Source organism: Girardinichthys multiradiatus, chromosome 17 (assembly GCF_021462225.1).
Source record: "Girardinichthys multiradiatus isolate DD_20200921_A chromosome 17, DD_fGirMul_XY1, whole genome shotgun sequence".
NCBI classification, from domain to species: domain Eukaryota; kingdom Metazoa; phylum Chordata; class Actinopteri; order Cyprinodontiformes; family Goodeidae; genus Girardinichthys; species Girardinichthys multiradiatus.
In genome coordinates, this window is record NC_061809.1 from 11,811,071 (window position 1) to 11,932,966 (window position 121,896).

The window sequence follows — 121,896 nt, forward strand, 5'->3', positions numbered from 1 at the left end:
GCACAGTCCTTCCACGGTTCACCTCCCACATCTGCAGGTAAGAAACTTCTTGTGACAGAAAATGATTTTAAGTAAAGAGCAGCAGGAGGAAGCAAAAGATATCTTAAGAGATACATGCCTTTCAACTTGACCCTAAGATGCATGTTTGACCCTAAAGGGCCCTGTTCTGTTGTCTGTGCGTGGCTGTTATTAATTATATTGGAGTAACATCCAACTGCACAGGAAGAGATCTGTGGGAAGGGGCTGTAAGCAAATTTGGTCCAGAAGTTCTATTTAATGCACACAAGGATTAAACACTCACTGTGAGATGCATGTATGTTTGGGCTTTAGCTTTCCATAATCATACAAATGCGATTTTAACAAATCAATATTCCACAGATGATGTCTCACCAGTATAGAAACAAAGGATTTTAAAGTAAAAAAAAAAAAGCCAAATGCAGCCCAGACTCATTCACAAACAGAAATAACCCTTCAATTGAATCTGAAGTTGTAATCCAATGTTGGAGTCATCAGGCAACAGTGGAATATTGCCATCTTTCTTCACACTGCTTAGACCATACAAACTAAAGGGACGTACGCATTTCTATTGATAATTGTGTCTCCCCCTTAGTGTGCAGGTTACAAATAATTTGATTTATCTCTTCATTTATTTTCTGCTGCACATATAAAGCATAGTAAAAGCTGCATGTAAAAACTACTCACTAGGACTTCTGACAGTTTGTATCACATAAAACCAGTGGCACAGAAAGCACTGTACAACGTCTATCTGTAATCATGTTGTTTTTAATGTTGGGACATTATCGTCTGCTTGTGTTGCTAATAGAAGTTAGTTTTAATTAGCAAATTAGAAATTAGCAAATCCAGCTGGTTTTCAGATTTGCCACTAGAACCAAGAGGGATGCCCTCATTTATGCACTGACTTGATTCCCAGGTCCAATTTCCAACGTGTGAGTTAAGTTGAACTGTTTTCTAACTTCCTGTAGCAGTGAGCTGTGCTGCAGAGACTTGCTTCTAGCTGTGGTATTAATTATTTTGTCCTCCTTTATGGCAACTTACAACATTTTTGTTAGCATCTTTACTTATCAAAAAAGGCAATTACTGCCAAGGTTTGTGATATGTTGCTATGACTTTAGGTCACCACAAGCATCTCACTTTCTGCACAGTAGGGTGCAATGAGGAGTGATTTACTTTAGAAAGTGTCTTTTAGATATTAAACAGAAGCTATATCTTATGTAGGTTGTAATTTATTTTTAAGGGAAAAAATGCTGTCTCACATTTACCTCCTGCTTTTTATCTCCAGCATTGCTCAGGAGCACTGCTGTCGAGCTTTTGCAAAAAAACGGGCCTGTAACAATGGCATTAAGATGGCCCGTGGTAAACAGGCCTGTGAGAGGCCCTTCTTCACAGGGTCTAGCTGGGAAACCCAAATTTCAGAGGTAGGCTCTCCTCCACGCCGTTTACGCACAGCATCTTTAAAAATACATGCTTTGCTCGTTTTAAAACCCGTTTTCTAACTTTCTCCGGTTGTTTAGGCATGTTGCGACTGCTGCACGCTCGGTCTAAAGACGGATAGCATGGGTTTCAGCTGCGACTTTCAGGATCTGCAGCTGGACAAGCAGTGCTCTAATGCAGCTAGAGTCTGTTGTGAGAAACCCAAGGAGATCAATCCAAATGCTAAAGGTAAAAGGTCAAAGTAATCTTGTGCTTCAGGCATTGATTAGTCGCCCTTTATCTTATCATCTTAGACCACAGTCTGGCTTTCCAACAGCAGGATTCAGACATTAGCACACATTAGGTGCTAAAACCTTTTGTGCCCAAATGCACCTCCTATTTTGTCATAGAAGGTGGTTGTCATGCTTTCATTTTTTCCATGCAGTCATGGTAGTTCCTAATCAGAGTATGCACTGTGCCTTGAAGTTTAAAACTGCTGGTTGAAAGGAACTTTTTTCTTTTTACTCATGTGTATTGGTTATTTTTTTTTGCCTCAGCACCAGAAGAGACCGAAGTGTTTGCAACCAGGCCTCCAGAGGAAGCAAATACTTGCAGAGGTTTGCCACTGTTTCATTATATGTATAGTTGTAGTAAGCCATGGTCTCTTTGTGGTTTTGTTATATGTTTCATGGAACTTAAAGTCATGCATATGGCAATAAAAAAAAGTCCTGCTGTCCTTACTAGGCCTTAAAATGGGTTAGATGCAATCTCAGGAGAAAAACAACCCAATCTAAGTCCTCCTTAGCTACAACTTGAAGCGATCAAACTTGTGTCAGACGTTATCAGTTTCTCTCATTGTTGTGGGGAAAAGTTGATCGACTCGTCTCACTAGGGGTTTGTTTGTGCTTTTTTATCCTCAGGTCCCTTAAAGTCCAACTGTTGCACTTTAAGTGGTTTACGGTCTGGACCTCGGTTGGACCAATGCGAAACCATTGTTCTTTTCTTTTTTAGCCATCCTCTTTATCTGTTTTGCACGACCCAATATGATAACCACATTTACGTCGGAAATATAACTGTGGATCAGGGAATGATGTCACAAGGCTAACACCTACTGGGGATACAAACAAAGGGAATGTTTTTATCTCCATTTAAACATGCTTGCAAGACGCTAACAAAGGTTCTATAGGATAGTATTTTGAAGCTGATTAAACAGGTTATTCATAAAGATATCACAACTTTTTAATGTGTACGGCAGACTTATTGGATTTGGAAGTTGCCATTGGTGTGTAACCTATGGCTTTCCAATCTCAGGGGGAGTTTACTTTTCTTCATGTAGGAACTAGGTAGTTCCAGTTCCAGGTATATATGCAATGCAACATTTAAAAAAATCAGTATACATTATGGTTGACCCATTGATTTTAAGGCCCTGTGCACATGACACGGTTTCTGTTAATACATCTACACAACAACGTTTTAATTACGATCTCCAGACACGATACTAGTACATTTCATTCCCCTAACGTGCCACTAGTAGGCGGTATGTAATTTTAAACTCAACAACATGGGCAATCACTTCCTACTTAGAAAACGGAGTAGAAAATATGCACTTTGTCTAACTGTCAGAGTCAGTGGCACAAATAATACTCAGCAATCAACCATTGCTATTGTTGATGTCTTCTGTGTGTTTTAAACTGGTCGGCAGCCGTTATGCTCTGCGTGTGCGCATTAATTTCTACCGATCACAGTTGTACTGTGCATATGCCAGGGCTTCCCAATACAGGAAGATTCCGGTTTTCCTGTCTACACGACAACGGAGACCAGGGAGTTTCCAAAACATTACACCCTGGTACCCGCTTTCAAAGAATGTTGTTTTCAAATAAAGCGCACACCATTGAGGTGTACATGTACAGTAGAAAAACAACTAAATGTTCCTGTTTTCACCTTGAGAATGAATATGACCTACTGGTGCTAATTGTATGTGTTTGGTTGTCCCAGGTCATAGTTTCTCTTATTAGGGGCAACATCTCAACTCCTGTTGATTCATGACGACATGGCAGTTTTACAGCTGCTATAGAAGCAGAGACTTATTATGCTACCTTGGAAACGGCCTTTATGTGATGCAACAATTTCTTTTTTAAACATCATTGCTCATGTCTTCCTGTCTTGTTATAGAAACTAAAAATACCTGAGGCCAAAAACCAGGGATCGGATAAATATTTTACGAGTCTGTAAGGAGAAGATAAATTTATTGTGAACTGAAATATCAAACTTTGTTTGTATGTACTGTACTTCTTGACATTTCTCTGCTATTTTCAGAGCTCAACTGCTCTCAGCTGTGTGTAGATAATGGTAGATGTGCCTGTAATGATGGTTTCCAACTGCAAAGGGATGGAGCGACATGTGGGGGTAAGTCATATTAAAAGCACAAATTCAGCTTCAAGTAAAAATAGCTGATAAATGGTGGCGGTAAGGGTTTGGTGTTTAACTGTTTAGACAAAGAACAGATCAATATTTGAATATGAGAGTATTATTCGATATACAGTGCTTTGCGAAAGTACTCAGCCCACTTGAACTTTTCAACCATTTGCCACATTTCAGGCTTCAAACATAAAAATATAAAATTCAAATTTTTTGTGAAGAATCAACAACAAGTGGGACACAATCGTGAAGTGGAATGAAATTTATTGGATGTGTCAAACTTTTTTAACAAATAAAAAACTGAAAAGTGGGGCGTGCAATATTATTCGGCCCCTTTACTTTCGGTGCAGCAAACTCACTCCAGAAGTTCAGTGAGGATCTCTGAATGATCCAATGTTGTCCCAAATGACTGATGATGATAAATAGAATCCTGTGTGTAATCAAGTCTTTATATAAATGCACCTGCTCTGTGATAGTCTCAGGGTTCTGTTCAAAGCGCAGAGAGCATCATGAAGACCAAGGAACGCACCGGGCAGGTCCGAGATACTGTTATGGAGAAGTTTAAAGCCGGATTTGGATACAAAAAGATTTCCCAAGCTTTAAACATCCCAAGGAGCACTGTGCAAGCAATCATATTGAAATGGAAGGAGTATCAGACCACTGCAAATCTACCAAAACCCGGCCGTCCCTCTAAACTTTCATCTCGAACAAGGAGAAGACTGATCAGAGATGCAGCCAAGAGGCCCATGATCACTCTGGATGAACTGCAGAGATCTACAGCTGAGGTGGGAGAGTCTGTCCATAGGACAACAACCAGTCGTACACTGCACAAATCTGGCCTTTATGGAAGAGTGGCAAGAAGAAAGCCGTTTCTCAGAGATATCCATAAAAACCCTCGTCTAGAGTTTGCCACAAGCCACCTGGGAGACACACCAAACATGTGGAAGAAGGTGCTCTGGTCAGATGAAACCAAATTTGAACTGTTTGGCCACAATGCAAAACGATATGTTTGGCTTAAAAGCAACACAGCTCATTACCCTGAACACACCATCCCCACTGTCAAACATGGTGGTGGCAGCATCATGGTTTGGGCCTGCTTTTCGTCAGCAGGGACAGGGAAGATGGTCAAAATTGATGGGAAGATGGATGGGGCCAAACACAGGACCATTCTGGAAGAAAACCTGTTGGAGTCTGCAAGAGACCTGAGACTGGGACGGAGATTTATCTTCCAACAAGACAATGATCTAAAACATAAAGCCAAATCCACAATGGAATGCTTCACAAAGAAACGTATCCAGGTGTTGGAATGGCCAAGTCAAAGTCCAGACCTGAATCCAATTGAGAATCTGTGGAAAGAGCTGAAGACTGCTGTTCACGAACGCTCTCCATCCAACCTCGCTGAGCTAGAGCTGTTTTGCAAGGAAGAATGGGCAAGAATTTCAGTCTCTCGATGTGCAAAACTGATAGAAACATACCCCAAGAGACTTGCAGCTGTAATTGCAGCAAAGGGTGGCGCTACAAAGTATTAACGCAAGGGGGCTGAATGATATTGTACGCCCCACTTTTCAGTTTTTTATTTGTTAAACAAGTTTGAAACATCCCATAAACTTCATTCCACTTAACGTTTGTGTCCCATTTGTTGTTGATTCTTCACAAAAAATGTGAATTTTATATCTTTATGTTTGAAGCCTGAAATGTGGCAAGAGGTTGACCAGTTCAAGGGGGCCGAGTACTTTCGTAAGGCACTGTAAATACTGGATAAGTGTATATTCTTTTCCTGAAATCCACAGGTGGATCATTATCATTTTTCTCATGGGAAACTAAATGCTTCCTTTTTACCGCATTTAATTGGCAATTCAAGTGAAAAACTCTCTTAAACAGATATTTAGCATCTTCAGCTACAAAAACACATTAAAATTGAAGGGTTTAGACGAGTTTGAAAATACGAAACACATTTATGAGACAGCCCATTAAAGATCGGAACATGATTCACTTCAAAAACGGAGAGTAACGACGCAATTCAGATGTAAGGGGTTATTACAAGTTCCATGCAGTTTTTTCATGTTCCTTTGACCTTTTATGGTAGTACTAACTTACTGCATACATTATGTAAATGTTATATCTTTCCAAAGATAAAAGAAGTTGTATCAAGCCTTTTCTTTATTTGTTACTTCTACAAAATCAGGAAGTTATTTAGCCATTGTTGAGCCAAAGCCTGCGTGCATTCTCAGCATTTTTGTTCCCAAACTGCAATTAAAGTAATTGTTTTTTTTACAGCCTTTCTGTTTGCTTTTTTTGTTTGCTTTTTTGGCATTCTGTTGGGCTTTTCATTGAAAAGATTTCCAATTCTCGACGCCATGTTTGTCTCCTCAGATATTAATGAGTGTCTGAATGGCAGTCACAACTGCTCCGCCGAGCAGGTTTGCGTTAACACAGAGGGCTCGTTTTACTGTCAGCTCAGCTGTCACCCGGGATTCATACTCACAGACAATATCATTTGCAAAGGTAAATGATCCGAAGTATGGCGGATGAACGCAAGCAGTTTTACAATCCTGTCGTCAAAAGTTGTAGATAAAGTCTTGATGAAGAGGCTTATTTATAATGTGGTCATGATTTTTTTCTGACATTTTCTTAGACATAGATGAGTGCACTTTGGGGAGCCATGACTGTGGAGCAAACTATGTTTGCATCAACACAGCCGGCTCATTCTACTGTGAGCCAAAGGTGGTGTGCAGAGACGGTTACCGTCGGAATGCTGCTGGCAACTGTATTGGTACGTTTAGCTTTCACTCCCTAGTAGAAGCAACACATGGATTAAAGATGAGTTCTCTAAACATATTCCCCTCTCACTAGATATTGATGAGTGTGTGGTCCTTGTTAATCCATGCCGACCTGGCCAAAGCTGCATCAATACCGTAGGCTCCTACAGCTGCCGCAGGAACACGGTCACCTGTCAGCGCGGGTACCATCCAACTGTGGATGGGACACGCTGTGAAGGTTGGAACAGTCACATTTAAATTAGTTCACATGTGGTCTCTCTCTGTCTCAGCTTCTCTTCCACTTTCCCCTTCAAATCCATTCTCTCGTCCCACAGAGGTGGACGAGTGCCTCATAACCAACATGTGCGGGAAGCATATCTGTGTGAACCTGGATGGGTCGTACCGCTGCGAGTGCAGAGCAGGCTACAGGTTCAGCAACACCACCGAAGTCTGCGAAGGTATTACACGGATTGATCATTTCTCCAAGAATTATTTGGTGTGCACATCACCAGAGACAGAAATTGCTGTCAGACGAGTTAATGTAAGAAGCTGCCAGTGACTGTTGGGAACTGGGAGTAAATGTATTTGATACTAATGCTATTTTGTGCTCTTCAGATATTAATGAGTGCACGTATTACACCTGGCGACTGTGTGGGCACATATGTGAGAACACAGAGGGGTCTTATCAGTGCAGGTGCATATCTGGCTTCAGGCTGGCTCCGGATGGCAGGAACTGTGATGGTAAACTCACTTTGAAGCAACACATTTCACATTTCAAATGACACACACCCCCATTTCTTAATTTCTCATACGTTATTTTGACACCTGTTACTACAGTGACTTTCACATTAGCATTCCCAGTTTTCATTTAGCAGAGAAGCAGGCCCACAGCATCACATATCCTCTGCCTTACTTGACATTAGGCAGAGGATATGTGACATATACAATAGGCAGCAACAGCTGGTTGGCATGTACAGGTGGTGTCACCTGTAAATCTTTGTAAAGTTACTTTTTGTGGGAAGTTAATTGTTATGGCTTCCAGTAGGTGGTGATTATGTGGAAGAAATAAATCTTAATGTAGGTTCTTTTTTTTGTCGAATGAAGGCTTTAAATGTGGAGGTTGCTGTGTATATTTGTTGGTAAAAAGCCAGATTCTCTTTCGGTGGCCATCTTGTAGCCGGTGATGTTTAATGGATCACATCGTGGGGCTATAAAAATCAAGTAGACGGTCTTTTTTTCTTGTCTTTGTCTCCTTCAGATGTTAACGAGTGTCTGACTGGTCATCACAACTGCGCCGTTGGTCAGGTTTGCATCAATACTGAGGGCTCGTTTCACTGCCAGAGCTGTGACCCTGGGTATAAACTCAAAGACAACACTTGCCAAGGTGAAAAAAAGCTCATCTGCAATGTAGTCCAAAAGTCTTCCGGTCTAACTGTAGGCTACCAAACGTGTTGTTTTCACACCTTGTCATTTTACAACCCCAATCTTCAATGCAGTCTTTTTTTGTTATTTAATGTGATACATCAACACAAAGTAGTGCATGATTATAAAGTGGAAGGAAGCAATTTTGACAAATTAAAGTTACGGGTCTGGCTGGATGTTTGAAGTTCTGCTGGAAGGTAAACCTCCACCCCAGCCTCTAACAAGTTTTCTGCCAGGGTTGCCCTGCATTTACCTTTATCCATCTTCCCATCAACTCTGACCAGCTTCCTTCTCCTTGCTGGGGAAGAAAAGCATCCCACAGCATGATGCTGCCACCACAATGTTTCACAGTAGTGATGGTGTGTTCAGAGTGTTTTTTAACCTAGATCTGTTTTAATCTACACGGTTTGATTTCTGATCTCTCTGTGTTCCTCGCCTTTATGATGCCGTTTGTTGCAACAGTTGGTGGCAATGGATTTTATTTAGTGTTACATTGGTAAACAGAGCTGAATAGAAATGCATTATTTGCTTCAAATCATGCACTGCTTCGTGTTGATCTGTCACATGAACTCCTGATAAAATGCATGGAAGTTTGTGGTTGTAATGAAAAAATATGGAAATCATCAAGACATGCAAACGGTAATGATGTCTCCTGTGAGAAAGCAATTTAAACAGATATTTTCCTCATTGTCCTCTTAAGACAATGATGAGTGCACTTTGGGGAGCCATGGCTGTGGAGCAAACTATGTTTGCATTAACACGGCCGGCTCTTTCTACTGCGAACCAGTGGTGGTGTGCGGAGACGGTTACACTCAGGATGCTGCCGGCAACTGCATCGGTACGTTTAGCTTTCACCGGCAAGCGAAAAAAAACAACTCACAGATTAAAGATGAGTTCTTTTCAAAATATGTCCCTCTTTCTAGATATTGATGAGTGCTTGTCCCACACCGTTCCGTGCCAGCCTGGCCAGACATGCATCAACGCAGCGGGCTCCTACAGCTGTCACACTGACACAGTCACATGTCCACGAGGGTTTCACCTAAGTGTGAATGGCACACAGTGTGACGGTAGAAACTGTCTGATGTAGTTTAGGAAATCCATGCCTTTGCAATGCTTCTCGTTTAGGCCCTTTTTTTTTTCTTTCATATCGTTGATATCTGTCTTTGGTTTTTAACCATATCTGTGTTTTATGCATTTGCTTTTACGCAGACGTGGATGAGTGTCTCATTGACAATAAGTGTGGCAGCCATGTCTGTGTCAACCTGAAAGGATCGTACCGCTGCGAGTGCCGAAATGGTTACATGTTCAACCGTGTCACCAAACTGTGCGAAGGTATAGAACCAACAACCTGAGTAGTTTTGGTAGAGGACAAAGAATTATGGAATAATAATTGTTCAATACGCCGTTCTGTTTAGATATAAATGAGTGCAGCCATTACCCTGGGCGACTCTGCGCCCACAAGTGTGAGAACACAGAGGGGTCTTACCAGTGTAGCTGTGCAACCGGCTTTAAGTTGGCCTATGATGGCAGGGACTGTGAAGGTAAACTTCTTTTGAAACAAAATTGGGCTGTAAACGCTTATTTTGTCTGCATAAATAGTGACTTTGTTTTCATTGTATGGCACCATAACCTGCTTGATGACAGATATCAATGAATGTGAGGACAAACCCTGCAGCCAGGAGTGCACCAATGTGTACGGTTCATACCAGTGCTACTGTCACCGTGGTTACCAGCTGAATGATGTCGATGGGATAACATGTGAAGGTATCCATTGTTGCTGCAAAGCAGAAGAAAACGTTCTCCTGGAAATTTAAAGATTGTTTTATCTTGTTTGTCAGGTATCCAAATGTTTTTTTCTGCTCCTCTTAGATATTGATGAATGTACACTGCCAAATGTATGCTCTTACAAATGTCGTAACTCTCCCGGTGGTTTTAACTGCACCTGCCCAACCAACAGTTACACACTCGCGCTCGACGGACGTACTTGTCAAGGTAAGGGGGACAAGCGTCAACACCCACAAACATCTGAACACATTAATTGAGGATCTTAAAAGTATTCTCCTGGAATAAGACTATAACTACTAGAAATACACCAGTGGGTTAATGCAGAATATTAGAAAAAAACCTGAGAAATCTTGTGGTTCATTCTAGGCAATTTTGAAACCAGAGGAGAGGAAACATGAACTATTATCTACTATATGTGGTTTTAGGAGTTTTACTTTCATTAAACCTCTTTGATATGTGTTTTTAGACATAGATGAATGTACTGCAGGAACTCATTCCTGTTCTGCCATGGAGACCTGCTTTAACGTCCAGGGAGGATTTCGCTGTCTGTTCTTTGAATGTCCCACTAACTTCAGGCGAGCAGCAAAAGGGTGAGATCTCAAAAGGTTGTTAAAATCAGAAGAGATAGTCCTTAGATAATCACTCACCAAACAGGTAAAAGGAATACCTTCTGAGGAAAAGTTTAAATTAATATTCTATGCATTTCATACTAATGTTATATTTCCAAGACCTCTGTCTATCTGAGTGGTGTTGCTTTAGATTTTCACAGCATTGCCATCTTATGAACACTGGCAGGTGTATCATGCATTGCTTTTAGTCTGGTATGTATTAATCTCTAATATTAGACCATCAACCTCAACATACTCCCCACAATAATATCTTGAAATGAAAGTGCCACAACGTTCAAGATTTAAACTTCTGCTTTTCTAACGTCCTGCTGCATCTAACTATGCTGTAATGCTAATACTAGCTAAACTAGAACAAGTGTAGATCTAGTTTCACCTGCCATTTCTAATCACTGTTCTCTATAACAGTTCCACAACTTCTAAGATTTTTTTAAAACATTTTTGATTCGTAAAACTTGAAGCTCTTTGTCTTGTATTTATTTGTGCTATATCCCTCAGCCACCACAAGGGGGCAGGGCAAAAGCAGCTCTCCACTTCCCAATCACTGCCGTTGATTTTTGACACTGGCTCTAACTTTGCTCTTATTGGTTTGGTTTTGATCTAGTGATAACCACTTACTCCACATTTTCAGCTGTTTCTGCTCGTTAAATCAGTCCCATCTTCATTCTTGACTTTTAAACTGTTCTTGTCAGTTTGTGATCATAATTAATTCTGCCCAGACTATTTTGATTTCCAGTCACATGAATACTTGGACATTGAAGAGTTTTGCACTGTAGGTTAGACAAGGGGCTAGATTTGTAACATTACATGTCAGGTACCACTTTGTCAGCATTATTTCACTTCAATTCCAATTGATAGCCTCTTTTATTTATTATTCTCTATGTATATGGAATCAAAAATTGACAGAGAATAATGTATTTTTAGTCTGCTTTCCCTTAGTGATCTTCTACTTGCTCTGCTGTGGTCACTTCTAATGCTGAAGCCAAATTTTCCAAACCACGCGATCAAAGCTGCCTTACCAAAACATCAAACGAGCCTGGACTTGGTGGGCAGCAAGAAAAATAAACGTGGTATTTATTTTGGGGCACCTGGGGATCAGCCAGTTGACCGAGGCTCCATTATTGGTGGGCCAATGTTTTAGTTTCTGTGATTTATGGGCTTTTCAATTTTGGCACTGGGTGGCTATCGGTTAATTTGCTGTAAATGGTAGTGAAAGACCAGTGCCTGCGTTGGACAGTTGATAAATGGGAGCAGAAATACCTTTTTCTCCTGGTTGTTTTCATGGTTTGGTGCTTGTAATTTGGACGTGACAATAATATAGAAATAAATGTGAATTTAACTGCTCATCGCTGTCTTTATGTGGGGAAACCTTGTCTTACAGGAATCATTGGGTGTGGGATCAGTTTAAAGGTGGTTATCATAGACGTGCATGGGTCTGATCAGGTGTTACTAGTGTCTTTTTGCTGTTGTGTGCATAAAACAACAATTTTTCAACAGATAACATGTGCAGTACCTCGCAAAAGTATTGACACTCATTACTGTTTTACAACAACCACAAAATTCGATGGATTTTATTGGGATTTTTTGTGAAAGACATACATAATTGTAAAGTGGATGCAAAATATGTGGTTTTAATTAATTTACAAATGAAAAGAAATATTTTGGCCCATTCTTCTTTGGAAAACAGCTCAAAGTCAGTCAGATTTAAACGGAAGTGTTATTCAGGACTCATTCCATCCAGACTGACCAGCATTCCTGTCCATGCTAAAAAAGCGTCCCCACAGCTTGACGTTGCCACCATCATGTTTCAGCATAAGGATGGCACATTGCATTTTGTAAGTGGGCCAAAAAGCTACATTTTGGCCTCATGCGATCTGAGCACCTTTTTTCACATGTTTGCTATGTTCCTTCATGGCTTGTGGCAAACTGTCTGCTCTGTTTCTTGGCCTTCATGATGCTGTTTGTTCTCTAACAAACCTCAAAACTCTTCACAGAACAGCTGAATTTATACTGAGATTAAATAACGCACATGGGTGGACTAATTTACTAATGTGATGACTCTAAAGGTAATTGGTTGCTCTGGATTTTATTTTGTGATATCAAAGTAAAGAAGGCTGAATATAAATTCAAATGACACTTTTCTTATTATTATTTGTAATAAAAAACCATCATTGTCCTTACATTGCACAACCATGCACTACTTTGTGTTGGTCTATCGTGAAATCCCAACAAAGTACTTTAAAGTTTGATGTCGTTACATAACAAAATGTGAAGAAGTTTAAGGGGTACAAAAACTTTTACCATGTGCTGTATATTTTATGTGTTGTATTCCTCTTATCTCTTTCTGATCACGGCTCTATGCTCTTAGATCCACAGGTAATGGCTCAGCTGTGCTGCGTTGTGTCAAAGCATGCCAGGAACATGACAGCGACTGCGCTCGCGACCCCGTCCACATCATCACTTCCACAGCGCTGTCTCTGCCGACCTTCCAACATTTAGAGGAGCCAGAGGGTGAGATCAATGAAAGAAAATCTTTTCGTCTTCAGCCTATCAGACTACCCAGAATTTTTACTTATTTGTTCCAACAGAGATCGTCTTACTGCGGACGGCAACAGGAGCGAAACCAGATCTGCTCCCAGATGAGCCTGATGTGTTCTTTGTCATATTAGCCACAGATGAACTAAACTCTTTTGACGTGATAAAACGTTCGCAAAACAGCATGATTGTTGGTAAGACGGTGCAGGATTTCACTGTATAATGTCATATTTACTTCATTGTCCTAAGTAATGTTTTCCCTCAGGGGTAATCCGTCAGATCAAGCCTGTAATGGGCCCGAAGGAGCTTGTGCTGGAAGTGACTATGAAGTATGTCCAGTCCGGGGTCGTTTCTCAGCAAAATATCGTCCTCATTCACATCTTCGTCTCTAAATTCTGGTTCTGAAAAGGAAACGTCAATATCATATACATAATTCTACAGAAAAAAACGGAAAAAAATGTGACTTGATGACATAAGTGTTGTAAACGCATCAACAAGAAAACTATAGGCAAACTTCAGTTTTGTGTGGAGCTTGTTTGCATACATAGAATTCAGTTACAGATGTTGATAGTAACCAGTGCAAGTTATTAATAAACAAGAACAGTCTTCAGCCTCTGTGAGGTTTTATGTATGCACAGCACGCTTTAGGTTTCATGCTATTGTCAATTTTTTTTACGAAGAAGATACTGTGAGTATGAGTCCTCTCAGTATGATACTGACAGGAAAATGCTCTTTTACAAAACACAACGCTACAATATCTTACTTTTCGTCCAGCTAGATTGGATTATTTTTGTGATTCTTAGTGAGAAGCGTGTGCGGTTAAATTTGGGTTCAAATTTAAACTGAACATCAATGAAAAAGGTTACTGATCGTCTCTCCCCACTTGCTCATAATTTTGGACGTTTCGTACCAAACATTTTTCAATTTAGACCTGCTTTGACAACTAGTGATTTTAAGTAATTTTCTATAATATGCTTACAGTCTACTGTAAAGAAATGTCTATACATTTTGTACTGTGATGATCTATCATATTTTATAAGAGTCAGCTGGGTCAAAACAGAATCAGAACCAAAATAAGTGAAAATAAGGTATCAGTAAATAATGTACATAATGTAATTAAATTAAATTAAATAAGAGATCCATAGCTTTTTTTTTTAGCTAGATTGTGAAAACACTTAACAAGAAATAAAAATTTACTGTAATGCCAAAGTTTTAGTACATAGATATGAAATGCTTTGTTTATAGGCACTAAATGGAAGTATGAAGGGATAAAATAAGGCTACGAGTAGATGAAGGTTTGAATCGACCTGGAACCCAAGCCTGAGAATACGTTTTAATCTGATTTAGTTTACTGCAGTGGAAATGTCTTACTGTAAAGTATTAATAGGGTTTCATCATATTTTTTACTTTTTTCTACTACAAGTAGAAGGATTTTTATAAAATTTTCTGGACTACCATTTTCCAGTTTTCACCATAGCTTCTCTAATAAGATATTTTTAACACTTGAAATAATTCACAATATTCAAACCATTTTGTTTTAAGTCCAGTCCAGTCAAAAGTATCCTAAAAAGAATCAAAAAACTGCTAAATTAAGGGTTCATTCAGTAGTTGTGATAGTCACTTGAAAGTGTATATGGTTACCACAAAGATATTTAAGATTTTTTGAAAGATACTGTCACACATAAATGTGTATATGCTTGTGTTTTTTCCCAGCTTTAATCACAATGCTTGCCTTTCTACAGACACTTGCTTTTATAAAGTTATGCTTTCATTTGTTCACTAAATGCTAACACAATGCTAAGCTATCATTTGTTCACTAAATGCTAATACAGTGCTTAGCTTTCATTTGTTACCCAGATGTGTTGACATATTTATCGGGGCAGAATGAGCAGGAAAAAAGTATTTCAAAGGTTTCCAGTGATTACCTGGCACCATCATAAACACTGTTAGTTTAGTTCGTTGCCTTTACTGTTTGTGAAAATATTTTTGCTAACTTTTTTCTGGTTTTGTTAGCTTTAGTCTGATACCAGACTTCTGTATTCATGTGCTTGCATTAAAGCTAAATAAATGTGTTTTGTACTGAAACATAGTGAAACCATCTGTAAATAATAAAACCCTTCAGTAGTGTGTTGCATTCATGTTTTTTCCTATAAATACTGCAGATGTAAACTGTCCTTCACAGCAGACTAAACCAGCCATCAACAAGTTAGCATAACTGAGGTTTCTTACAATTATAAAATCAAATAGGATCTGCTGTTTTCCTGTAATCCAACTGCTCAGATTCCTCCCGTCATACTGTTCCACTTCCAGTTTGTGGGGGCATTTCCAGTTATTCCACTCCAGTGGATAAATAATGGGATTTGTGTAACTGAAAAATTGGCTTCTTCAAATACTTCTTAAAGCTGACAAATTGCTTGAGGTGGAAGCTTTTTAACATCCCTGATCATCTCTACTTAACATGAAGCTTCACCAAGCCACTGCTGTGCTGTTCTTGGCCTGTGGAAATACAGTGGGAACATCTTGTAGATCTGTGATCTGAAGTATGCCACAATTTATGGAAATCACAAATGCTTTTCATCTGGGTTTGTTGCTCCAGCTGTAACATTTGCTCCAATGATGGTTGGGGCAATTATATGTTGACAGACAAAAATAAGAATTTGCTACACATGCAGACAGGCAGTGCATATATGAATGGTTTGATTCATGTACAAGTATCGAGTGACGAGAACTCTATCAAGTGCTGGTTGCTACTGCATCCATAAAGACATACTCAGCCTCACATTCTTCAGCAACTGCCTGTAACACGCATTTTAGTGCCTTGCAAATCGAATCATTTATGGCTGTTAAGAGTGTGTTACTTCTCAGTACTTCTCATTGGTGAAGGGCTGTCCTCATGGGCAGTTCTAGACAGGGGCCAACAGGGACCAGTGCCCTTGTAGAACTGGTCTTGGCCCCTGTACTGAAGACATAATACTAAATCAATTTCTTATGATATGCGCTGGCACAGAAACCATAACTGATTTGTACTTTGAACAAGTGGCTCTGTGGCTCACGTAATATATGAAACGATGAAATATAGCCCTGTTTTGTGTTTTATGCTTCTGTGCTCCCATGAATAAACACTCTGCCCTCCCTGGTAAATTTGGTCTAGAACTGCCACTCTGATCCTGTCAAATGAGTGGTTGGAAAATCTAACAAGCAGCATTTTCAGTAACGTTATTGAAATAAAGTGTAAAAGGTTGATGTTATGAAGTGTATCTGAATATATATTTAAGCAAATGACTTACCGTTGACCCTTCCTATGCAGGGTGTTCAGGTTAAAATATTCCCAAGTGCTTTGAGCACAATTTAAATGGTCCCTGAAAAGTTTATTATGCTGATTGAGACGGGTGAGAATAAACGTGGCACCTTTGAGTTAACAATTGCATATTTAAAGTGAAAAAATTACAATGGTTTTAAATATTTTCCTTTTGGCTGCCTCATAAATTTATATAACTTCTATATACATATGGATGGGTATTTTATTCACAGCAAAATCAGGAACTCAATTAAGAGCGTTTAAAATAAAGGCTCTATGTGTAGTGGAGCAGTAGAGCACCATGGCGGAACTTCCGTAACTGACCGCAGTCAGTTGCAGTGAGTCAACACAAGCAAACATGAACACATGCTTTGACTCCGCCCCCTGATAGATTGAGCCAATAAGAAGTCAGAGGTCGGCCTGCGTGTTCCGCCCACATACACGACGCAGCCAGAGAAACATGGCAGCTCCCACCGATGACAAGCAGAAAATATCAGCGGCAATCGCTGATATTTTAAATGAGAAACTCTGCTCTAAACACTTGCTGGGGTTAAAAACATTCACAAGCGCACTGAAAGAAGCAGAATACAGGTACGTTTTGATTCCTAGTTTCTCTTTTTTTATTGAAGGCGTTAGCTCAGTAGCTAAGCTACTCGAAGTCATCACCTGTCATCGATGTTAAGTCTAATGTGATGCCTAGAAAACACGTTTGGTAGTTTTTATCTGCTTATTCTTTTCTATTATTGATATATTATCAGAAAACTGTCGTTTCGGGAGCAAATGTACCTGCCTTACCACAGTATATATGAAGTTACTTTAATTAAATGTTACGACCCCACTCGGTCTAGGGGTAGGGGGAAGTAAACATTCAAACCAGGTGTTGTTGGTTTTATGAAAGAAAGAGTAATTTATTTCTTTTTAGTTCAGTTTCCGTTATTTTTAACAAAACAAACAAAAGGAGGATACTTAAAGTACAAACCGTTTGAAAATAAAAAGGGGTAAAACCCAAAATACACAATAACCATAAATTTAACAAAATACACTACCATCAGTAATTTAACTAAAAATAATCCCCCAAAAGGAGGGACAAACTAATTCAACAGTTTCCTAAATCATAAACGTCCCTGCTAACAACAAGCAAACAAACAAATCAAGACAAAGCCCAATCAACTTTAAAGAGACTCCTTTTGAGCCAAGATGGAGTCATCAAGCAGGTGAGCACACAAAAATAACCAAGCTTCCCAACGGGGTTTAACATCATCAACATGGGCTGAAGATCGACAGCCAAAAAAAAAAAAGTAAGACCCAATTCCAAAATCACCACCTTCAGGTTAAACTGAAATGTCCAGCTGTCCACATGGACTAGCAAAAAGCCACGTGCTGTTTGGCCACAATAACAAGAAACTTGTTTAGCTAGGTTAAAGTGAGGCTTTCAAACCTAAAAATGTACCTTCTTTTAAGAATGGTGGTGGTAGCATCATGCTGTGGGACCATCTGGCTGCCAGTGGTACTGGTGCATTGGAATAATGGAGGAAGAGGAGTAACACAGGGTCCTTCAACAAGATTAGAAGAAATCCACAGTAAATATAAACATCTACAAGCAAATCTTGTATTTAAAATTATTGAAGTTAGTTGTTGCATGATCTCCTTCCAACCCCAATAAAAGAAGAGTCTAAATGCATTATTAAAAGCCCCAATTTATAACATCCATGCCTATAATGACAGGTACAGGTAATATTTTCCAATGAGGTGTTAAAAAAAAAAAAAAGAGACGTAACTGTGGGTTTAAAATCTTCCCGATCAGGAACCATCAAATCAGATAATCGTTGAATCTGTTTTCTTTGTTTGCACATTGTCTCCTCTTAGGGATGCTGTGGGGGAGGACGTTTTCTCCGACCTCCTCAAGGTCCTCACCGGGCTGGCTGAAGGCCTGCATAGTGCACGCAGAGACAGTGACGACTCGCAGTCTTTTACTCTGCAGCTCCAGCTCACCGCTGAGTGCTTCAGATCCCTGAGGAACTCCTGCGTTCAGAATGCGCGCAACCAAAAGCTGCTCAGGTAATTGCACTGAGAGTGCAGCATTAGGAAGATGAGAGCTGTAGGGTTTGCTTCACCCGTTTAAATGCAACTGGCAAATTACTGCTGCTTCTAGTTGCATCTTTTTTAAGCTGGTAAACTCCATTAATGCAGTGGGACGCTAAAGTATTCATACCCAATGAATCTTTTTAGATTTTGTGACACTACAGCAAGAAAGTGGAAGGAAAAGGACGCACGGTTTTTTGTTTTTGTTTAAAAAAACAAAACAAAAACTGAAAAGTGTGGCATGCGTTTGTATTCAGCCATTAAGTCAATACTTTGTAGAACAAAAGGCTCAGCACTTAAAATCTAAAACCACTGACTATCTGTGTTCGAATGAGATATTGTGATGTGGTGAGAGGGGTAACAAAACAAGCGTGTTACTGTTGCTATGGCAACGTGCTTTCAGTGCTGGTTTAGTAGTCATAAGATATCTTGAATGTAATTGCATGTGGATCAGGATAATGGGACCAAAGCGCAGCCAGATCAATCTGGTTTCCACTAAACCGATTCACACATTATTTAAAATATTTTGGAATTAAAAAAACTTTACTTATCGTGTCAAACATTGTCTTTTTTTAATGAAAACTTTGATTAAATGTGATTATTTTATTAGGGAACCTCTAACCAGATCGAACTTTTAAATCTTGACCTACCACTGATCTGCTTCTCCAGTACTGCGTGGTGTTTAGCTTCTTCTAGCTTCCAATCTTCTCTGACCAGCTTTTCTGTAACTGCTGAAGAAAAACATTCCCACAGCATGATGCATCCACCACCATGCTTCACAGAGGGTAAGGTGCGTGCAGGGTGATCATGAGCATTATTTGTTAGTTTTCGGCCACACATAGTGTTTAGCATGTAGCTCCATGATGTCATGGGAGCAGAGCTTCGTCTTTCACAGGTTTGCTTTCTCCCCTCCATTGCTTTTGGCAAACTGCAAATGGGAATTCTTTCAGCTTTCTTTCAGACCTTCTAACTTCCCAATTATGTGCTACTTTGTGTTTGTCGTTTAAAACCCATATAAATACAATGATGATTTTGGGTTAAATGGACAAAATGTGAAAAAGTTCAAAGGGTGCATTTAAGGTTTAGACAATGGTTGGGTTTCCAACAAACAAAAATCTATTCTAATCCTTTTTGGAAGATATGAGAAGGTTTTCCTAATACTTTGCACTTATTGTATAAAACAACCTTTTTTTTCTCTAGGGAACTTGGATTCATTGGTGTATCCCTTAAACTCTTAAGTTATCTTCAGACCACAAATTTGGAGAGCAAAGACTCCTTAGGTGAAGGTAAGTCTGAACCAAGGCTGCTGAATCTGAGTAAAATAAGGCCGTATTTAAATGATGATGATAAAATGATGACCGTTATGATATTGATCTGTTTTATTTGTTTTTTTCTCTTTCCATCTAATCATCCTCTCATTTGTCTTCGTCTGTGGCTCAGCTCTTCAGTGTGGGATCCAGTTTCTTGGCAACGTCGCTGTAGGAAACCAGATGAACAAGGATGAAGTTTGGCGGCACAGCTTCCCTGGCTACTTCCTGTGAGAATTATTTTCTAGAATAAGAATCATCCAAACGCCTGCTCCTTTATTTGAAACTTTTGTAGACCATCAGAACTAAGTATTAAACTGTGTGTGAACAGGGGGCTGCTCTGCATTGATGATGAGAAAGTGGTGAACTACACCTCTATGGTTCTCCACACGTGTCTGGATAAAGCTAAAGTAGAAGATCTGTCAACGCCGCATAACATCACGCTGGCACTCAAAGTGATGGAGCTGTGTAGAACCCAGCCTGACATGGACTGGACGTAAGCGTGTATATGGGATGTTTGTCATGCTGCTGTTATCATATATAAAAGCTGCAATTTTTCCCTTTTTATTTGCAGATGATGTGTTCATTCAATTTAGATGAATGGCAATGAACTTAATTAAAATGCAATTAGTATTTTTCTGGTTAGAATTAACAAAACATTTAGAGAATGTTAGAAAAGTGCTTTATTCAAGCTGCCAGGGCTGAAATTATTGCTGCGGTTTTTAGAGCCTTTAAATGAGCCGCAGTTTGAGTAATATTTACTAGAAATCACAGACGTCATCCTCCATCCATCTTAATACCGCTAGAGTTGGAGAGGCTGTGATTATTTGGGTCTGGATTGGTTCACTGGATCAACAAAGAGCTGGATTACTGAGCTAAAGAAAGGACGCGTAAGGCAACAAGAGGCGACTGTGGGAAGAGTAGTCGTCTTGCAATCAGAAGATTGTGGGTTCGATTCCAGCTTCCTCCTGCCATATGTCAAGTTGCCTACCGATCTGCGTATTGGTGTATGAATGTGTGAGAGTTAGTGAGTGCGATTGGGGGAATGTGGCTCTAGTGTAAAGTGCTTTGAGTGGTCTGTATGACTGGAAAAGCGCTCTATAAGTTCAGTCCATTTACCATTTAAATCAAAAAATTAATCTTTTGCCTCAATATACTACAAACTACCTTTTTATTCATGACCTTTATTTATGACCTAAAATCTGACTCCGAACAGTTTGTAGCAACTCTCTAACACTACGTTTTTTTTTTACCTCCCTTACCATCCTCTTTACCTTTCCAGCCTTGTTTGGCAGACATCCAGTTTTACATTTTTAATTATTGCTCTGTTTGTAGATATAAGTTTAGGTACGTAGTAACTTCCTTGTAGTAATTTCCTGACAAATAAAAGTCAAACCACGTTGGACTTTTTTTTTTTTTTTTTAAATCGCATGTTCTTTTGTCTTTCGCATATTAAACAGTCTGTATAAGAAATAAGCCACTTCGTCATAGCATAGTTGTACCCCAGGAAAAATGGAAGTAATTTGTGCTGTTTTTAAATGTCCTATCAAGACACGCTTTGCTTGTTTCAGCAGGATAAAGACAAAACATCATTTGATTAGCAGACTGTTGTAAAATAATGCTTCATTTTGACGAATTACGGACTTTTTGGCACCTTGTTAGTCTTTGCAGATGTTTTCCTGATTGATCTTTAGAGTATTTGTTGCTTTTTATGTAATTCCAGCGTGCTCATCGCAACCCAGCATTTCCTCAAGTCCTCAGCTCTGGTGGAAAGCATGTATTCTGGGATGTCCCATCATGACAGGTACTGTTTTGAAAACAAGATCCAAAAGATTTAAAAATAGACAAATATTTATCGAATTCTAACTTGAAATTGTACAAACTTCAATTTGAATGTTGTTAAAAATTCATTTACTGTATGAAGAAGAGAAAGTAAAGAAAGGCTACTGCAATGTGAATAAATGGGTTTTTCAGAGTAACTCTCTTAGAGCTACTTTTGGCCCAGTTAAGAGAAGAGGGCTCGGAGGGCTGTGGTGTTCCCCCCAGCGTGGCCCGTTTCCTGGCCGGTTCTTTCCAGAAAGGTTGTGGAGCAGTGCTTACACTCGCTACGGGTTCTGCTTCCAGCAATGAGGTATTAAACACAACAGCTGGTAAATTTGTACTCAAACAATTTTATTTTTCTGAGACTTAAGAGCTGCTGGCTGCAATCCTCTTTAGGTCCTACAGGAGGCGCTGACAGTGATAAGTCTCTTGGATGTGCTATGCGAGATGACCTCAGACCACAAGCAGTTCATGTTCCTGCAGGACCATCCTGATCTTCTAGAGACTACAGTTGGTAAATGAGAAAACAGACAGCCTCCCTGACTTGGGTCCAAAGATCCTGATTCCCATCAAATCCCCATCAGGACAGATACTTAAGATTCCTGCCAAAAGACCTCCTCAGTGTGGACAAGTAATAAAAGCAGAGTTCAAATGCAAGGAAAAGTTTCAAGCAAACCACCTAATTTAGAGTTGAGAGTGAGAGACTAAACTGTAGAGGTTTATGCTTTCTCACTTTCTTCTTTTCTCTCTGCCCACCATTTTCCTTTGCAGAGCTTCTGCAGCAAGTGCATGCCATTGGGAAGGCCAGTAAGAATATTTTCAGCGCCACGCAGAACTTCTCCTCCTTTGCCGGAGAGGATGACCCAGCCTCCCATTCTCCAGTCGTCAGCTTTAAGGCCCACCTCATCAGGCTCATAGGAAACCTCTGCCACAGCAACACGAGCAACCAGAACAAGGTCTGAATTATATCGCACAAAATGCAATGGATCAGCATGTCTGGTTACCCCTTGTCATTTGCAAGAAGTCATGTAGGTGACACAGCAAAGAGTTGAAAGAGGTGCTCTGCTCAGATGAGAGCAAAACTCTTCTGCTGGGTCAGGGAAGCAGGTCAGAGTTTATTGGTTGATGGATGGAGCTAACTACAGGACAATCCTGGAAGAAAACCTGTTAGAGGCTGCAGAAGACTTTACACTGGGGTAGAGGTTCACCTTCCAGCAGGACAGCAACCGTAAACATACAGCCAGAGCTACAATGATAGTTTAGGTCAATGCATATTCATGTCTTAGAATAGCCTAGTCAAAGTCCTGATCTAACCGGTTTAGAATCTGTGGCATGATTTCAAAATTCATGTTCAAAGACCTGACAGAGGTTGAGATATTTTATTAGTCTTCAGATGCTCCTAGCTGGTGGAAACATACCCCAACAGACTTGCAGATGTAATTACAAATGCACGGCACACACTCAGAAATGATACATTACTAATAAACTCACTTTTGTAAGGTGCTGTAAATACATTCGTAGCAAGCAGTAATTGGGCATTTTGAAGTCTTGAGTTTGTGATTAAGGGTGTAGTCAGCTTTAGACATTACGGTCTGTGGTTCAGGTCAATCATAATATATTTAAGTTGGGTCCACAATTTAATGGCTGTATTTTTTATTTTTTATTTATTGCTTCTATAAGAAATCTTTTTTTTTTTGTGGAAGTTTATTCAACATTTTGGACTTTTTGATTCTCAGGATTTTAGATTGTCTCTACTTTCCCTACGAATAGTACCTCAGGACTGTTAGGGATTTAAGAGAAATAGCTGGAAAATGCAACTTTCTTCCTCCTTAATTTATACTTGAAAGTGCTTTACGTCTTGTAGAGGCCTTATCAGCTTTTCGTCTGCATCATCTGTCAGCATCTCGCAGATAGATAATGAAGCAGTTGGCCTCTCCATACACCCGGTTGTACTTAATAGAAACAGATTTGTGGAATGCCTGTGGGATGGCCACCCTCAGCTGGCCTCGGCGTAATATTTATGGATGCTGCTCTGTGGTCCGTCTGTGGTCAGAAATCACCCCGTATCTGTTTTCACGAGGATTTCTTCCAGTAAACCAAATGTCATTCTGTTCACCTTTTGGCAGAGAGGGTAATTTAAGATGTGCATGCAAAGCACTGAACGGCTCGTACCGGCCTAAAGTCAGGGGTTCTGCTTGCTTGTTTTTCAACCCTTTATGGGTTTGGACGTAATGTAAGCAGCTTTTGTTCTCAAAATGGAGAGAAGCACAGACGTGAGCTTCTTTGACGGTCTAAATGACTATTCCGTTTTCTGAAAGTCGGCATTGGGTCCTGTTCTTCTGCTCCCTGCCAGTCGGTTTGGAGGGTAACCACAATGGCAACACATAGTCATTAAGCCTATAGGATCAGACACATGATGAAGAGCAGATCACCTAGTGTGGTGGTCTTAGTCTGACACTGGTGCTTGGCCTCACATTTGAGGCTCTGCCAAGGACAACTCTGTTTTTTTTTTTTTTAAGAGTCTTAAAACAAACCGGAACTTAAAAACAGAAGTTAATAAATGTTGGGTCTTCGTTTTCTTAGTTGCTGGTGAAACGTTTTTTCTACTTTTGTCCTGATGAAGTATGCAAATTTCAGCTTTTATTCTGTTGACGATTTATGTAACAGAAAATTCTGCCATAATTTGTTGAAATATTTGTGTCCCCTCAGGTGAGAGAGCTGGATGGCATCCCACTCATCTTGGACAACTGCAACATAGACAGCAACAACCCTTGTATCCTTTCTAAACCCGTTCCAACATGTTTCCTAATTCTTCTTCTGTGATTATTCTGTGTGGACAAGCATACATATTGGGGGGGCTTGGTCATGCAGAGCCCTGAAAGTTAAAACAAGCATTTCAAGATGAAATCTAAAATTAACTGGTAGCTATTGAAGTGAAGCTAAGACAGGAGTCATATGTGCTCTCCTGTTTTTACTGTTTTTACCGCAGCATTCTGCACGGTCTGAAGGCGATGCACGGCAGGTTGTCTGAACAAGTAAAAAGGCCATTGCAGTAATCCACATGAGACTGTGTCTCAGTAGGAAGAGTAGTCGTCTTGCAATCAGAAGGTTGTGGGTTCGATTCCAGTTTCCTCCATATGTCAATGTGTCCCTGGGCAAGGCACTTAACCTCAAGTTGCCTACCGATCTGCGTATCGGTGTATGAATGTGTGAGTGTCAGTGAATGTGGCTCTAGTGTAAAGCGCTTTGAGCGGTCTGTATGACTGGAAAAGCGCTATATAAGTTCAGTCCATTTACCATTTACAAAATAAAAGCATGTAAAATAATTTTCAGTTCAGACCTAAATCACCATAGATCTGAGCTTAGAAATATTTCTTAAATGGTAAAAGAGTAATGATCAAGAGACGTGGACCTGTCAAAGATCACACCCAGATTTCCGAGAGTAGATTGAAGAGAGTAACTGATGTGCTGCCTGATTTCAGGAATCCCTAAGGTCTTCTTTATACTGGACTAAGACCACATCACAACATTGCAATTCGGCTAGAATGTGGATTTTACAGCAGGATCTCGGAGAGATCTTTTGAGGTTCATCAGGAACCCATTAATCCTTACCCTCTATAGGGAGATCACAGTGGTTTATTGTCATGGTGGCAGCAATGCTTATGCACCACAGCTCTGGGTCCAGCTGAAACTGTAAACCATGTAAATACAGCACCATGATCAGGCTTCTGGCACATAAAGATCAGTATGTCCAAGACTCTCTATGAGAAGGTTTTCCTAGCTGGAGAGATGTGCACATACCTCCAAATTCTGCACATGCTAGAGTTCTTCTGCTTGAATTCAAAATGTGTTTTTCCATCTTATATCCATTAAATGGAGTAAGAGAAGGAGGAAATGTGCAAGCAGCTACAATTGAGCCTAAAATTGTTCATACCCCATGGCAGATTTAGGTTAAAGGTAATCGTTTCATTTGGCCAACATATTTCTTCTGACTGGAAGTAATATTAATGTTTAGGAATGACCCAGCCAGAGTCCCAGCTTGAGTCTGATAGAGAATCTGTGGATCACGTCTCTGATCATAAATCATCAAAATATCAGTGGAGACATTTAAAAAGCTGGTCCGCAATTAGAAGAAAGGTTTACTGATGTAATGTCAATGAAGATTTATTCCACTTTTTATTGAAAAGTGTATAAATAATTTTTTACAAGCAAATAAAAGCTTTTTTAAAAATAGATACTCCTTTTACATTGTTTTATTATCTTTTGAATGACTCCTGTCAAAAACAAACTTGGTTGAATGAAAATAATAAAAAATTTAAATCCTTCATGGTATGAAAAATAATATGTGCATGATTAGATCTGCACTTGCTGGGATATCTGTGCAGAGCTCTGCGGCAGGTTAAAATAAGCACAACTGAAACTGATGATGGAGGTGCTGAAACCCACGCGATTCCCATGCCTGTCTGTGTTGTCAGACCTTGTTTCTCTTCAAAAACAAAAATATTGTCAAAGGAAAAATGTGGGAAACCTAAGAGGAGAAAGTTGAGATGTGTAACATGTCTGCAAAACTGGTTTGTTTGGGTTGGGAGGCCTGTCTTCTCCATGCCCCAAAACAAACACCAAGCGGACAGGGGTTTGACATCCCAAGCTTTATTCCTTGATTTATTTCTTCCCTCTCAACCATGAAACCCTTATTATGAACCCATTCTGCTTCTTCCCTGCAGTTTATTTAAAAGATCGCATAGAACAGGTGCTTGAAGGTGATGCTGTGTTTAGGATTACCATAAGTTACTTCAAATCTGAAGAAGTTGGTGAGATATAAGGATATCTAGTTTAGAAATGTGTTTTTGATCTTGCTCAGACTTTTCTTTTAAGATTTTATAAAGATTTCTGCATTTCAGGCTGCATATTGACAAAGTGATATAAGTAGAATCCTGTCTTCTGTCTTCCTTAATCGACCGCCTCAAGTTATCAGCCAGTGGGCCATCTTCGCCATCAGGAACCTCCTAGAAAACAACTTGCAGAACCAGGAGCTGGTGGCTGCTCTGGAGCGGCGGGGTCCAGTAGACTATTCTGCTCTCAGGGAGCTTGGATTCCTCGTTGAGGAGAGAGACGGAAGCCTACTGCTTAAAACTGTGGTGAAAGACTCCTAAAGACATTGGAGAAAGAAGGTTCTCAACCTACCAGTGGGTTTTTTACTGCAGAGCAGCTAGAGGAAAAGTAACACACATTAAGTGTGCACTCTGTATTTACCCCATAACGATGCTTTTACTTAAAATGCGTAAATCAGAAAAGTCTTATAATGAACTTTTCTATCTCAGCAAAGTTAGAACACATTGGCAAAAAATCCACGAGGTCTGCATGTTATAGAAGCAGAGGTCAGGATGTCAAGGGCTCCTGTCTTGTCCTAATCCGAGTCTGGGAAATGAAGAGTTGGTGAGTGGCAAACACATGCTGGCACCTATTGGAGGCGTTGATGTCTTGTGGTTTAGTCCAGAGACGAGACGAGAGCACCACAGCGTCAAGGCCTTTCAAACACAGTCAAGTTACCAGCAGGAGCTGGAGTTTACTCACAGGGCTAGCGTGGCTTCTGCCGTAACCATGAAAGAGAATGTCTAAAACATGATGTAATCTACCCCCTCCTGCCCTCAACTAATTAAACTATTATGGGATGAAGCTCTACTTATTAAACCGCCTGAAATAACCGCATGCTCAACCCGACCTTTTCTTAGTGTTGTAAGAAGAAAGCATCAATTCCAAGAATAAAACTTCAAGCTGTGACTGAGATGGCAAACAAAACAAATTAAATTTTTTTTTCTTTTTTCAGAAAACAAAATCAAAAGACCAGAAGTATAGCAACTGACCTCACCCTTATTGTCACCCCTGGTAAAAATGTGTATAAAGCTTAAAAATAAATTCCTCTTTTATTGCAGAACCATCATCTCACACTGAAACGTTTTAGAAAAGTGCAATCTTTAATTCGAGTCCATTTCTTCCAGTGGGGAGAATCATTCTACCATCTTACTGGCACCTCTAACGTTTCTTATAAGATAAATTATGCTATAGCATTCCCAGATGTGTACTTTTAGTTTTATAAGTTATCTGGTAATCAAGTAGCCACTTAAACCTTCACATATTAATCAGGGCAGTGATTAATAGGTTTACAATAGGCCTGCACAATATTGGAAAAAATGTTGTTGAATATTCAAGGTTCCTATGCAGTCTGGAAAAGTTTGGAATTTAATTTCTATTAAAAAAGCAAAAACAAGAGTTTAGGGGAAAAAAAGTGCTTTTATACTTTATTCTCTCTCCCATTGTTTAAAAGTTGCATCCTTTTTTCCTTGTATGCTTTCTTGTACCCTTCCTTCATTTCTTTCTACCTTGGATCGATCCTTTCTATCTTCCTTATCTCCTTTCCTTTCTTTTACAGTGGGGAGAACAAGTATTTGATACACCGCCGATTTTGCAGGTTTTGCCACGCATGACATAAGTATTTGATCACCTACCAACCAGTAAGAATCCCGGCTCTCACAAGCTTGTTAGTTTTTCTTTACGAAACCCTCCTGTTCTCCACTGATCACCTGTATTAACCGCACCTGTATGAACTCGTTATCTGTATAAAAGACACCTGTCCACACACTCAATCAAACAAACTCCAATATCTCCACAACGGCCAGAAGTTCAAGATGACAGTCAATCTTCCTCGATCTGGGGCTCCATACAAGATCTCACCTCATGGGGCATCAATGATCATGAGGAAGGTGAGGGATCAGCCCAGAACTACACGGCAGGACCTAGTCAATGACCTGAAGAGAGCTGGGACCACAGTCTCAAAGAGGACCATTAGTAACACACTACGCCGCCATAGATTAAAATCCTGCAGCGCGCTCCCTGCTCAAGCCAGCGCATGTCCAGACCCGTCTGAAGTTGGCCAATGACCATCTGGATAATCCAGAGGAGGAATGGGAGAAGGTCATGTGCTCTGATGAGACAAAATCAAGGTTTTTAGTCTAAACTCCACTTGCGTGTTTAGAGGAAGAGGAAGGATGAGTACAACCCCAAGAACACCATCCCTACCGTGAAGCATGGAGGTGGAAACATCATTCTTTGGGGATGCTTTTCTGCAAAGGGGACAGGATGACTGCACCGTATTGAGGGGAGGATGGATGGGGCCATGCATCGGGAGATCTTAGCCGACAACCTCCTTCCCTCAGTAAGGGCATTGAAGATGGGTCATGGCTGGGTCTTCCAGCATGATGACGACCCGAAGCACACAACCAAGGCGACTAAGGAGTGGCTCCGTAAGAAGCATCTCAAGGTCCTGGAGTGGCCTGGCCAGTCTCCAGACCTGAACCCAATCGACAATCTTTGGATGGAGCAGAAAGTTCCTAAAGCCCAGTGACAGCCCCGAAACCTGAAGGATCTGGAGAAGATCTGTATGGACGAGTGGTCCAAAATCCCTGCTGCAGTGAGTGCAAACCTCGTCAACAACTACAGGAAATGTCTAATATCTGTAATTGCAAACAAAGGTTTCTGTACCAAATATAACATTTAGTTTTTTCTGATGTATCAAATACTTATACAATAAAATGCAAATTAATTGCTTTAAAAAGAAATCACACAATGTGGTTTTCTGTATTTTTGTTTTAGATTCTGTCACTCACAGCTGAAGAGGACCTATAATAAAAATTAAAGACTTCTACATGCTTTGCAAGTGGGAAAACCTGCAAAAGCAAGAGTATCAAATACTTGTTTTCCCCATTGTATCTTTCTTGTGTCATATGTTCCTTTCCTATTTGTATAATTATTTAATTCCTTGCTTCTGACTTTGATTCATTCCTTTCCTCCTTCATTTAACCATTCTTCTTTCCTTACCTATGTTCTGCTTTGCTTTCCTGCATCCTTCCTTCCTTACACCCTCCTCCCTTCCTGCCTTGTATCTTTTCTTTCTTTCTCTTCCTTCCTTGTGACCTTACCTTGTTTGCTTCTGTCATTCTTTCAGTCATTCATTCCTTGCTTGTGTCACACGTTTTTCTATGTGTCCTAGCCTTATGTCCTAGTGTCCTACCTCCCCTCCTTTATTTCTTATCTCGTTCCTTCCTGTCTTTCTTTCCTTCTTGGGTTCTTCTTTGTTATTTTTTTAAACCATTTTCTTTGCATCACCAGGAGATGTTAAATAACAATCTGGTGGACTATAACCTATTTAGTAGGATAGGGATCCAAATCAACACAGAAATGGTTCACCAGACAAAAATCAACCTCGTCTTATAGCCATGTAATTCCCCAGACCTGAATTCAGCAGAACACATTGGGGTGAACTGACAAGAAGGGGCCTAAAAGAGGACCCCAAAGACTAAATTATCCAGAGTGAATGTGCACAGAGGATTTCTTGCCCATGGGTCCAAAGAATTAAAGAGAATTAAAAAGAATTATGCAACTTTTATTTATTTATTTTTTACTTTTTTAAACATCTTTAACTGTGGTTCCAATAGTTATTTTACTGTATTATGGCATTTTTTTTTTAAATACTCAGGACTTTTGTTTTGTACATCTGTACAAACATCTGTCCCTAAGCATGCTCTTAAGATATAAAAACATGATTCGGTGCCTAACATGACTTTATTACTGCTTTTCTACTAGCTTTGGCGCTGGGGGGTTTAATACTTAATATTGGGGATTTCCACTACATCTTCCATATGGAATAAGCTGATGGCATGCAGCATAAATCATTAACCATCTCATTTAAATAGCATGTCTTTCCTCAGAGGAACTCATATTTGACTTTAGATATTTCATAAGCAGTTATTTTATTGCATGAAAGACTGAGGGAATCAGATGAAAAGTGTTCCGTTTGCAAAATCACACCCCTTCCTGTGCTACTCCTGCCATTCAGTAAGCTGAACAGTTCTGACAACTCAACAATATGGCGCTATTCGGGCCTGCCTACGCCCTGCTCCACCCTGTTTGCTCTGCTTCTTAATTTTTAATGTCCAAAATGGGTTGAAACAATCGGTCGGACTACCCCGCTGATGCGGCAGCATAGTAGAGGGAGCTTATAGGGTTCCGGTTGCCAGGATTTCAGACAGCTAACATAACAGCCATTACTTGCGCTCGACTGGCCGACCGCAATGCTTTTCAGCCCCACAGGAAAGAGGTCTGTGCAAGTCAGCTAGCCTGAAAGAGGCGGCAGGACTGGAACCCGGGTGTTCATCTGCCAGATCAGACAATGCACGAGTTTTATTGTTTTCCGTATCCACATTTTACATCACAGGTCTCCACTTTATTGTTGGAAGGGAAGGCCTTACAAAGATCGCCTTACATCATAGCATGTGGTTCAGTTGGGGAATATTATCTAATAAAGTATTAGTACTTGTACTCGTCGTCTTGTGCGTCATCCGGCACTGGGTCGTGGGGGCAGAAGACTGAGTAGAGACACCCAGACTTTCTTCTCCCCAGACACCTTCTCCAGCTCCTCCGGGGGGAGCCCAAGGTGTTCCCAGGCCAGGAGAAACAAAGTCCCTCCAGCGTGTTCTGGGCCGTCCCCTGGGCCTCCTCCCAAGGGAGGCATCCAATACAGATGCCTGAGCCACCTCAGCTGACTCCTCTCGATGTGGAGGAGCAGCGGCTCTACTCCGATCCCCTCCCGGATGGCCGAGCTCCTCACCCTATCTCTAAGGGAGTGCCCGGTCACCCTACAGAGGAAGCTAATTTCAGCCGCTTGTATCCGGGATCTCGTTCTTTCGGTCATGACCCAAAGTTCATAACCATAGGTGATGGTAGAAACGTAGACCGACCGGTTAATCGAGAGCTTCGCTTTTCGGCTCAGCCATCTCTTCACCACAACGGACCGGCACAGTGCCCCCATTACTGCGGCAGCCACACCAATCCATCTGTCGATCTCCCGCTCCATTCTTCTCTCGCTCGGAAACAAGACCCCGAGATACTTGAACTCCTCTACTTGACACAGAAACCTCTCCTCCAACCTGAAGAGGGCAAGCCCCCCTTTTTCGGTCGAGAACCATGACCTCGGACTTGGAGGAGCTGATCCTCATCCTAGCCGCTTTACACTCGGCTGCGAACCGCCGCAGTGCGTGCTGTAGGCCTGGGCTAGAGGGGGCCAGCAGGACCACGTCATCTGCAAAAAGAAGAGACAAAATCCACTTGTCCCCAAACCAGGCCCCCTCCGGCCCTTGGCTGCGTCCATAAAAGTTATAAACAGGACCGGTGACAAAGGGCAGCCCTGCTGGAGTCCAACATGCACCGGGAACAGGTCCAAATTAGTGCCGGCAAAGTGGACCCAACTCCTGTTCCGCTTGTACAGAGACCAGATGGAGCCTGATAGAGGGCCCCCGGCTCAGTACTCCTGGAGCACCCCTCACAGGGCACCACGAGGGACACGGTCGAAAGTATTAGTGTGTGTATAAAAAAATCTTGTTTGTAGTTGTTCAAATACCAACATTAAAGGCCAGATTTGAAATCAAACAACCTTTAAACAAAAAAAGCAGAAAATGTAGTTTGTTGTCCCCAGTTAGCCCTACGAACCATTAAGGCTTCCATGTATTACAACTAAAGGTGCATCTCAACAAATTAGGATATTGTGTTTTAGTAAAACCCAAAATTCAGTTTCTCAGAAAATTGGAATGTTAAACCAAAAAAAATAAAAAAAGATTTTTAATACAGCAATCTTATATGCTGCTCTACACAATCACTTGGAAGACTGCTGATTTGATAGTTGTCCAGCAAACAGTCATTGACACTTTTCACAACTGGGGTAAGCCACAGAAGGTCAACGCTAAAGAAGCTGGCTGTCCAGAGTCCCGTATCTAAGAATATTAATGGAAGATTTAGTGGAAGGAAAAAGTGTGGTGGTGAAAAAAGGTAAAGAGAACTGTGCCTCAATAAAATAAAGGATTTTTGTTAGAGAAATGTAGGCATACTAAGACAAGTTCGTTCATGTAGTGTACAGTGTATGCAGTCAATACTTGGTCGTACCTGCTTTTGCATAAATTAAATGCATCAATGCAGGGTGGCATAGGAGCGATCAGCCTGTGGCTCTGCAATGGTGTTAGGTAAGCTCAGGTTGTTTTAACAGCAGCCTTCAGGTCTTCTGCATTGTTGGCTCTGGGGTCTTTCATCTTCCTTGTAGCAATACTCCGAAGTTTCTCCATGGGGAATTTGGACCACCGAACAATAGTCCAATTCTCTTCTCCTTAGCCCAGATAAGACGCCTCTAATGTCCTCTCTGGTTAAGGAGTGGCTTTTGAACAAGGAGTGCAACAGCTGTGGACCATGTCCAGGATTCGTCTCTGTGTTGACTCTTTAAGGCAGTGCTGCTATCCCTGTTCCTTTTGCTGTTTTCCTTCCACTCAACTTTCCGCTGCTTGGACTATGCTTGGATACAGCTCTCTGTTAACAGCCAGCTTCTTGAGCAATGACTTTAGGGGCTTCCACTTCTTGTGCAGGTTGTCAGAAATATTTTGTTTTAATTTTCTGACAAATTAAGTTTGTTATTAACTATAAGCCATAAACATCCAAATTAACAGAAATAAACACATGAAGTATGCTGATATGTGTGTAATGGATTTAAGCAATATATGAGTTTCACTTTTTAAATTGAATTACACAAAAAAAAAGTTAATCAACGTTTCATTGATATTCTTAAGTACTGAGCCTGTAGTGTTTCCTGAAACTTTACTGGAACATTACTTGATTATGTAACTCAGCTTTTATGGACATCTTTAGAAGGTAAACCGCCCTTTTTAAGTGGAGAATCTCCTTATAGTATATAGAGCATTCACATTTCAGCTTTCTTTTCAGCTTTATTCCAAAATTCAAAATAAGTTATAGCTTTTAAATATGAATAAAATGACAATAAGAGCCAATCTCTTTCCTGCTAGAAATGACATAAAGTGCCACATTCTTCATATAAAAATATACTCCACTTGTTTTGTAACTCATACAAAGCCTAAATAAACAGTTGTAAAAGCATTAAAGGTTGCTGTCCAGAAATAGCATCGATGAACCCCCCACTTTGATGTGGTTAGGGTCCCATGCCATCCGCCTGAGCAGGCCTAAACCACGCTGGAAGGCTTTGTGTAAGCAGAGGCTGCTGCATGGAATTCTATGTCTCAGCCCGTTCACGGGGACGCTGGATGTTTCTGGACCCGATTGCTCCTCTGTGGACTTCCAACGAGGGTTGCGTGGTTTCCTGCGGGGCACAGGCCTCGTCCAACGGCAAGACAATGAGCACAGTCAGGATGGAGTGCCATTCAGACTCAAATGTTGGATGCTTAAAGTAATGCATTTGTTGGCAAAAGAAACACCGTGGGATTATGGCTTATGCATAAAATGTGCCAGTTCTGCACCAACCCTTAGTGTAAAACTTATGTTCTACGGCAAAGAATGAAGAAATGTCACCATCTCACTGGGCCTAAGAAGTTACAATTCACTTTAAATAGGCAATGATGATCATAGTGAAGGAAATATGTGAGTGGTGTGAGATGTCCACTTATAATATGTTTTCTATAAATAATAGTTTAATTGTTTCAGTGTTTAAACAGAATACAGTGTGAGAAGATGCTCGGCTGCCACCTTTGGGGCCTCATAAAGAGCCTGGCGTCTTCCAGGGCAGTCCAGAGTGCATGTCTGATGAACGGTCTCCTTATTTATGTTCTTCTCAAAATATGTTTCATCTTGAAAATAACAGCCTTCGCTGAATGCCAAAAAAGATGCCGGGTCCTCGCACCAATATGGAAGCAACTGGAGTTCCATGCAAAAATAATCCTGCTTCTGAAACCTTTACGTTTTGTCTCGTTATGACCACAAACTTAAATGCATTTTAACAATTTTATGTGGTAGACCAATATAAATTAGTGCATAATTGTGAAGTGGAAAAAAATATATCTGTGGATTTCAAACATTTTTCCAAATAAACATCTGAAAAGTGTGGCATACATTTGTATTTGCCCCCCTTTACTCTGATGCCCCCTAAATAAATTCAGAAGGTAAATGACCACTTGTAATTTCTCAGTAAAATAGATCTGTTTGTTGGGGAACATGAAGTTCATGAATATCAAGAAACACATCAGATGGGTCACAGAAAACACGTTGAAGAAGGTGCTTTGGTAAGTTCACTCTAAACATCCTTATGGTGAAACATAGTGGTGGCAGCATCATGCTGTGGGAATGCTTGGCTTAAGCAGGTATAATATTCTGGAAAAAAACCTGTAAAAGACTTGAGCCTGGGGTTTTACATTCTAACAGGTTTTTGTTTTTTTTTGTCTGTTGTGAAATCCAGAGTGGCAAGAAGAAAAGCTATCTTTGAAAGATAACTAAAATAGGTCCAATTTTCAGGATGCCACAGGCCATGTTGTGGGAGGAAGAATGTGCGCTGGTCAGATGAGACTTCGAGTTGAACGTTTTGGCCTGCGTGCCAAATGCTTTCAGCCTGAACGCATCATCCTCACAGTGAAACATGGTGGTGGCAGAATCATGCTGTGGTTCATCTTCCTGCAGGACAATATCCTGAAACATACAACCCGAGCTACAGAGATTTTGTTAGTGGCCCAATCAATGTTCAGATCTAAATCCAATTAAAAATCTGTGGAAAGTCTTGAGAATAGTTTTTCCTTCTCACCTAACTAGTTTGTATTGGTCTATCGTGCAAGATCCCAGCAAAATACATTAAAGCTTGTGGCTGTTGCGTGAAAAAATGTGAAAAAGTTAAATGGTATGAAAACCTTTTCAAAGTGTCAGATGTTTGTCTATGTTGCTCCCAGTGATTTCCATATTCAGCGTGTGTTTCCTTTTCTTTAGGAGGTTCTTAATAGGATGCCAAAATGTGCAAAATGTAATAAATATATTAAAGTCCCTCCTTTCAGAGTCCACTTTTCCTTGCACCTACTTGCAGGTGAAAACCTCTGATTTCTCACTGCAGGTGTTGCACTTGACAAAACAGCACCAGTGGAACTTGCAGTTGCACTGCCAGACCCGTGTGTAGTGGTGCGTGTTGTAGCCTCGGCCGCAGCACATCAAGTTGCAGCTGTCAGTGTGGGTGGAGGTGCCGTTGCACAGCCTCCCTCTCGTCCCTGCACTCCCTGTGACCATGTCCTCCTCGCAGTAGTTCGGAGAGCGCTCCAGGTACACCAGGTCAGTCTCTGTGGGCTTCTGGTAGCCCCGAGCCTGTTTCAGTCGCAGGAAGGAGGGCTGGCGAAGCCGTGAGGCCCGGACAGGCTCCACTTGAACCGCGTCGCTGTAGCGCTCCTTCAACAGGTAACCGACTTCTCTGAACCTCGGCAGGGTGATCCAGCAGGTCTTGGTGGTGCAGGAACCAGACACGCCGTGACACTTGCACTCCAGCTTCGTTCTCTCCTCCAGGATCTGTTCACAAAGAGAGTAAAGAAAAAAAAAATCAAATAAAATAAACTGACAGGAGCTGAAAATATATCCTGCAAGATAAATGTAACGTCATTGTAAACAGCTAAGTCTGTCTCTTTTTGAAAAGCTGGGATTTCTGTGGTCACTTTAATTTTCAGCACAGCTGCTGGTAAGCCAACTTTGTGTCAAAAATTCCAGGGAAAATAGCTCGTAGCTCCAAGCTGGAGTCTCTAATTAACATTACCTTTCTTCAGACCACAGGATGGAGTGACAGGAGAAGACTGACCCGAACTGTTGCGTAACCTTACTTGTGTATACTCTTACATGGTGGTTTGAGTCAGATATACATTATAATGTCCTACAAATATACTCAAATGAAAAAATAGACAGGTGATTGATTTCAGCGTAAAGGGTAGAAAAAGCCTCCTTTGATCAAGATCCACTCTTAATATATTTTTTTCGTTCAGGAACTGAAGCTGTAATAACAGAGGGTTACTTGTTCATACACATCATTATTCAAATCAGCGGGTCGCTTCTTTCCCGTCATCGGTTATCGCAGTTTTGGAAGCGGTTCTTGACGCTGGCTGGGTCAATGTGTGCTCTGATGTAGAAGGGTGGTCGCTGAGAAAGGAAGAGGCGGAGGGTTGTAAGAATATTCTCTCCTCTGATATTGTTTTGTTCACAAGTTGTGAATTGATAGAGCAGGAGAAATGAGATGTGGATCGGGAACCAGATGCCAGGTACAATCAGCTGAAACAAACTTCCTTTGTAGGGTGGCTGGGATCAACTTTAGAGAGAACATTAGGAGGTCGGAGTACAGCCCCTGCTCCTCTGCATCAAAAGGACTCTGCTGTAGTAGTTCCTTCATCTGAACCGGATGGCTTCTGTGAGGCTCCCGTTGGAGGTTTTTCCATGCACATTCCACTTAGATCGCTTAGGATCCCTCAGAATGAGCTGAAGAGTGTTGATCTGGAGAGGGATGGACCTGTTAACGCTTCAACTGAATCTTAAAAAGCAGAAGACATGGATGCTTGGATGGATCGATGAGTACGGCATTGGAATCTGATTAATTGCCCACGGGTTACAGTTTCAAGTGATGGCTCTCCCTGTTAAGAATCGTGTCTTACAATTTTAATTCCAGAAAATTGGCAATAACAAAGTGATCAGTTATTTAACTGAAACCACTACAAAGAGACAGATCGAAAATCTTCACACCAGAATAAATAATGTTACTAACATTACACAACTGCGTGTTTTTCAAATCACAGGCAGTCTCAAATCCTTCAACTCAAGTCTCAAGTCAAATCCCAAATAAAGAAATAAAGTCCAAAGTCAAGACATGCAAGTCCTGAATCAACATGTCCTAAAGGGTAAATGTTAACACACTGAACAAGCTAGTTGTAATTACAGAGTAATAATATTTCCCAAAACTCAATATCACTCAACAGGTCTTTTTATTTGGTTTCTTTACTAAGACATGTTTTAGAGGTTGTTTTATTAGATTACAAAAACAAAGCAAATGCATGTAAGTAGATTTCTTTAAAACACTTTTTCAGTTTAAGCTTGACATATGTCAGGTTTTGCTGCTTTTCAGTTTATTTACATTTCAACAACTGTTGAAATTTTTAATAACACTGCTGTTATGGCATGATTTCATTGTGTCTTTTTATGCTCGTTTTTATACTACGTATAACTGAAATATGATTTATGTTGTACAGTGCTTTGTGACTTTGGTCTTTGGACTTTGGCGACTAGTTAGCCGTGTATTTTTCACTACTTTTAAGAAAACTTTCAAACCGACAACAGGGGGCATACAATACTTCTAGTCAGTAGCAAGTCCTGAAGGAATTGTGCATGAATGAGCCCATCCTTTTGCCGCTTCCAATCCCATAACCGCGACAGAAACGACCCCAGTTTGTAATTCCTTCAAATTGACCTTTTTGGAGGAGCTACAGGAACCACTCAGACAATCCAGCTGAAAGAAGCTAAGATGTCACAGGATAACTTGCACCTCATGGCCACAGCGTGATTGACATTAAACACAGTCTGATCTCCCAGTTTTCAGCACCAAAGAGGGGCACCTAGTCATCAGATGGAGGAGTCAACTCCCCACTGACTTCACATCCATTTGGAAAACTTATCAAGGTGCAACTGACAGATAAATAACTTGTAGTTTTATACAGTGCCTATGCATCCCACTCGCTGTTACCTGCCCTGGGCACCAGCCCATACGACCCATATAAAAAACTTATTTTATTAAGGAATTTTTAGCTTCCACGATTTAACTAGTAAGACAGACAAAGATTGACAACTTACTTAGATGTTAAGCTACCATTAACTAGATATTTGTCACGTATGGAAGTCAACAGTGTTTCCCTGCTGCAAATATTTTTATGTGGATGAGAAAAAAACTGATGAGCCATTTTAAGAAATGAAAGTTATTTACAGGATCTTTTTATTTTTAACTTGACAAACCACAAAAATATTTAGAGCGCAGCTACTGTCATCTTCTGTCACTAGCTAATTACACTGTTTTGTATAAGCAATGAAATGTATCTTTTTTGTTTTCCAACCGGTGCCAAGTAGCCTCACTGTACGTCCTCATGCTTTCTCTGTTATAATCTGGGCCTTCTGGGTAGTGAAACTTGACTGCAAATAAATAAATACAATGCAAGTTGATTTAAGGAACTTATAAGCAACACTTGCTCAAAATACACTTTCTGTTTGGTGAGATATCAAATATTTTCAAGTCTAAATGGTCAAGCCCAGTTCAATGTAGTCATGGGTCGTCGGTGTTAAAGTCCGAGTCGGGCTCCAAATCTTTTGTGATTTCATCAAGTCAAGCCTGAATTCATTGAAATTGTGAATCTAGTCCAAGTCATGTGATAGAAGCCCACACTTCTCACTATTAACATGCTTCTTACCCACTCACTGAATACCAGTTGCGTTTGATCAGAGCGAACCTCATTGAGTTACCTTTCGACCAGCTTCATTGTTGTGGAGGTTCATCAGCCTGCGGGCGTTTTTCTTGATCTCACGAGCGTCCACGAAGCGTCGAGAAAACTCCACACCATACTTGACGTCCGCCGAGCAGCCCCCCCACTTCCAGCCCTCCTCCCGGTTGTGGTAGCCCTGCTTCTCGCGATCGCAGCCACACTGGCTAAGGTTGCCTTGGCTACAGGCGGCCGTCACCGCGTGGGCAACTCCAGCCGCTGTAATGGCATAGGTGAAGGCTGCTTCCCTGCTGCCTAAAGAAAGGAGGACAGGATCGGAATAAAAATGGAAGAAATGATTCAGTACTTAAAAGTCATATTGCAAGCTAGAGTTGTGGACAGCCAAAGACTGGTGCAAGGTTATTCTCACCTAAACCTAGGGTTTTGTGGCACATCAGGAAAATCATTGTCTGGAAAAGAAAAGGAGTGTGCCATAACCCGTGTTGTGCCAGCATTGAAGCATCCTCATACAGTCCGTGTTTAGTGCTGCTTCTCAGCCAAGAGTGTTATGTAATCCACCTTGTTTTAGTCAAAATCTTGCCCATGAACACCGCCATGAATATTGTCCGCTTTAAAAACAATCCTCACCAACATCTACTCCCAACTCTTCACGCACAACTTGGTGATGATGTCGTGTTTTCCACCAAAAGAGGGTTCATTTCACAAGGCAACGAAGTGGCACAAAGAAATTTTTGGACACGTCAGGAAAATCCTCTTATCTTAACCCCATCAGAGAATGTGAGATCAATCAGTCGGGATTAACTCTAAGCAATAAGATAACAATCAGTCAGTATCAGTCAGGATTTGACCCAGAACCATGATGTCCAGGAGAGTAGAGGGAATTGCAGATTGCTTGAAAACCACAAGAAATATTTACTCTTTACATAAATTTGATGGACAGTGTTTTAAAAAAGTATTTGCCCACTTTCACCCGTCTTTGTTTTTTTCTCATATCGGAATGTTTCAGATCATCAAACAAAAGTTTAACATTAACAAAGATCATCTGAGTAAATACAGCATTCCTTTATTAATGGAGAAAAAAAAAGCAATTCCAACCAACATGAATGTCAAAACCCTAATCAGTCTTTTTACATCACTGTGTGGATGTGTGGTATTTTCTCCCATTCTTCTTTGTTGAATTGTTTTTAATTCAGCCACATCCGAGGGTTTTTAGCCACAAGCAACCTCGTTAAGGTAACGCCGCACCATGTCAATCAGTTTTATGTCTGGACTTTGACTAGGCTACTCCAAAACCTTCATGAACTGATCGCCGGACATTCTCTTGATGACTTGAAATATCTAACAAGCTTTACTGCATTACTGCTGTGCTTTTGAGAGGACAGGGTGGACTGAGCCACAACGTTTTCCACCCTTTCATGCCATCATCTCTCTATACTCCCCTCTTCTGTGTGGTGTATTTATTTGGGGTTGAACCTCAGAAGACAGAAGCTGAAGTTATGGCTGGAAATTACAGTGGACAGATTAGATAACGTGCCCTAGCATCACTTTATGACATCACAGTCCCATGTACATCTCAATAGTCCTAAGTAACACCAGTGCTATTCTGATGGCTTATATTGTCAATGTTATTCATTGGTAATGTCTTGAAAAAACTAAACCTGAACATGCTTGTATGCCCCTAATAAGGGGGAAAATGGCAGGCTCTTTCAACTGTGTGACTCACCAAACATGGCACTGTATATTACTTCTGAAAATTTCTACTTTGGCCTCATTGGTCTAAAGGAGCTAGAGGTCTTGTGGTTTATTCTGATTCAACTTTGCCACTTTATTCTGCTGTCCTGTTCTTGCGTCTGGTAAACCGTCCAAACAAGTTCTGGAGCCAAGTAAGTGCTTTTTGGGGGTGTTAGCAGTTTTTTTAAACGTTGCTTGGTCTCAGTTGTTGAGTTTGCAGAGATGTTAACAGCTACAAGGCTTGGCAACCGCCTTGAATGTTTTTCACACATATCGGCCGTAACATTATGACCACCGACAGGTAGAAAAAGTGGGTTTTGCAGTCTACACACACCGCCTACAACACCAAAGACCGGTAGAACTGGTCCACGTTGCAAGCTGTTTTCTAAATGCCCTTCTAACCCTTTCACAGATTGATGTGCAGCAGCAGTTGCCTCTCTGAGATCATTGCTTGAATGGTATTTAACACAAACAGCAGACTCTCCTCAAGTAGGATAATGCTGTGTCTGTGTTCTTCCCTACGACCCAGGGTATTAATGCATGGCGTCTCCTTTAGAGGCAATTCTGATGGCGGACTTCCAACATGACAAACTCCTTTGCTGAAACCATCAGGCCTGCGGTTCCCCCATCCCGTAACTCAAAACAAACGTTGAAGTCTTCTCTCATCAAGTTAAATCTGTGAGCTATTCGGATACATTGTGCGGCGCTGCTGAGCATTTCTCAAGGCATCAGGCACGAGCAGTGGCCAAACAGCCATCTATTCGTGCCGTGATTTGTTTTGATTGAACGGCGGCGCATGCAGGGTTTCATTGTTGCCATCCAGCTGCTGAAGCTGCCTTCAGTTAGTGGTCTGCATGAATCTCTCTGGTCTTTTTTTGAAACTTAATCAATTCACAGGCCCTAAAGGTCGACCTTGTAAACTTGGATAAGATCCATTTACAGCACAAAACTGCTGCATAGTCCTGGTTTAGATGGTCAACCCCGATGTTCTAACCAGTTTTGATGAAGCCCTTATTAAATGGATCCTGACAGAAATTCCTTAATTGTTTTTCTTAACAGAACATGGCAAAAGAGTTGGATCTCAAGTGTCTCTTTAAATTTGTTTACCAGGAGGAAACTGATCCTTACTATGACAAAGGAACAAATGAAAGGGATCCAGACAGCAGAAAGTGATCACTCCCAGAACTGCTAGATTAAACATGTATCCAAACCCACAGCCAAACCGCAACAAAACATTCTGGATCCGAAACAATTTATGGAAGAGGTTCACATTATGAGCAAAGAGGCGCCTGTGAGGAGTCAACATTTTAAAGAATGTTGGACGGAGACACTTATATTTATTGTTCCTAATATATCTAATGTACAGGTATGGATTTAGCAGATCATAACCTGATGAGCTTGACATAAAGAAGTCGTCCTTCACTTTGGGACAATGCTTCAGATAAAATCTATACTTGGGTGCTGACAGCATTAAAACCTTGAATTGGAGCTTTGTGGTGTTGGATGTATATAGGCCTTTGAGAAGAAACCCCTAAAGATTCAACTCTGGAACAGCTGTATATGTTATAAGGAAAACAAGACCAGTTACCGAGGCTTTTAAGGTATGTCTCTACCAGTTGTGCACATTTAGAAACTGAACATTTTGTCCATTCTATATTTTTATAGCTCCATCTCGGTCAGATTTTATAGAAAGTGGCTGTGAATAGCGATTTCTAATTCTTGACACACCTTCTTAATTGGGTCCAGACTTTAACTGGACCATTCTAACATAAGAATTTCCTTTTGCAGCCTCCAACAGGTTTTCCTTCAAGATTTCCCAGTATTTAACCGTGTCGATATTCTCTGAAAAGCATCCCCACAGCATGAGCCTGCCTCCACCATGTTTCACATTAGGGTTGGTGATTCAGTCCAATGTGCAGTGTTAGTTTTCTGACACAAATAGCAGCTTCCATGTAGGCCAAAAAGTCCAATTTGGTCTCATCTGACCAGCACCTTCTTCCATGTTGACTGTGTCACCTTCATGGCATCTGATGACCTTTAAGCTAGACTTCCTTTAGTTTTTTTTTTTACTATGGCTTTGTTTTTACCACTTTTCCATAGTGACCAGATTTGCATGACAAACAATTGCTTCTGGTCAACAGATTATCCCAGCTGAGCTGTGGATATTTTCTTTACCATTCTCCCACTGTTGAAACTCACAAAACAAATCCCCACCAAACAAACTCCAGAAGACACTGAGGTCCGTACTAGACTGACCTACTCTCAGCTCTTGTCCGAAGACTGTCCGCTCTCCCAGGGCCGAGCAGTTCCAGCGGCCATAGCGGAACTGGTACTGGCACTCGTTGATGCCCAGCTGGGCGCCCTCGCCGATGACGATGATGGCGTCCGGGCGACTCTGGCAAAGGGCCCTCTGACGGGGCGCCAGTCCTGGTATCTTGTTGCAGATGATGTTGGCACCCAGGGCCACTACGGAGGACAACGCCCTGCAGAAATGAGGATCATGAAAAGACCTTACCAAGGTAGACATATAGAAAAATATGGAGAACAAGGAGGGTCCAAATGTAATGTTAAACTGGTAGTAGCTGCTATTACTTGAATGTAAGGGACTGCAATGACCTCATCATTTCTCCATAGTGAAAATGTTGGATCACATTTAAGAGAACAGCTTAAAGGTTTCAAATTAAGCTCATTTTATCACCTTCTCTGCAGAAAGCACAAACCACTATAGTTTATAGTATGAATTTCATTGCAGAACCTGCCCTGGTTCTGAATGAGAGGCAAATATGGAGCAGAAATCACTCTCACTGTGGGGGCCTGGGTCACAAGAGCTCCTTACAAAGACCTCTCTTTCTATAAAGAGAGCATGAAGTAATCATTTAATACAACTATTTTCCATTTGCTGTCCCACATTATGACCCAGGTCTGACGAGGTGCTTCTAAGACAAAGTGGTTCTGGTGTAAATCCATGAAGGCAGGTTATCTCATCAGCTGGTCCCAAATATAAAATCGGGCAAATTAAAGGCTGGCTTCACTCGACCAAGTTTTCACTCAGCCGTTTTATGGCCCAATTTCTGAATGAAAATGACAGTGTGTTGGAGCAGAAATCAGCAGCTCATGTTCCACTGAGGAGGAAAATGGCTAAACGACAAAAGAAAGTCACGCGTTTTTCCACCGATTCTTCCAAAGCATCCCAGAAATGATCTAGCAACACAAGATGTGAAAGTAAAATATCTAAAAAGATTTTTTTTTAAAGGGCACGAACACGTGGTCTGGATTCTTATCTTGCGGTTCCAGTTTTGTGCGTAATTGGCTAAAAGGTTACGCACGTTGGAGCCTAACGTAGATCAAAATGCTGGAAATAAAAGCGCAACAGATTCTAATGAAGCATGCGCATTTAGAATGACGTACAGGTAGCTACCGCTGGTGAGGATGAGGAAGATCTGCGGGTAGTAGACCGACAGCAGCGCCCTGCGAGACGAGATGAGAAGCATGGCTGTGCATTGAACGTAGCTTGCTTTGCTCTCTCTATAAAAATGAGGGGGGAAAATAAAAATGATTGAGAAGAAATATGTCCTTTTTATGTGGTTTCAAAGTGTTAGAAGCAGTCCGGGACGCTGCGTCCGGCGGGAGCTGAGGCGCTCTGCGGCAGCTCCGAGCCCGCTGTCCGTGTGCGGCAGACCAGAGGCTGCATCTCCCGGCTGATGAGCGCTCTGACACCTGGCCTGAAAGAGGCCTTGGTAGGGTGATGGTGGGGGAAGTAAAATGGAAACGGAGGGAGGGGGAGACGTGGTTCCGGACGCGCTTTGGTCAGCTCTCCAAAAGTGGGAATGTTGTGGAGATAGCGCACCAGCCCACCGGGGTGAGTGTGCATACCCCCGCATCCCCACCCACTAAACACACCTCCATGGCGTTCCTGCCCTCCTTCTACATCTCTATCCCAGACACTGTGGTGTTCACGTTTCGCTTAGAAGTATTCAAGCGAACAACCTGAGGGGCTTTTCTATCATTTGTGACCCAATCTTCCTTGAAGTGCGCATATTGATAGCACTAAAACTGCAACACGCCACCTTACCGCAATTTAGAATTATTAACAAGTAAACTAGCGTTGATATTCTTAATCATTTTGTGGCAAAGATTGGATTTCACTGACCTTATTTAAATACTGCAAAAGCATCATGTAGAGCCAGCCCAGTGTATAAGCAAACCTTGCCCCTGCTTATCCTATTTTGAGAACTTCATTACTCTTAGTAAAATATGTTCGTTTGAGATTGATGTGAGCCAATGAAAACACAAAATATTTTTTCTGGGAAAATTAGAATATTACATAAGACTAAAGACTAAAACAAATGCCTTTTATTTGCTGGTGTTTTATATAGTCCAAAGTCACTGTGGCCCTCTATCAGGAGGTTTTAGAGCACTTGATCCATATTAACGCAACTTGAGCTTCCTTAACACCTCAGCAAATCCACAGACTGTTCACAATATGAAGTAATTAATGCAAAGGCAGCCCCAACCAGGTATGGAGTTAATTTACTGTACAGCGCATGGACATGCTTTTCAATATTTCATCAACATTAACAGAAATTAAAACTTAAAATATAACACATTGTGTAAAGAGTCAATATGAGTTTGTCTTTAAATGTAATTATTGATATAAATGAACTTGGACCTGTACATATTAAGACAAAACTTCAGCACTCAAAATCTTATTTAATCATGTCCTCTACTGATGTTATTCTTGCTCGAATGTCTCAGAGAATCAGTTTTTACAGACTTTACAATCTCCACACAGCTCTTTTCCAGTGTGTAATCGAACATTACGCCCTCTTGTGGAAGATTTATGCACAACAAAGCCACCTACACACGTTTTCTCTCACTTTTAAGATTACGGAAGGCTTATAACCAAACATTCCTTTCTATTTGTTAATGGACAGGAAATTATTACTTAATGGTAAAATCAGGAACCAATTTTTGTTGGTAACCTATAATTAATTAATCATATTTACAGCTCACCTGCACATTACCAAATGATTAATTCCTGACCCCATATTGCTTGTTTACCGATGATTTGTTATTGGATAGTTCAAATGTTAACAATAACTAATGGTTGGTTAATAACCAGCAACCAACTATTGGTAACTTACCGGTAAGTTAATGAATATTAATTGTTAGTTAATAGTGGACCACTACCTAATGAATAATTCCTCATGTTATTTTGTTTGTTGATCAGATCAGGGATTAATTAATGTTCACCACTATTGAGCAGGACACAATCAATATTAATTTTTATGCTTTTCATGCTTTAGTAAGCATTTGTTGAAACAAGGTAAAATATTCTATAATCAATTTCTTTATTCTCCAATTAGGACATTTGGGCTTTAATTGGACTGAATAATAAGAACTTGGTGTTTTGCATGATGTGTCTAAGTCAGACATTGCTCAAGTTACTTTTAAACCCAACTGCAACGTCAGAGGCATTATTTAGCCTCTAATAGGGCCAACACATGGGACTTATGTTTATATACAGTACAGACCAAATGTTTGGACACACCTTCTCATTCAAAGAGTTGTCTTTATTTTCATGACTGTGAATATTGTAGCTTCACACTGAAGGCATCAAAACTATGAATTAACACATGTGGGATTATATACTGAACAAAAAAGTGTGAAACAACTGAAAATATTTCTTATATTCAAGGTTCTTCAAAGTAGCCACCTGTTGCTTTGATTACTGCTCCGCACACTCTTGGTATTCTGTTGATGAGCTTCAAGAGGTAGTCACCTGAAATGGTTTTCCAACAGTCTTGAAGGAGTTCCCGAGATGCTTAGCACTTGTTGGCCCTTTTGCCTTCACTCTGCGGTCCAGCTCACCCCAAAACATCTCGATTGGGTTCAGGTCCGGTGACTGTGGAGGCCTGGTCATCTGGCGCAGCACCCCATCACTCTCCTTCTTGGTCAAATAGCCCTTACACAGCCTGGAGGTGTGTTTGGGGTCATTGTCCTGTTGAAAAATAAATGATGTTCCAACTAAACGCAAACTGGATAGAATAGCATGCTGCTGCAAGATGCTGTGGTAGCCATGCTGGTTCAGTATGCCTTCAATTTTGAATAAATCCCCAACAGTGTCACCAGCAAAGCAGCCCCACACCATCAGACCTCCTCCTCCATGCTTCACGGTGGGAACCAGGCATGTAGAGTCCATCCGTTCACCTCTTCTGTGCCACTCAAAGACACGGTGGTTGGAACCAAAGATCTCAAACTTGGACTCATCAGACCAAAGCACAGATTTCCACTGGTCTAATGTCCATTCCTTGTGTTCTTTAGCCCAAACAAGTCTCTTCTGCTTGTTGCCTGTCCTCAGCAGTGGTTTCCTAGCAGCTATTTTACCATGAAGGCCTGATTCACACAGTCTCCTCTTAACAGTTGTTCTAGAGATGTGTCTGCTGCTAGAACTCTGTGTGGCATTGACCTGTTCTCTAATCTGAGCTGCTGTTAACCTGCGATTTCTGAGGCTGGTGACTCGGATGAACTTATCGTCCGCAGCAGAGGTGACTCTGGGTCTTCCTTTCCTGGGGCAGTCCTCATGTGAGCCAGTTTCTTTGTAGTGCTTGATGATTTTTGCAACTGCACTTGGGGACACTTTCAAAGTTTTCCCAATTGTTCGGACTGACTGACCTTCATTTCTTAAAGTAATGATGGCCACTTGTTTTTCTTTACTTAGCTGCTTTTTTCTTGCCATAATACAAATTCTAACAGTCTATTCAGTAGGACTATCAGCTGTGTACTGTATCCACCTCCTGCACAACACAACTGATGGTCCCAACCCCATTTATAAGGCTTGAAATCCCACTTATTAAACCTGACAGGGCACACCTGTGAAGTGAAAACCATTTCAGGTGACGACCTCTTGAAGCTCATCAACAGAATGCCAAGAGTGTGTGGAGCACTAATCATAGCAAAAGGTGGCTACTTTGAAGAACCTAGAATATAAGACATATTTTCAGTTGTTTCACACTTTTTTGTTCAGTATATAATTCCACATGTGTTAATTTGTAGTTTTGATGCCTTCAGTGTGAAGCTACAATATTCATAGTCATGAAAATAAAGAAAACTCTTTGAATGAGAAGGTGTGTCCAAAGTTTTGGTCTGTACTGTATGTATTTAGGGTAAAATACTTTGACTCACTAATCAGATTGTGGTTCGGGGGCAATGAATATCACTCCCTCCTACTCACAGCAAGGATGTAAGATTTTATAGATAAAACCCAAAACTTCCCCTGAGGTGAGCCAGTAAATCAAAACACGCTGAATTTTAGTCAGATGTAATTTACACAGTTGTGAATTTCAGGGAAACCAGACGGAGTTGACGGGGGGAAAATTGCTTCCATGTTGAAGAACAAGCATTCTGCTTTTGAGAGATTACCACATGGAGCATCTTGAAACCCCTTGTTGAGATCAGAAGGTAGGGCTATATTTCTTAGCAACGTTACGAGGCACATAAACGTCCTCAGAGATGAGTCGTTTTATGTGAGTAGGATTTATGTTTTTGTGTTGAAATACGGACTCAGAGTGGTTATACATGGTGTTCTAAGTGGAAACGAAACATAGGCAAAAAACACAAACTAGGCAAAAAATAAGTCAATAAATAAATGCTTTGGTGTGTAGTGTTAAAGATTTTGAATCTTTAACACTATTCCACGCCTTTCTTTTAGTTATTCTGTCAAACTTTCCACCCAAATGTGCAATTAATACGAATAAACACTTTGTTACCTTTACTCAGCTCTTTAACCAGACTTCAGTGTTGTCAGAAATTTAGCTGCATTTACTTATTTGTACCTGCAGAGGGAGACAAAGCATCAACGAAGAGCTTAAATGAGTCAAACCTCTTGCGCCATGGGGACTTCTCTGTATTTTATGCATATAAGTTATGGCTCTAGCATTACCAAGCCAATTGTTTTATAATTGCATTTGATCAATTTATCAATCCTGCACTGAACGGTGACTGTATATTTAGGAACTGCAGACTTTAAATAAACATTTCTGCAGGTTTGGTGATGAACATGGAGTCCCTTGCAATATTATTGATACTCCTTGAACTTTTTTGGAATTTAGTCATATTTCAACCGTGAAACTGCAGTTTGATTTTATGGGATATTATGTGATGGGCCAACACAAAATAGTGCATAATTGTCCAACAGAAGGAAAGTGATATAAATGATTTTAAAAATTAAAATTTATAGAAATGTGGTGTGCATTTATATTCAGCCCCCTTTAGTCCAATGCTTAAAGCCCAGCCTAACCAATTACTTTCAGAAGTCACCTAATTCATACAGTCCACCTTTCTGAAGTATAAATCCAGCTGTAATGTGAAGGCCTGAGAAGTTTGGCAGAGAACATTAGTGAACAAACAGCATCATGAAGACCAAGGAGCACAGAAGAAAGATCAATGAGAAAGTTGAAAAGTGTAAAGCAGAGTTAGATTCAAAAAAACAAAACATTAACCCAAGCTTTGAACATCTCTCAGATTACTGTTTAATCCATCATCTGAAAATGAAGAGTATGGTACAACTGTAAATTTACAAACCTACATGGCCATCGACCTAAACCAACCAGCCTGGAATGGACAGCATTAACCAGAGAAGCAGCCAATTGAGGTCCATGCTGACTCTGGTGGAGCTGAAGAGATCCACATTTCAGGTGGGAGAATCTATCAGAAAAAAACTATTGGTTGGATACTCTACTCTACTCTACTCTGGTTTATGGAAGAGTAGAAATAAGAAAGCCATAAGAAGTCCTGTTTGTAGTTTTCTACAATCATGTAGGGTACACTCGAAACCTAGAAGATGCTGTTCTTGTCAGATGAGACCAAAGTTTGAGTTTATGGACAACATTTTAAGCATGTGAAACATGGTGGTGGCATCATGATGCTTTGGGTATCCTTCAGCAGGAACAGGGAAACTGGCCAAAGGTGGTGGGAAGATGGATGGAGCTAATACAATCCTAGAAGAAAACCTGTTAGAGGCTACAAAAGTCTTGAGACTGGGGTGGAGGTTCATCTTCCAGGAGGATAACAAATCTGAACATACAGCCAGAGCTCCAATTTAGCAAAAATCAAAGCTTATTCATGTTTTAGTCAGATTTTCACAGTTGCTCTCCATCTGTTCTCACTGACCTTGAGCTTATTTGCAAAGAAGTGGAAGAAAATATAAGTTGTATATGTGCAAAGCTGGTAGAGACATACCCCAAAATCCTGCATTTGTAACTGCAGCAAAAGACTATTCTACAAAGTACTGAAACAGGGACACTGTGTTTTATTCTGATGTGTATTTGTGAAATATTTTTGAAAACCATCATTTTCTTTCCACATCTCAGGTCTTCTCTACTTTGAGGTGGTCTGTCACATTAAAACCCAATAAAACACGCTGGAAAAAAGTCAGCGGTAAGAGTACTTTCTGCAACATAATGTGGAAAATAGTCAATCTTACTTCAAAGTGAGTACTTCTGACATCCTCAAGGGGGCTCTTTACTCCAGTGTTTGAAACTACTGGATGCAAAGCTGTACAGCCCACCTATCACCCCCACCAGCTCTCAATAGTTCCACCATTTTGGTTCCTACCCTCGAGATTTCAAAAGGTAACCTTCATATTTGTTTGTCTCCACATGATGTGCACTTAGTGAGCGAATAATGCTTGAAATGGATGTATAATTTTCCCTCTTTACAAAGCCTCATTCAAGGTCTATTTGCAGCAGATATTTGTAATAATTCTCTTACTCTATTCCAAAATGTAAGCTGAGAAATATTCAGAATCTGTAACACATTTTATATTTGTTTAGGTGTTGTCTGCTAATGTGACACTGAAGTTCATGCTTGCTGCAAAAGTTGTGGAAATTAGTCCAACTTGTTAGTGTTGAGCTCTGATTCTACTTTTTAATCTTAGGTTCTGTTCCCAATCGGCTGCATCCTCTCTTGCATACCCTGCATCATTTAGCTTCAGAGACAAATCCGAGACCATTATCTCTAATTTATTTATTTTGCATGAACTTCCCTCCTGCTTTTTTTGCTAAATGTTAGGTTTTCAGAAAAAAAAAAAAAACATCTAAAAAGTTTTCAGTTATCTAATTATAGGATTAGGTGCCTTTGTTCATCTACATCAGCAGAATTGTAAATCCACAGCAGCTGGTGTGATCCGGTACAACTTGGGTTTGATCTGTGAGTGATTCATGTGTGGAATTACTGCGCAAGGGGCTTTCGGAATCAAACATATGTTGTGCTTCTCCAAGTTTCTGTTCCCCCTTGTAAATGCTCAAGGCCTTAATGGGCTGGTCCATTCTGTCGAAACACACCAAAACCCCCCTGCTCTCTATCCCTTCCCTCTCTGTCACTATAACACACAGACCGTCCAAATCAGACAAAGTGAAGCAAAGACATCTCACTTCGTGTTAGAGCTGACCTCGCTGATTGAGTTTGCTCACAATCACACGGGTCAAGGCCTGAAGTCAGGCCCATGCATCATTTAGTTTAATGGCCGTTTCCTGTCTCGCTCAGATTGTGCGTGCCACATTGGAGGAAGCAGGCAGATGAAATGCAGCATGCAGCTATATTATTTACAGGACACAATGCTGCAAAGGAGAGGTGGGGTGGTGGCGGGGGGTGACAAAAGAGTAGAGGAAGAGTTCCTCGGATTTTTGAGGCCTGTCTGTGTGACCAGCACCCTGTTGGGACGACAGATGTGCAAATGATGTCATGTAGAAAGGGGATAGGGCCGGAGGGAGGAGCGACCAGAGCGCGGGAGGACAGTCAGGAGGCGGGGCCTCTATCTCTGAGAGACAAGGGAGGGAAAGATGGAACAGGACCAGAATGTGACTGTTTTATAAAGTGTGACCTGTTTTACAAAACGCTTCTTAGCTGTTTGTGCTTGAGCTGTTTACCAAAGTATCACAGTTTTTCCTTCTGAGCGAGTTGATTTAATCCCAGGATCTATACTAACATGCAAATATGCCAGCTGTTGGAGGCATAGTTTACTCAGCGTGGCCACTGTCAAAAATTACCCCTCGTCCCCTAATCAGCCACAACATAGGAACTCAATTGTTCTCCTGGGCTGCATTGACTATGGCCGTTTGGGATCATTCAGACTGGTTGAGAGTGAGAAAGGGACAAGGGGGTCAAAGAGAGGAGATATGTAGAATAATGGGATCCAGTAATGTGTCCTGTTTGCAGCTTAAGATAGAGTCAAGGTATGTTTCAGGCTGATTTTTCTGACACAGTGGAGAGAGAACTTGAATTAGAAGCTTGTTACATGATGGTTGTGGGACACAAATTCAGTGATACCACAAAAACGTACACAAGAACTATTCAGGAGGCCAAGCAACGAGCGTATATCAATGGTTACACATGCAGGAAAACAGGGCAGCAAAAGCTGCTACTGAGTGAAGAAAGATTGTTTTTATTAAAGAAAGGAAAATTGTTGGCGTCCTGATACCAAATGTCAACTATAAAGTGAAGTCCTATTGATGAGTGACTAGGGTACTGAACACACACAACCAGCGTACCTTTAGATATGTTATAAAGTATCATAGGCCTACGCTGTTAATAATGGATGTAAAACCAGGCTGTCTGTGGTGAAAATCCTCTCATGTTATCCAAGACGACCAGATTTTCTTCATCTTGGTCATTCCTAAGTTATTATCTCACCTTCTTCTCATAAATTGCTAACCAACTCTAACTCCACTGCTATTTTGACGATTCATCTTTGGCGTCTTGAGGTGGGAAGGCATTCGTACCATAACCCTAATCTTTAGCTTCCTTCACAGATTCGGTATCAGACTGGCTGGGCTACTGGAAAAGGTTAATATGACTTCCTGTCAGTTAGCAAAATCAAGATTACTTCAAATCTAAATCTGAATAATTTGGGGCTTAAGAGTACCACATCTCAGGGTGGTTCTCCAGTATTAGGGCAAGAGAAAAGTGTCCTGCAGAAGATTGTGAGAGGAGCTGAAGGGGTCATTTGAGCTGTTACACAGCTTTCTGCCTCAAAATGGTAAAATTATGCACGTTATATAATTGCAGTTATTTTATATTTAATGTCTTTCTTGTGTTTTTATATACGTTTTATCTATTTATTGTTTTCCTGTACAATGAAATGACATTAAATGATTGATCTCACCTGCCTTCAAACATTCAGCTTTCTCAAAGAAGATAGGCCACTCTAATGAGACCACTGGCCTGCAGCTGTTATCCTATTGACCTCAACTTGAGGACACCCTCGCCCCCCTTCTCAGTAATCATTGACCTGTTACCTGTGGCAACCGAGCCACAACACATACTGCCCAACTGCTTCTCTGCTGATAACAACGCGATACCGCTGCTGCAGCGCCACTTTCAGACAGAGGCGCAGGCACATTTTCTCACGCTTTTGATGGATAATAGACGTCTAGAAGGTTCAGTCGCACTAGCTGACCTTCGAAGGTCGTTTTTATTTTCTTTCAAGAAGGTTCAGAGAAAAGCTGTTATCCTTTACTTGCATTCCTCAAACAGAGTATTGCTGTGAAAACATACATGCTCATCCAACCATAGCTTCTCTTGGAAAGGTTTATTAAAAGTCATGAGCGCATACCTGAACTAACCCTACCATGCAATGATCAGGTTGGTGTTGCTTTTCCATACATACAGTTGCTCTCAGAGGTCTACACAACCCTGTTAAAGGCAAGTTTTTGTGATGTAATTAAATAAGACCATGATAAATAATTTTACAACTTTTTCCACAAATAATTTGACATTTTTCTCTCAGTTTAGCTTAAGAACCATAAAATCTATGAGAAGGAAGAAAATTGTAGGGGGATTCCAGATCTTGACTTCACATTAATTGCGCACTCAGTTTTGCAAAAGTTCTCCAAATCTGTCAGACTGTAAGGGCATCTCTTTTCCACAGCCCTCTTCAGGTGAAGCCACAGATCTTAGTACTGAACTCTGGCTAAGATATTTGAAGACTTTAATTTTCCTCTCATGAAGCCGTTATCTTGCAGATATTGATGTATGCTCAGACTGAATGCGATATTGAAAAATAAAATCCTTCTTTACCTTCAGCTTTGTAGCAGACCCCTGAAGGTTGATGGGGAAAACTAATATTTGAAACTATTCCTAACTTCATCCACCTTGAATAAAACTCTCAGTGCCGTCTAAAGAAAAGCAACACGAACAACATGAAGATGCCACCACCATGTTTCACTGTGGGTAAGTTGTTCTTTCCATGATGCTCACTGGTGTTTGTGGCAAACATATTTTCAGGAACTGTGGTCCAGAAGTTCAAGAGTAGTTTTATCAGACCACAGCACATCCTTCCACAAGGTTTTGGGTGATTTTTGTCTGTTTTGCAACCCTGCTCCTAAGCCTAGACATATTGATACCACAAGAGACTGTTGTCACACATTGAGCTCAACCAGTAGTCCCTTCACCCTCTTTGGTGCTTCTGTTGGCTTCTTGGCAGCCTCCTTGAAGCGTTTCAGTCTCGTCTTTTAATCAGTTTTGTAATGACCTTGCTATCCCATATTTTATATGACCACCTTCACTGTGCCATGGTAAATAATGTTTTTTACCCTTCTCCTGACTGATACCTTTGTACAGGGAGATCCTTTTGATCAGTTTTAACCTCTGTAAACTATGGCTTCAGAAATGTCAGAAAAATCCAAGATTCACTACAATAGATGGCAGGTCTCAACTCAAGAATATTGAATGCTGAAACTGAATCTTAAGTCGGTTTAACAAGCTATTAATTTACGCATGTGCACATTTATGCAACCAGGTTTATGCCGCTCTATTTTTTTATGTTTTGACAATACATTTGTGGAAAGGGTCACTTTGTAAAATCAAATTTTTTACATGACATTCGAAGAGGGGTGTAGACAGTTTTGAGAGCCACTGTAGGGGGAGGTTGGTCAGGCTTAACAAAGCATGGGCTAACACTAAATAGACCGAGGCAGGCTGTGAAGCATTAACATCCACACTAAGCTCCTCAGGGGTTAAACAAAACTTCCTGCACCAAGATGGAAGTTTGAATGTCCTCTGCTCAGAGAGACTGACTCAGCTGTCCTTATGTGTGTCCAATTTGAGTTTTTTTCGCAGTACAAAGTGGGGCGTGGTACCGCACTGCAGCACGCTGGGGGGGGACAGGCCAGAGTAACCATCAGGTGATGAGGACGGCAGTGAGTTTTGGTCCTAGCCAGAGCCTCCGCCCACTTTTTCCCTCACCTCCCCTCAGCCTCCTCTGGCCTACCTCTTTTTTTTTTTTTTTTTTCCTCTGATTCTCTTTCTGGCTGCCATCTTTGGGTGCTCAGCGCAGAATGCTCTGTGTCTGAGAGCACTGGCCTGAAATAAAACTAAGAGGGGGCCCTGGGTGCTGGAGAATGCTAGGCTTTGTCTCAGCTGCCATCCATACTGTCTAAAGATGTGGCATGAACAGAACTCAGAGTGTGTGATTGCAAAATGAAAAACTGGAGAACGCTGGCCTATTCCATGAGAATCAACACCGTTTACTTCAAATCCTGGGACATGGCGCTGGTTCACATTGTTGGGGGGGAGTAGGTGTAACTACTTTTCTCTTACCAGTTTTGAAGTGAAATGTGGGATAGCTTCACCCCTCAAAATATATAACATGAAAAAACGATCAGTCCTGGGTACATCAGTTCATTTAGATGTTTAAGAACAAAACATCAAGTCACTCCATTATTTCAGATTTTTATCGGCTCTGTGTCGAATTTGCCTCTAATTAAAGTGGACATTTAACATAACTACTACAAGCAGAAAGTGCACAAAAATCTACCAAACGTATCATTTTATTTCATTTTTTACATTTGAATTATAAAGAGACTAAGTATAAAAAGAAGAGAGAAAAGTTTAAAATCCCATCTTATAAATGAGAAGAAACTTCTCATACTAAACATCTGTTCTTTCTAAAAATTTGCATTTTTACTAAAATTAGCATGTCTACATACACGTTTATTATAAAATAGATTTTCTAAATGTAAATGCACATGATCCAGTCAGACTATACAGAGATGAGGATGTAAGTATAATACACATCATTATCAAGGTTCCCCTATTTAAGCTATGTAAAGTCACAATTTACTACTATGTGAGTAATTACAAAATGGATTTCCATGATAAAAACAACATATTCCACCTGAAATAATTGGTAATTATAAATGAAAAGATTACAATAAAAGTGACTATATAGTTAATAAACATGCTGCTGTGTTTGATTATTAAACAATAAAACATTTCTGTGTATATGCGGATTTCTTTTTGTTCTGAGTCACATCAAGGAATTTATATGAACCTGTGTCACCCTGTAATCCTTGTAGGCTATAGCCTACATGCTTAGCCCATATGCACGCACACACACACACACACACACACACAAACGTAGATACACACAAACTAATCCTGCAGGATATTTCTGTTCCTATGGATATAGAATGCAGAACTCTGTCACTGAGTTCAGCTGTATCACTTCAATGCAGCTTTACACACACACACACACACACACACACACACACACATCTGTAAAGAAGGTTTTTGCTTTTTTGCAAGCAAAAGGACAGAAAAATTAATTGTATTTTTACCTTCATTAATAATACTGAATTGCATTATTTATTTTAAAATTTTCCCTGCAACATTATTTTAGAGGTAACCTGTAAATAACTCAATTAAGAATTTCCTAAAGGGTTTTTTTTTTGTTTTTTTTTAAATAGAATTTGCTCTTTGCGCAATAATCGATTTTATTAGATTTTTTAACAAATCAAAAACTCTAAAAAAAACATTTTTGTAAAGAGTTGGGATTTTTTTTTTTTTAGATGTGTGTATTTATCCTAACTTTTATTCAAGCTTAAAAGGCATAATATACTTTATTTTGTCTATGCATTACTAAACATTGAGGCTCAGGATAAATTCAACTTAAACTTGACCTCATATTACATACATTATATGTAACTGACACATTTTACCCGGCTTTTACAGTGGCTCCACTGCTGAGAAACGTCTGTAAATGTTGGGGCGCTCATTCGACATCCATGTTTTTCATCTTTTCCACTGATGTTTCATCAATAATGCGTCTTAGAGACAAATTGCGACAGCAACAAGTCTGGACTTGTCTTTAATGTCACCTATGACGTCGGGTAGAAGCAAATATTTCTTAACTCACAACAGGAGGAGAGAAACAATTGGCCATTACAAGCTGGAATAGCAATAAAATGAGCTCTTCTGCTATAATAAAACCAAATGTTGCCATTTTGAATGTTTTTCATGAGGGAACTAATTTGTGTGTGGATGAAGACAATTGGCTCATTAGCAAATTTATTGTGTTATTCGGCTATTATTGTTGTTTTTTTAGCCAGCCATTGTAGCATATGAAACGTCTCACATGTTTTCATTTAACATTGTGAATAAGTGCAGTAAACCGTGTAAGATGGGGTTTAAAAAGAAAAACAACAGTGAACATGTAATTGGTAAATAATTCATGATGGGAGTTAAAAGTTGCTTAGGATGACACTGAATTATAGCTTCAAATAAGTGAAAGCCTGTTTTACGACGACGTTCTACTTTATCGTTTAAATGTAACTTATATTTCATCGGCTATAATTAGCTAGTTTTATACTACAAATAACTGAATTTTACTTTAAGCTATTCTTAAGAGTCCCGTAAAGCAAATAGTGCTTTTTCGAGCGGCGGAGGGGGCAGGAGAGGAGGGGGGAGTGAGGCTGCCTCTGATAATAATCTCAACGCAGCCTAGTTTTTACACATATTTCACTGTTATGAGTCGTCTTCTCCTCTCTCTCGCACACGTTTGGAGATATTAAATTAGATTCGGTGTAGCGGCGTGTGTGCTCCCACGCCAGGACAGCTTGTGTAACTGTCTCACCTCAGCTGAACTTGGCGCATCTGTGTTCTTTGGCGGCGAAAACCCTCTCCCGTGTCCCCGGTGAACTCTGCGAGGTAGCCGGCGAGAGAGAAGCGGAAGACGTGGTGCACAGCGTTTCTTGACGCGGGAGGTTTCTCTTGGACAGCGTCTCTCTATATACCGGCTTTAGCAGCTTTTTACGAGCCCAACTTGTTGCGTTTAGTTTTTGTTTTGTGTGTGTGTGTTTTTTTTTTCTGCTGGGGGGAAATACCAGTAGGAAATAGAAAACCCGCGGAGGAGGCAGAGACCAACCAACTTCACACTTGAACTTGAGGCACATCGGTGAGTATTGATATTATAATTTTTGCTTTATTTCTTTGGTTTATATTTGCTTCATTTGTGTAAAATAGCCGGACTGCGCCACCAGTCAGTTGTTTGACTCGACAGCGGCGGATGTCATATCTCCCAGACTGGGTCAGCGGATATTGACGCCGCTGTGGCCGAAACAATCCGCGGTTCTTCTGCGCAGAAATTTACGCCTCTGTAAATTTAAGCGTAAGCTCCAAACATCCTGCATGAAACCGTCGACGCTGTCAGCAAATTATGCGAAGAGATTTCGCCGTTTTGTGCCCTAGTTTCTCCGCGCAGAGACGCATTATCGTCTTTCCCCCTTTTTTTCCTCCCTTATTTTGTCCTCTCGATGCAAACGCAGATAAGCCAGTAGTGGGTAGTGGGATCTTCACATCAGTCCAGCGGGGAAACATCACGATTTCCGTATGAAATGTGCGTTTAAGTAGTTCACCCAGAAATAACCCTGTGTAAGACAAGAAAACACATAGCCCTGTGGCTTTACCCCCTCATCGATGTGTCACTGTGGTTTCCCTCAGAGAGGTTTTCACCAAATCAATTCAGTTGATAACCCAACAGTGGCTGAATGTATTTCTAAGGGCACAATCCAGTGGTGTAATTTTCCAACTAGCAAATGTACCCTGACTATAAAAACACAATGTGGTAATAAAACGTAATTTTTCCACAGCAGAATTTCACAAAATACAAAGTTTTGACTGGAGGGCAAGAAGAAAACTGATAAATGTGCTTTGTGTGTATTTGGGTCAATGACATCACAACAGGCACAAGAATCGGGCTGTCAAGTATGACCGACGGTTTTTTAAAATAGATTCTGAATACAAATAAACCAGTATGAAAATCAGTTTGCCAGTTTTCCTTTTATTGATGATTGATTGATGAATGGCAGGTCAAAGTATTATTATTTTTTCTAACCTTAACCCTTTTTTTGTTTCAAAACTTAGAACTCCCACCGGATTTTTTTCTAATAACACATCATTTTGAGTTTAACATGCTTTGATTTAAAATTGGCAATAATGTATCTCTTTTTTTTTTTTGTATCTAAAACTAATGCCTCTTTCAAAGAACCTGCAGTTTTATTTTTTATTTTTTTGTAATTCATGAAAATCAGAATCTGGAGATCAGATCTTAAAGAAAACTGTAATTGGCCACTATTGGTACATCTCTATTTATGTATTTCTTACAAAAAATGCAAATAAAAACTGGGTAAAGACGTAGGGACTTCCCTTCATGGATTTCAGAAAATGCTAAGTTTTTACAAATTATGCTGAAGAAAAAGAAATAGTTTTTCTTTGAGTGTATTCAGATTAATGACATCACAAGAGGCAGAATAAGCTGGCATTAGAAAGCAATATGGCAAACAAGTGACCTTTAGCACATTTGAACGCAGATTCTGAAACATTCAACGTCCAGTTGAGTATGTCCTGGCTTTCTTTATACATCCCACTTAGAGATGCACTGATCTGGCTTTTTCTGGCCGATCATGATTTCCTGTTTCTTTGCAGATTACAATTTTGAATTAGAAAAAAAAAACTCGCTAATAATGAAAAAAGAAAAACACAAGTGGACATAATCAAAAGAACTGTCCGCCTTCTGCCTCGTGTGATGTCATCAAAGGCATTTTGTATTTGGGAGAGCAGATTTAATCCTGGCTAAAATCCAATTTACAATAAACGCAGAATAAGTGACCATGACATGTTAAATAGGTGGCCAACTACATCTAAAGTGAGTTTGATTGATTTCACAAACAAGCCTGCTGAGTGGCTTTAATGCAATAAAGGGTCTGTATATGGTTCTTCTTGGCCTTATTTCAGGTACATCATAAACATTTTGTTTTAAATATGAGAATTCACTAGGATTCATTTCCTGTAAGATGTGCGCACATTCTCAAACCAAATTAGGTTCATACAGAGTTCGGTTTCCTTCAAAAAAATTCTGCTTTCTGGTGGCTACACATAATTAATTGACAAAATTGCTCATCCTCCTAAAATAACTCCATGTGGTGCAACCATGCATTTAATGCCACAGATGGACATTTGCCATTTACACTGTGAACATATTTTCCATGCATTTCTAGTGAGAATGAATAGAAGACGATTTTCAGTATAGTATGGGTACTTTTGGCTTTCCCTTAGCAGTGCAAAGCATTGGCCAAACTCTGCACAAGTCTAGAAGTTTAAATGTGCACATGCACGACACACTTTAATGGGCTATTTCAAAGGGTTGCTGCAACTCACAGCTCCTCTCCTATACATTTGGCTTTGTATTTTGCTTTGTACATGTGTATGCTGGGGGGGGGGCGGCTGGCCAGTAGGCTAAGATTCTACTCATACTATCGGTTTTCCAAGAAAGTGTGAAACATGATGACATTCTCAGTGTTTTTTTTCCTCATTCTTTAACTGGAAAGAAGAACAGAGCTGTCAGAAGGCAGAATATGAACTGGGTCACAATGACCCCTTGGTCGCAGCTCTGGCTAACACACTCTTTTATGTGATGTATTACTACCCCTGATACTGTGTGTTTATAAAGCACATCTATGGCTATAAACAGGAAAATGCCATTGTTCCTTAGAGAAAATGGAACAGAAACACAGGTGGCTCTCAGACAATGGGCTGGCTCTCATTTCTTCACTTCGTGGCGGGGATACAGACAATGCACATGGTTGTAGACTGAAAACTGGCACGACTATCCTCTGATATGCCCTGCTGCCCTATAGCACCAGGGTCTCGATGAAGCAGTGGGGCATATAGAGACGACTCAATCATATTTTCAATCATTAGCTTTCAGAGCAGCTTCATCCTCCCTCTCACTCCCCCCACTGCAATCTCATATCTCCCACAATTGATTGAAACCCTAAACGTTGAGATCAGCCCCAGCGCAGCTTTCTATGAATAGTTGATTGGATGTAATGGCGATGGCGTGTATTGTTTCTTGCAGGGCATTTCAGGTCAGGGGGCCTGGTTTTTTTTTTTCCCCCATCATTCACGGGTGATACTGCAGTGTTGCATGTCCAGACACTTAAAAACTCTTGTAAAGTTGTACGTTCTGTCACATTTAGTTACATTCAAATTTTTTTCACAGCTCCTTTACCAGCACAATATCACAGCTTTAAAAGCCACATTATTGCCATTTTTTTCATGCAGATTGGTTGTTACATCATTTTTTTATTGAGAGCATTGTCAACATGATGTTATGGTTTTGGAGAAATGTGTTGAAAATGGGTCAAATTTTCAAAGAGTGTACAAACATATATATAATAATAATAATTTATGGTATTAGTAACATTTTTTCTCTTAAATTTCGTTTCCCTTTATTCACCATCACAGATGACCTCACTGACCTACACACACAGAGACCTCACATCTCAACAAAAAGGTCTATGGAAAAAAAAAAGAAATTTAATAATTAAAAAACATTTATTTTAAATATGAAAAATTAAAAACAAATTTCTAGGAGGGGGTTCATTGTGAAATACCACCCCAAGAGACGTCAGTGCAGAAGGTGGTGATCAGACAACAGACCGTTTTGAAAACCATACACAGCTAGCTAAATGCTAACTGGTTTAGCATTTGGAGTATTTTCAGCCAAACTCTATGATCAGTGCAGATCAGGAGCGTCATGCGGGACAATAAACCCGCATCAGCTGGTGCCTTCAACACACCATGGATGTATTCTGCTGACGGACGCGACGAGATGTATGGCTGGGGTTCAGGTGTAAATAGTTTTTATTGTGTTTGTGTTTTTTCTTTCAAGTTGTGCAGACAGAAGAAAATATCCATGTCTTTTCACGGGATAAAAAAATGGTTGCTCTCTACTGATTTGTAGTCGCACGCACAGTCAAATTAATCACTCTGGAGCCGTGTAAAAGCATGGATGTAGTACTTTAGCCTGTGCATGAATGGCTTTAGACGCTACTGTTGTGATGTCATCAACTCAAATACGCACAAAGCAGCGTTAGCATTTTTTTCCCCAGCTTGCTTTTTCTTTGGGTTTTGTGAAGTCATGCAGTGAAGATCCACACTTCCATACCTAGCTGTGTTTTTCTTGCTGGTGTACATTTGTTTGTGGAGAACAAAAGACACCCCTGGGTAGTATCTTTAAAATACATAATGCATGTGACCGTGTGTGACCTCGCCACCTTGTCATGTTCAGATCTGCACAGATGGATGCCACATTTATCTGCAGGTGGGCGCCTGCCCCTGGTTATTTCCGTTTTAAGTGGAGTTATTAATGTGGCCAGCCACGAGTGTGCAGCTAGTGTGTGTGGTTTTTTTTTTTTTTTTTAAACATTTTTCTTTTAAGTGCAACAGGCGCCTGTTTGCGTCCACATTTGTTGCTCTGCAGCACTTTGCGTTTTAAATCTCAGTGCAGGCCATTTAAGTGCTTGACCTATTTTCTCTGGCAGCGAGGAATCCACTGGTGAAGGCCTTCCTCTGTGTGCCTTCATGTGTGTGTTTGTGTGTGCGAGCTCCCTTGCATATTGCTCTGGGTGTTTCCTCCTTGCCTTTCTAACAGGAAGCTGATGTGGAGTTCAACTGAGGACAAGGAAAAGGCTTTTTCTTTCCACTGTGAATCATTTGAGAGAGAAAAAAAATACGCTGGGAGGAAAAAAAAAAGTCCAGGACACTGTATCGATTTAACCCTCTGCAATCTAGCCTGCTGCTTCTTTCTTTTTACCCCTTGTCTGCTCCTCTATTTTATCTCCCTCCTTTTATTGAAAACTGATTTCTTGCATTTTGTGAGAAAACTGAGCGGGTGAAAACAGATGAAGAGCAGTGCAGGTTCTTCCGGTTACATTTTTAATAAATTCACAGCAAAAAGAGTCTTTATTATGAAGTAAGGGGGGGAAAAAATTACACTTTCACAAGCTTATTAAAGTCAGTGATGCGATGCGGTGACGGATCACATTAGTTTTAGAAGAATTTAATAACAGAAAAGGACTTAGCTTACTGGCAGCCTGTAACCGTTACAGTGTTTTCGGGTCAAACATGATGTGGATTCATTCAGTATGAAGCTTATAAAGTGTAAATGTGCTCTCCGATGACTCAGGAACTGAACTCAGGCCAGGGCAAATGGAAGTAATGTTGAAACGGCATGACCTAAACCCTAATTGAACTTAATCTTCATCTTCAAAGTATCGTGCACATATCATGGTTACGGATGAATTTAGGGAATTAAATCGGGCCTAATACTCAAACGGAAAACCACCTACTAGGTCCGCTTTCATGTCTTGTGCAATGGTTGCCGAAGTGTTTGAACTGTGAGCCTGCAGGATTGAAGCAGGAACAGGAGTACTACAGGAGTGTGTTTGGATAGGGACTATAAAGAAGATACGCTCTGGGTTTTAGCAAAATGTGCTCCTTGTCTTCACTTGTTGTGTGTTTGCACATGTTATCAATGGGCCAGCAGGGTGGACTCGCTCAGGAGCCACGTCTACTCCCAGCAGCAGACATGTTGGTAAATTCATGACCTTTGGAAGATTAAAACAGGAAAAATCAGTCCAAACCCTTTTTATTTTTATCTTTACACTGATTCATCTTTTGATTATATGATCTGCGTTTAAAAGATGTTTCTTTACTTGAAAATGTATGTGTGGCAATGTTATAATGAAAACAAATGACTAAAAAAGCATGAATAAATCCAAGTCGGTTTTCCATCCAGTGCAGCAGAACCGTTCCGTTAAGAATGTCCTGTTCCCCAACTCATGCTGGCAGGGTGTGTGAGAGAAAGGCGTTCTGTACGTCCCAATCAATTATTGAGCTCGGAAATATTTTACAGTGCAAGTTGAAACAACAGACAGGCGATGTTCCACTCTTTTTATTATTTCACCTCACATTTTTCTGTTCTTTGCTTCTGCTGCAGCGAGAGAAGGGCCGAGTGAAGCAGGGTCAGGGAAGCGAAAGGCCTCGGAGAGACGCTGCAGAGCAGGTGAGCACAGGAAATGATTAAAATCTAGGTTTCGAACACATTTCCTCGTGTCATGCATCCTTAAATGGTAGCAGGACAGACGATCAGACAATTAATGCTCAACCTGAAAGTTTTAAATTGTTCTTGGGAAGCCATCTATTTGTATTAAAACAGCTGAATGAGCTGAGTCAGATTTGTTTCTATTTATTTCTGTTGAATAACGGCGAGATATTTCGGTGAGCCTTCAGGCTCTGCAGTGAAATACAGGAAAGAGACTAATCTGAATTTTGTGGTTGGGAAACAAAATTTTGGCAGACTGATTTTGTCTTTGGGAGCTTTAACATAAAATACAGTATACCAACATCAATCAAAATATATATTTTTTCTTTTTATCTGCCATTAATTATTTATATTAGAAACTGAGGCGACATCACGCTGTGTGTAAGAGAGGGAGGACTCACCATAAAACAAGGTTTTACTCATTTTTAAAGCATTTCCTTATTTAAATGATTTTTATGAGGACAGGTTTGTTGTCAGCAAATATAGAACACTTCAACATTTCTAGACGTTATTTTGCAGTGCCTGTCCCTAGTTGGGCATTTTGTTTCATAAAAACAAGCAAAGATCAAATGATTTGGAGATAACATCTTACAGCAGTGATCAGCACAGCTGATGTTAGCATTAATAAAACAGTCCATCGCTACCTTAACACTTTCAGACCTCTGTTCCATGGCAGACAGAGGTTGAACGATTGAAACATTAAACAGAAAAACTTTTCTGCATATGTGTCTCGCTCTCTCTCACTTTTCTCTCAAGCTGAATAAATCCCAGACATCTCTCCATATCAGTGCTGCAAGATGTAAGAAAATCATGCAATGGCGGTGTTTTTTTTGTTGTTGTCAATATTGTGATGACAGTATGAGTTGTTGTAAAATGTCATTTTCTTCAATCCTGTCTTTTTTCCTGTGAGCTTCAACCTCCTCCTGTCGGTTTTTTCATCCTGGCCACTGTCATCTGTATTGGAAGTGGGCGAAAAGCTCCATCCAGCAGCCAGAAGATCTCATTACCGTGCAAAGTGTGGACTGGGAAATATTTTAGCCAACAATTACTGCATTTCAAACATACAAATCCGTTGCAATATTAATGTGACGCACACTAACAATGTGATGATAGTATATTTGCGATATTTTGTATAGGAAAGGGTAGGGAAATCTATATAATTATTATCAGGTATCAGCCACAACAGTAATATTAATATTGTATATCGACACTGACCCAAATTTTAAAATCGGTGCATCCTTAGTCCTACCCAGCATGTCATGCAAAATACAGTTTCCTTTCAAAAAGCTTCTTACAGCTTTTGTGCTTTTGAACACCTCACTGATATTAGAAATTGCTAACTTTGCATTTTATTCCCTCATTAACTGAATCCACACAAAAGAGTGTGATGTCTTCATTGATTTGGAAAAAGACCCGATTATTTTACCCATCAGGGAAAACCCAGTTAAAGAATTGCCCAGTTACAGTCAACGTCCGATATCTCTGTGCATCTCTACAAAAAAATCAGAAATGTTACTTGGATGAATTAGGTTGGTGAATTTTTGGACCAGGATCCAGGTAAAGGAACAGTAGGTCTAGCTCTTATCATCTGCCTTAAAAAGAAGATGTGGGGAGATTTTCCTCTGCATTATCTTTGCAAATATCTAAATGCACATTACCCAAGCTGGAATACCTGTTCTTTTTCAGCTTTTGGTTAATCATGTCTGTCTTAACTTGCATCGCTGTTTGTTGGAATTTACTGGTGCAGCATATTTCCTCTCCCATAAGACCATTATCTGTTTCTGAAGAGTTTGCTGTGTTTGCTTGAACAGAGCACAGGAAACTAGATGTTCTCCTTAATCTTCTTTGTGCTCTTTTAAGTGGGAAAAGAGACCCCCCCCCCTCTACACACACACACACACACACACACACAACAGTGATGATACATACAGTGCTCTGTTTGAAAGCCACAGCATGCAGTAATTGTATAGAATCTTCCAGTCCGTGAGTGCTTTTTGTGGCTGCAAAGTATGATTAATTAGACACAGTTTTTATGTTTCTGTTTGCACATAAATCAGCGTGTCATACAGTAATTATTGTATTTGGAAACAAAAGGGGCTTGACTTGAATTTGAAATAAAGTTGTGTGGTTTGGAGCCTGGCTCGGCTGCAGGATCGTCTTCGGACTGCTAGGGTGGGACAGTTTGTTCTAGTTGCTCAGTCCAACGTTTTTCTGCGACAAGGGCACGGTGCTCTGTCTTCTGTTTGTTTTATTCTTTTGAAAGGGTTGCCAAAGATATCCAAATGATCTGAATTACAGTCTAAATATTTAAAATAGTAAGCTCTAGGCTGAAGCAAGAGATTTGATGTTTTAGATTGATTTATCTTTAGTATTGGGAAGGTAAACGTTTATCTGGAATATCACATTGAGCATCTCGCTCACTGAGGTACAAACAAACATAAAGTATAAGCAAAGCAAACAATAGTTTTTTAAAGCAAAATGAATTATGACCTACAGATGTTTTATGCAGAATTTAGACAGAAATCGTGTCTTTTCTGTCCTCGTATACTAGAAGGAAATGAGAAAATCAGAACCTGAAAACTCAGAGGTTTTAAAGTAGAAATCTAGGAATGAGGTCAGAAAGTGCCGAAGCAACACTGAAGAACAGGAACTGGGCACAGGTCTCCATGAGATTCCAGCCGTATGATATAACCTGGAGGTAAAATCAGAGTAGAACATGATTTAACTGCTTCTATTTAAAAAAAATTTTTTTTAATGATTATTACAGTTATAATAATGTTACCTATGGCATTTATTTATTGTTAGTTTGCTGTTTACGCAAAAACATGCACATGCTGATTGGGTAATACTCGAAGTTCTTTTTACTGTTCTGCTCTTTATAGAAAACACACACACGCTGATACCACCTGGTTAATTAGTGGGTCTATCTGCACAAGTAGCCATACTACATTCAGACCAGCTAGCCAATTGTAGCTTTAAATAAAGTTGAATTTAAGGAGAATGGTGGGGGGATGGAGTGGGAATCTTTAAGCATTTTATGATTTGATTTGATTATAATTCAGAAGGCTATTGATACTATTCTCATGTTTGTCGTGTTGCGTTTTTACTTTTACGCAGCCTCCATCTTCTGTGGCTCTCGTCCAACTTGTTTTCCGTTTAGCGCAGAGGGTGCTGGTTGCGTTTCTGGCTCAGACTTATCCTCGTCCTGCTTTTTGCATTCGTCAAAATGAGATAATCAGTTAGCATTTTAAAAGTTTGGACATTTGGAAACTGGTTCAGAGTTGTCCATGTCTGCATCGTGATGCATCTATAAATATATCTTATCCCCCACCTGTAATACAAGCCACTTATTTAACGTCCACACCATGGGGAATCTTGTTTTTTGAGTTAATAAAGAGAAACGGCTGTAGCCTTTCTTCAGCTAGCTGACGAGCAGTGCTCAGCAGCATTTGGGGGAGAGCAGTGCTGCGTTACTCCATGTTCTATGCAGCAGGAGAAAACTGTTCACTCTGGCGCTTCCTATAGCATCCTGTTGAAACTAATTTGAACAGTAGGAACAGTACTAAAACTTGTTTTTAACTATAAAATCTTGGTACATATTAATATATGTAGGCGGCCCACGCCTTCCTGGAACAGGCACTGGAGAAAAGGAAGCATGTCCCGTCACACTAGGCTGGGAAATAATAAGACACAGGTCTGACTGGCACAAGGAACGGAAGGCGAGACTCTTGTGAGGACTTAAAAAGAAGATAATAATGATGATTTGGTCATGCGTTCATTGAAATTGTTGATTTATATAACGTTGGTACATTAGGACATTAAAAATTAGGCATTATTCCTACCAAACAGGTCCAGTTACACTGCTTGAAGAAAAAAATGTAATCCTGTAGAGTTGTTGGATGAGAAGATCTAGCTTTCATTCATAAAAGGGGCTTCAGTGTTTCCTGTCCTAAAGATGGTAAAGATAGAATGAATTAAGCTTATTTTTTATCTTTGAATTTTTCTTTTTTTTAAATGTGTGGCACTAGTGGCCTCTATTTAGCTCCCTCTGACAGGAACTGGGCAGAGAGAGAATGGAGAAGACACGCAGCAAAGGTCCCAGGGAATCCAACCTTGAACGGCTGTGTCGAGGACTCGATAACCTCTGTATATGGTGCCCTGCTCTACCTCCACACCACTCGCCGCCCCACATGCAGATAATTTGGGCCTTCCGTGCTGCAGGGCCACAGCTCAGATTATCTTTTCCTAGCTCTGTATAAATCTCTTCCACTATTTATCCCTGACCTCAGGATGTTTTCCATTCACATGAAGTAAGAGCTTATAAAAGGCAGTAGCTTGCATTTTTAATTTTTAGTTTATTTTCCTGTAGCGCCTGTGCCTTATCTCTTCTCTGTCTGCCTGCTGCGTTTCAGCTCGTGTGTGACCTCTGTAGGCGCCTCTCTATATACAACACATATCAGCCTAATGGCTTCCTCACTGCACAAGACATTATACTGAATATCTTCTCTATTTGTAAAAAACAAAACAGAACAAACAATATGTTTATAATTCGCTAACATGAATGGAGTGGCTCGGTTAGTTTCTTCTAAAATAGCCTGAAATTAACTGCTCAGATGAATTTAAATAAAACTTGTTCCCATTAAACAAACACTGTCCAATAAATGAGTCAGAAATCCCTCTGCTCACTTTCTGATTGGAAAGATTAATCCAGTGAGGGGACAGTGGTGGGTCCATACCTCCCACTCCTTCCTCTCTTTGCAATATAACCCTTCATTTGTTAAATGCAGCTCAGCGGAGGTCCGGTGGGCAGCCTCCCTCATATCAGGTGTTGTCCAGATGTGCCGATGAGAGTCATCCTCTGGGTTCTGCTAATCTGTCATTTGGAGAGAGGAGGTAGAGCAAAACATCAACCAAAGACTAATCTGTTTAACAGACTCACTATTTATAAGGAGATGAAAAATTTTGTTTCATGATCAGTTCTGTTTTAATTTAGCACGGTCAGTCAATATTATCACGAAGATGTGATCACATTTTGAAGTTAATTTACTGGACCCAGGAGCATCAAGCCGTTTCCCTGTGTTGATATTATTATTATTAATATTATGTAAAATGTAAGCTGCTCTAATCAGCTTTAAAATATTTTATTTGAGATTCAGAGTGCAGTGTATATTTTTAAGCCTCTCATTGTGAAGATTTAACGCCAATAAATCTGACAAGCTACTAACAAGTCTGAGTTTAGGCCTTCAAGCCGATCCGGACGCCGTCTGGTACGATGGAATCACAGAACTGGACCTGTAAAAACCTACAATATGACATACTGGTAATTTGTGGATTTGTTCTAACGTCTTTGAGAGTTCCCAATAGTCTTAAGAGTCAGTGTACCCTCTACAGTTTTATTCACAGTATAAGATCCTGTCTTGACTGCTGCTGCTCTCTCTTTGCCTTTTCCGTGTGATGTGATCTACTCCACCAAGGCTTAGTTCTCCCTTGGACCAAAAGCTGTCTAGGTGGGACCTAATCACAGCGCAGCACTTCTGTAACACCGTTTATTCATGATGACGGCGCTATAAGCAAAGTGATTAACTCTTGAAGCAGAAGAACAACTCTTTCCAAGAGAACATGCTATGATCCAAACTATCAACAAGGCGGATTAACAAAGAGAGGAGGGAAGCTATAATTAGCCTCTAGATTTCTTAGACATCAGCAACGTTCCTCACGAGAACCAGATGCATGTTAACTGAAGATTTTTTGTAGCCATATTTGCTGAGAGAAATAAATAATAAAGCTACATGCGTTTTAGGTGAAGTGTGGTTATAGCGTTGTAACTAAACCCAGTTAACTCTGTGTTGGAGCACAGAGGACTCCATTCTGAACGTCATTATTGGTAAACTGGAACACGGTCGCAACAAAATGGAGGAACATGTAATAACGATGAAATGTTGTAACTGAAAGTTTTTATTTTACACAAATGATTGTTTCTGTACTTTTGTATGAAACATGTGCTGCTCTTTCATTATAAAAATAGTCAGAGATAACCGACAGGGAGATTTTTAAGAACCATTGCAAAAAAACTTCAGTAATTGAGATAAATTTGTGTTATATACAGTACTGTGCAAAAGTTCTAGGCAGGTGTGAAAAATGCTGTAAACAAAGAAATATTAATGATGATTGTTTATTTTTTATCAATTTACAAAATGCTAAGTGAGTGAACCCAAACATACAGTCAAAGTCATTAAGAACTATCTTCAGCATAAAGAAGAACAAGAATTACTGAAAGTGATGGTATGGCCCCCACAGAGCCCTGATCCCAACATCATGGAGTGTGTCTGGGATTACATGAAGAGACAGAAGGATGTGAGGAAGCCGACATCCACAGAAGATCTGTTTGGTTCTCCAAGATGTTTGGAACAACCTACCAGCCGAGTTCCTTCAAAAACTGTGTGTAAGTCGACCTAGAAGAATTGATGCTGTTTTGAAGGCAAAGGGTGGTCACACCAAATACTGATTTGATTTAGATTTCTCTTTTGTTCATTCACTGCATTTTGTTTAGTGATGAAAATAAATGATTAACACTTTTGTTTTTTGAAAAAAAGCATTCTTTGTTTACAGCATTTTTTACATCTGCCTAAAACTTTTGCTGTATATTGGAATTCTTAAAAATAAAAAAATATAATAAAAATAAACTATTTTCATATTGCTTTAGGGTTAGGCAGACATTGTCTTTTTTTCACCATAGGTTGCAATGAATCACAGATACCCCTTGTTATCTGGAAGCTCTCCCTTCATAGTTCTTTCATTTTAAGCTCTATTTATTAATTTTGTTTACTCTAGTGCCTTAAAGAATCCCTTTATTTGTTTATGCATGAAAAGTAACAGCTGAGTAAGTTTATGTTAAATTATTTAATAAAATCAGAGTGCTCATTTAACTGTACTGTCAGAAAAAAGTGTCCACTGAGGTTTTTTTTTTTTTTTTTTTTTGCTTGTAAGTTGCAAGAAATTTTAGCGAAAGGAATTTGCTCATCAGTAGTTGTCCTCGACCTTTGACCCTATCAAGAACTCAGATTTGGACCTTTGAACATAAATCCCTGCTTAAAAAGTTAACTAGTGTAGCAAATAAAGCTGCTTTTAGAACTTGTTCCCTGCTTTACTTTCATTTCCTTCCACTTGGATCAGTGGGGAAGTATCTGAGAGCTTTTAATAGTCACCAAACACGCTTCAGGTAATAATTTTCATCTTAAAATGTTAAATGCCAATCTTAGGAAGTCTAATCATGAAAATTGTTAAAACCTTTTCATTTGATGGAAGCACATACTGTTTTTATATGTTTTGATTTTTTTCTTGTTTGATTATTGTTTTGTAAACATGAATAGATGTTTACAGACATTAATAATCGATAAAAGCAGTTGGAGCATGATTTACATACACATCAGACTATTTTTATAGCCATTTTGCAGTGCGTGGCAGCATTCATTTTTATCGTGCACCAGAATAATATATTTATAATCTCTGGTGTGGGTTGGCTTACTTTTTAGGCTCAGTTCCAGCTCAGTGTCTTGTAAAATAAGAAATTAAACTGCTTTCTCATGTTTTCATTGTCGACTTCAGCCAAAAATGAAAATAAACGTGAATCTTCTCTTATTAATCTACCTGATGGGGGTTGTTTCCTTTATAGAAAAAAGGAGTTAATTCTTAGTGTTGTTTTCTATTATGTCTACTATATATTCATTTAGCAGAACTAATGATTGATATTAGTCAGTGGGAAGCCCCGAGAGTCCCTGCGAAAGCCAAAGTGAATTAACAGTGTGTGATTGGGTCATTTAGAAAACCAGAGCAGTTAGTTCAGCAGGCACGCTATCAGAGTACTACATCTGACATAATTATGGTTTAAAGTCCAAGAAGGGCTAGTTGTGTTTGGGATTTTATTTGTATTACAGCAGAGGTGTAAACGTGCATGTGTGTGAACAAGGAGGAGCGATCAGAGTGCATGTTCGACCTCCGCCAGACGACCACAATAAGCTGCAGCGGTAGCAGAAAGAATCTCTGCCCTCTGTGTCTCAGACTGGGGCCCGGCCCAGCCTCCACGAAGCACTCGGCCACTGCTGCATTGTGGCCCCGGGGCCTCATTTGAATGGGTCTTTAGTATTTTGTGTGAACAAGTCATCGCCATTTGCATTTGTTCCAGTCACAAAGGTTTAACAGGTCAATAGGGACTTTCTGGCAGAAAACTAACACGCTAGGGTAACTATTTTGCTCCTCCCTCGCCGTGGTTGTCAGACGCCCAGCCAGCTTGTCCTGATAATATGTAACCCAAGCATGTGGCGTGTATACATCTCTTACACAAGTGTGTGTGTGTGTGTGTGTGATTGGTGACAGCAGGGCGTAGAGTCAGAAAACAGAAGCTTATACACTCTGAGCTGCTTTGAAAAGTTTAATTAACATGCAACTTATGGGAGCAGCTTGTCTGAGCAGCAGAGGGGGTTTGTTTTGTCTGCTAACCTCGCTTTCGCACTCTAACTCGACAGGGTTAGCAGGCCTGCAGGGTTTCATTTCCTATTCCCTGCAATCTCAATAAAATCTCTAGTTTGGTGTGGAACAATGCATGATCATATGTGGGAGCTATTCAGCTAGAATCACTCATTGTTTAGAAGCGTGTTACTTCTCTTCTTTTGCACCCTGTTACTGAGAATCCACCGGCTTGTTGAGGAACATGCACAGCTTTGGTTTGTACTTCAGTTTTGTTTGCTCAATACTAACTGAGACTGTTTTGTTTAAATTCGTCAAGCAAGAGTGCTTATCAGGAATTTTCTAATTTATTGATTTCTTCCGAATAGTCACAGAAAACCTCAGTTAGGTTGTGCATTTTAAATGTCAGAATGCAAAAGGACAGTGCTTGTTTTCTGCTTTGTTTCTATGTGAGAAGCATTCATCATGGGAAGTATAGGCTGATATGAGAGTCTCTCAGTCTGATGACCTGGATTTAAAAATACCACTTGTCGTCGTTTACACAAACAATCTCTCCAACATGATCTAATTACCTAATAGAAAAGTAGCAATCACTATAACTGCTGTGAAAATAATCTAGCATATTGATTATTATTGTTAGGATATTTTACCAAATTGATTTGAATATACAGACTAAAATAAAAATAAAAACCTGCAATATTTCCAAAAGGCTAAAGTTTTTTTTGTTTTGTAAGCAAAGGAAAAGTGTAGCAGTCTGGTTTCAGCAACCTTACTGCCAGCGTACAGCAACAGGTGGGGGAGAGGCGGCTCTGTCACTCTGCACTATATTCTTAAACAGATGAATTTGTTTGCCTTGTAAAGGAAGGAGAAATTTGAAAATCTTCTTTTAGCCAGCTGACCAGCCGTGTGCAGCAATAGGTGGGGGAGGGACAGCGTTGTATTTTTCTAAAACTGTGATACCTGTAACCAGGATGTGCCTAATTAATAATAAAACTACTACTACTTAGTAAGAGTTTAGCATCATCCAATCATTACAGCACAGCAAACAAGTATTTTTCTACCTCATTTAAAAACAAAAACAAGCCGTTTTCCTTCAGGAGGTGTAAATAAACACAATATTGCTGATCAGTTGCATAATTTTCATCGACTTTGGTTTAGATACGCAAAAAATGTCAAATGCTTCATTACTCATAACCGTCTTGTTTGCTGTTCAACCAGTCCGTTAGGGATAGAAATCAACCAAGTTTTCCTCAATCAGCTTTAACCTGATGCTTCATAGATGAATGGAGATATTCTTTTTATCCCTTTATTTTCAGTTGAATTTAAAACTGCTGCCTCAATCAAAGAATGTAAGTGTTTTAGTCCTTAGAAAGCAAACAAACCAAAAAAAAGTCCAAACAAATCTCAAATGAAACCAGAAATCTATATCGACCTCTAAAAGCCTGACTGCTGCATTTCTAGCTAATAGTATAAAGATTAATAAATCACATAAAAGCATGCTATGCTTAGAAAATGTCTTTGTTATCATAGCCCAATACATTATGATTTAGGAGCTTTAAACTATAAGGTGTACTCCTCAGCAATAACATTAAATACATCAGTTATGACTACAAATCAGCTGAAGCAGTAAGAAAAGAGCAATTCTCTGCTTTAAATTTGTATAAAATGGGGTTTTAATGAGTCAAAAAGATAGTTTTCCTGTTCCAGGTCATAACTTGTTTAAATATTGTTCACACCTGCATGTTCAGTACAAGGAGCCGCCCACAGTGACCTGGCTCTCCTAATGAAAATATGCAGCGGATGTGGGCGTTCACTGTAAATAGTAGGGAATTAAACATCATGCTCATTGTGCACACGGTCAGAACATGTGCTGGCTGTCTTTATGACTGCCTGTTTCCAATAATCTGGGATGCTGTTTTACAGAACTCTGACGACAGCAGGTGACGAAAAGTTTTTGACATCCCCGAGCCGAGTCCTGCTTACAGACCTTCTGTGTTGCTGATCCCAGCTCTCTGCTCTGCTCTATCTTGTTTTGCTTATTTGTGTAGCTGTGTGCGACCCACCATTTGGACCTTGGTTCAATTATCTTTGCAACAACCTCAAAAACCTCAACCTTTGCAACAAAGCCCAGCATCAGGTGCTTCAAGCTGCTAGCTAGGCTTGCAGCCAGGCCCAGAGATCCAGACCTGGCAGCTCCCAGGGTGCGACGTGTGAACCACCGCACACAAAAGGGCTCGCTCTATCTGTATGCACCCTACATAGGCAAGCTTTTGTTGCCACCAACAGGCACATGACTGCTAGCATCTTAACCCCTGAGAGCCAGCGTCTATGTCCCCTTCTCAGTGGACCGTGTACTGGGAAAGATACCACGAGTCAGGGCTTAGGCAATAAAACAACACCTTATTTAAGCAGAGCGACTTTGTTTCAGTGGGGATTCATGTGTTTTGTTTGTTTTGAAGAAAATACAATGTGGTTGACTAGACCAAATCTGGAGCTTCAATTTGTAAATAATCTGGTCTTTACCAGATGAAATAAATGTAGGGGTTGCTGATATGGCAAAAACATCATATCGCATTTGTTTTTACTGTAGAAATCATACTTTCATCAGTTTGTTCTCAAAGTAAACAAATGTTCTAAAGAAAAACATTTTTATCCCAAAAGACATTTCTGAACAGAGTTTTATCAGTTTGTTCAACTGACAGTTTAGAAATATTATAAGATTGGAAGCACACTTTATCTCAGGCAGCCTAACTCAGAAAAAGCTATTAATTTAAAATGTAGAGAAAGGTTTGCTACATAAAATCTAGTTTATAGAGCTAAATGAAAAGGAGAGAAATAAATAGAATGTGCCTAGTACACGATGTCTGTTTTGCCAGATCCTTCACAATTTGATATAACATGAACCACTCTTTTTTAACTCTAAAGTGTACAAGAACACAGACCTGCTCTACATGTTATTGTTAATTAAATAAAGATGAAGCTAAAAAGGGAAAATCTGTAAGGGTACCCTTAAAATCCCTATTATATGTTCAGTATATTTAAAATGTAAAATTTGAATCCCAAAATTGAAATACATCAGTACAGATTATTAAGGTAAAACCTTGATATGGAGAACATTCCACTGTTAGAAGGCAGTAATAGGGCTGCTGTAAGTAGACCACTGGGCAGATGAAAACAAAATGTCGATTCAAATAAAATCCATACACCAATAATCATTGATATATATTCTGGGATATGAAAATATATTTTTTAATGATGATTTACACACTCGGATGTAACAGGAATCGAAATACTTGCTATACATAGTGCACAGTGAAATTAAAAATGCAACTCCACATATGCTTTCGTAAAGGCTGATAAACCTAAAATGGTACATGCATTTAATAATAACCCTAACAAGAAAACAGACAATAGTGGGTAGTGAATAAATGACGAGTAAAAGTAGCAAGAATTCAAATAGAGACCGACTATTTCATGAGATATGATTGTTGACTATATTTTGTTTTTACTAGAATGCCAGCCTTTCACATAGATGGGTGGCATTATCCAGATAGTGGCATGTAACAAGGATTTGTAAAGGAAAATAATTTACTATGTCAGGGTGTATATGATGTTAGAGTTATATTAGGAACAAGAGTAAAATTCATTCAGAATAATAAGGTACGACATTTCCATGCAACATTTATGAACAAAGAGTCATTATTTTAAAAAAACAAGCAGTAACGGTAATCATAAGATTGCAAATTATGCATTATGCTGCACATTTACATGATCTGCAGATACTTTGTTCACATATTATGCAAGTTATTTATAGAAAGTGTAAATTTTACATGTTTTACAAGGTTTCTATGGGGTCTGAATGGGTTTTTGTTTCTTTTACTATCATACAAACGTCTGGGAGAACTAATTGTGCCTTTTCTGTATATTTAGAAACATTTCTTTAACAGAAATTTTGATTAAAACGCAAAAAAATTCTATAAATGATTCAACTGTTAAATGCATAAATAAGTAAGTTTGGAATTTAGTCAATTATAAATACCCCATTTTTAAATTTGTTTAAAGTTAGTTGGGTGCTTCGTTGCCTCATTTAGCCTAGAACACCCCGAATGAGTGTGTGTGTGTGTGCGTGTGTGTGTGTGAGAGAGAGAGAGATACTTTTGCTCAAGAAGAAATTCTTTCCTAAACCCTTATTTAGCTGAACATGATGTACAGAAATGAACATTTTTGCATTTTAGTTTAAAATTTGTGTCTTGATTTGATGTATTTATTCATATTCATGAAGATGACATGATGAAAATCACATTAGAGCCAGTCAGCCTTCACAGCTCCACCACCACCTCCTTTTCCCCGGTATGAAACATGGTGCGTTCGGTCCCAGTGGGGGTGGCTGGGGTGCGAAACCCTCCAATTCGGACCGAGCCAGGTGACTCGGGCCCGTCCACGCTGCGGTTGCTCTGTGACGTGGCACTAAACGCGAACCAACAGCAGGTCCAAACTCTTTAAGAGGTGGTACCACTCCAGGAGAGTGCCAGAGAGCCGCAGAATGCTCGAGAGCTGATGTTTTACAAGAAGTACTAATATAATCATTTATTAATGTGGGATGGAGCCTAGAACGTGGGCAGCAAGTAGCTGGAAGACGGGAGAGGGTGAGATGCTTTTAGTGTGTTTGAAGGAGGAGATGTGGGGTAAGTTAGACATGTAGAAGGTATAAAAAAAAAAGAATGGTCTTATTTAAAATTTTTTATTGTTTATAGTCAGTTTGAAACTTTCATTTTTAGATGTTAATAATAAGGCTATTCCTAAAAAGTACAGCCTATAGAAATGTCTTAAGGGTTTTAATAGCTTAAAGTGAAAAGTTATGTAGTTTTGCTGGAAATGCAGCTTTGCCATTCTTAACATGATAATTACAATCTACATAAAAGACATGGATATCATTCTGATAAATGTTTCTATTGTCTTTAGAATGAGTGGTAAAGTCTGTTTTTGCATAATTAGAACTATTTATTTTTATTAAAGTTGAAGAAATGACCCAAAGAAGCTGAAAGTAGCAGAGTCATTTCCCCAAATCACTGCCCCTATTTTAATTTAGAGGTGCTTCAGTATAAAGAGAACCTAAGCTGTCAAATGACTGCTTCCTTTGAATTTATTGTCTGTTTGGCTGTTTTAAAAGCTGCTAGGAACACTCGTCGTCTGTAGCCAGCGACCGGTCCGGTTCGCCTCTCCTCTTTTCCAACCTTTGCTCTGCTGTGCTGCAGAGCAGGCTCCCCTCCACACAGACGAGCTCGGTTTTCTGAGGTAAGTGGATTAATGATTGTCAGCAAAATGCATTGGAATTAAAGTTAACGCTCAACACCACTGATAAGGCTCGTGTGTGTGAGCAGAACACGTGAAAATGATTTTATCTAGCAGATTTATGCCCCTTTCTGTAATTACATGGTTATCCTCTCGTATAGTTGCAACAATAAAACTCTTCGAATTAATTTGTACCTGAACAATTAAATACAGAAAGTTTAGAAGCAAACAAAGTATTTGTATTTGTGATATTGAATGATTTAAAACATTTTCAGATTAGATCTGAGTAAATTACGTTAGTGTGAATTTGTAAAAGTTTTTCTAAATCTCTAAAGTGTTAGAAGTGAATTGGTGTGTTTTTAGGATTTCACGTCATCAAAGTTTTAGAGATGTTTTATAAATGAAAAAGTTACAATAAATTGCACAGAATCAAAAAAAGAAAGAAAAGAAAATGTCAAAATTATCCAAATAATAAAAGCTGCTTATTTATTATTTTACCAACCTGAATAATACATTAATTTAGACAAAAATGAACCAGATTCTCAATTTATCTGGTTTAAGGCTTATGGTTGGTTTTATATAAACAGGTAAAATTAAGTCAAGTAAAATGCTTGCCGATGACAAATAAATTATTATCATGTTGGGTTTGAAATATACTATTTTTCTTTAGCATAATAAAAAAGAAACACTCACACACATAAAAACATTTACAGAGAAAAAACTTGCAATTTTCTTCTACTTGACTTATTTAAAATTGTTGCTTTTTAATTGAATATATAAATATATATAAATCCTTCAGCACGAGTGACTTTATTTATTTTTACTTTATTTCTGTCTGTTCAACCCGCAACCTGAATTTCAGTCTTAACCTTTCTCAGGCATATAATTACATATCAGCATTTTTCTGAATAAAGTTTTATTCTTTTTTTCCGTTTTAAAAGCGTCTGTGTTTACGCCGTAGTGAATAGATTAAAAGAACTACCACAATTCAGAGTGTTTTTAATCATACTATGTGAAAAATGAAATAATGCAAAATTATTTAAAATGGCTTTGTTTGGAGAAAAGTGGAGCAGAACTTTGTAACTGCAAAGTTAACCCGGTTGCTGTCATGTAAATAAGAGGCTCTGTATGTTTCTGTCATACACTAAAAAACATAAATATGTCATAAATGTTGAGATGTCGCTTAATCTGCTGTGTGATTTTAATAGCAATTGACCACATTATTTTGAGCATTGTCCAAAAAGCTGCATCCACCATCTTGTCTCCTCCTGTCCTCCATTTTGTGAGATTTTTTATTTCTCTCTCTGTTCTTGCTCTCCTTCGGCTATCAAAGTCACACCAAGCCATCCTTGGCTCCTTCTTTATATGGTACAAAATAAAATCTAAAGCTTTTATTTATGTTTTCTTTTTTTTCTTTTAAATACATTTATTTTCTTTTATTTACTTTTTTTCTGGGTTTCGTTTTAACCGATTAAACGTTTCAGTCTTTAAGGCATTTTACTTTAGGTGTGAAATTTGTTAGCAGCAAGATAAACTCCTCCTAACCAAGCAGACGTTTGCAGCAGTAAGGCAGGCTGCTTATCTCTTAAAAACAATTTGTCCAAGTAATCAGCAGCACTCAAGTTAGACTTTGGGTTTTACACCTCAGCAGCATAGACGTCTGTGACCTGTGGCCCCATAATGGCCACCAGGGGTCACGGAGGTTAATAGAGACTGATGTATGAGGCCCCAGAGTGACATCCCAAAGGAGATGGCCCCTTAATCCTTATTAGGCCTCCATGTTAGTGATCCTTACCTTTCAAAGCAAACAGCACGCGCTCTTTGCCGTGGGGCCCCGGCCTGACCCCGGCATTACACTTCTGACCTCAGGGTCATGGCCTTTTGTTCAGAACCCTTCAGAGGATGACCTTTGGGGTCAGGTTTGTAATAGAGAAGTTGTTGAGGCGCGTGCTGCCGAGGGGCCCCAATGGTGGACCACCTCACGGAGGGAGTCGGGCTGCAGCAATAGTCAGTATAGAGAGGTGTGTGTGACTGATTCTTAATGTATAGGGAGTTGTAATCTGCCGGTTTAATATACAACACAGGAAGTCTATGAGAGTGTTCACAATACAGGAAAGCTTTTTGAAGATCTGTGCTCCAGATTCTATGTATATCTGTAACAACAACCCAATGTGGTTCTGCTCACTTTACACTGAAACATGGCAGAGACGTGAAAAATATTTAGGTAAAAATACAATATACTACATCTAGGCATGGACTGGTATAAGATTCTCATGGGATGATAACCTCAAGTAAAAATGTTTATCATTAAAAGGCAAAAACACCGAAGAGGACACATATGGCACATCTGCCATATGTGATGGACGTCCACTTCGGATTATTGAACAAAAACTCAATCCATCGCCATTATGCGGTTAGCGTCTGAATTGATTCTTTGTTTGCTTTCATATATTTTATTTAATAAATTACATAAAATACCTGAAAACGCAACGAACAGCCTTAAAAAAAAACTCACTTTATTTACTCAAAAAAAATATTAGTTGCAAGAATTTAAGACATAAAAGCCATAAATATTTCTGCTGCCACAAAAAGTGATAAAACATATTGATTATTACCTGGGCTGCACGGTGACACAGTTGGTAGCACTGTTGCCTTACAGCAAGAAGGTCCTGGGTTCGATTCCCAGCATGGAGTTTGCATGTTCTCCCCGTGCATGTGTGGGTTCTCCCAGGGTACTCCGGCTTCCTCCCACAGTCCAAAGACATGCCTGTTAAGTTAATTGGTCACTCTAAAATTGCCCTTAGGTGTATGAATGAGTGTGTGCATGGTTGTTTGTGTGTTGCCCTGTGATGGACTGGCAAACTGTCCAGGTGTTCCCTGCCTCTCACCCATAGACTGCTGGAGATAGGAACCAGCTCCCCCGTGACCCACTATGGAATAAGACTGACCTTTTTTGTTAAAAAAGCAACTTTCTCGCAAATTAGAAAAATGTGCCTTCTTTTCAGCCAGCTGACTAGCAGTGTACAGCAACAGGTGGGAGAGAGGCCATGCTGATGTAAACTGAGGTCACTGAGGTGCTTTCTCTGGCATCTCATTTTAAAAAGAATCTGTCAAAAAGGTATGAGGGAATTTTTTGGGTTTTTGAAACCTTGGCGACACCATTAACTAACCCTTATACAGTTAAAAAAAGATTTATGTTTAAGGAAAAAAAAAAAAATCTGACTTATGCCTTCATGTATATAGTAACCACAAAGTACAGAACAAGTGTCCCTGCTGCACTGAGCAGTTTTGTATGCTAACTATTGTCTGCGGCTGTGGATTTGTGGGATGACTCATAAAGAAGTGACAACACGGGGGGTTGGACGGGACCTCTGAGTTAACAGCTTCTCTGTATTAGTTCAGCAGTTAGTTAATTTTGACTGCTGTGTTGCCACTGTGCAACAAGAGTTGTGCAACACTGACAGTCTGACTGTGGTAGGTCGGGTTTTGCAAAGCTATTTTTTCAGATCCACTCTTGTTTACTTTATTTCTTGCAGGTCTGAAGGACTGTTAAAGCCTAAACTGCTTGTCTCATCTTTTATCACCTCCTTCAGATATGCACAGAATTGACCTGCTTATGAAATCTTAATAATGCTGCAAGCTTTTACTAAATCTATGCTAAGGCTGAGCATAGATTGCTTTAAATTAGAGAGGGGGGGAGTTGTTGCAGGCTCATAGAGATGTCATAAATGAGGGTTGTTAATATTGGAGTTTCATCAATGGCAGCATTACGCAGGCCGCTCCTGCAGGGGCGAGGCCGCCGCTGAGGGCTTCAGTGTCAGAAGTTGGCAGTCGAGCCAAAACCAAAGCCGTATCCTCGAATGAACCCGGAGCAACAGGCTCTGCCAAGTTTTTTGAATTCCTGCCACATGTTTGATGGTAAACAAGTAACTCGCAGAAACATGGTCTTAGACAGAGGACAAGGAGTTGAAGGGGAGCTCTACAAATCACAGATGAGACTGTTTGGACGATTGTTTGATTTATATTCAGGATGCAGTTGTAGTGGCGTTTTGTGCTTGCAGAGATTCCCATTGGTTCCCTAGTATGGCGAGATGTGACGTTACAGGGCTTCGGGCCGACGACTATTTGGTTCTCGACCCATTTTTCTCATCAAGGGACATAAGTGCATTTATTTCCCAGAAATGATCAGCTTCTTTGTGTTGAACCGTGGTGCTAATCTATGTCTCAGTGTTTCTGTATTGTGTGTTGTTAGAGATGTTGGGTTTTATCTGTAGAAAGCTGAAAAAAGGAGACTTTCCCTCTCTCCTAATCACACATGCAGCAACGTAACAAAACGCCTTTTTCTTTGAGCCTCCAAGACTGAGCAGCCATATTAGTTTGCTCTGCTGTTCTTCGTCCTTGCAAAAAAACGTGCGCGAAAAGCACTTTTCTGTCCAGATTTCCCCCACCAATCGTTGCATGTCTTACTAAAGCTTCGAGTCGTAAGGGCAGATTGAACTCAAAACTGGGTTAGCTTTGCTCAGAGATGTGAGATCCAAGTCAGTTTTCCCCTTGCTTTTGTAGGGCTGCTACTTCAGGGAGAGCAGAGAGAGGTGGGGGGGTGTCTGTATGGAGTTCTGGTTTCTTTTGGGAAAGAGATGACTGCAGGGGAGGGGAATTGCTTCCAAAAGAGAGGAAGTTGTCTTTTATTTTTTTCTTGTGCCATGGGGGAATCTTTTGCAGCTACGGGGCATTACAGCGTTTTGGACACACAGAAGTTTTTCAGGGGGGCGGTGGAGCGAGGGGGCAGCAGACTGGCATGAGTAACCTTCAGCATGCTGATGCAGAGGTGAGACAGGAAGAGGGAGGGTTGGTATCTGTTGCTAACAAACTAAAAAAGATAGTCCTCGCTGCTCAGAGCAGAGCTGTTTATGAGTTTGTAACAGAAGGAACAAAAAAGGGTGGGAGAGAGAACAGATGGGACGCTGAGGAGATTTTTTCGTTTGCTTACAGCCGGACTGTTTGCAGCAAAGCGAGGGGTAGCCTAGTTGCGGCACATGCTAGGCAGGCTGCGGTTAATATTAAAGCGTTTTTGTTGCAGGGTCGACGGTTGCAATCACGATGGCATGGTCACACCCAGGTGCTTCTCTGCCATTGACTGCTTGCCAAATCAGTCAGTGCAGCCCATTAATGTATTTGTGATCAAGGAGAAAGCTGGAAGCACCGTCATAGCTGACGTTCTTTCTGGCCCTTATAACCAGAATGTCACTGTTTCCTCCTTCCCTTGGAGGTTTGCTGATAGAGGACTTATTCAGGTCCAAAGATTTATTTTTAATCTCAAAGTTAGCTGAATCCTTGAATCATATGTAAGTTTTTCTGCTTTCTATGACTCTTTCTCTCCCTCCCACCACCCCCCCATCCAGCTTCCTCGTGCCCACGTACATCACCGAAGTCTGTGATGGAAACGCGTTGCGCGCACACTCCCTCACGTCCCGTGTTTCATCATCAGCTGAGCTCTTTCTCCTCCACTCACAGCGCTCGTTCCCTCCCTCTCCAAGTTCCCTCCCCTGTGTGCTCCTGCTTTGGTTTCTATCCATTGCTCCTCGCCTCCTCCTCCTCTTCTTCTCTCCCTGGGTCCCGGCCACATGCGACAGGCTAGACTAGGACACTGCAGCTCTGAAGAAAAAAAAGGGGAAAAACGCTCTGTTGCTATTTCTACAGGCGGGCCCTCCCCTTTGGAAACCCTGTGCCAAAAGAGGGAGGGATTCTTCACTACTCCCAGTCCTGGGATTTTAACCCTCTGCCTACTCTCACTTCTTCTCTCTGCAAGATCTCTTCCTCAGTCTCATGCAACAAGTGGCTTTGCTTTACTGCTTCTTCATCGTTTCTGTTTGTGGAGACATTTTCTTTCACTCTTATTCTGCCTGATTTTTCTGTAACTTTACTTGAAAGAATCTGCGTTTTGCTTTATTTCCTTTCGAACACGTGCTTCTTCATTTCTCCTTCTCACGAGTCCTCCCTCCATGAAGCAGACAGTGAGTGTTCAGCCGTTGTTGGACTGGCCTTGGGATCGTGTTGCCTGAGCATTTACCTTGAATTCTCCTCCTATATTTTCCCATGCTCTTATCTGCTTTGCCCTCCACCTTCCATCTGTGGATATCGGTCCCTCTCTTTGGCTTCTCTGCCCCACCCTCCTTTTTTCCCTTCTCTCTCTCTCTCTCTCGTGGACAGTCTCGAGTGAAAGAGGAGCAGGAGGGTGGAGCACCGGCCAGGCTTTTTCTAGGACAGGTGCCAATTTCTAACAAAAGACTCAAAAAAGGCATACATTCAAGCCAGGAGGAAAGAAACTGCACACATCAAGAACTGGTCTGCAGTAATAGCACATGTATTCGTGTGTAACTATTCTCCTCTTGCAGGAGATTTTTCTTTTTTTGGTCCACTGCAAGCATGAGCGGCAGCAGCTGTAGAGATCTTGAATTCTCTCGCTGCCGTGAAGGCATTTGAGTTTCGAGCTGGGATAAGAGGAGGGGCAGGCAGAGTTGGGGAAGAGGCAGAGAGGAAGGAGGAGGAGGCAAGCTTTTTTTTTTCCTGCATTATTCATATGCCCAGGTCCGGCACTGCGATCTGACTGGCTGCCTGGCATAACATTCATCCAACATTCAGCAGCTCTGTTTGCTAACATTCCTCATTCAAAGCCCGATTAACTGCCAGACGGGAGGAGCACGCGACTCCATAGGAAACCCACATGGCCTCCCCTATTGTGGTGGGCCCAGAATCGGAGGTGAAGGGACGGAGAAGAGCAGGAGGAGCTGGTTTGCCAATATTTCACATTTAGCCATTGGGTTTTTAAAGCGCATAAACATTTTGGCGATTGCAGGGGTAAATTTATGGCAGAGGGGAAGGCTGATGTATGAAAAAGGCGTTGGGCGCATACGGAGGAGGCTGATACTTTCTGGGACGCTGAATGGGTCTCACATTGGCGTGCCCGCCTACTCCTTGCAGCGAGTGCAGAGCTGTGTGACTGAAGCTGAAGCTCCCTGTTTCTGCCCCTCTCTACAGGAAGGATATGTGGGCATACTGTGTGCTGCTGTGGATGTGTCCGGTGGAATAAGTCGGTGGAGAATCCAGCAGTTTCTCCTGGATAGCTGATTCCAGTTGCTCCAAAGTGGGTAAGTCAGACGCCATGCAGTTTTCTTTTAACAAACCAAATGTTGGGAGCTCCATCTTCATGTTCGCTTCTTTCCATCATGTCCAGCCAGTTGGACGAAGCCCAACATGGGGTTTCTACAAACCTATTTAATCTCTTTGTATTTTCTTTCCATCTTAAGTCTGGTTTTGCTTTCCAGAACCGTTTGTGAAAAGTCTTTCTGGAGAGGAGCAGAGAGGGGCCGGTGCTGTAATGTAAGGCTGAGGGCCAGACAGGGCCTGCAACACAAGGCCAAGCTCCCCCACAATACACTGTTCCTCTATACATTCCCCTTTCTTGTTCAACTTCATGATCATCGAGTAGAAAGCTATTAGCCGTCATTAAACTCTCAGTCTGGTCAATATCCACACGTTTACTACTCATAATAGTTGAATACACGTTTGGAAAATGGATCACCGCTGACACGTGGCTCCCTACAGTTTTAATAAAACCAGAACAAACCTATTAGAGGTACCGTTTAGTGTGCTTTTTTTTTTTTACAGCCAGATATAATTGTTTTTTTACAATTTTTCTTAAATAAACTTTGAGCAATCATTCCTTCCATTTTTTGGACTCTGATAAAGTGACCCGACTTTGTCTGAATTCTTGATATTTAATAGTTTGACCAAATCCAGAAGAGCTGGATCTTGCTTCACCCTAGAAGAAGAAGATGCGCTGTAATTATTTCTGTGACGCAAGATTTTACACGCAAATCAAAAACCTAAGTAGCGCCATCCCCCCGTCAATGTCATGAATAAATCACAGCCTGTAAATCAGGTTTTTAGCCCACATTAATAGAAAAAAAATTTTTTTTTTTTTTTTTCTATATTAGTTTTGCTTCATGTTGCACATCAGAGTCGAACATGACCAAATGACAGAGGAGTGGAGGGAGCGTGAGTCATCCCAGATACCTCCAGTCTCCTTCCCACCTACAACCCACGTTTGACAGGCCCTATTCATCTGTCACTCTCGCACTACAGGGCCCAGAACAGGCTACTTCATCACTGTCACCCTCACAAGAGGCCCCCGATGTGGCTCCCCTTATTTAGTGACTCTAATGCTTTTTCTGCGAGCCTCGCTAGGCTGAAATTAGGAGGTAAATCGGCGATGTTTGGACTGGGAGAATGTCATTGTTGCACTCCAACAGATCCACAAGGAAGAGCAGTAAAATTCACTACAACATGTTACTGTCTTTCCCACTTCCTCTTTCATTTTACCCTGCATTACTGTCCTGAAGTGCACTGTGGTGCATAGTCTGAACACGCTTCAATGAGCTTGTTTGACTTGAGAACGGTATCACAAATGTTAGGGAAATGACCAAATATTTTCCGCTGACAAAACACGGGCGCATCACATATGCAAATGTAAACGTTAAAGAAAATCTTGCTGTTTATTTCTGTTGCAGAATATTTTGTCTGGACAAAAAGAAAAATAAAGAAAAAAGTAAAGGAGAAACATCTACTACACGCATTTTTTTAAAGAAGATAAACAACACAAAAACCTCTAAGTTACACCAGACACACAGGATCCAGTCTTTGACACGCACACACACACATATACACACACACACAGGCAAACACCCAGACACATTTGATGCTATGTACCCCACAATGAACCGAGCCTCCTCAGATGAATGGGGTTCCCACGCCTCTCCTAAGGAGTGCAGGGCACAGCCTCCTCCTTTGAGCATTCACACACATACACACTCACAGTACACGCACTATAAAGGGCCTCACAGTCTTTCATAAGCAGGCACACAGGTGCATGTGAGCATGATCCAGTGTCACACACATGTGGTTAAATGGCACATTTCTGTAAGCAGGAACAGACAACCTTGAAATGGTTATTTGTTATTCTGAACACGTCACGCGTTGATAAAGATTTAGTTTTAGCAACAATGTCAGACAGGGGGATCTTTGTTGCATTTTGGCCCCAAAACGCTAAATCGTTTAATTTGTATCCAGGAGAAACAGGAGCTGATGAGGAGTGTGATGCATTCAATGTGCTTTTGAACATCGGTTCAATTTATTTATACGGCGCTAATTCGTATAAATAAATAAAACAAGTGCTGTCTAAAGACAATTTGCAAGACAAACACGTGTAATTTATTTTCAGAAATATGTAATCAAGTCATGCCAATACGCTCTAAACGGATAGGCAAATTTAGATTAAATCACATACATTCCAGTCATGTGTTTTTTATTTTTTATTTACTGCATTTTTGAGTATTTCTGTTTGGCTTTGTGTTTGTTGTAGAATAGAAATGAGTTTAAATGCAAAGTTTCACAGGATCGTCCAACTTTACATTCTCTGATACTTCAATCTTAAAATCCAAGTGTATGCGTGTGTTTGTGTTTTTGAGCCAATTTTTTTTTGTTTAAAACTCAACAGTCTAAATTTATAATCAAAATAAATATTTTTAAAAATGTTTTTAGCTTAAACAATATCTATGAGCATATTTGTGTTTCTTTCCTAATGAAAATTATTTCAAATGCTTGTTCAGTTCATTGTGTATGTATCTATACACACACACACTCGTATATATCTATCTATATATATAGATAGATATATATTTAAGTAAAATAAATACTAAATGTACATTGGATTTTTTTTTTACATTTCTAGTAGTTTTGTGCGTGTGTGTGTTGTGTGTGTGTGTGTGTGGATGGGAGATAGAATTGTGAATATATAATTATTTTCTTAAATATACATAGGAGATCATTTTTGCGTTTTATGATCAGTGCATGAAGCTATTTTTTCTCTGCTTTCTAATACACACATATATTACTACTGACTTTAAGGTTTGTTTTGTTTTACATCAACCTAGAAAAAAACAAGCAAAATGGCTTTAAAAAAGTTAGGATTTAAACTCTCATTCTGCTGCTACACAGGAAATCTTGTGGAATGAGAGATAATTATAGGGCTCCTTAACACCGGCCGGTCCACAGTACAGTAATAAAGGCTTCCAGTCTAAATTCAGCTGCATCATGCTGATCTCTGTAACATATGTACCATCAGCACTAATGGCTCACTCAAGTAGCTGTTTGGCATCTTTATGACCTGAGGGCTACAGACACACCTTGGTGTGTGTGTGTGTGTGTGTGTGTGTTTGAAATTATATTAATGTGTTTTTGCATAAATGCCCAGTGTTTATTACTGTGTGTGTGTGTGTGTGTGTGCAGACTGCACATTTATTTTTACTCTTCTCTTTCATTCACAGGCTCATTATTTAGGAATTATTCTATTTTTCCTGGATGGAAGTCAAAATTGAGGTTAGTTAAACATGTTTATACTATTTTTCTCAGCTTTTTTAAACATGTATAGCCATTTGAACGTTTAGCCGTCACATTTATTTGTGTATGTGTGTGTTGTTAAATGACTAGATTCCTGATACCTTCTTGGTTCTCTGGAGTTTGCAAAATTTGCATTTTTTTTTTATTTCTGCTTGGAACTGCCTCCGGGCAAACAAACACAACTTCAGTTTGTCTTTAATTTGTTGAGCAAAGTTGCTTGCGGCACACAACAAACAGCCAGCGATGTGTCTCGTCAAAGTCAGCTTTTGTGTATTAGTAAGCATGTGCAGCCGCACAAAGATAATCTCCTGGAGGGAAATTAGTCGTGGCAGAAAAAAGGGGAAAGAAAAGCTTCAGCCTAAAGGTCAAATGAAGATTAGAGGGAAACCGTACACGAGTGCACGCTGGCCTGCACCCCGGAACTACACAAAGGCCTCATTGTGACCGAGCGCCACTGCCCTTGAGCAGACTCCCCCTTACATTCTTGGGAAGACATGACACCTATTGGTGGTTTTGATTTAATGCACGCAAAGCAACTGAAAAGCCTCAAACTTTTAACTTTTAACAGTTTTGTTTTGTAGTGATAATTCCTTTAATGCCGCCAGACTCACTTCACTTTGAGTCTGAAGTGTTTTTTCATTTTTCCTGTGTCTCAAAAATGGAGGTGTGGATGATTTTTGCAAAAACAAAACTGAGCAGAGAAAATCGTCTTTTTTCTATTTTCTAAAAACAAACAAATCAAAGCCATAAGACTGTTTTATATTTCAATGGCACTCGTCATCTTCTGTCCAATAGCCCTTTCATGTTTTCATTGTGGTCCTTTTTAGATGGATTTTCTAATGTTTATAACACATGCAAATGATCCTTGATGGAGGTAGTAATTTTGAACCCAACAGAAGATAAAGGAGTTACAAGATTATACTCGTTATGTCGCTAACCTAACTCTGTTTTTATGATTCAGAAAAGTGCATTAAAGCTGATGCAGTTTGTTGAGGCGTTTACGGACTAAAAATTTTATTTTAAATTCTTTGCATTTAATTATTAAAAAAATGGATTTTCCACTATTTTAGCTGCTGTTCACCAATCAGAGCAGATCAAGGGAAAATTGGCAGAATATAATCTCAGGCCGACTGACTGGTGGATCTGCTGTTTCAACATTTTAATCAACCCAGGCCGATTTTACTGCCTTTTCAAAAACTTTTTTTTCCAACTTTAAACAACTGGACCAGTAGTTCTAAAGCTGGGTCTTGTTAAAATGCAGATCGCAGCACTAAAACGGTACACAAATGGCTTTAAAGAATCTACATTTAGTGTTATATAATGTAGTCCTTATCTTCACATTAAAACTGAGTGGATCTGAGTTGGTTTAGATGCCAAAAAGCAGTGAAATAACCTTTTAGCACAGTGCCAAATCAGAAGCCAACTCCAGCCTCCGGTTGTTTCTTCATTTAATGAGTTTACTGACAAAAAGACCCGACTACTATACGAGCACTTTCAAAGTAAATGATTTGTACTGAAATGTACACAACGTAAAAAAAAATCAGATCTAGAAACTTATTTTAATTTCAATATTCTAATCATTTTGCATTTAATTAGATTTAATTTATATTGACTTTTTTATTGTGTTTATTTAACTTGTACATGCAGAATCTACTCACCCCCTAAATGTGAAACGGCTGTGAAGATCAATCGCAACTGTATTTCAGTTTCTTTGACAGTGCGAGCTAAAAAAAAAACCTGGACAAATCTTCTTTTGGACATTTAAGAGCTCAAAGCTTGAAAAAGGCTCTTCGTTTGGACATAATTCAACTTGTAGAATATTAATTTGCATTGATAGTGTTTAAATCGGCCAAACTCCTCCTTTAGACAGTTCATTGAGTCAGTATTTAAATAATGTGTAAGAAACACTCGAATGTGTGAAGTTGTTCAGATAATTGGAACTAGGATGGTATTATATTACATTTTTTTGCTAAATATGTTTCAATTTTTAACATTAACATGTCCGTCCAGAAATATTATCTCAGTCATTCACACCATAAGTGGACTGTAACCTTTTTAGGAAACTGTATTTTAGCATAATTAGCTGGATTTTTGAAATTTAGTCAGAAAACTAAAACTAAATTTCACCTTTTTTTAATCTTTTAACTAATTTTTCTTGATGTATTTTGCACTTTTATTGAGACTGACCTTTGGACCTTCGTCTTATAGGGTAAAAAAAACGTCCTGTGTGACAGTGTGCAAGATTAGCAGTAAAAGTGAAAGCGTGAGCTGCACACGCTCAGGTCCGCTGTATACCTCACAGGCTCGGACTTTAAGTGGCTCATTCAGGGGATTTGGGTGGCATTTATGGGATAGCTGAACCTGCTATAAAACAGCTGCAAACTAGTGCATGCGTGTGCGAGAGAGGAGTTAATGCAGTGAGTCACTTTTAGAAGTTCGACCCTGCCTCAGTCTCCTGTCGCTCACCAACTCGAAGGGGGAAACCGCAGCAGAGCCACAGCCTCAGAGCCCTGTCTCACTCAGGAACGCTCTGAAACCACCACAACCTGTCTGTGTGACGTCTCATGCACAGTCAGACATGTGTATTTATGCCTATCTGCTTCATCAGTTCCTGGAAAATACACAAACAGAGCCAAAGGAACAGTTTCTGTGAATAGTTGATTATTTTTTTTTATGTGTTTTTTTCACAGACTACTGCTGCTACAAAAAGAGCTAGGTCACTAACAGGATGTTCATTAATTAAAAAACCTCACTCTCAGATCGTTCACGTGCAGCTATGGCGATCATGGTCATGACTGTGCAAGCATTCAAACACAAACTCTTAAATTCACATCGATCTGTGTGTGCAGCCACGTTTACACGCTCCTGCGTCAGATAGGAAGTGAAAGTGTGACCTTTGGACTCAAGTCGACAGTGGCTCACTCTCTCCTCTCGTGTCCGCTTTAGGTTGAGGAAACCAAAGAGGAGGTGAGCTGACTGAGCGTTCACACCTGACACTGCGAAGGGAAAGTGACCTGAAGAACCCCGAGTGACGTGCAGGAAGTAGACTGTGTTAAACTACTTCATTAACTCAGATACAAAAGAAAACATTTAGTTTCACAGCTTGCAGGGTTATCTTCACATACACCAAGCATGGAACTAACAATGTTGGCATAATCTGATGAATAGGTTGAAAAATAGCTTTAAACATTTTGCAAATATCAGTCTTTCTGTTTATATTGTACTGATGTGGACTCCGGGTTCAAAATATAAAACAGATAAAAAATTAAGTGAACATTATCAGAATCAACTTTATTGCCAAGTTCGTGCATACAAACAAGGAATTTGACTCCTGTACACTTTGCTCTTTTGTTCTGTTTTTGCATTACAGAATATACACATTTACAATTTACAATGTACAATATACACGTATGTAATAGAAAAGGTGCATTTGCAACATCTGTATGCTGTTGTTCTGTACTCTGTTGAATGTTCATCAGAGAAACACCCTGGGGGAAGAAACTGTCTCTGTGGCGGCTGGTTTTAGTAAACAGATGGATCATAACTGATACCAAGGATTCCTGACAGTAGGCATGGGCCTGTATGAGATTTTCACAATATGATAACCTTGAGTTAAAAATAACAAGGTTTCACTAACTGAAAAATAAAAAAACAAAACTGTAATTTTGCATTACAAAAACGGAAAATGAGAAATTATTCCTACTGCTGCTAAAAAGTTATAACATTTTGATTATTACAGGTATAATATTTATTTAAATGTTAATTAGGAGGCCTATCTGCTCTGGTAGCTAGCCTGTAGTATGCTGCTTAACACACATGCTGCTAGTCGCGTCCATGTCATGACTGTCGTCGGTGTGTTTGGTGATTGGAAATATTTCCAAACTTCTAGATTTATCTTTCTTCTAAGCAAGGGAACAGTGCTGCTGACTGGCAGTGTGCAGTATTAATCAGGGGCAGACCTTCATTACTCTATGCCAAATCCAGCCAGAAAAACAGGGGTTTAGAAAACGTAACTTTTTAAAATCTTATACTGGCTCATGCCCACCTGAGACTAAAATTTAAAACGAGTAAAATATTTTTCCACAATATGTTTTAAGTTGATGTTTCCACAGGTTAAACCTCAGATGATTAACAAGCGATGGCGGCGGCAGATAAACTGTCCTTTGGGGTGAGGTAGTAGGTTGTATAGTTTTAGGGTTGTTCCCAAGCTGTCAGATGACTATACAACTTACTGTCTTTCCTGAAGTGACTGTGATAGCTTCATCATCAAGCTCCAGATGAAAGTCGTAAAAATCTGAATTCCGAAATTCCCCTCCAAATGTGTGCAAATGTCCTTTTTTTGAATGTCATAATCTATGTTCATTTTGTTGATCTATTTGTTTTTTGTATTTATTTATTAGTTTTTTTTTTTGTTTAACAGCAGAGAGAGAAGAAGAAATTACATTTACTTGTCTTTGCATTTGTATCTGTTAGTGTTGGAACACGTGTTTTATGTTGTTTTAAGTTGATTTATGTTGTGCTTCTGATCGTAATGAAAAACTATAATTACAATTATGACATCGCATATATTGAAAGTAAGAAATTGCAAGTAAGTTCACAATAAAAAAGAATTTTATGTTAAATAGCCATTGATAAAAGAAATTAAATTGTACTTTTATATACATAAACATGTCCAAATATATTGCTTTATATTATAATTCTCCACCTCATGGCACAAAGTTAGACAAGTTAATCAAAGGAAGACAACAGCAATGTAGAGTCAAAGCAGGTGAGTTATTTTATCACCTTTCAGTTCCAGACATCTTCAGAATATTTTCTATTCTTGGTACCTTGTGTCGTGTTTGCTTGCCGGAGCTTCTTAAATGTATATGAAAATCAACATTGTTTTGTAAATCTTCTCAAGATATGTACAGCTGATCCTCAGTGTATCTTGTGTAATAACCAAGTAGTTTTGGCCTTATTCATGTGGCGAAAACCTCAGCTTCGCGCTGTCTGTTAACTCGAGACTTATGGTGTTCGCACAGGGTGAGGTAGTAGGTTGTGTGGTTTCAGGGTTGTGATTTTGCCCCATCAGGAGCTAACTATACAACCTACTGCCTTCCCTGGAGGGCAGCAATACATCACAGGAGCAGACACCTCTTTGTCATCTTTCAGATGACCCTTATAGAGCTTAGCAGATGACTGGCATTCCGTTTCAGAAATGTCTCTGAATGGGTAAGTGATGCTGTTTCATCATGTGTTTAATTGCTGCATGACTCATTGTTGGATGCCTGCTTTAGTCATTGATTTGCTATGTGCTTCTTTCTTAATTAAATAAAGGCATAATAATGGCTCAAAAAAAGAGTGAAGTTGTATCTTTATGCTGTTTAGGATTCAGCAGCAAAGCTAATTATTGAAGTATTTTCCCATTAAAATCCTGACTTGGTAATCCTTTTAAGTAGCTCATCGTGTAACAAAATACTTATCTAAGAAGCTTCTGAAGCTATCTCCTTATCTGTCTCCATCTTTTTTTTCATTATCTCTCGTTCTGGAAAACAAGCAATTAATTTGGATTTACAGGTTTCAAATCAAAGATAAGAATTTCTAGTAGATGAAAAGTCAAGCTTTCAAGACTGGAAACAGTTAGATTTTTCAGCTTTTACTGAAACATGTCTGGATTTACAGCTAAAAAAATCCTCTAATTCGTACAACATAAGTCCCCCCCCCCCCCCCCCCCCCCCCCCCCCCCCCGTTGCCTCACAAATGGAGCAGAGTGTCAAGGTAAAAACAAAGCAGAGACAGAAACACCCACCTCTTTGTGGAAAACAAACTGAGGAGACTTGCAGGAGTTTGGAAGTCAACAGGAAAATATGACAGCCAAAAAGGTTTGCAGTTTAAATCCCAGGATGGGGCGAGAACACATTTGAACCATTGCCATGCATTCATTCACAGTAGATGGCGCCAGACACTGTTGGTGTTGGGAGGACATTTCCACTGAAACTTTGTCGTTTTACTTCACCCATCTGACACTACTGGCATCACTGCGTTTTTTTGAACGGAATAAGGACTATTCTTGGGAGGAACAGACAGGAGAACAGTGATGTGGTTAAAAGTCTAGGTTTATCGTTCAAATTGTGGTGAAATGGCTTTGTGCCATGGAAGGCCAAAAGTGCCACAATTCAATACATACATAATTCCAATAATTGTTTGGCATAGCTAAAATAAAACAAAACTAAACACAAAATATTTGTTGGATCATTAAATGTTAACTTAAACGTCATTTACTGGTGAAAATGACATGTTATATATGTCTTTAATAAAATGTTTACAAAGAAAATAGTTCACTATTTAACATACTAAGATAATTGTTTCAAAGTGGAAAAAGAATAGTATTTCTAATGATGTGTTTATCAAGTTATTTAAATGTTAACATTACTGATTATTTAATGTATTTATAACCAATTTCTAAATATATATACATATACAGTACAGACCAAACGTTTGGACACACCTTCTCATTCAAAGAGTTTTCTTTATTTTCATAACTATGAATATTGTAGCTTCACACTGAAGGCATCAAAACTATGAATTAACACATGTGGAATTATATACTGAACAAAAAAGTGTGAAACAACTGAAAATATTTCTTATATTCAAGGTTCTTCAAAGTAGCCACCTTTTGCTTTGATTATTGCTCCGCACACTCTTGGCATTCTGTTGATGAGCTTCAAGAGGTCGTCACCTGAAATGGTTTTCCAACAGTCTTGAAGGAGTTCCCGAGATGCTTAGCACTTGTTGACCATTTTGCCTTCACTCTGCGGTCCAGCTCACCCCCAAACATCTCGATTGGGTTCAGGTCCGGTGACTGTGGAGGCCAGGTCATCTGGCGCAGCACCCCATCACTCTCCTTCTTGGTCAAATAGCCCTTACACAGCCTGGAGGTGTGTTTGGGGTCATTGTCCTGTTGAAAAATAAGTGATGGTCCAACTAAACGCTAACCGGATGGAATAGCATGCCGCTGCAAGATGCTGTGGTAGCCATGCTGGTTCAGTATGCCTTCAATTTTGAATAAATCCCCAACAGTGTCACCAGCAAAGCTCCCTCACACCATCACACCTCCTCCTCCATGCTTCACGGTGGGAACCAGGCATGTAGAGTCCATCCGTTCACCTCTTCTGTGCCACTCAAAGACACGGTGGTTGGAACCAAAGATCTCAAACTTGGACTCATCAGACCAAAGCACAGATTTCCACTGGTCTAATGTCCATTCCTTGTGTTCTTTAGCCCAAACAAGTCTCTTCTGCTTGTTGCCTGTCCTCAGCAGTGGTTTCCTAGCAGCTATTTTACCATGAAGGCCTGATTCACACAGTCTCCTCTTAACAGTTGTTCTAGAGATGTGTCTGCTGCTAGAACTCTGTGTGGCATTGACCTGTTCTCTAATCTGAGCTGCTCTTAACCTGCGATTTCTGAGGCTGGTGACTTGGATGAACTTATCGTCCGCAGCAGAGGTGACTCTTGGTCTTCCATTCCTGGGGCGGTCCTCATGTGAGCCAGTTTCTTTGTAGCGCTTGATGGTTTTTGCGACTGCACTTGGGGACACTTTCAAAGTTTTCCCAATTGTTTGGACTGACTGACCTTCATTTTTTAAAGTAATGATGGCCACTCGTTTTTCTTTACTTAGCTGCTTTTTTCTTGCCATAATACAAATTCTAACAGTCTATTCAGTAGGACTATCAGCTGTGTACTGTATCCACCTCCTGCACAACACAACTGATGGTCCCAACCCCATTTATAAGGCTTGAAATCCCACTTATTAAACCTGACAGGGCACACCTGTGAAGTGAAAACCATTTCAGGTGACTACCTCTTGAAGCTCATCAACAGAATGCCAAGAGTGTGCGGAGCAGTAATCAAAGCAAAAGGTGGCTACTTTGAAGAACCTAGAATATAAGACATATTTTCAGTTGTTTCACACTTTTTTGTTCAGTATATAATTCCACATGTGTTAATTTGTAGTTTTGATGCCTTCAGTGTGAAGCTACAATATTCATAGACATGAAAATGAAGACAACTCTTTGAATGAGAAGGTGTGTCCAAACATTTGGTCTGTACTGTATGTATATACATTTTTGCGGCACTAGAGGCCTTTATTTTTTCACTTTTCCGACAGTAGGTGGACAGGAAAGAGGGCAAAGAGAGGGGGAGACATTCGGCAAAGGTCGGCGGGTCCGGGACTCGAACCCGGGACAGCCACATAGAGGACTATAGTCTCTGCACATGTTCGTGCGCTTAATCCCTACACCACCAGCATAATATAAAATATATGAACAATATTTGTTTTTGTTCAGCTATTAAACTTTTGTCCCTCCATAAATTCTTTACATATTATGCATACTTTACCTAATTGTTGTTTTAAAAAAAAAAATTTTTATTCCAGTTTAATGAAAAGAATAACATAAAAGCAACCATTTAAGGATTTATTCATTAAACTGGCATTTTTTGGCTCTCTATAAATTCATATATACGTATTTATTTGTGTAAATAATAGAGTAAATATATAATAAAAATAATATTCCTGATTTTATTTGAAAGTTTAAAGCATATATTGTTTTAATATTTTTTTGCAGCATTCAAGAGTATTGAACAGTCACAAAGGGTTGTCAACCGACTCACAATTCAAAAAAGTCATTTTAGAATAAATCAGTAATAGCCTAACCTCTTGATTTCAATGGTTGACATTTAAAAAATGCTAATTTGCTGCATCACGAGACCTTACCCTAATTAGGTATATAGTGATATAAGTATATATGCTTTTGTAAATAAAACATTTTACTAATTACCTACTCAGTAAGTTATGCGTTTTAATTTTTCTTTATATACTTGTAATTTTAGGTAATTCATTAAACGTTAGGTAATAACATATTTGATTACTTTGGTTTATATTATGACAAATATAAATAATTATTTATTTATTTATTTATTGAATTGTGGTAGTTTAGGCACTCCATACTAAATATTTCTGCTATGGTTAATAATTACACGCATAGATCATATTTAATATACAACTGCAGACAGGCCCAATCAACGTCGTATGCTATTTGATTCGCGCTATCTGATTGGTTGAATATGTAGGTGTGTCAGTACTCAAGGGGCGTTTCGCTTGACAGCAGGTGGGGGGAGCGTGGGCGAGGGCGCCGACCAACCGATAAGGTCCTCACGGAGCCGGTCACAGGACCAAAACACCTCCCTCCTACTTTCATCTGGTCTCTGAAAGACTTTCAACATAATCTGGAAATGCGTCGTGTGGCAGCAGCTGAGGTAATTTATTAACTTCATTATTAAAACTAGTTGTGATTATAAATTAGTAAGCCTGTTGCTTGTTGATTACACAAAAACATTTTGCCTTAAAGTTTCTGGTTTTGTGCTAAACAACTCTTAACAAGCCTAGAAATTCACATTTACCCTTAATTTTACTCAAAATATAACCGTAATATATAGAAGGCTGCATTGAAAAAAAGTTGTTTTCTGTTCCTGGCAGTCTTGGATCCTAAATAACTATCTGAGCACCTTAAACTACAGCTCAGTAGCTGGGTGTTGACTATCAGTCATAGTTGTATCCTTCGTGTCATCTGGTAACATGCTTTGTTGAGTGTAGCAGGCGTCAGCCACCACGGCTTCTGTTTCCACTTCTCCTGTGGCTCTAAAGATAGAGCACACTGGGATTGGTGTTCCTCAGGAGAATTAAAACACAATGGCCCTCCGAGGAGATGGGAAAATTGTAGACTGCACTGGCTGGAGTCATCCCAAGGAGGGGAAGTAAAGTCAATCAGCCTGGTGGAAACTCGGCTGGTTGCTTGTTTAATAATATTGCAGCACAGAGAGACCTTGAAGATGTTGACATTCACTCACTATAGAATTCACAAAATACTAAATAGCATACAGCAAACCAAGACTGTTTTTCTCAAACGAAACAAATTAAACCTATAATATAGAACACAAAACAGATGAAACATAAAATAGGTTTCAATGTTCATAGACCTTTTCTCGCAGCAGGTACCTTCATTCCGTACCTATGCTTTGTCATTTTCTCTCTTCCTTTTTCTACTTATTACTCATAAACAAACCATCTTGTACCCATGTAGTGAAACCACTGCCTATCAGTTTATTACTGTTCGTAGTAAATTGTTTTCATGAATTATGTCTGATCCCTTTTTGGGCCAGCTGACCCCTATGAAAAATGAAAGATTACCGCTGCTGATCAAACAAAAATAACTCTAAGCGACTGGTTCTCAAAGCAGTTGCTGATGGCTCCAATTGATACCTAAGGAATTAGGTGTGTAAAGACCAAAACTACAAAAAGACAAAATGGCAAAGTGACCAGCACCACACATGGACACTCTATGGACCTTCTCAACCCCCCTCACTGTCCTCTGCAGGGCACTCTAGTACAGGGTAGTATAGAAACAAATAGAAGTGACTTTGAAAATGTGTCGATTGCCAAAGTGGGTGCAAAACATCCACCTGGCAGACTTAAGTTTATGCATAGTATATACCAAATGTCCCACAGCAGGGGGCTCAAATTAATACCCAATAAACTGGATATTAAATAAAAAAGCAAAAAGTATGATTTGGCAAATGATTGTAACATCTCACTTTACAAATGGCTCCATTCTATACCCGGAAAAATTGGGTACAAAATGGCAAAAACTACCAAGGTACAAAATGGATAAGGGGTGACTTGACCATTACCTGGCAGGAACAAGCAATGAAACAAACTTCATGAGCTCTCTTCCAGACATAGCCATAGGCAAATCTCTGCTGACAGCCAGACATCACTCAGTCAGAAGGCAGAGTCTTCACATCAAAGCCTCTTTGCTGATCATCAGCTGTCTTACGGTCTCACTGTGGTTTACGACCTTATGCCCTATACTTCATGTATTACATGATACTCTACTTTGCATTCACAGACACAGATTTGCATGTAATTAAATAACAGATTGAATTTTCATTCCTCTTTTACACAACTCGAGTGCCCTGTCAGGACTTGTCCCCTGAAAAACTGCAACACAGAGACTAAATAAACAAGAACAAGCTTGCTTTGATCAGTCATGTTTCACCACAAGAGTCCAAAGAGGCAGCATATTTCACCACGTATAGACAGGATTTCACCCAGTCAACAGTTACCAGAATTAGTTTATTAAGTGTTGTGATTAGATATGTAAAATAAGATTGTTCTGTCGATTTGTTAGCATTTCAGTAAAGTTGTAAATTCTGTAATGTGTCGGATGTTGTTTTAAATTTTTTTTTATTAGATCAGTTAACTATATATTTACATACAACAGCAGCAAAACCATCTGTTGCCTTGTATTACAGGAAATTGTAGAGCATATTATACCAGGAAGATAAAGAGCAGCTCCTTTGTGACCCTGAACAGGATATAGAAAATGAATGAATGAGCTGCTATTAACTCACTCATCAAATCATAACATTTTAACCTAAAGCCTTGTTATTTAAGCCCAGCTTGCTATCAAAATCATATCTAGTTGGCTGCCTTGTGTGTCTGATGGACCTAATTTTGTCAGTTTTGGTATATGTTGCTAACAGTACCCAAACCTAACACATAAGAACATGGTAAACATGCACAGTTGTGCTCAGAAGTTTACACACCCTCATCAATGGTATGGATGCTGTTAATCTGGGGCTTTAAAGTATATATCTAAATCAATCTTGTTTTAGGGGTGCACTGATTATAGAACACACAACTTCAATTTATTGTAGCTTTTCTCTAATCCACACAGGACTGAATGGACTACTCTAGAAAGCTTAATGTTTAATCTTTCCAAAACCTGTTTTGATGCGTGTTTGGGATCATGATCCTTCGCGAACCCCAATGTGTCCACGTTTGAACCAACTAGTTGTTGATCTAAGGTTTTAGAGGTAGTCCATCCTCATTATATCACTCACTTTGCGCAATGCTCCAGTTCCAGTCAAAGTAAAACAGATCCTCAGCATGATGCTACCGCCCCCATGTTTGGCAGTAGGTACAGGGTTTTGCAGTTCGAAAGCCTCAAATTGACTTCTCTAAACACACTTCTTTTCTTTGTGGATAAAAACTCAGTCATTGTCTCGTCTGACTATACAGCTTTTCTCCGGAAAACATTTTTCACGTCCAGGTGACAGCTGCACATTTTTGTTGAGTGTGAAGGTGTCAGTTTTGAAGCACACGCTTCTTTCCTGTTTGGCACTTTCTTTGTCCACATTTATGTCAACCTTGCTCCATTGTGGACATTAATACAGGTCTTCTACCATCCTCTAGTTATGATAACCAAATGGATAACTATGACTAGAGATGTATAACTGAAAAACAAAAGAAGGACTGTAGAAAACCTCTATTAATCAATGTGCATAGGGAGTAAAAGTAAAATTTGATAAGTCATGTTTCCTTTACATCATATAGGTGACAGAGTGCATTTGCTCAATGTTTAACTGGGTTCTTGTATCTATGTTAGTCTTACTAGACCTGCATTACCTACATTTCTCTGTTAAAAAGCACTTTGCCTTCAAAATAATGATGGCAGGTTCAGGATGTTAATGTTGACTAACTGATGGTTTAAAAGTTTTAACCTTTTTGATCAAAGATCTTGTTTCACCCTTCTTTTACAGTATGGAGAGTGATGGGTAATCCCTATGAGTTTGGATCCCTAGTCTCCAACATGGCGGCTGATCTCTACAGTCCCCCATCCCCTCTTGGGGAATCCCTCCTGAACAGTCCACTGTGTGGAGACCTGATAGGAAATCTTCCTGACTTTTCCCCCTCAATAGAAGTTGACTCACTGGGATTTGATTTCCCAGTGTACCAAACCACTGGTTCTGGATCAAGCAACACCATCACAGTGGGTGAGTAATGGTGTAAACTACTAACTGAATGCAAGCTCAAAGCTTAATGATCCAGAAACTAAAAGTCAATGGCCATCATTGCAGGACTTACTGTTAAGCTATAAAATGTTCATGGACTGATCATTGAAGATCAGAAGTCCTGTTCTGTGTCTCTATTGTATTGTCTCTGCATTCTTAGGCAAAAACTATAAGCCTTTTAGGTATATTTATGATAGCTACGCTCTATCCTCTCAAATATAGAAAATAGAAGAAATCTTGATTTATTAAATACATCTCTCCTAATCTGAGTGTGTTTTGGCATTGCTGTTATACATCATTATTTAAATATTGTATCTTATGTGCCCATTTTTTAAAATGTACCTTCTGTTTAGTGATATAATATGTTTTTTCTACAAAATTCCTGTGCCAAACCAAAATTTAGGTAAAGGAGAAAAAAAATCATATATTGCTAATAATAGAATTTTGCAAAATTATTAAAATCTCACAAATGGTGAAAGTTTGTACAATTAAAACCAATGACAAACAGTGGCCTTAATTCATGTTTTAGCAAAAATATAGGAGAGTCAACACATTTAAAGAAGGTATGTTACGTTTTATTTGAAACACTGATTTGGGAATGGCATTACAGCTAAGTTAAATACATTACAGTTTCAAGTCCAAAACCAGCAGTAATTGTGAATTGTTGTGCTCTGAGAGCAGGCTAACTAACATTTCACCTTTAGCTTTCCTACCTAAAATAGAACTTCAGGAGCCATTCCAGTTAATCTTTGTGACTTTGAAATTAAAATTTTAGATCCACTCGTACAGAATTTGATTTCCTAGAACAGATGAAACACAGCAATATCAATAACTGTATATTCAATTTAATTGAACATTTTATAATATTTTATGCTAACTATGCATCTAACGCTGCACAATGGCTGATCGTGAGTCTTACGTATCTCACAGGAAACGCCAGAGACTTGTGGATCCTTGGAAAGACAGTAGAAAGCAGCTGTTACTTATTTTTCAAAAAGGTTTGAATATAAATAGCAAACTGTAAGCTTAAAAGCCATATCCCAAAAAGTTTCTTCAAAATAAAACAAATATAAATAAGCTGGTGCAACTACAATGAACACATATCTAAAATTTTCATGAGTTTGGACAAAGATAGGTATGTCAAAAACAGTTTTAATTGCATTTTGAGCAAGATGGTGAATATGCTCATCCTCATGGAAAATTACTTTGTGGGAGAGCAAAACCTACATTACTAGCATAGCACAGAGATATGTATGCAGGGGTTTAAACATGAATACATGCGGAATGTTTATGTGCAGAACTAAATGTGTATTGCAGCGGTCCGTTGCACAACTTTCAAAAGCGACACCAAAACAAAACTAAGCAGAAAGTACTCCCATCTATCGGTAAAGCTGTGATTTTTATGTACCATTACACCCCTACAACATATCAGTCTGGGCTGCTAGCAGACAGCTGTTAATTCGGCTGCTCAGTCAGCTCCTGTTTCATGGCCAGCCAGTTTCATTGCTCATACAACCCCTCATATGTCCAGGCACCATTATTACCACTCTCTTGATCACACTTGGTCTGTCTCCAAAAAAATCCCTGAGGTATACTGGCTGCTTTCTTTTTTAGCAGAAAGCAATTGTGCTGCTGTAGGTACAGCTGAACTCTCTTCCTCCCACTACGCTGCACCCTAGTGGCACCCTTAGGCAAGAGTTCATCTGCTTCCATTGCCCTGTCATATTTGTTCATTTTTCACAAAACCAGCGCACTGTTTAACTAGTGTCAAATTTTAATTCTTAGTTTAAAAATACAGAAAATATTAAAAGAGGTGCATATTGGTGAAATAATGTCTTTAAATTAATAAAAGGAAAACAATGTAGCTAGCTGAAACTAAGCTCTAGTTCTTTGAGGTACCTTCAACTTTCCAAGCTGAAACTCACATTTTCCTATGCTAGGAAAATGTGATTTCCTAGCATAGATGGAGCACACCAAGACCTTCATTTAAAACTATTAACATTTAACAAAACCTGAGAGGTGATTAGCTTGTGGAAAAGAATAAAAACGTTAGACCATAAAAAAGACAGTGGATTCTAAAGAACTAATAAAGTTGCTACTCATTTTTAATAAAATTCAAAATCCAGATACCAAAATTGTGAGCTTAAGTAAAATAAATAAATTAAATCTTATAAGCCCATGCTACACTAAGTAGCTGCTAATTTATTTTCACCAGAAAAGTGTATATTATTATTGCACAAACCACCAACATTATTCTGAATGTTGGATCAGACCTTTTTTAAGGCACTTTTTTGTCTCCTCTCTTCTATAGATGCCTTGACTCCGGCCTCCAGTCCTTTGTCTGAGGTGTGTGGAGCATCGCTTTGTCCAGATGAGGGTAGTAGCCCCCTCAGCCTTGAGTGCAGGGTGTGCTCAGACAAAGCTTCAGGCTTTCACTATGGAGTGCATGCATGTGAGGGCTGCAAGGTAAGAAATCTGGAACTTTACAGCAATACAGTGGCTTGTGAAAGTATTCATACCCCTTGAACTTTTCCATATATTGTCACATTACAACCACAAACATAGAAATATTTTTATTGGAATTTTATGTGAAAGACCAACACAAGGTGGTACACAGTTGTGAAGTGAAACGAAAGTTATACATGATTTCTTTTTATTTTATTTTTTTTTTTTTACAAATAAAACATTGAAAAGGGCATTGTGCAAAATTATTCAGCCCCCTTTACTCTAAGCACAACCAATTGCCTTCAGTAGTTGCCTGATGATTGCTAATGACTACATAGAGTCCACCTGTGTGTAATCTAATCTCAGTATAAATACAGCTGCTCTGTGATGGCCTCAGAGGTTGGTTAAGAGAATAATGGGGACCAAACAACATCATGAAGTCCAAGGAACACAACAGACAGGTCAGTGATAAAGTTGTGGAGAAGTTTAAAGCAGACTTAGGCTATAAAAAAGATTTTCCAAGCTTTGAACATCTCACGGAGCACTGTTCAATCCATCATCCGGAAATGGAAAGAGTATTGCACAACTGTAAACCTACCAAGACGAGGCCCTCCACCTAAACTTACAGGCCAAACAAGGAGAACACTGATCAGAGATGTAGCCAAGAGGCCCATGGTGACTCTGGATGTACTGCAGAGATCCACAGCTCAGGTGGGGGAATCTGTCCACAGGACAACTATTAGTCGTGCACTGCACAAATGTTGTCTTTATGGAAGAGTGGCAAGAAGAAAGCCATTGTTAAAAGAAAACCATAAGAAGTCCCGTTTGCAGTTTGCCAGAAGCCATGTTGGGGACACAGCAAACATGTGGAAGAATGTGCTTTGGTCAGACGAAACCAAAATTGAACTTTTTGGCCAAAATGCAAAACGCTATGTATAACAGAGAACTAACACTGCACATCACTCTGAACACACCATCATCACTGTCAAAATGGTGATGGCAGCATCATGCTCTGGGGGTGCTTCTCTTCAGCAGGGACTGGGAAGGTGGTCAGAGTTGATGTGAAGATGAATGGAGCCAAAAACAGGGCAATCTTGGAAGAAAACCTGTTGTAGTCTGTAAAAGACTTGAGACTGAGGTGGAGGTTCACCTTCCAGCAGGACAACGACCCTAAACATAAAGCCAGGGCTACAATGGAATGGTTTGAAACAAAACATATTCATGTGTTAGAATGGCCCTGTCAAAGTCCAGACCTAAACCCAATCAAGAATCTGTGGCAAGATGTGAAAACTGCTGTTCACAAACGCTCTCCATCTAATCTGACTGAGCTTGAGCTGTTTTACAAAGAAGAATGGGCAAACATTTCAGTCACTAGATGTGCAAAGCTGGTAGAGACATACCATAAAAGACTTGCAGCTGTAATTGCAGCACAACATGGTTGCACAAAGTATTGACTCAGGGGGCCTGAATACTTTTGCACAATGCTCTTTTAAATTTTTTATTTGTTAAAAAAAGAAATGAAATCATGTATAATTTTTCGTTCCACTTCACAATTGTATACCTCTTTTTGTTGATCTTTCTCATAAAATTCCAAAAAAATATATTTATGTTTGTGGTTGTAATGTGACAATATGTGGAAAAGTTCAAGGGGTATGAATACTTTTACAAGCCACCGTAGGTCCAACAGTTTCGGCAAACTGAATTGTGGGGAAAAACGTCGCAAACATTATAAAGTATTTGTACACATCCACAAACAGGAATGACTGCATGCATCATCCAAACACATGCCAGTCCCAGCCTGGAGAGGTTTTTGACCTCGAGGTCCAAGTGGAAAGTTTCTGAGGCATGCAGGCAGCTGGGTCATGTGAGGTGGGTGATGTGGCGTCCTTGGTTCACTTGTCACCTCTCTCACATACATGAAGAGCAGTCTTCAGCGCTGATAGTTTAGCTCAACAAGAGTCCTAAATGTGGTCATTTAATAAGCTTCTACACAGAGAACATTGTGTAACAGACGTTGAGCTGCAATCATTAGATCACTGTGTATGTTAAAACCAGTGCAAATAAACACTGCAGTGTTTATCTGGTCATGGGACTTTGTCGTAAAACAAAACACCGTAAATAAACCTCTAGTTGTCGTTTTTAATCCAAACCTTTGACGTCTCTCCGTGTCCTTTCAAACTTTTGTCTTGAAAGGTTTCTTATCTTCAACCATAATTTGCAAAAGGAACTTAAATAATAAAAACAAATAGCTTTTTATGTGGAATTATTTAATTGTTTAATTTTGTCTCAAATCAATTTGCTGCAAGGGAGATAGACACAGACAGGAAGATAATGCTTCAGAATTTTCATCCAACTGTTCAGCCTCTGCTCAATGTTGTGTTGGTTAAATGGATGCAATTTGTTTTTCAAATCTTCAGCCTCCACATTTATTTATAACATTGGTAGAGATGTCTAAAATTAACTGAATCTTCTATTACAGTGACACAATCTCCTGGTGAAAAAGTTTGAATAATCCAAACTTTGATTTAATCACAGGAAATAAAATTGTTTTTATTTTATTGTATTTTATTTTGCAAAATGATCAGAGCAACACTTATTATTGATATTCCTAGCAATTCCTATAAAATATATTTTTAAGATAATGCTTTACTATTTACTTTGGTAAGGAGTAATCTATTATTTTCTGTTTCCCTGGAGTTTAAATATGGCATATGACATAGGAATAGGAAAAGAACCAAAGGGTCGTGTCTAGGGGTGTACCGATTGATCGGCCGGCCAATCGATCGATCAGCCGATACTTACACGTAAAACCGATCCAACGATCTTATTTACTTGTCTAACCTATTGTGCAAATTTTGTTTGTTTTTAAAATGTGAAAAATGAAAGAATAAAGGAACTGCAATGCTCTAAACCATACATTTATATTTAAGAGCACACCTCAGGTACAGTTAAAACAAGTTTGTATTGTTTCACAGGTGTTGTTCAATGAAATAATATTGGAATTTAAAAGGTGCATCGGGACCTTATAACACCCGACAATGTCAGTTATAAAATAAATCGGTATTGGCCAAAATCAGAATCGGCAGGTCAGGCTTTTTAAAGATCGTAATCGGTGAACGGCCAGAAAACTGCAATTGGTGCACCCCTAGTCGTGTTTTACAACTTGCAGCATTGACCTGTGCAATTTGCGTAAGACATGGTTCTGATATCCTTTTTATCTGGCTCAGCTCTGTATTGTGGCCCTCATGTAGGCTGTCCATCATCCTCCCCCTTGGGTATTTTCTGCGTCAGGTTCTGGTGATCTTTGTTTTGTATCGCATCACTGCCTTTTTCCTAATCCTGTATTACCCCTTATAAGCCATTATGATGGGTAATGTTTATGGGTTGACTTTAACCCTTTCAGTACATCACAGTCACTATATGATAGAGGATCTGTGATGCTTTGGACTTACTCCTCTTTCAGATACCATGGGAAGCTTGCTAGAATACATGGCATCATGAACTCTTTCAAATAATAAAAGCATTTTAAATAAAATCTGGAGGCCTCCACCAGAATACTGAAAAGATGTCATCAGCATGATAATAATCCAGAACATCTGACCATACCAACACAGAAAGGGTTCCCTAGACACAAAATCAACCTTCTTCTATTACCACCTGAGTCCTCAGAGCTAATTCATATAGAAAGCCTGTGGGGCGAGCTGAAGAGAAAAAAACATAAAAGTGAAACCAGGACTATGGATGGTCTACACTCCAGAGATTGTGCAAAGAGGAATAGTCAAATATCCCAACGTTGTGAATTGATATAGTACAAGACCTATTAATGTTATATTGGCAAACAGGGATTGTATTATTAATTATTACTAAGTATTAACAGCAGGGTGCCAATACTAGTCTATTCCATGATTTAGTAGACATATTTCCCAATTGTAGCACTAAATTTGGACTTTACAGTATATATTTCCCTTTAAAAGGGAGGCTTATGCTTATCTTATTGTCAGAGCAGACGGTTGTCTTGGCACGTAATCCACTGTGTCGTAGTGCTGCTGAACCAAATTTGGCACATGGTGACAAGGAACCTGAACCTGTTCGAGGTGAACTTTGATAGCACTTTGCTCTTACATTCTCTGGCTAATATTGTGTCATCATGGAAAACTCCTGCATGCTAGCTCTGCATGCTCTGTGGATCATTTTTGTCACCTTGCTGTGAAAAGAGGGGGTTCTGTGCTTTAATAGCGGGGTTCAACGGTTTACGTTTGTACTGACAATAATATGAGATACTGAGATACTGAAATTACATTTAGGAACTAAAATGTACATAGCATTAAATTAATGTGTTTTTAATTTATCTTTTTACTTTCTTAAAAAGAAAGTACTCTTGAGGAACATTAAACCTTAAATCTGAGAGTTTTTTTTACTCTACATGTAATATTTCTGTGCTCAACTCTGCGTTTCTCTCTTCCTCCAGTCACAGACATGTACACTTGCACAACCACACATTTAATCTCTCCTTCCCCAGCTCTGTTGTCATGTAGTGCTTTTCTAATGACTATCATATGGTGCTTTACGTTTTGGCCGTCCCCTTTAACTACATTCATGAAGATTTCACCCAGGTCTCCCACAAAACCAGATGGTTCTGGTTAGAAATGACACAAAAATGTGATATGTGACACATAATAACCTTTAATAGCAATGTGCCAAAACTGCTCCTCAGCATAAATGCAGCCAAGATGTTGTGGAGGATGATGGCTGGTGTATTTTTATGAACATGTGGCTCCAGATATATTGCCTGAAAATTCATTTTCCCTGCTTGACAGTAAGGGTTGCAGTGTCCCGACTGATGTTTCATTGATGTGTGCGGGTCAGAGTAAATCAGAGGATCATATGTTTTGGCATATGTGTGACATCTGTTTGCTTGTGTTGGCTCAGAGGTGTGAGTGACTGTTGGAGGGTTGTATCCTGTCTCGCCCAATCAGGGACCTTCCTCGGAAAGAGTGTTGTTTACTGCTTTTTAAGGCTTTGATTTCAGTGGCTGCAATTCAAAAGAGAAGAAAATGGACAGAATGGTGGGTGCTGGAGGTATATTGTAGGTATTTCCTGGAAGATATATATGTGATATATATAAATGTAGAGGTGAAATTATACCTAATCTGCAAAATGTTTTTTCTAAAAAGTTAGATGCCAAAAGAAGTATGCGTTTATATCATAAACACACAGTTCATGGGCTAGTTTTTTCATGAAAATAAGGCTAAGCAGCATATTTGTTTTGTGTTTCAATCAGGGTTTCTTTCGGAGGACCATCAGACTAAAGCTGGAATACGATAAGTGTGAACGCAGCTGTAAAATCCTGAAGAAGAATCGAAACAAATGCCAGTACTGCAGGTTCCAAAAGTGTCTCTCTGTGGGGATGTCCCATAATGGTAAAGTTTGTTTTAAATCTATTTACTATAGATTGTAGAGGAGAGAGTACCCGGAGAGAACATGCAAACTACATGCAGAAAGGCCCCCTGGCTTGGAGTCGAACCCAGGACCTTCTTGCTGCAGGGCAACAGTGCTGCCAACTACGCCACCGTGCAGCCCTAAGAAATTGATGCCATATCTATTATTTTGCCATGGAAATAATTGATGTAGTTCAGTTTTTTTTTTTTATCCAATTCGAGGTCAGCAAAATAACAAAAGTTCAAAAATTAAACATATAAATAGAAAATAAAAATAATCATCTTGAAATATTGGCTGTAAATAATCAGTGTTGGTAAAGTGTTAGTAAAACTCTTTATCAGTTGATGAAAAGTGAAAACATAGACAGAAAAGCCGAAAGCACGGGCCTTTTCACATGTCTTCAACATGTAATGTGCTGTCTCCTGGTCCTTGGCGCGTTGTGTGTTGTCGTCTTGGTGTATCCAGGTAAAAATCGATGCCTATTTATTGCACAGAAAATGTGCAAACATGTGAAAGGTAGTGTGCTTTTTGCCCTTCTGATGTACCATAGAGACATGCACATGTGATAGAGAACAGCTGCTGCAGAGACAACATGCTGAAAAGGTTACAAAATGAGATTGCATCCATAATACACAGGCAGAATGCATCCAGCTCGTTCTCCACATAACCTGCACAGGTATCTAAGATGTTTTAATACTTTAAAATGAATTAGCACTCTGTTCAATATTGTGTTTATGTAAGTAGTATAAATAATAAACAGTATGTTTTGTTCATTTGTATTTCACTTTTACAAACAATTTTACATTATTTTAGTTAATAAATTAATTTAGACCCCTCAGGAGCCAAAAGAGCCGGCTTTCCTCAAAGAGTCAGAGCTCCCATCACTACAAACTAGAGCTTTGTAAAAGGATGTTCAGCTGTAATAGCTGTAAGATTTATAAATGCAGTCAGGTCGGATTGCAGTGAAGATGTTTTTCAGTTTAAATCTGCATGTGCTCTTTACAGTAGTAGGACATGTCCCTCTATGATTTAGCCCACGTTTTTGCATCCTTTACCACTGACAGTTATTTATAGAACCATGTCCTGTTGCAGCTGGTTCAGTATAGCTCTACATCTGGTCTGTCACTTGCAATGACTGCAGAGAGGTCATTGGGTTTGCCACACTAACCTCTTAAAGCAGGTTGAAACATGAGAGGCACCGCATAGTACCTCGAAGAATAGAAATACAGAACAGAATACAAAAATGCAAAAAGCTGATCTGTATTGTGTGCATATTATGACATCAATAGAAATCAGTGTCTGATGTTTAATTGTTTATGCAATAGCCATCCGGTTCGGTCGCATGCCCCAGGCAGAGAAGCTGAAGCTCAAGGTGGAAAAGAAGGTTGTTGAAACAGAAGTAGAAGACCCCATCAAGGCCGACCACAAGATTCTGGTCAGACAGATCCATGAAGCCTACATAAAGAACTTCAACATGAACAAGGCAAAAGCACGGCTCATACTAACTGGAAAAACCAGCGAGCCGGTAAAAAAAGAAGAAAATTGAACATGTTTCATTGCAACTGAAAGCAATAGTTTGGGATTTTTTGAAGAAAGGTTCAAGTATTTAAGCATTAATATCCTATCTGTAGTAAATAAGTCTTTGATATCTTCATTTGGTGTAAATAAAAATTAATTGGAGCTGGAGGTTAAATCTGAGAGGGACCAAGACCAAAGTGAACTTCTAACATTTTGCAACATCTCCAATGTCAAAAACTTCCCAACAGTTGAAATTAACACTATTTTAAGAACCTCTAAGCTATCATCAAGTTTACCATGGATGGTTATTAACCGATGATTATTGGCACAGGAAATGGATTTATAAGATGATGTGCCTCCAAAGATCTTTCTGCCTAAAACACGTAGCTTTCCCAGTCAGAGTAAATGCCTAATAGAAAAGTAAGAAAGTGAAAAAAAAATCAATAAAATAGTGTTTAATTGACATATTATATAGATATAATATTTTCGCTTTTTAACGTTCCTTACATTCATATCTCACAGTAACTCTGACTGAAAAGTTAATTGTCTAAGCACATGATTCACACACCGCTTCCTACATCCATTCCCTCTGTACATAATCATCGGATTTTGCATAAATAACCATTCTTTGTCCCTCTTGGACAAGCTCTTAGCTGCTGACTTCAAGGCCACGTAGTCTGGTTTTATACTGAATGAAGATGGCGACTACTACAGGTAAGATATTATCTGTTTATAACCATAACAGAACCTCATTTCAAAAATCCTGAATTATCCCTTTAACCCTTTACTATGCACAACTTGCCAAAATTGTCTCCTTTATCTTCATCAGCAGCCTTTTATCATTCATGACATGGAGACATTTCAGCTTGCTGAAAAGACGTTAGCAGCCCACATAGTAAGGACTGAGTCTGTGGAGTCCGACAGAGGCCTTCAGGCTGGGCAAATAATTCCAGCTATGGTGTATGAGGAGCTCCAGCAGAGGGAGGCTGAAGCCAGGCTCTTCTACTGCTGCCAGAGTACCTCGGTGGAGACAGTCACCGAGCTAACAGAGTTTGCTAAAGCTGTGCCTGGCTTTCAGAGCTTGGATTTGAATGATCAGGTAGATATAGGATTCCGTTACTTCTAATTTATTCTGCTGCCAGCCCATGTTTAAGCAAATGTTGTGGCTTTTTTTTCCATTTGAAGGTGACTCTCTTGAAATATGCAGTTTATGAAGCTCTTTTCACCCTTCTGGCCTCATGTATGAACAAGGATGGCCTCCTCGTGGCACGTGGCGGAGGCTTCATCACCCGAGAATTCCTCAAAGGTCTCCGCCGTCCTTTCAGTGATATGATGGAGCCAAAATTCCAGTTTGCTACTCGCTTCAACTCTCTAGATTTGGATGACAGTGACCTGGCCCTCTTTGTAGCAGCTATTATCTGCTGTGGAGGTAAGCTGCATTCTGCAGTGTATTCATTTTTCTTCAAGCACAAGAAGAGTGCCACTCAACCATCCCTCCTTCTCAGACCGTCCAGGACTGGTGGATGTGCCTCTGGTGGAGCAGCTGCAGGAAAGCATCATCCAGGCTCTACGGCTCCACCTACTGGCCAATCATCCTGATGACGCTTTCCTCTTCCCCAGACTGCTGCAGAAACTGGCTGACCTCCGGGAACTGGTAACGGAGCACGCACAGCTGGTCCAGGATATCAAGACAACAGAGGACACTTCGCTGCACCCGCTCCTGCAGGAAATCTACAGAGACATGTATTGACAAAATTAGTTAGAGTTCATATTATTGTTAATGCTCTAATCAGGCAGCTTGCATGGCTGCTGAGTCCTGATTGTCATAGTTTGCACAAGTATAAAATAAAAGCTGCACATGATTTCTCAAGTTATAAATGCACTGATTTAAGCCTAAGAATATGAAACACAGAGGATTTTAGGTGGGGTTAAAATAGCCCTATTTGTTATGCGTATTTATACAAACCAGCCTAATCTGCCTTTTCTATTTTAAGATTTAATGTCAGAGAAATACCTGAATCCGTGCTGTAAACGTGTGCTGCTTGAGATCAGATTTCATCACCACAAATTATTTTATTATACACGGCAGTTTCTAATGTCGCAAATGTATATTAATCTTGCAAAGTGAATCTTGAAAACTCAGACATCTCCGTAGTTTGCCTTTAAGCTTTTCAGGTGTCAAATCTGCAGAGTGAAACATGTCTTTGTGCACATCCTGTGAATTCAAATCACTGGCAAGTATTAAACGTCTGCAATAAGAACACAATAATCTGTTGAACTGGTTCATGCAGTGTTTTGTAAATATTACAAGAATCTATTGACAACAGAGAAAGATAGTAAGGTCACTACCAAATATGGGAAATTGATGCCTTATTTTATAATTAAGTGCTTTATACAGTATTTTGTAAAATCCTGTACATTACATGAAGTTGTTTCTGTAAAATAATAATCTTGTAGAGTATTATATAAATTAATATATTAAATTGTTTTATTTGCAATTCTGTGAAATTTACATTTAGATACCTGCCTAATGAAGATGTAAATTATTTATCTTTTTGATTTCATTAAAATTAATTCAACAAATGGCTTATGTATATTTTTATTCATCATAAGTAAGCTAAACTGGTTTGCTCCCAATTGTTACAATAAGACTGATTTTTGTTTTTTATTCACATTAGTGTTGCGGATAAAATAAGATTGAACTGTGCTGTATGAAGCTCAATCACAACCTTGGATCATATCTGTATCAGTCTATCTCCAGAAACATATCAGTCTGTTAGATGTACACTAGCATCATTTTGTGCTGTATCCATCAATTGAATCTTATTTTATAAATGACTCTTTGCTCTTTCGCATAAGAAATAAATAAAGCAGAATTTGTCTGGTTTTTCTTCGCTATTACACGTCTCATAATGTGAACTGGATCCCTCCGTAAAATAATGTATTCCAGACCAGTTTATTAATTTAGACCTATCCTAAAATAAAATGAATTCATTTATGCAGACAAGTAAAATACTTCCTGTTTGTAAAAGGATAAATATAACATTTTACTAGTCTATAAGCGACTGAGGGGTCTTAGACCTCTAAACATCTCTGCATCGCTTGTCAGATATGAACCATCTAGACTACTCAGGTCATCAGAGTATGACATAATCTGTGTTTCCAGACTTTAACTAAACAAGAGTAGGCAGCCTTTACTTGCAGTTCCTATGCTATTTGACATTGACATATGATGGCATTTTGCATATTTTTCTCTTATTTGTATTTATTTTACTTTTTTCAGTTTTTAGCTATTATTTTGTTATTTGTTATTTTGTTCATATCTGCAGCCATGTTATTATGCATTTTATAATTCTACCCCTCGTTTTCATTTACTTTGCTTCTCTGGGACCTTTTCCTAGGGCACATTTATTTATCCGTAGCTAAAGTAGATTGAAACATTAAATAATGAGCAGGGTTCAAAGCTGCTTTAGCCTGGTGTTTTACTACCCCAGTCCAGTTGGTGGCGCTATTTGCTCACAGAACAGGATAGGTTTTTACTAAAACTAACTTCTCAGAACGATGGAGCAAAGTGCGGCAGAAACCCCTCAAAACACATTCAGTTGCCAGTTATGTGGTTTGAGCACCTCATTTACTTACTACGGCCAGAAACCACCCAACACCAGAGCCATTGTGTAAGTGTAAATTAGGCTAAACACCCATTTGAGAAGCGTTCTGGTGCTAGCTTGTGCTAAAGCTAACACTGCTTTAGCTGCCGTGCGGTGTTTAGGTGCGGAAAATGACTCCTTCAGTTTGTGTGTTGTGTTCAGGGTACTGTATGACTTCAATGAGATATTTTATTATTGTTGTGCTTCTACGAATAGCTAAGTTAACTGTGATTTAAGCCTCAGTGTTGTTTCTGCCATTGATCAGGTTGCTTGAGGAATGTTTTGTGGCTAAGGATCCCTTCAGTCCGGATAAGGAAAAGTTTCTGGTGTTGGGATCTACGTGCAGCCTGTGCAGCATGTGTGTCTGTGTTGGACCGGTAAGATTCATAAACATTTGGGGCTGGAGCAATGTAATTATATTATTCTATTGGTAACCAAAATATACATATTTGCCTGTTTATGTTTATTTTCACTTTACAGTCCTTAAGAGGTATGGGTGCTTTCACTTACACATAATGGATCTGTACACGTTTTCAGTCATTGATGCACATTATTAACACCTGTGTACACATGGTATGACACGTGTGCATATGATTATTGCATAACTTGATTTAACGTAATAAAATTTGCTCAAATTAATAATAAGAAGTGAAAAAAAAATAACCTGTGTGACATTACAGAAATTACAGCACTGACATACCTTGCTTTTTTTTTTTTGTGCAGGACTGCAGCCTGTTCTACACCAAGAGGTTCTGCATTGAGTGCGTGAACAAGCACCTGGACCAGTTCCCCCAGCAGATTCAGGCCGAACTAGCAAAGAAGAAGCAGAGTTCAAAGCCCGGCGTCTCATGACACACGAGGTCCTCAAACACGCTCACCAGACCGCAACAGAGCTTTCATTTTTATGGTCGAAAACAGAACAAAACGTTCAGTCCTAGAAATTCTGGTGAAGATAGTGAAAAACCATATCATGGAATGGAAATGTATCTTGTCTTGCTTTGAATTTGAAATTCAAAGGTATCATTTATGTTAAACTCAGACTGCTGTGGTATCCTGCTACTTGATATGGTTTTTATTGTGAAGATGTTCAGTTGAAGCAGCTGTGAGGTCTCAGAGCAGCAACACCTCCAGCGCTATATCTACTCTGAATCGAGTTCATGTTTTGGGGATTAAATCTGACTTGGTAACTCACAGAAAGAAATGTTTTCTAACAAACATACAGTGCCTTGCAAAAATATTCATACCCTTTGAACTTTTAACATTTTATCACGTCAAACCCAAAGCCCACATGTATCAAATTTTGATTTTTCACAAAACATGGCCTGATTTTGATACAAAACAAAATGATAAATGGTTAAATTTTTTTCTCACTACCTAAAATTAAAAAATGTGGCATGTATTTGTATTCAGCCCACTTTACTCTGATGCCTCTAAATAAAACCCAGTTGCAATGATTTCCTTCAGAGATCCCCTAACTTGTAAAGCCACCTAAACAATAACCCTGTACATTACCTTGATAACACCATCCTCATGGTGAAATATGGTGGTGGCACCATCACGTTGTTGGGATGCATTAGCAGGGAAAGGGATGGGTACCATTAAGTAAAATCCAGGGCAAGCAATGACCTTCATAGGTCATCTATTTAGTAAATATAGTCCACTTCTGTGTAAGGAAGAAAGGAATACAAAGTTCTTCAGACCAATTGTTGGAATTTTCTTTGCACTATTTTCCAGTTGCTTTTCTCTCCCTAGAAAAATGTTTTCAACCGGTTATGCCTTTGAGGCCCTAACCGAACATCCTCCTGCATTGTTGCTTACTTTTCCCGTCCAACCGAAGCAATGGAAGGTCTGTTTCCAGTCCGAGTCTCGGTCCGTACGAGGCCGCGCGCAGTTTACGGCAGCAAAAACACATTATGGATTAAGTGTGATCCTAACCCGATAACATCTATGTAACAGATGGCCTCGGCTGCCTTTATCACGAGATGTTTTGAGCCTCTGCGAGGGTTAATTGAAACAGCATGGCCTTGAAGGCAGGCATCGTTCTGTTTTTTTTTTACTGGCAAAAAGCTGCAGAGGAATCCCGATGATAATCACTTGGAGAGTGGACTTTGAGACGTTGTAAAACTTATGCGAGAAGAATTTTCGCTGATTTCATTCAGTTGTTACAGAAGTGACTGTGCTTTCAAGAGGGAAACAAATCCCTGACGAGAAGGAGTTTGTTATAAATTTAGCTCCACCTCCCCTTTTCTCCCCCCTCCGTTTTAGTGTTTAAATTTTAAGCCCACATTAGCAATTACACCCAGTGAAGCACGCAAACCACACCAGTGCCAAAGTCTGACAGCGATAGGCACTGAGCCAACAATGACGGAAGGCCTCTGCTCCACAGCTGATGTCATTGGAGGCAAAGGCGAAGCTTTTTTTTTTTTCCCTGTTGTTCCCGAGGAAAGGCTTCACTGGAGTGACCCTAAAAGCTCCATGTTAAGAGTTAACGCTGATTAAATCAGGGATGAGGTTTATGTGGCACAGAATCCGATCCGAGCAGTGATGTATCATCTCTCATGCAGTGATTGCATGATTGATTCATTTGATAGGGTGTCTTGCCTGGAGCGATGCTTCATCGCACTACTACTACTACTACTACTGCTGCAGGTGTTGTCACGTGTTTGCTGCCTGTTTTATCCTGCAGGGGCACGATGCTGCAGATGGCTGTCAATGAAAACGCTGTACAGATTGTTAAATCAGATGATGGTGGGAACATAGAGCCTTGCAGAAGTATTCATACCTAGCTATCTTTTTGCATTTCATCTACAAACTTAGTATGTGATTTATGTGATAGACCAACACAGAGTAGCATGAGATTATCAAGTGGAAGAAAAATAATATGGTTTTGAACTTTAAAAAAATATATTTTGTAAAATGTATTTTGTATCTGTATTCAGTCTCCTTTATTAAGATATGCCTGAATAAAATACAGAGCCCATTGCTCTCAGAAGTCATATGATTATGAAACAAGGTGGTGGGAGCATCATGCTGTGGGGATTCCTTTTTTCCAGCGGGGTCAGGAAAGCTCATCTATGGGTGTTAATCTCAGTATAAATATAAATAGGAACAACTATTCGTCATGTGCTGCACAAATCTGGCCTTTGTGAATAAAGCTGCAGGAACTAGAGAACGGCCTGAGAAGCCCTGTTTAGAATTCATCACAAGCCACGCAGGCAAATATGGATGAATGTGGCTAAAACTTTAATTTTTAGCAAACATGGTGACAGCATCAAGCTGCTGGGATGCTGTTTCCCAGCATGAAAGAAAATCCTGTCAGAGGCTGCAAACGTTCAGATGCTGGGGTGAAGGATCCCCTTTCCAGCAGAACAATGACCTCCAACATCCAGACATACTACTAGGGCAAGGTTTAGATGAAAGCATACTTATGTCAGAATGGCCCAGTCAAAGTCCAGACAAAAAAAACGTAATTGACAGTCTGTGGCAGGATTTAAAACTTGCACTGTACATCCCGTCTGATTTTGAGCTTATTTTTATGTAGATGTGCAACCCAAATATGTGCTTCTGCACGCCACACTGTTCAGAAAGGTATGCACTGCTTTTCTGTTGGTGTGTCACGTTTAAATACGTTGAATCTGGGTGTATGGACACTTTTGCAAGGCAAACAGCAGAGTGAAAAAGGGACTCATCAGTTTCTTTGCTGATATATAAAGTTGATCCAACTCATCTCTTCCCACTGCTCTGCTGTGTGGGCGGTGCTCCAGCGAGCGCTCTGACGAATCGCTTTTCTGTTTAAATAGTCAGGTTTCCTCCTTCGCTCAGAGCTCTCTTTAACGCCATGTTGGCTGTTATGACTTGACGTGTTTTCATCAGACTTTTACTACGAACCTGACAGGAGTGGCTGCGTGAAAATCCCCCCTTTCTGGAGACCTTCCGTTTTTATTAACGCGTAATTTGGATGATAGCCGCGGAGGATGCATGCGTCGTTCGTGTGACTTTGCTTTCGGAGGGAATACTACTTTGGAATAGCAGTTGTTTTTAAAGGGACCGAGACCTTGTTTTTCTTCTTCTTTTGCTGCGGTTTTGGTTTTTTCACGTCATATGTGCAACAAGATGTCAGACGTCCGCCTCTCTAACGGGAGCCCCACGGTGGAGCGGGTGGACGCAAGACAGCCGGACAGCGCCAGGTCGGTCCGCAGGGTGCTGTTCGGCACACCTGACCCGGAGGAGACGCGGAAGCAAGCGGAGGCGTTGCAACGGGAAGCCGTGGAAGCTTTCAGGGAGACGTACAACTTTGATCCGGTGGAGGACAGGCCGCTCCCTCCGGGGGATTACGAGTGGCAGGAGGACGAAGACGCGCCGGAGTTTTACCGCAGGTCCCCCCGGGGGAGCCAGCCGCCCCGGGGAGAGGCTGGCGAAAACAGCCCGGAGAGGAGGAGGCGGTCGGCTCAGACTAACGGTTCGCGGAAACGATCTGCAGAATCTGCAGGTGAGAAAACCTACTTTTATTAAAACTGTCATGCATTTAGCTTTTTTTTATTATTATTATTAAAACGGAAGAAACTGCAGAAACGCAGCAGTTTGCAGTATGATTGAATTTCTACTTTTATTGCAATAAAAATAACTTATTCAGATTGCACGCAATTCCTTGTTTTTTTGAGTGACTTTTTCTCGAACTTAACAAAAGTGGAGGCGTTTCCTTCATGCAAACCTTTTTTTTTTTTTGTGTGTGTACTTCGTGCATTTATCGATTTTGGTTTTGCAGGTTATTGCTCTGACGGTTGTACGAGTAAAAGCAAAAAGTCGCATTCCGACGAAGAGGACGATGACGAACAGGCGCTCTGCTCTGGAAGCCAGGCAGAGGAGAGAGCCAGCAGGTCCGAGGAGGGAGAGGAGGTCCCGTGCTGTATGGTGCCAGGTTAGAAACCATTTTATCTCCCTTGTGCTTTGAATGGCTTCTGCACTACTCTACACTGCGTGCAAAAGTAGTAAACATGCGTGCAGAACAGCTGGAATTATCTGCACTCACTGTTATACTCTCACACAAGTCTCTCTCAAAGCTTTCAGCTCCGACCTTTCACCCTCTCTCTCTCTCTGTGTGTGAGTGAATGCATGAGTGATATCACGCATTAGTGAATGCATTTTGAATCAACAGCCGTTTCCTCTTTGCGTCCCACAGAGCACTAAGACCTGTCGCCGGTGGAATACTGTAGGCTTCCTCACCATCTGACAGAAGACGTGGAGAAAAACATGAAAAACAAAGCAGCTTTATCCGAAAGAAGGGAGGAGGAGAGGCTGCACAAGCACTGAATATGTACACTATCGACTCATATTTTTCTATTATAAAATTGCCTCAAAAGCAGCAGACAATGTAGCATTGTGCAAATTGATTTTTGCTCATATATATATATATATATATATATATATATATATATAAATATCTACTACCTATGTTTCAGATGTAGCAAATAATTGGTTTTCATACCTTTTTGTGTAAATGTGTGTATTTGTGAGTTTGACTCAGGGAGTTGCAGTGCAATTCCCATCAGAGAAATCTAAACGTTATTTAGTATAAAAAAATGTTAATTTGTGTCATTATTCAGGTATTTGATGTAAGTTTTTTTTTTTTATATAAAAAAAAAAAAATGCAGATTTCAAACATCAGGGTTACATGGAAACAAAATGTTCACTTTTTCTATGGTGTTGTTGATGAAGGCCCACATGGTCTTCACTGTAAGTTGAGGATCCATGAAACTGGGAGTAGCCATGATAGATAAAGTTTACAGTCTTCTCATTTCCCTATTTTTATTTTTTTGTTTTTTAAATGGGATCAGGGAGGGAGGGGGTTGGGTGGGCGAGGGGCAGAAATCACGCCTCTTTTTCAGCCTGTGGTTAAAACTGCTGAGCAATATCCATAATTTTCTTTAAAAACAGTGTTTGCAAATAATCCTGAAAGTTCCATTTTATTTTCCTAAAATTCATTGAATTTATATTTTAGTGAGGTACATTCACCCCCCTCCCCCTGCACAAGTTGGTGTGGTCCAGGGTAACATATCTGGAGAAAATATGTTAAAACCACTGGGCTTTCTTTATGCAAATATGTGAATCAAAGAATCGTGTTTGTGGTGTGAAATTCATGTGGAACATGTAATTGATTGCACTATTCATTTGTCATTTAAGTGAGGGCAGAAATACAAAGTGTCACCCCTTCGCTTTGTGTAAAACTTTGAAGTGTTTTTTTTTTTGTTTTTTTTTTTAAAAACACTGTAAGACTATACTAACTTATTTACGTCTTTTTTTTGGTGGGTTATTGTTTAGCTGTCCAAAGCAACATTTTGTGCATTCTTGTAAATATATATTTTCATCATTTAAAAAAAAAATAAAAGATGAATAAATAAAATTGCTAAACTGAGCCAAATAATTGCTATTGTGTATTCTTATATTATTTGAAGCGCAGCTTAATTAAAAGAAATGCAACAAAAACACAGGTTTAATTGCTGCAACTGTTAAGAGACATGATCAAATTTAACATTTAGTGAATGTTGACTATAATGATGAGGTGGTTTATTTACAGATCTTCCGTAAGCATCAACGTAAGTTCAGGAGGTTATGTAAAAAGATCTTTTTAGGACAAAAAATAAAAAGTGTACATTTTGTCCGTAGTGTACAGGCCGTGACTGCTGAATCCCTTCAGTCTGAAGTTAAAAAACAACATGGGCATGTCCTGAGGAAAGAAAAAAAAAGAGAGGGAAGAAAAGTTTTTAGTTATTGGCATTCCCAGACTCCAATCACAGCAAAGTGAAGGAAAGCAGACCACTTAGCCAGCAGCCAGTCAGAGAGCTGTGGGAGGGAGCCCAGGACAGTACAGCCTGTTCTTTTCATAAGGCACACACCACCCAATTAGTTTCATTGGCTGACTCTTTCCTGTTGATACTAGTGTGTAGGAGTCAAGTACAGAGAGAGTGAGAGAAAGAGCTCCTCTCATGATATCTCACACTGGCTCGGAGTGTCTGCAGGATTTATGAGTGAGCTCATTTATTTAGAGTGCCATTTTCAACCTCCAACAACAAACCTTAACATTGTTTCTGACACGGTCCTCAAATGCAACAGCCACTTAGCAGAATAAGACCATTCTGCGCATCTTTTCTGTCAGTTGGTGTGTTTTGCCACCTCAGCGTCAGCAACTTGGTTCTTTATTTTTTTTTTTTTTGGTAACGAAACACTATGTTTGGCTGTTCGTCTGTAGTCAGTAATAATGGCACTAAGCAAGTCAAAGAGATCTTTGCTGAAGAAGAAAATGCCAGAACAGGCCACACCTATTTCTATTTGTGTAACTTCTGACCATTAGAAACTATTTTTAAGACTTCTCCTTGATTTGCTATACAATTGACAAAACATGCTATTATTATTACTTGTGTGCATGCACCTTCTGTTTCAAAAGTAACAGAAAATTTGGCTCGATAGCATTTAAGTCCAGACTTTAACTAGACCACTCCAAAACCTTTGTTTAGTTTTATTTGAGCCATTAGGAGAGGACCTGCTGGTGTTCTTTGGATTATTCACCTGCTTCATAACCCAGGTGCACTTCAGCTTAAGGTCACAAAGTGATGGCCTTTAGGAATTTCTAGTGGAGAGCAGATCTTATGGTTCCATCATTTACAGCTTTTTGTCCAGGTCCTAAAGCAGCATCGAGGCCCCAGACTATAACACTACCGCCACCATGTTTGACTGTCAGTATGATGTTCTTTGTTTTGAAAACCTCTTTTAGTTTTACGTCAAATGTAACAGGACGCACCTCTTCCGAAAAGTTCCACTTTTGACTCGTCTGTCCATCGTCAGTCCACTGAATATTTTCCCAAACATTTGGAGGATCATCAAGATGTTTTTTGGCCATTGTGAGACAGGCCTCTGTGTGAAGGCATTTTTATGCTGTTTCTTATTGTTGAACTCAGACCTTAACTGAGGCAAGTG

At 39.8% G+C, this 121,896-nt stretch overlaps 6 protein-coding genes across 20 annotated transcripts in view; 5 read left to right on the top strand and 1 right to left on the bottom strand.

Annotated features, from left to right (window-relative positions):
• LOC124882850 (fibulin-1-like) overlaps window positions 1-15,103 on the top strand; it is an 18,289-nt gene extending 3,186 nt beyond the window's left edge. The window contains exons 3-23 of one of the 4 annotated variants that reach the window (XM_047389435.1): window positions 1-37; window positions 1,301-1,436; window positions 1,533-1,680; window positions 1,989-2,048; window positions 3,748-3,837; window positions 6,223-6,354; window positions 6,485-6,622; window positions 6,703-6,846; window positions 6,944-7,066; window positions 7,224-7,349; window positions 7,867-7,992; window positions 8,731-8,868; window positions 8,954-9,097; window positions 9,240-9,362; window positions 9,446-9,571; window positions 9,675-9,794; window positions 9,900-10,022; window positions 10,282-10,405; window positions 12,810-12,952; window positions 13,030-13,170; window positions 13,242-15,103. The exon at window positions 1-37 is cut by the window's left edge and continues 69 nt beyond it. In XM_047389435.1, the coding sequence (XP_047245391.1) occupies window positions 1-37; window positions 1,301-1,436; window positions 1,533-1,680; window positions 1,989-2,048; window positions 3,748-3,837; window positions 6,223-6,354; window positions 6,485-6,622; window positions 6,703-6,846; window positions 6,944-7,066; window positions 7,224-7,349; window positions 7,867-7,992; window positions 8,731-8,868; window positions 8,954-9,097; window positions 9,240-9,362; window positions 9,446-9,571; window positions 9,675-9,794; window positions 9,900-10,022; window positions 10,282-10,405; window positions 12,810-12,952; window positions 13,030-13,170; window positions 13,242-13,381 (2,582 nt within the window). In that variant the 3' untranslated portion in view covers window positions 13,382-15,103. Of the gene's footprint in view, window positions 38-1,300; window positions 1,437-1,532; window positions 1,681-1,988; window positions 2,049-3,747; window positions 3,838-6,222; window positions 6,355-6,484; window positions 6,623-6,702; window positions 6,847-6,943; window positions 7,067-7,223; window positions 7,350-7,866; window positions 7,993-8,730; window positions 8,869-8,953; window positions 9,098-9,239; window positions 9,363-9,445; window positions 9,572-9,674; window positions 9,795-9,899; window positions 10,023-10,281; window positions 10,406-12,809; window positions 12,953-13,029; window positions 13,171-13,241 lie in introns of those variants that run through there. The other 3 variants (XR_007042018.1, XM_047389436.1, XM_047389437.1) reach the window with 3 other exon arrangements.
• Window positions 15,104-16,705: 1,602 nt separating this feature from the next.
• atxn10 (ataxin 10) lies at window positions 16,706-27,166 on the top strand. The gene is made up of 11 exons (XM_047389159.1): window positions 16,706-16,865; window positions 18,141-18,332; window positions 19,557-19,642; window positions 19,797-19,893; window positions 19,995-20,159; window positions 21,387-21,467; window positions 21,638-21,794; window positions 21,881-21,998; window positions 22,256-22,440; window positions 24,194-24,257; window positions 26,453-27,166. Exons 1-11 carry the CDS (start codon window positions 16,735-16,737, stop codon window positions 26,635-26,637), a joined length of 1,461 nt encoding a protein of 486 aa, XP_047245115.1. The 5' UTR covers window positions 16,706-16,734; the 3' UTR covers window positions 26,638-27,166.
• A 6,117-nt stretch (window positions 27,167-33,283) lies between these two features.
• wnt7ba (wingless-type MMTV integration site family, member 7Ba) lies at window positions 33,284-57,586 on the bottom strand. 2 transcript variants are annotated; one of them, XM_047390310.1, is made up of 4 exons: window positions 57,458-57,586; window positions 42,802-43,028; window positions 38,837-39,108; window positions 33,284-35,863 (listed from the first exon to the last, which is right to left on the bottom strand). In XM_047390310.1, the coding sequence occupies exons 1-4, from the start codon at window positions 57,475-57,477 to the stop codon at window positions 35,384-35,386; spliced, it is 999 nt and encodes a 332-aa protein (XP_047246266.1). In that variant the 5' UTR covers window positions 57,478-57,586; the 3' UTR covers window positions 33,284-35,383. The 2 variants fall into 2 exon arrangements, with proteins under 2 accessions (XP_047246266.1, XP_047246265.1); XM_047390309.1 differs by lacking the exon at window positions 57,458-57,586 and adding an exon at window positions 43,954-44,344.
• An 8-nt stretch (window positions 57,587-57,594) lies between these two features.
• On the top strand, window positions 57,595-113,181 carry LOC124883272 (peroxisome proliferator-activated receptor alpha-like). Of its 11 annotated transcripts, none has more exons than XM_047390298.1 (12): window positions 57,595-57,778; window positions 63,665-63,730; window positions 84,563-84,672; window positions 87,910-87,961; window positions 90,929-91,024; window positions 100,625-100,858; window positions 103,188-103,342; window positions 108,603-108,741; window positions 110,086-110,285; window positions 111,108-111,377; window positions 111,464-111,707; window positions 111,784-113,181. In XM_047390298.1, exons 6-12 carry the CDS (start codon window positions 100,636-100,638, stop codon window positions 112,026-112,028), a joined length of 1,476 nt encoding a protein of 491 aa, XP_047246254.1. In that variant the 5' UTR covers window positions 57,595-57,778; window positions 63,665-63,730; window positions 84,563-84,672; window positions 87,910-87,961; window positions 90,929-91,024; window positions 100,625-100,635; the 3' UTR covers window positions 112,029-113,181. The 11 variants fall into 11 exon arrangements, with proteins under 11 accessions (XP_047246254.1, XP_047246263.1, XP_047246262.1 ...); XM_047390307.1 differs by having other exon boundaries at window positions 111,530-111,707; XM_047390306.1 differs by having other exon boundaries at window positions 111,111-111,377.
• A 609-nt stretch (window positions 113,182-113,790) lies between these two features.
• cdpf1 (cysteine rich DPF motif domain containing 1) lies at window positions 113,791-116,910 on the top strand. The gene is made up of 3 exons (XM_047390182.1): window positions 113,791-113,952; window positions 114,191-114,302; window positions 114,649-116,910. Exons 1-3 carry the CDS (start codon window positions 113,840-113,842, stop codon window positions 114,775-114,777), a joined length of 354 nt encoding a protein of 117 aa, XP_047246138.1. The 5' UTR covers window positions 113,791-113,839; the 3' UTR covers window positions 114,778-116,910.
• A 143-nt stretch (window positions 116,911-117,053) lies between these two features.
• On the top strand, window positions 117,054-120,337 carry cdkn1ba (cyclin-dependent kinase inhibitor 1Ba). Its single transcript, XM_047390181.1, has 3 exons — window positions 117,054-118,414; window positions 118,691-118,843; window positions 119,105-120,337. Exons 1-3 carry the CDS (start codon window positions 118,027-118,029, stop codon window positions 119,110-119,112), a joined length of 549 nt encoding a protein of 182 aa, XP_047246137.1. The 5' UTR covers window positions 117,054-118,026; the 3' UTR covers window positions 119,113-120,337.
• Window positions 120,338-121,896: the final 1,559 nt, after the last annotated feature.

Excerpts from the sequence above, each read along its gene's own strand:
- wnt7ba (XM_047390309.1), bottom strand. The coding sequence starts at position 44,036 with ATGCTTCTCATCTCGTCTCGCAGGGCGCTGCTGTCGGTCTACTACCCG. Across the intron at positions 39,109-42,801 it reads CGGACAAGAGCTGAGAGTAG|GCAGCAGGGAAGCAGCCTTC; the intron begins GTCAGTCTAGTA and ends TCCTTTCTTTAG. Across the intron at positions 35,864-38,836 it reads ACAATGAAGCTGGTCGAAAG|ATCCTGGAGGAGAGAACGAA; the intron begins GTAACTCAATGA and ends CTTTGTGAACAG.
- LOC124883272 (XM_047390298.1), top strand. The coding sequence starts at position 100,636 with ATGGGTAATCCCTATGAGTTTGGATCCCTAGTCTCCAACATGGCGGCT. Across the intron at positions 100,859-103,187 it reads AAGCAACACCATCACAGTGG|ATGCCTTGACTCCGGCCTCC; the intron begins GTGAGTAATGGT and ends TCTCTTCTATAG. Across the intron at positions 110,286-111,107 it reads CTGGAAAAACCAGCGAGCCG|CAGCCTTTTATCATTCATGA; the intron begins GTAAAAAAAGAA and ends TATCTTCATCAG.
- cdpf1 (XM_047390182.1), top strand. The coding sequence starts at position 113,840 with ATGGAGCAAAGTGCGGCAGAAACCCCTCAAAACACATTCAGTTGCCAG. Across the intron at positions 113,953-114,190 it reads CCCAACACCAGAGCCATTGT|GTTGCTTGAGGAATGTTTTG; the intron begins GTAAGTGTAAAT and ends GCCATTGATCAG. Across the intron at positions 114,303-114,648 it reads TGTGTGTCTGTGTTGGACCG|GACTGCAGCCTGTTCTACAC; the intron begins GTAAGATTCATA and ends TTTTTTGTGCAG.
- cdkn1ba (XM_047390181.1), top strand. The coding sequence starts at position 118,027 with ATGTGCAACAAGATGTCAGACGTCCGCCTCTCTAACGGGAGCCCCACG. Across the intron at positions 118,415-118,690 it reads ACGATCTGCAGAATCTGCAG|GTTATTGCTCTGACGGTTGT; the intron begins GTGAGAAAACCT and ends TTGGTTTTGCAG.
- atxn10 (XM_047389159.1), top strand. The coding sequence starts at position 16,735 with ATGGCAGCTCCCACCGATGACAAGCAGAAAATATCAGCGGCAATCGCT. Across the intron at positions 20,160-21,386 it reads CAGCCTGACATGGACTGGAC|CGTGCTCATCGCAACCCAGC; the intron begins GTAAGCGTGTAT and ends ATGTAATTCCAG. Across the intron at positions 21,795-21,880 it reads GTTCTGCTTCCAGCAATGAG|GTCCTACAGGAGGCGCTGAC; the intron begins GTATTAAACACA and ends AATCCTCTTTAG.